The 109,560-nt window shown below is 43.8% G+C and overlaps 2 protein-coding genes across 6 annotated transcripts; both read left to right on the forward strand.

The window, feature by feature from the left end:
* Positions 1-22,940: 22,940 nt before the first annotated feature.
* On the forward strand, positions 22,941-50,828 carry LOC106584872 (EGF-containing fibulin-like extracellular matrix protein 1). Of its 3 annotated transcripts, none has more exons than XM_014170482.3 (9): positions 22,941-23,193; positions 25,226-25,316; positions 35,992-36,037; positions 36,453-36,728; positions 43,542-43,661; positions 43,852-43,971; positions 44,330-44,453; positions 47,436-47,628; positions 48,717-50,828. In XM_014170482.3, exons 2-9 carry the CDS (start codon positions 25,236-25,238, stop codon positions 48,876-48,878), a joined length of 1,122 nt encoding a protein of 373 aa, XP_014025957.1. In that variant the 5' UTR covers positions 22,941-23,193; positions 25,226-25,235; the 3' UTR covers positions 48,879-50,828. The 3 variants fall into 3 exon arrangements, with proteins under 3 accessions (XP_014025957.1, XP_014025961.1, XP_014025952.1); XM_014170486.3 differs by having other exon boundaries at positions 22,966-23,181; XM_014170477.3 differs by lacking the exons at positions 22,941-23,193; positions 25,226-25,316 and adding an exon at positions 33,831-34,150.
* A 21,444-nt stretch (positions 50,829-72,272) lies between these two features.
* LOC106584839 (serum response factor) lies at positions 72,273-105,664 on the forward strand. 3 transcript variants are annotated; one of them, XM_014170443.3, is made up of 8 exons: positions 72,274-73,158; positions 87,502-87,771; positions 94,254-94,512; positions 95,028-95,183; positions 100,493-100,597; positions 102,029-102,205; positions 103,348-103,424; positions 103,533-105,664. In XM_014170443.3, the coding sequence occupies exons 1-8, from the start codon at positions 72,703-72,705 to the stop codon at positions 103,620-103,622; spliced, it is 1,590 nt and encodes a 529-aa protein (XP_014025918.1). In that variant the 5' UTR covers positions 72,274-72,702; the 3' UTR covers positions 103,623-105,664. The 3 variants fall into 3 exon arrangements, with proteins under 3 accessions (XP_014025932.1, XP_014025918.1, XP_014025924.1); XM_014170457.3 differs by lacking the exon at positions 102,029-102,205 and having other exon boundaries at positions 72,273-73,158; XM_014170449.3 differs by lacking the exon at positions 95,028-95,183 and having other exon boundaries at positions 72,275-73,158.
* The last annotated feature ends 3,896 nt before the right edge of the window (positions 105,665-109,560 follow it).

The following is a 109,560-nucleotide window of genomic DNA, read 5'->3' on the forward strand; positions in this document are numbered from 1 at the left end:
AACGAGTTCTGGTGGATGAACCTTCTGGATGGATTGGGGTGAGGTCTGGGGTTGAGGGCAGCTTTTTTGGGGGGGGGGGTTAGTGGTCTCCTGGAGGGGTCTTTCTAAGGACAGGGGGCACGCGCCAGCTGCCACCGGCGGGGAGACGCCTTTTTGCACACCAGCTGGAAGCAGGATTTAACCCCCCCCCCCCCATCTGCCCATCTGACCCCTCCTTCATGGTTTGAGGGGTGAGTGGATTAGCTTCACTGCTGTTTGTTTACGGCACACTTCTATTGTTATGGCCGTTTACATATGTATATGTTTCAGGCCCGACCGAGGGACAGAGAACTGCCCATAGTAGTCCTCCTCCAACTCAGCTGCCAGCCCGTCATTGGCTTTTAAGTCATGCTTGGCTTCAAAAGAGAGAGAGTATCACCGCTGCCAATACAATCTCCATGCTCGGTGTTACTGTGGATTGTGGTTTGGGTAACCCTTTAATAAGATTCTGGGTTGTGTTCATTGGAGCACACTGTTTTAAAATGTTTCACGACGGAAAATGAAAATTACTGTTTCTTATTGAATTAGATAGATAATACCTTCATGTTTCACTCTGTTTTGGAGTGTGTTCCTACTGAACACGACCCAGGTATGAGTCATTTGACCCAGGTATGAGTCATTTCATCCGATCAGTGGCCACATCTGGTGAGATGAGGTCACAGTGGCCAGGTTCATGTTCATTAGGCACCAAGTGGAAATAACTAAAACAGAGAGGGACTACCTGGACTAAACACATTTTGTTTCAAAATGTTTAAAACGTTTTATATTGTGTGTTTTAATGAACATGACCCATGTGTGGGCGCTTTTGGGACAGATTGGGATTCATTGAATCGAAGGGAACGATCTCCTGAGAAAGACAAGGGCATTGTAAGTGTGTGTGTGTGTGTGTGTGTGTGTGTGTGTGTGTGTGTGTGTGTGTGTGTGTGTGTGTGTGTGTGTGTGTGTGTGTGTGTGTGTGTGTGTGTGTGTGTGTGTGTGTGTGTGTGTGTGTGTGTGTGTGTGTGTGTGTGTGTGTGTGACATGGGGCTCCATGGATAGACTGGGTAATCTCTGCAGGCAACTGTGATGTCTTATGGTTTCTCACATTAACCTGGAGAGGTTCTGCAGTCTGTCTGCTCATACGCCCTCTCGTTCGGCGTGAAAACACAAAAGAATGCAGATAATTCTATAACATGGATCTCAATGCAAGTTTACATACACCTTAGCCAAATACATTTAAACTCAGTTTTTCACAATTCCTGACATTTAATCCTAGTAAAAATTCCCAGTCTTAGGTGAGTTAGGATCAACACTTTATTTTAAGAATGTGAAATGTCAGAATAATAGCAGAGAGAAGGATTTATTTCAGCTTTTACTTCTTTCATCACATTCCCAGTGGGTCAGAAGTTTACATACACTCAATTAGTATTTGGTAGCGTTGCCTTTGTTTAACTTGGGTAAAACATTTCGGGTAGCCTTCCTCAAGCCTCCTACAATAAGTTGGGTGAATTTTGGCCCATTCCTCCTGACAGAGCTGGTGTAACTGAGTCAGGTTTGTAGGCCTCCTAGCTCGCACACGTTTTTTCAGTTCTGCCCACAAATTTTCTATGGGATTGAGGTCAGGGCTTTGTGATGGCCACTCCAATACCTTGACTTTGTTGTCCTTAAGCCATTTTGCCACAACTTTGTAAGTATGCTTGGGGTCATTGTCCATTTGGAAGACCCATTTGCGACCAAGCTTTAACTTCCTGGCTGATGTTGCTTCAATATATCCACATAATTTTCCTACCTCATGATGCCATCTTTTTTGTGAAGTGCACCAGTCCCTCCTGCAGCAAAGTACCCCACAACATGATGCTGCCACCCCCGTGCTTCACGGTTGGGATGGTGTTCTTCGGCTTGCAAGCGGCCCCCTTTTTCCCCCAAACATAAAGATGGTCATTATCTCCAAACAGTTCTATTTTTGTTTCATCAGACCAGAGGACATTTTTCCAAAAAGTACGATCTCTGTCCCCATGTGCTGTTGCAAACCGTAGTCTGGCTTTTTTATGACAGTTTTGGAGCAGTGGCTTCTTCCTTGCTGTGAGCGGCCTTTCAGGTTATGTTGATATAGGTCTCGTTTTACTGTGGATACAGATACTTTTGTACCTATTTCCTCCAGCATCTTCACAAGGTCCTTTGCTATTGTTCTGGGATTGATTTGCACTTTCGCACCAAAGTACGTTCATCTCTAGGAGACAGAATGTATCTTCTTCCTGAGCGCTATGATGGCTGCGTGGTCCCATGGTGTTCATATTTGCATACTATTGTTTGTACAGATGAACGTGGTACCTTCAGGCATTTGGAAATTGCTCCCAAGGATGAACCAGAATTGTGGAGGTCTACAATTTTTTTTCTGAGGTCTTGGCTTATTTCTTTTGGTTTTCCCATGATGTCAAGCAAAGAGGCGCTGAGTTTGAAGGTAGGCCTTGAAATACATCCACAGGTACACCTCCAATTTTCAGAAGCTTCTAAAGCCATGACATCATTTTCTGGAATTTTCCAAGCTGTTTAAATTCACAATCAACTTAGTGTATGTAAACTTCTGACCCACTGGAATTGTGATACAGTGAATTATAAGTGAAATAATCTGTCTGTAAACAATTGTTGGAAAAATTACTTGTGTCATGCACAAAGTAGATGTCCTAACCGACTTGCCAAAACAATAGTTTGTTAACAAGAAATTGGTGGAGTCGCTGAAAAACGAGTTTTAATGACTCCAACCTAAGTGTATGTAAACTTCCGACTTCAACTGTATCTGTCTTATCCTAACTAAGATTTATGTACACTATACCTCTGCAATAATTTTGCTGAAAAATAGACATTTCAATCATGGGGTGGATGAACACCACTTACACATCATGTGTACCTCACACAAATATTATTGTAACTCGAGCCAGGCAGAAATGGCTGGTATGTGCAACCGCTGTTTCTGTCTCAGGAGCCCATGTTGGAGCCTATGGGAGATTCTCTATTGGTTTTCTCAACTCCTCAGTCCTCTCCTCGCCTCCTTTTGAAAAAAGTTAAAGGTAACCCGAGGAGAGAAGGGGAGGAGAGGAAATGTCGAAACAAATGCACTTGTATGAAATGAGACCATCCTTCTTTACTTGCACGTCATCATGCAAATTATGTTTACAGGGGTGGAATCCCAAATTAAATGTGTAAAGTAGTAAAAAGACATTTAGCTAGTTGTCCAAGACATTTTATAGATAAAGGGATAAGTTGCATATCATTTTTAAATATGTGCATCCTTTTATCCTCCAAGTAAACAACAGCAGATTCAAAGGGGGTGTGGCAGATCCCATAACTCTTCCACGAAGGAATCAGGTAGGATACTCTTGTGCTTCTTCAGAGGGAGGAGGCTATCGAGGAGGCAAGGACACTCCTCCGTTTGCCTACTAACTAACTAACTGATACTCTCCTCGACCACTCAACCACTTATCGGTTTCCGGGTCACGGAGGAGAGAGGAGAGTCTTTTGCCCAAATGAGAATCTCCCTGTGAGTATAAACAGTCAACAAAGTCTCCTACACCTCCACGGAATGGATCAAAGTCCAACTTGATCAGCCGTCCGATGAGTTGCTGTGATTTGGCCTAATCTCAGCTGGCAACTGTGAGCAGTTCAGTGTTCCCTCTCACAGTGGCTACTGGGGTTCTGCTAAACGCAGCTGTTTGCCTCTCCTGCACCACAGTACAGTCCAGTACAGTAGGTCCCTGGCTGGAACAAGCTTTTGGAGAGGCGCCCAGTCTCCAAGGCGTCAAAAGAGATGACCTGCCGCCCCAGTGTCCTGCCTTCAAAATTGTCACTGGTGTTAGCACTTAACATGGGATAGTCCCCTACCAAACTATAAACAAATTGTTTAACTATCCACTAACCATATCCATAACTCTATTTTTTGGTTTATTTTTTATTACAGATTTCAAATTTGCAGTTGCAACATTGATACATATATATAGATATATTTATTTTTTTACAAAGAACAGCTCAGTCCCTCGCCTCCACCTACCCCAGTCCCAACCTCCCTTTCCATCCCAGGTAAATAAATATATATATATATGGCCTCATAACTCCAATTCTATACCTAGCCGTACTGCTAAGTCTAACCCTAACACTGGCAGGTCGTGGCATATCAACAAAGCTACAGTTGATAGTTTGAGCCACTATAGAGCAACTATGGGCACTATCCAATTAAGTGGGGTGTCTCTTTTTCTCTACAACTCATCCATTTCCTCTCCTAATCTTGTTTTAAACATGTACTACTCATTTGCTCACTTGCAGTTGGTTCTTTTTGAGCCCGAATGGAACCCCGGTTTCCATGACTGAATGCAGAGCTTTCTGATGTTGATGATACTGCATCAGGAACTGATTGGATGATGTCGATGGGCCATCAGTTCTTGATGCATTGCCTTCAGCATTGAAAGAAACACAACACAGTGTGTTGCTCTTTTAAACTACGATTTTCTAGTTATTTCCATGTATGTTGTACAGTAATACATTTTTTAAAATTCAATCATTTAAAATACTGTAATTGAGCATTATGAGCCTTTATAAAGGCTTATTCACGTTTATAAATGTTTACAAATAAATGTGTAATTGTTTATAAATAGTTTATTAATGCTTATTCATGATAATTATTATAAAGTGTTACCAATGTTTTGTTAAGGCAAAGATTAGGACAGCAGGTACTTTGAGATATTTAAGGAATAGAATAAAGCTGTGTCGTTGTATCTTTGGTTAGAATTTGTGTTAAAGAGAATGCTTGTTATGAATGGTTTGACATATATAAGTGATTGTATTTTTTTTACAAGTCCATAATTGATTTGGGGTAAATGTGTGGTGTGCAATGCAGAATGATGACGCTATTAAAGGATATTTTAGAAGTGTAGTATGCTGTACCTCAAGTAAATTTCCTCATGGCTATTCAGACCACAGGAGGTTGCTGAGGGGAGGATGGCTCATAATAATGGCCGGAACAGAGCAAATGGAATGGCATCAAACACATGGAAATCATGTGTGTGTGTGTGTAACCTTTATTTAACTAGGCAAGTCAGTTAAAAACATTTTTATTTACAATGGCGGCCTATACCAGCCAAACCCAGACGATGCTTGACCAATTGTGCGCCACCCTATGGGACTCCCAATCACTGCTGGTTGTGATACAGCTTGGATTCAAACCAGTGACGCCTCTAGCATTGAGATGCTGTGTCTTAGACCGCTGTGCCGCTCAGGAACCCAAGTTGTATTTCATACCATTCCACTAATTCTGCTCCAGGCATCACCACGAGCTGTCCTCCCCAATTAAGGTGCCACCAATCTCCTGTGATTCAGATGTGTTAGTTCTGATGAAAATTGCTGCAAACATGACAATCGACTTCAAGACAGAATTGAGAACTGTAATACCATAACCAATGGCGCCACCTGCCAGTCACATATGAAAGTATCTATATTTTCATAATATTAATTTTTTAAACAAAGACAGGTTTCGACACACTCAATCAATACCATCTATGGAGTAAGTGCATTACATTTTCACAGGCAAATACTGTCTGATTTTTGTATATTGAACATTCATTACATTACATTTAAGTCATTTAGCAGACGCTCTTATCCAGAGCCATGAGAGCAACTACTTTTTAAAACATGTGAAGCTATCCATAAATTCTTTACAATAATAGGACCTTCATTTTGAATTATGGTGTATGTGTGTGGCATGTGCAAACATGTAGCCTAACTAAGGTAAAACAGTTGATCTCTTATAGTCACAAGGCCTCCAAGTAAAGCTCACAATGCGTTGATACCAGATAGTAGGTTTATCACTGAATAGGTATTACTATCCTTACAAACGATGCTGAATCAAGCCATAACCCAGGATATAGGGGCTGAGTGAATGTGGTCTGGAATTTGTGGAGGAGGGTCATTGTGTCAGATGCTGTAGAAGGACAGAGTTCCTGCACTGTGGTTTCAGATACACTACTACTCCAGAAGAACGAGGAACACTGAAATGAGTGCATTCTCCATTATTGTGGAAGAAACATGTGCAGAGCGAAGGGGAGCAGTATATCATCCAGCACTGCTCATTCATCCCAAAACAATGCTGATCACCTACTTTCCTGATCTCTTCATTTGGCACTGCTATATTAGCGGATTGCCCACTCCACTCTACCTCCCAGTAGACGCAGGCACCAGACAGACGCTCTCTACACAGTACCTGAAAGTGGTTGATAAGTCTGACTGGATGGAATGAATAGGGAAATTCGCGGCACAGACACAAGTTAATTTACTGTATTGGGATACAATGTCAGCTGGCAAGAGTCTAAGAGGAGGAGAAATAAAGAGATTGAAAATGAATGTGTTTGGCGTTTCCATCTGAACTTCGGTCACTATGGTGACAGACCGACTCATCTTCTATTGCACATGGTTGAAGAATTGTCTCAAATTAAATAAAGCTGTCCAGAATATGATTGCGTGTATGGTCATTTTTGCACTTTGCACAATTATTTTGTCCTATGAAAATCCTCATCAATCTACACACAAAACCCCATGAATGACAAAGCGAAAACAGGTTTTTAGAAACTTTTGCAAATGTAGAAAATATTTAAAACAGAAATACATATTCACATCAGTATTCAGACCCTTTGCTATGAGACTCAAAATTGAGCTCAGGTGCATCCTGTTTCCATTGATCATTATTGAGATGTTTCTACAACTTGATTGGAGTCCACCTGTGGTACATTCAATTGATTGGACATGATTTGGAAAGGCACACCTGTTTATATACGGTACCACAGTTGATAGTGCATGTCAGAGCAAAAACCAAGCCATGAGGTCGAAGGAATTTGTCCGTAGAGCTCCGAGACAGGATTGTGTCGAGGCACAGATCTGGGGAAGGGCACCAAAAAATGTCAGCAGCATTGAAGGTCCCCAAGAACACAGTGGCCTCCATCAATCTTAAATGGAATAAGTTTGGAACCAACAAGACTTCCTAGAGCTGGCCGCCCGGCCAAACTGAGCAATCTGGGGAAAAGGGCCTTGGAAAAGGAGGGGACCAAGAACCCAATGGCTACTCTGACAGAGTTCCTCTGTGGAGATGGGAGAACCTTCCAGAAGGACAACCATCTCTGCAGCACTCCACCAATCAGGCCCAGACAGAAGCCACTCCTCGGTAAAAGGCACATGACAGCCCTCTTGGAGTTTGCCAAAAGGCACCTTAAGGACTCTCAGATTTACAGTGGGGCAAAAAAGTATTTAGTCAGCCACCAATTGTGCAAGTTCACCCACTTAAAAAGATGAGAGAGGCCTGTAATTTTCATCATAGGTACCCTTCAACTATGACAGACAAAATGAGAAAAAAAATCCAGAAAATCACATTGTAGGATTCTTTATGAATTTATTTGCAAATTATGGTGGAAAATAAGTATTTGGTCAATAACAAAAGTTTCTCAATACTTTGTTATATACCCTTTGTTGGCAATGACACAGGTCAAACGTTTTCTGTAAGTCTTCACAAGGTTTTCACACACTGTTGCTGGTATTTTGGCCCATTCCTCCATGCAGATCTCCTCTAGAGCAGTGACGTTTTGGGGCTGTCGCTGGGCAACACGGACTTTCAACTCCCTCCAAAGATTTTCTATGGGGTTGAGATCTGGAGACTGGCTAGGCCACTCCAGGACCTTGAAATGCTTCTTACGAAGCCACTCCTTCGTTGCCCGGGCGGTGTGTTTGGGATCATTGTCATGCTGAAAGACCCAGCCACGTTTCATCTTCAATGCCCTTGCTGATGGAAGGAGGTTTTCACTCAAAATCTCACGATACATGGCCCCATTCATTCTTTCCTTTACACGGATCAGTCATCCTGGTCCCTTTGCAGAAAAACAACCCCAAAGCATGATGTTTCCACCCCCATGCTTCACAGTAGGTATGGTGTTCTTCGGATGCAACTCAGCATTCTTTGTCCTCCAAACACGACGAGTTGAGTTTTTACCAAAAAGTTCTATTTTGGTTTCATCTGACCATATGACATTCTCCCAATCCTCTTCTGGATCATCCAAATGCTCTCTAGCAAACTTCAGACAGGCCTGGACATGTACTGGCTTAAGCAGGGGGACACGTCTGGCACTGCAGGATTTGAGTCCCTGGCGGCGTAGTGTGTTACTGATGGTAGGCTTTGTTACTTTGGTCCCAGCTCTCTGCAGGTCATTCACTAGGTCCCCCCGTGTGGTTCTGGGATTTTTGCTCACCGTTCTTGTGATCATTTTGACCCCACGGGGTGAGATCTTGCGTGGAGCCCCAGATCGAGGGAGATTATCAGTGGTGTTGTATGTCTTCCATCTCCTAATAATTGCTCCCACAGTTGATTTCTATCTCCTGATTCTGCCTCCTCAACCCTCCTCTCCTCCCTTTCTGCATCCTTTGATTTTCTCTGTCCCCTATCCTCCAGGCCGGCTCGGTCCTCCCCTCCTGCTCCGTGGCTCGACGACTCACTACGAGCTCACAGAACAAGGCTCCGGGCAGCCGAGCGGAAATGGAGGAAAACTCGCCTCCCTGCGGACCTGGCATCCTTTCACTCACTCCTCTCTACATTCTCCTCTTCTGTCTCTGCTGCTAAAGCCACTTTCTACCACTCTAAATTCCAAGCATCTGCCTCTAACCCTAGGAAGCTCTTTGCTACCTTCTCCTCCCTCCTGAATCCTCCTCCCCCCCCCCCCCCCCCCCCTCCTCCCTCTCTGCGGATGACTTCGTCAACCATTTTGAAAAGAAGGTTGACGATATCCGATCCTCGTTTGCTAAGTCAAACGACACCGCTGGTCCTGCTCACACTGCCCTACCCTGTGCTTTGACCTCTTTCTCCCCTCTCTCTCCAGATGAAATCTCGCGTCTTGTGACGGCCGGCCGCCCAACAACCTGCCCACTTGACCCTATCCCCTCCTCTCTTCTCCAGACCATTTCCGGAGACCTTCTCCCCTTCCTCACCTCGCTCATCAACTCATCCTTGACCGCTGGCTACGTCCCTTCCGTCTTCAAGAGAGCGAGAGTTGCACCCCTTCTGAAAAAACCTACACTCGATCCCTCCGATGTCAACAACTACAGACCAGTATCCCTTCTTTCTTTTCTCTCCAAAACTCTTGAACGTGCCGTCCTTGGCCAGCTCTCCTGCTATCTCTCTCAGAATGACCTTCTTGATCCTAATCAGTCAGGTTTCAAGACTGGGCATTCAACTGAGACTGCTCTTCTCTGTGTCACGGAGGCTCTCCGCACTGCTAAAGCTAACTCTCTCTCCTCTGCTCTCATCCTTCTAGACCTATCTGCTGCCTTTGATACTGTGAACCATCAGATCCTCCTCTCCACCCTCTCCGAGTTGGGCATCTCCGGCGCGGCCCACGCTTGGATTGCGTCCTACCTGACAGGTCGCTCCTACCAGGTGGCGTGGCGAGAATCTGTCTCCGCACCATGCGCTCTCACCACTGGTGTCCCCCAGGGCTCTGTTCTAGGCCCTCTCCTATTCTCGCTATACACCAAGTCACTTGGCTCTGTCATATCCTCACATGGTCTCTCCTATCATTGCTATGCAGACGACACACAATTAATCTTCTCCTTTCCCCCTTCTGATAACCAGGCGGCGAATCGCATCTCTGCATGTCTGTCAGACATATCAGTGTGGATGACGGATCACCACCTCAAGCTGAACCTCGGCAAGACGGAGCTGCTCTTCCTCCCGGGGAAGGACTGCCCGTTCCATGATCTCGCCATCACGGTTGACAACTCCCTTGTGTCCTCCTCCCAGAGTGCTAAGAACCTTGGCGTGATCCTGGACAACACCCTGTCGTTCTCCACTAACATCAAGGCGGTGACCCGATCCTGTAGGTTCATGCTCTACAACATTCGCAGAGTACGACCCTGCCTCACACAGGAAGCGGCGCAGGTCCTAATCCAGGCACTTGTCATCTCCCGTCTGGATTACTGCAACTCGCTGTTGGCTGGGCTCCCTGCCTGTGCCATTAAACCCCTACAACTCATCCAGAACGCCGCAGCCCGTCTGGTGTTCAACCTTCCCAAGTTCTCTCACGTCACCCCGCTCCTCCGCTCTCTCCACTGGCTTCCAGTTGAAGCTCGCATCCGCTACAAGACCATGGTGATTGCCTACGGAGCTGTGAAGGGAACGGCACCTCCATACCTTCAGGCTCTGATCAGGCCCTACACCCAAACAAGGGCACTGCGTTCATCCACCACTGGCCTGCTGGCCCCCCTACCTCTGAGGAAGCACAGTTCCCGCTCAGCCCAGTCAAAACTGTTCGCTGCTCTGGCACCCCAATGGTGGAACAAGCTCCCTCACGACGCCAGGACAGCGGAGTCAATCACCACCTTCCGGAGACACCTGAAACCCCACCTCTTTAAGGAATACCTAGGATAGGATAAAGTAATCCTTCTAACCCCCCCCCCCCCCTTAAAAGATTTAGATGCACTATTGTAAAGTGGTTGTTCCACTGGATATCATAAGGTGAATGCACCATTTTGTAAGTCGCTCTGGATAAGAGCGTCTGCTAAATGACTTAAATGTAATGTAAATGTGTCACCTCATTAGTCAGTATGTGTTACACCTTTGCTGGCTTGTCATCTCGTTAGTCAGAAGGTGTTTCACCTATGTTGGCACAGGTGATATTTAAGAGCGGCTGGCCCAGTGCTCCACTTGGCTTGAGAGATGTGGAGGGTTAACACCTTTAGTTGGCGGTCCCTATTTTGATTTCTAAAAACCAATCCTTTATCTGATCTTCCCTGTTTTCATTTTGCTCCACTTTTTGGTTTTCTTACTGTCTTTAAATTTGGTGTGGGTTTTTCTTTTGCTTTCCTCTTCTTAGGCTAATTTAGTGGGTGCTCATGGTGGCTGTTTTTTAGGTTCCAGTTGTTGTTCATTGCTAGTCAACTTTCAGTGGACACCCCCATGAGTGTCTTTCAGAACCCCTTCTAAAACTCCACCTTTTTCATTTTGGTCATTGTCAGTGACTGTAAAGATACTGTACCTTAATAGAAAATGACTCAAGTGAAAGTCACCCAGTAAAATACTACTTGAGTAATTTGGTTTTAAATATACTTAAGTATCAAAAGTAAATGTAATTTCTCAAATATACTTAAGTATAAAAAGTATAAACCATTTAAAATGTCTTATATTAAGCAAATCAGACTGTACCATTTTATTTTTTTATTTTTTTTACAGATAGCCAGGGCCACACTCCAACACTCAGAGATCATTTACAAATGAAGCATGTGTGTTTAGTGCATCTGCCAGATCAGAGTCAGTAAAGATGGCCAGGGATGTTGTCACGCCATGACCTTAGAGAGCCGTTTTATTTCTCTATTTTGGTTAGGTCAGGGTGTGATGTGGGGTGGGCATTCTATGTTGTCTATTTCTTTGTTTTTGGCCTAGTATGGTTCCTAATCAGAGGCAGCTGTCTATCGTTGTCTGTGATTGGGAATCATACTTAGGCAGCCTTTTCCCACCTGTGTTTTGTGGTTAGTTATTTTCTGTTTAGTATCTGTTACCTGACAGAACTGTTCGCTTTCGTTTTGTTACTTTGTTCGAGTGTTTCGTTGATCAATAAAAATCATGAACACTTTCCACGCTGCGCTTTGGTCCACTCATTCCGACGAGAGCCGTTACAGAACTAACCACCTCCAAAGGACCAAGCAGCGTGGTCAGGACGAATGGACCTGGGAGGAAATCCTAGACGGGAAAGGACCCTGGAGGCAGGCCGGGGAGTATCGCCGTCCGAAGGAGGAGATAGAAGCAGCGAGAGCAGAACGGCGACGTTACGAGGAATTAGCACGGCAACAACGGAAGCCCGAGAGGCAGCTCCCCCCCAAAAATGTTGGGAGGGGGGGCACACGGGGAGATTGGCGGAGTCAGGGTTAAGACCTGAGCCAACTCCCCGTGCTTACCGTGGGGAGCGTGTGACCAGTCAGGCACCGTGTTATGCGGTGATGCACGCCATATCTCCGGTGCGCATTCACAGCCCGGTGCGCTCGTTGCCTGCGCCCCGCATTTGCCGGGCTAAAGTGAGCATTCAGCCAGGACGGATTGTGCCGGCTCAGCGCTCCTGGTCTCCGGTGCGTCTCCTCGGTCCAGGATATCCTGCGCCAGCTCTACGCACTGTGTTGCCAGTGCGCCTTCACAGCCCACTTCGTCCGTGCCAGCGCCCCGCACTTGCCGGGCTAAAGTAAGCATCCAGTCAGGACAGGTTGTGCCAGCCCTACGCTCCAGACCTCCAGTGCGCCTCCACGGCCCAGTATATCCTGTGCTAGCTCCGCGCACCCGGTCTCCAGTGCCTCTCCCCAGTCCGGTGAGACCTGTTGCGGCTCCATGTACGAAGCCTCCAGTGACGATCCATGGTCCGAAGCCTCCAGTGATGATCCATGGCACGAAGCCTCCAGTGATGATCCATGGCATGAAGCCTCCAGTGATGATCCATGGCACGAAACCTCCAGTGATGATCCATGGCCCGGAGCCTGTCGTGATGATCCATGGCACGAAGCCTCCAGTGATTATCCATGGCCCGGAGCCTGTAGTGATGATCCATGGCACGAAGCCTCCAGTGATGATCCATGGCCCGGAGCCTGTAGTGATGATCCATGGCATGAAGCCTCCAGTAATAATCCATGGCCCAGAGCTTCCGTGATAATCCATGGCCCGGAGCCTGCAGTGATGATCCATGGCCCGGAGCCTCCAGTGATGATCCATGGCACGAAGCCTCCAGTGATGATCCATGGCGAGAAGCCTGTAGCAATGATCCATGGCACGGAGCCTCCAGCGACGGTCCGCAGTCCAGAGTCTCCAGCGACGGTCTGCAGTCCAGAGTCTCCAGCGACGGTCTGCAGTCCAGAGTCTCCAGCGACGGTCTGCAGTCCAGAGTCTCCAGCGACAGTCTGCAGTCCAGAGTCTCCAGCGACAGTCTGCAGTCCAGAGTCTCCAGCGACAGTCTGCAGTCCAGAGCCTCCAGCAACAGTCTGCAGTCCAGAGCCTCCAGCGTCGGTCGGCAGTTTATAGCCTCCAGTGGGGGTTCCCAGTTCGGAGCTTCCAGCAATGATCCACGGTCCGGTTCCTCCGGCAACGATCCACGGTCCGGTTACACAAAAGCGGAGGGCTCAGCGGGCGGAGCGGGGGCTACGCCCTGAACCGGAGCAGCCACCAAGGGTAGATGCCCACCCAGACCCTCCCCTATAGGTTCAGGTTTGCGGCCGGGGGTCCGCACCTTTGGGGGGAGGGTACTGTCACGCCCTGACCTTAGAGAGCCGTTTTATTTCTCTATTTTGGTTAGGTCAGGGTGTGATGTGGGGTGGGCATTCTATGTTGTCTATTTCTTTGTTTTTGGCCTAGTATGGTTCCTAATCAGAGGCAGCTGTCTATCGTTGTCTGTGATTGGGAATCATACTTAGGCAGCCTTTTCCCACCTGTGTTTTGTGGTTAGTTATTTTCTGTTTAGTATCTGTTACCTGACAGAACTGTTCGCTTTCATTTTGTTACTTTGTTCGAGTGTTTCGTTGATCAATAAAAATCATGAACACTTTCCACGCTGCGCTTTGGTCCACTCATTCCGACGAGAGCCGTTACAGATGTTGTCTTGATACGTGCGTGAATTGGACCATTTCCTTGTTCTGCTAACCATTCAAAATGTAACGGGTACTTTTTGATGTCAGGGAAAATGTACTGTGAGCGGACCAAGTCATCTGGTGTCACTCTAAAGCGGAAAGGTGGAATAAACGAGTCAAGTTTTTTTCGTACTGGTCCCCCATGGGAATCGAACCCACAACCCTGGCATTGCAAATGCCATGCTCTACCAACTGAGCCACACGGGACTCCTGTAACATGTTCTATTGTGGATCGAAAGGGTCATGGTTGGGTCTCCCAGGTCTCCTTGGCTAAGTCGAGGATCCCTCGACAGGGTCTGCCGTAGAGCAATTCAAACGGGGAGAATCCAGTGGACGCCTGGGGTACTTCTCGCAGGGCAAACATTAAGTGTGGGAGAAGCATGTCCCAGTTTTTCCCATCTCTGGACACCACTCTTCTCAACATGCTTTTAATCGTTTTGTTCAAGCGTTCGCACAACCCGTCTGTTTGATGGTGGAATATGCTTGTACATATCTGTTGAACCTGAAAGGGGGTCTCTATGATGGGGAGAGGAATCAAAGGGTTACGTAGGTGTGGACGTGGAGCTGTACGCTGACATTGATCACACGTCCTACAATTCCTGGCCACATCCCGGGTGACACGGGGCCAATAAAACTCTGCATGATTCTGTCGATAGTCTTGTCCCGTGCCAGGTGTCCTCCTAGGACGTGGGAATGGGCTAACTGTAGGACTGTATCCCTGTATGGTCTAGGCACCATTAGTAATTCCTGGATTTCCCCCCTTCGTTGCACGACCCAATATAAGAGACCCCGCTTGATTGCATAGTAAGGAAGAGGGGGCTCACCTGATCCGTCGACGTTCCTCCCGTCGATCACCTTCACCTTCCTCATGGCCTCCCTTAGGTCTGGGTCTCCATGCTGCGAGGTGCCAAACTGTCCCTTTAATTCCTGGGGCAGGTCGACCTCGGTAGATGGGTGGAGGTTGTTCTCCATCCCCTCCAGGGGTGACCAAGGAGAATCCCTTCCAGGTTCCCTCCTTGGATGGGGCTTCAAATATATCTCTTTGCGCCTGGTTGCTCCTTCCTTCCTGCGTCGTGTATAACCCTTCGCAGGTGTCTTCATCGGTGGTTTCCTGGAATATCTGTCGTAAACGTTGGGTCTCTATTTCTTCCTCTGCTCCAGAGGACAAGAACCAGGCTACGTCTCCTTGTAGGACTACTACCTCGGGCTTGGATTTGTTTTTTTTCTTCTTTCCTGTCCCCCTTCTTCCCATACATAACGTCATCTGCCGCAGCTCTTTATATAGAGGACAGTCTCTCCCGATCAATAATGGCACCTTCAGCTGGGGTACTTTCCCTGCCCTGACTGTACACCTTCCTTTTGGAGTAAGTATAGACAGATTCACGGTGGGGTAATAGTGGGTGTCTCCATGGATACAGGACACTGCTACTTTGTCTGGTAGCAGTGTTGCTGAGGTCACCATCCGCTCCTCTACTAACGTAACCATACTTCCCGAGTCGAGAATGGCTACCACATCTTGTCCTTCTACTCGAACCGGAATCTCTGGGGCTGGGGCTATTTCTGCTAACCAACAGTGTTGATCCTGCCCTCTCGAATCGGGATGCATGCGATGGGCAGCGATGACTCCGTGACCATGGACTCGTCCTTGCTAGGACATTGTGGGGCATAATGGTCTGGAGACTGACATTTATAACACCGACCCTGCTGTGTGGGGGATGACTTCTCCCACCTCCGGAGGGGGTTTGGAGGTTTCGGTGGCGGACGTGCCGGGGCGAGTCGTGGTACGGGATTTGCAGAATCCTTCCGTTCCTTCTTGTCCCCTTTTAACCTCTTACATCTAGACGTTCCGCTAGCGGAACACCACTTCAATATCCAATGATAGGGCGTGGCGCGAAATACGAATACCTAAAAAATGCTATAATTTCAATTTCTCAAACATATGACTATTTTACACCATTTTAAAGACAAGACTCTTGTTAATCTAACCACTGTCCGATTTCAAAAAGGCTTTACAACGAAAGCAAAACATTAGATTATGTCAGCAGAGTACCCAGCCAGAAATAATCAGACACCCATTTTTCAAGCTAGCATATAATGTCACAAAAACCAAAACCACAGCTAAAATGCAGCACTAACCTTTGATGATCTTCATCAGATGACACTCCTAGGACATTATGTTATACAATACATGCATGTTTTGTTCAATCAAGTTCATATTTATATCAAAAAACTGCTTTTTACATTAGCATGTGACGTTCAGAACTAGCATTCCCACCGAACACTTCCGGTGAATTTACTAAATTACTCACGAAAAACGTTCACAAAAAACATAACAATTATTTTAAGAATTATAGATATAGAACTCATTTATGCAATCGCGGTTTCCGATTTTAAAATAGCTTTTTGGTGAAAGCACATTTTGCAATATTCTGAGTAGATAGCCCAGCCATCACAGGCTAGCTATTTTGACACCCACCAAGTTTGGTACTCACCAAACTCAGATTTACTATAAGAAAAATTGGATTACCTTTGCTGTTCTTCGTCAGAATGCACTCCCAGGACTTCTACTTCAACAACAAATGTTGGTTTGGTTCCAAATAATTCATAGTTATATCCAAATAGCGGCGTTTTGTTCGTGCGTTCAAGACGCTATCCGAAGGGTAACCAAGGGTGACGCGCGGACGCGTATCGTGACAAAAAATGTCAAAATATTTCATTACCGTACTTCGAAGCATGTCAAACGCTGTTTAAAATCCATTTTTATGCAATTTTTCTCGTAAAATAGCGATAATATTCCGACCGGGAGTCGTTGTTTTCGTTCAAAGACTGAAAAAGTAAAATGGACTCTTCACGTGCACGCGCGCACTGGTCTCATTGTTCTCAGATCGACCACTTACCAAATGCGCTACTGTTTTTCAGCCAGAGACTGCAGAGTCATCATTCAACGTTCTGGCGCCTTCTGAGAGCCTATGGGAGCCTTAGAAAGTGTCACGTTACAGCAGAGATCCTCTGTTTTGGAAAGAGATGATAAAGAAGGCCAAGAAATGGTCAGACAGGGTACTTCCTGTACAGAATCTTCTCAGGTTTTGGCTTGCCATTTGAGTTCTGTTATACTCACAGACACCATTCAAACAGTTTTAGAAACTTTGGAATGTTTTCTATCCAAAGCTACTAATTATATGCATATTCTAGTTTCTGGGCAGGAGTAATAACCAGATTAAATCGGGTATGTTTTTTATCCGGCCGTGAAAATACTGCCCCCTATCCATAACAAGTTAACAACTCCCCTGTAAATCGGTATGTTTCCACCGCCTGGGCTATGTCGTTGGCTGACAACGGGTTGGTTTGACCCACAACCCTTTTTAACCTGTCTGGGAACGTGGGATGCTTGCGTCCCACCCTAGTCAACAGCCAGTGGAATCGCGTTGCGTGAAATACAAATATCTCATAAATGCTATAACTTCAATTTCTCAAACATATGACTATTTTACACCATTTTATAGATACACCTCTCCTGAATCGAACCACGTTGTCCGATTTCAAAAAGGCTTTACAGCAAAAGCAAAACATTAGATTATGCTAGGAGAGTACCCTGCCAAAAAATTGCCAGATTTAAAAATAACTTTACTGGGAAATCACACTTTGCAATAAACGACGTGGTATGCTCAGAAAAATAGGCTAGGCGATACATGTTAGCGCCATCTTGGAACCATCTAAAATCAAATATACTATTGTAAATATTCCCTTACCTTTGATTATCTTCATCAGAAGACACTTCCAGGAATCCCAGGTCCACAACAAATGTAGTTTTGTTCGAAAAAGTGAATAATTTATGTCCCAATAGTTCCTTCTTGTTAGCGCGTTCCGAAGGCTACTCATAATGTACGAGGCGCGCTGGACTTGTCGTCACGAATGTGCAAAAAAAATATATTTACGTTCGTTCAAACATGTCAAACGTTGTATAACATAAATCTTTAGGGCCTTTTTCAACCAGAGCTTCAATAATATTCAAGGCGGACGATTGCATTGTCTTACTAAACGTTTCAGAACAAAAGGGTTCCCATGGGCGCCCGCGTCATAGTAGTAATGGCCCTCCCCCTGTGACCAACTTCCCAAGCCTCTCTTTCGGTCAGTTGTTACCATAGAAGACTCCAACCACTTTGTAAAGACTGTTGACATCTAGTGGAAGCCTTAGGAAGTGCTAAATGATTAATAAGCCCCTGTGTGTTTCAATGGCAAAGGCTTGAAAGTGATTCCACACATCAGATTTCCACTTCCTGTTAGGATTTGTCTCAGGGTTTTGACTGCCATATGAGTTCTGTTATACTCACAGACACCATTCAAACAGTTTTAGAAACTTTAGGGTGTTTTCTATCCATATATAATAAGTATATGCATATTCTAGTTACTGGGCAGGAGTAGTAACCAGATTAAATCGGGTAAGTTTTTTATCCGGCCGTGCAAATACTGCCCCCTATCCCCAACAGGTTTTTTAAGTCACTGGGTAATTCCCTCAATATCTTGTCCACAATGAGGGTCTCTATTACATGTCCTACTCCCTTTCCGGGTTCCAGCCACTGTTTCATCAGTCATATTAGAGCGAAGATCTGGGCACGGACGGGTTGGTCAGCCATGTAGGTCCACTGATGGAACTTTACAGCTCTATCTCTGGCAGTCAGCTGGTACCGGGACAGGATCTCGGTTTTTAGTCACCCATAGTCCGTGGGAATCCAGGTCAAAATAGGCTTCCTGGGCCACCCCGGTCAAAAGAGGGGCTAATGCGCTCGCCCATTCGTTCCAGACACTATCCGAAATGGTAAATCAGGGTTACGAGCATGGCGCAATTCGTGACAAAAAAATTCTAAATATTCCATTACCGTACTTCGAAGCATGTCAACCGCTGTTTAAAATCCATTTCTATGCCATTTTTCTCGTAAAAAAAGCGATAATATTCCGACCGGGAATCTCCGTTTAGGTAAACAGAGGAAAGAAAACAAAGCTTTCGGTCGACGCGGGCACGAGCTTGAGTCTCACAGTACTGTAACCAGCCACTACCCAAACGCGCTACTTTTTTTCAGCCAGAGCCTGCAAAGCCACGATTCAGCTTTTTGCCGCCTTCTGAGAGCTTATGGCAGCCGTAGGAAGTGTCACGTAACAGCAGAGGTCCTTTGTAATGGATAGAGATGGCAAAGAAGGCCAAGAAATGGTCAGACAGGGTACTTCCTGTACAGAATCTTCTCAGGTTTTGACCTGCCATTTGAGTTCTGTTATACTCACAGACACCATTCAAACAGTTTTAGAAACTTTGGAGTGTTTTCTATCCAAAGCCAATAATTATATGCATATTCTAGTTACTGGGCAGGAGTAGTACCAGATTAACTCTTACATCTAGACGTTCCGCTAGCGGAACACCTGCTCCAATATCCAATGATAGGCGTGGCGCGAATTACAAATTCCTCAAAAATACAAAAACTTCTATTTTTCAAACATATGACTATTTCACAGCATTTTAAAGACAAGACTCTCCTTTATCTAACCACACTGTCCGATTTCAAAAAGGCTTTACAGCGAAAGCAAAACATTAGATTATGTCAGCAGAGTACCCAGCCAGAAATAATCAGACACCCATTTTTCAAGCTAGCATATAATGTCACAAAAACCCAGAAGACAGCTAAATGCAGCACTAACCTTTGATGGTCTTCATCAGATGACACACCTAGGACATTATGTTATACAATACATGCATGTTTTGTTCAATCAAGTTCATATTTATATCAAAAAACTGCTTTTTACATTAGCATGTGACGTTCAGAACTAGCATACCCCCCGCAAACTTCCGGTGAATTTACTAACAATTTACTAAATTACTCACGATAAACGTTCACAAAAAGCATAACAATTATTTTAAGAATTATAGATACAGAACTCCTCTATGCACTCGATATGTCCGATTTTAAAATAGCTTTTTGGTGAAAGCACATTTTGCAATATTCTCAGTAGATAGCCCAGCCATCACGGGCTAGCTATTTAGACACCCGGCAAGTTTAGCCTTCACCAAAATCAGATTTACTATTACAAAAGTTTGATTACCTTTTGTTGTCTTCGTCAGAATGCACTCCCAGGACTGCTACTTCAATAACAAATGTTGGTTTGGTCCAAAATAATCCATCGTTATATCCAAATAGTGGCGTTTTGTTCGTGCGTTCCAGAAACTATCCGAAATGGTAAATCAGGGTCGCGCGCATGGCGCAATTTGTGACAAAAAAATTCTAAATATTCCATTACCGTACTTCGAAGCATGTCAACCGCTGTTTAAAATCCATTTCTATGCAATTTATCTCGTAAAAAAGCGATAATATTCCGACCGGGAATCTCCTTTTCGGTAAACAGAGGAAAAATCACAAAGATGGGGGCGGCCAGTGCATGCGCCTAAGCCCACAGTCCCTTGATCGGCCACTTGAGAAAGGCGATAATGTGTTTCAGCCTGGGGCTGGAATGACGACATTCAGGTTTTTCCCGGGCACTGAGAGCCTATGGAAGACGTAGGAAGTGTCACGTTAGAGCAGAGATCCTTTGTAATGGATAGAGATGGCAAAGAAGTTCAAGAAATGGTCAGACAGGGTACTTCCTGTACAGAATCTTCTCACGTTTTGGCCTGCCAAATGAGTTCTGTTATACTCACAGACACCATTCAAACAGTTTTAGAAACTTTGGAGTGTTTTCTATCCAAAGCTAATAATTATATGCATATTCTAGTTTCTGGGCAGGACTAATAATCAGATTAAATCGGGTACGTTTTTTATCCAGCCGTGAAAATACTGCCCCCTAGCCATAACAGGTTAAATCGGGTATGTTTTTTATCCAGCCGTGTCAATACTGCCCCCTAGCCCTAACAGGTTAATTGCGTCTGGTTACCTTGTCTCACATGCCTTGTTGGGCTACTATCCGTGAGCCCAGCCTGCCCTCTGGTGGTCCTTCCACAGTACGCAGTATAAAGTATATTATTTTCTTTAGGAATGTAAAGTAAAAGTTGTCAAATCTAAGAAGTAAAGTACAGATACCACAAAAAACTACTTTAGTACTTTAAAGTATTTTTACTTAAGTACTTTACACTGGTTTTTGAGACGGGGAGTCACCAAAAGCTGTAATCATCAGGTATGATTTCAAGGTTTTACTGCTAACCTACAAAGCATTACATGGGCTTGCTCCTACCTATCTTTCCGATTTGGTCCTGCCGTACATACCTACACGTACGCTACGGTCACAAGACGCAGGCCTCCTAATTGTCCCTAGAATTTCTAAGCAAACGGCTGGAGGTAGGGCTTTCTCCTATAGAGCTCCATTTTTATGGAATGGTCTGCCTACCAATGTGAGAGACGCAGACTCAGTCTCAACCTTTAAGTCTTTACTGAAGACTTATCTCTTCAGTAGGTCCTATGATTAAGTATAGTCTGGCCCAGGAGTGTGAAGGTGAACGGAAAGGCTGGAGCAACGAACCGCCCTTGCTGTCTCTGCCTTGCCGGTTCCCCTCTTTCCACTGGGATTCTCTGCCTCTAACCCTTTTACAGAGGCTGAGTCACTGGCCTACTGGTGTTCTTCCATGCCGTCCATGGGAGGGGTGCGTCACTTGAGTGGGTTGAGTCACTGACGTGGTCTTCCTGTCTGGGTTGGCGCCCCCCCCCCCCCCCCTTGGGTTGTGCCATGGCGGAGATCGTTGTGGGCTATACTCGGCCTTGTCTTAGGACGGTAAGTTGGTGGTTGGAGACATCCCTCTAGTGGTGTGGGGGCTGTGCTTTGGCAAAGTGGGTGGGGTTATATCCTGCCTGTTTGGCCCTGTCCGGGGGTATCATCGGATGGGGCCACAGTGTCTTCTGATCCCTCCTGTCTCAGCCTCCAGTATTTATGCTGCAGTAGTTTATGTGTCGGGGGGCTAGGGTCAGTCTGTTACATCTGGAGTATTTCTCTTGTCTTATCCGGTGTCCTGTGTGTATTTAAATATGCTCTCTCTAATTCTCTCTTTCTCTCTTTCTGTCTTTCTCTCGGAGGACCTGAGCCCTAGGACCATGCCTCAGGACTACCTGGTATGATGACTCCTTGCTGTCCCCAGTCCACCTGGCCGTGCTGCTGCTCCAGTTTCAACTGTTCTGCCTGCGGCTATGGAACCCTGACCTGTTCACCGGACGTGCTTGTTGCACCCTCGACAACTACTATGATTATTATTATTTGACCATGCTGGTCATTTATGAACATTTTAACATTTTAACATTTTGACCATGTTCTGTTTTAATATCCACCCTGCACAGCCAGAAGAGGACTGGCCACCCCTCATAGCCTGGTTCCTCTCTAGGTTTCTTCCTAGGTTTTTGGCCTTTCAAGGGAGTTTTTCCTAGGGAGTTTTTCCTAGCCACCGTGCTTCTTTCACATGCTTTGCTTGCTGTTTGGGGTTTTAGGCTGGGTACAGCACTTTGAGAATATCAGCTGATGTACGAAGGGCTATATAAAAATAAATTTGATTTTGATTTGATATTTTGTAGCAAATAAAAAAAAAAAAACATTTTATAGATAAGCTCTCTTTTTTTTTTTTTTTTACCAAAACTGACAACTGTGTTCATTTGCATGACAATTAATTGTTACCCAAAATTCCATAATTGTCACATCTCTAGTTGGTGTCTCTGACCCTGGGGATACGTTAAGCCCCCCAACGTTCTGTATTGTTCAGTTGAAGTTATAATTAAAAGAGTACAGTTCGCTATGACATCTGTGGTCATGTCTCTCCTTCAAACCTAACACTAGTTTTAGGACTATCAATCAAGTGGTAGTTCATTCATTTAAATCACTGTAAATCTTATAGGCAGAGGCTGTCAGAGGAAGTGTGATCACGGAATTGTCCCCTCTGACCTTCTCCAATGGGGTTTGAGGAGGAAGGGAGGAGAGCGGACATCAGGAGTATCCAATTGAGATTTTCCGTGGGTTGTCAATGTTAGGATGAAAATTGGATGTTCATCATTGATTAGTAATGCCTGACCCGTGTCTATAAAATCCTGTCTGTCATCTGGACTAATTGAGATGTTAGTTGCCTGTCAACATTAAAGTTACGATTTATAGAGCTGCCTCTGTCTGGTCTTAGACTTCATATAGTTGACGCTACACTCTCTGAACCCTCCAAACTGGCAGTGCCAAGTTGTCCTATTACATTTACCTGCCTCAATATTTTCACATCTCCGGTAGAGGGGGCGCAATGCTTTTTATTAGATACAGTATAAATTACTTTCCAATGTTAAAGAGACAAAAAACCTTTGACGCGGATGTAACCTGTAAAGATAGCACCACCTCCCGATATTTTTGTTACCCTGTGATACCCTGGTAATTTGTACATAAGTTTACTGATTTCAGGGAGAAGTTGCTTCTTCAGATTCACCATCACTTCTGACGGGACCCTCCGGAGGAAAATAATCAATTGAATATTGATACACACCCAACTAAAAAGTAATTTTACAGGTAAATTGCAACCCTATCGAATGCAGATGAAACCGTACATTGCATAGCCTAACGTTACATTTTGCACTACTCCAAATTAGGTTGCATGCCATTATGATACTAATCTACATTTGATCTGTTGAATTGAATGCGCATTGTTCAAGAGACGTTAAATCATTTATTATAAATCCAATATATGATTTTTGTATATATTGCATCGTTGTTATAATCGGAAATTGGTTTTGTTTATAATCGCTGCATCAGACATTCGCACCATGTCGGAATTGACAGTTTCTATTCTAGGCCAATTTATTTATTTGACAGGGACAATGCACATTAATTAACATTTAATGTGCCAGATTTAGCCAGTTTGGTCGTTTTCATCTGTAGTCCTTGGGCAGATAGGCTAGATACTAGATAGCCAACTGTGGTTTATATTGTAACTCAAACGTTACTACGTGGGGCGATTAGTGTTAAAATATGTTATGTTGATAACGCTAAATACGACACCAATAGGATATAATGATTTATTAAACTTTAAAGTAATTACATTATTAACAAGAGCTAAACGCGGAATGGGGATGTACTTTCAGAGAAAACATGAAACTGATAGGGTGATTCAAAAGGTAGCTGGAGGGGTATTTGAACCTTTGCCAATAAAAAAGTGAATGCTGCAACCTGGTCTCAGAGCATTTCTTATCATTCTGTAAGTAAATTTGACCCACTCCATTTAGTTATCTTATGGTATGTATTAATTTGTGGATGTCCAGGGTTAGGGGAAGGATTAGCTAACATGCTAAGTTGTTGCCAATTAGCTAAAAAAGTATGTAATGTAAAAAGTAAGTAATTAGCAAAAATGCTAAAGTTGTCTTTGATGAGATTCAAACATGCAACCTTTTGGGTTGCTAGATGTTCACATTGTTATACACCAAACCAACCACCCTCCCTCCTTATGCTTTTCCCTTAAGTAACCTTCTGTCTTATGTAACCATACCAAACGGAACATATCATACTAAATTGGGTGTCCTGGATTTACTTTTACTATGTTACATCTAGTCTATGAGACCAGGCTGTGCTCCCACTGGAGATGTTTGTACTTGCCTAACAATTACTCTCCTGATGTAATTATTTTTCTTAACAACATACACCAACTGATGGTGCAATAAAGACGCTTTACAATTGGTTTTCACTCTGCACGCATGCAAGCACCACACACACACACACACACACACACACACACACACACACACTGGTAGCCAATTATTCTGTAGTCAAGTTCACTGTTGTAATTATGGAGGAGAATGGCAGAGTCGTAGTTGTATGATTTACTAGTGTCTGCATCCCAGCTGACCCACTATTTGGGACAACCTTAACAGATACAGTACCTACTTTTTCAGACACTGGATACGCAATATCAATATGCCAGCATCAGCTCCTTGAACGTTAGGCATTGTGGTATTACTGTAAGTTTGCCACAGGTCATGCCCTGGAATTTGAACATGATTTTCCAAGCATTTCCTGTTTTCAATGAAGGGACATCGTGCAAAGGGGATGTTGCTCTGTCCAGCTTAGGAAAATAGTTAAATAGTAATAGAATGTGCTGAATTCTTCATTAAGGAAGTTTTTTGCTATACAGGTCATAATGCCAATTTTCAAATATTAATGCCAATTATAATGTATGCACCATATATAGTTATAATCAGCATATAATCATATCTTATATAATTTCATGATAATATAACATAAAACGGACAGAGCTATGAATTTGGTTTGTGAGAATCATGTCCATGCTGACACAGATCTCAACTTAGTGCCTTCCTCAGCATGTGTTAGAAAACTGGAGGGAGTGAGTACTGGCCATGGGAATGTCACAGGGAGGTTGTGGACTACTATTTTGGAAACATAAAGAATACTAGACCAAATTAGATGTACTCTGCAACCATTTTGCCAATGTATACAGACATTTTTGGAACATTCTGAGACTCAACATGTTCACAAGGACACTTACTTGAAAAACACATTTTCTCACCTAATCTTTTTCTCAATGTCGCAGGGACGTCACAATGCTACGGATTTACTTGTGCTTGAGTGTTGTTGTCAACATGGCCGTCTCGCAGGAGGCTGAGGAACCCATCTCATACACGGCAAGTGCCACTCTCACAACCTCCACATGCATACACTGCAGTGCATGCTGCAAAAAAAAATGGCACTAAAAGACGCAGCTCCTTACCGAAAAAACAGGCTCTTTGGTAAATATTCCGCAAATTTGTGCCAAGCTCAAATTTTCAGTTTTGTGGCAAACTGGCGTCAAATTTTCTGTGACTTGTGAACTTCTGGAAAACAATTCTAGAAAGCTTGTAGCGAACATCTATTGTTTCCTGCAACATATGAATATACTAATTAGTTCAGATTTTTGGTTACTTTCTGTATTAACAACATTTAATGCCGTGTTGGGGAGTAGTGAACTACATGTACACTGAACAAAAATATAAACGCAACATTTTACTGAGTTACAGTTCATATAAGGAAATCAGTCAGTTGAAATAAATTCATTAGGCCCTAGTCTATGGATTTCACATGACTGGGACTACAGATAAGATTATGTTGGTCACAGACACCTTAAAAAAAGGTAGGGGCATGGATCAGAAAACCAGTCAGTATCTGGTGTGACCACCATTTGCCTCATGAGGTGCGACACGTCTCCTTAGCATAGAGTTGATCAGGATGTTGATTGTGGCCTGTTGAATGTTCTCCCACTCCACTTCAATGGCTGTACAAAGTTGCTGGATATTGGCGGGAACTGGAACACGCTGTCATACACACCGATCCAGAGCCACTCCGACATTATTCGTCCTAATATTAATGTATTTCTTCATTCCATTCTTTTACTTTTAGATTTGTGTATTGTTGTGAATTTATGATACTACTGCACTGTTGGAGCTAGGAACAGAAGCACAAACACCCTCAATAACATCTGCTAAATATGTGTATGTGACCAATAGATTTGATTTGATTTGAGAGCATCCCAAACATGCTCAATAGGTGGGTGACATGTCTGTTGAGTGTGCAGGCCATGGAAGACCTGGGACATTTTCAACTTTCAAGAATTGTGTACAGATCCTTGCGACATGGAGCCGTGCAATATCATTCTGAAACATGAGGTGATGGCAGCGTATGAATGGCACGACAATGGGCCTCAGGATCTCATCACAGTATCTCTGTGCATTCAAATTGCCATCGATAAAATGCAATTGTGTTTGTTGTCCGTAGCTTATTCCTGCCAATACCATAACCCTACTGCCACCGTGGGGCATTCTGTTCACAACGTTGACATCAGCAAACCGCTTGCCCATATGACGCCATACACGCTGTCTGCCATCTGCCTGGTACAGTTGATACCAGGATTCAGCCGTGAAGAGCACACTTCTCCAGCATGCCAGTGGCCATCGAAGGTGAGCATTTTCCCTCTGAAGTTGGTTATGACACCGAACTGCAGTCAGGTCACGACCCTGGTGAGGACGAGGAGCAGGAAGAGGAGCTTCCCTGTGACGGATTCTGACAGTTTGTGCAGAAATTCTTCTGTTGTGCAAACAGACGATCTCGCAGGTTAAGAAGTCGGATGTGGAGGTCCTGGGCTGGGGTGGTTACACGTGGTCTGCGATTGTGATGCCGATTGGATGAACTGCCAAATTCTCTAAAACGGCTTATGGTAGAGAAATTAACATTACATTTTCTGGCAATAGCTCTGGTGGACATTCCTGCAGTCAGCATGCCAATTGCATGCTCCCTCAAAACAAAATCTGTGGCATTGTGTTGTGTGGAAAAACTGCACATTTTAGTGGCCTTTTATTGTCCTTAGCACAAGGTGCACCTGTGTAATGATCATGCTTAATCAGCTTCTTGATATGCCACCCCTGCCAGGAGAATTAATTAGCTTGCAAAGGAAAAATGCTCACTAACAGGGATGTAAAGAAATTTGTGCACAATTTGAGAGAAATACGTTTTTGTGCACATGGAACATTTCTGGGATCTTTTATTTCAGCTCATTAAACATGGGACCAACACTTTACATGTTACATTTATATTTTTGTTCAGCATAGTTCAACTAGTAATTTAACTACATTTTCCAGTAGCTTGGTGGTAGTTGAGAAATTAAAATCTAGGTAGTTAATAACTTTTTTGGCAGGTAGTGGTGCAGCAATCTACTGGAACTACACAATACTTTGTTTGCAAAAATTTTATAAATTATGGGTGAAGTAGGCAATCATTTACTTTATTTTTTGGGCATCAGATCTGCCCAATTCTCACTTGAAACATAGTTTTTGTGTTTAATAGACTAAATTAAACATTCTGTTAAGATATGACCCCAATGTGATCTGTTCTTGCAATTTGTAGTCTATGAAATTTCAGATTCACATGATGATAATTTTTTCACAAGGTAGTTTAAATGTAGTGAACTAGTTTTTCAAAGTAACTTTAGGTAGCCCTTTACACTCGTACTTGGATACGTGTTGGAAATGGCAGATTTGAACACTGACAAGAGTGTAAATTTGAACACAGTGGCTGTACAGTAACTTTTTCAACGTTACTGTACAGCCACAGATGGCGCCGATAGAGATGGCAGCTTCGCTTCTAGTCCTTAGGAAACTGTGCAGTATTTTTTTTATTTATCTATTTCTTACATTGTTAGCCCAGAAAACCTTAAGTGTTATTACATACAACCGGGAAGAACTATTGAATATCAGAGAGACGTCAACTTACCAGCACAACCAGCACTACGACCAGGAATACAACTTTCCCAAAGCGGATCCTTTGTCTGCACCTCCCAGGACATTTGAACTGATTCCAGAGGCCGACCCAAAACAACGCTGCCGGAGGAGAGGGCGCCGGAGCGGTCTTCTTGTGAGGCTTCGGATGCGCGCACACCACCCACCGCTTCCGAGTATATTACTCGCTAATGTCCAGTCCCTAGTTAACAAAGTTGACGAAATCAGGGCAAGATTTGCTTTCCAAAGAGATATCCGGGATTGTAACATACTTTGTTTCACGGAAACATGACTAGCTGGGGACATGCCGTCGGAGTCCATACAGCCACAGGATTTTCAGTGCATCACGCTGACAGGAATAAACATCTCTCTGGTAAGAAGAAGGGTGGGGTGTATGTTTCATGATTAATAACTTATGGTATAATTGTAGCAACATACAGGAACTCAAGTCCTTTTATTCACCTGACCTAGAATTCCTCACAATCAAATGCCGACCGTATTATCTCCCAAGATAACTCTCCTCGGTTATCCGTCACAGCCATGTATATCCCCCCGCAAGCGGATACCAAGACGGCCATCAAGGAAGTTCACTGGACGTTTTGCAAACTGGAAACCATATATCCTGAGGCTGCATTTATTGTAGCTGTGGATTTTAAGAAAGATAATTTGAGAAAAAGGCTACCTAAATTCTATCAGCATATCGATTGCTGTACACTAGTGAGTAACAAGCTCGAAAATTGCTACTCTAACTTCTGCGATGCATACAAGGCCCTCCCCCGCCCTCTTTTTGGCAAATCTGACCATGACTCCATCTTGTTGCTCCCCTCCTATAGGCAGAAACTAAAACAGGAAGTGCCCGTACTTAGGTGTATCCAACCCTGATCTGACCAATTGGATTCCACGCTTCAAGATTGCTTTGATCACGTGGACTGGGATATGTTCCCGGGTAGCCTCAGATACTAACACTGACGTATATGCTGACTCGGTGAGCGAGTTTATAAGGAAGTGTATCGGAGATGTTGTACCCACTGTGACTATTAAAATCTTCCCTAACCAGAAACTGTGAATTGATGGCAGTTTCTGCTCAAAATTGAGAGCATGTACCACCGCATTTAATCATGGCAAGGCGACTGGAAATATGGCCGAATAGTTATTCCCTCCGTAAGGCAATCAAACAAGCAAACTGTCAATATAGAGACAAAGTGGAGTCGCAATTCTGGGACAGAGAGATAGAAGCTGTTTTTCAATTTCAAGGCCATCAGATTGTTAAACAGCCACCACTAGCACAGAGAGGCGGTTGCCTACTTACAGACTTGATATCATTGGCCACTTTAATAAATGGAACACTAGTCACTTTAAGAATGTTTACATATCTCGCATTGCTCATCTCATATGTATATAATGTATACTGTATTATTCACCATCTATTCTTTACTATCTATTGCATCTTCCCGCTCTGTCACTGCTCATCCATATATTTTATACTGATATATTCTTATTTACATTTACATTTAAGTCATTTAGCAGACGCTCTTATCCAGAGCGACTTACAAATTGGTGCATTCACCTTATGATATCCAGTGGAACAACCACTTTACAATAGTGCATCTAAATCTTTTAAGGGGGGGGGGGGGTTAGAAGGATTACTTTATCCTAACCTAGGTATTCCTTAAAGAGGTGGGGTTTCAGGTGTCTCCGGAAGGTGGTGATTGACTCCGCTGTCCTGGCGTCGTGAGGGAGCTTGTTCCACCATTGGGGTGCCAGAGCAGCGAACAGTTTTGACTGGGCTGAGCGGGAACTGTGCTTCCTCAGAGGTAGGGGGGCCAGCAGGCCAGAGGTGGATGAACGCAGTGCCCTTGTTTGTGTGTAGGGCCTGATCAGAGCCTGAAGGTATGGAGGTGCCGTTCCCTTCACAGCTCCGTAGGCAATCACCATGGTCTTGTAGCGGATGCGAGCTTCAACTGGAAGCCAGTGGAGAGAGCGGAGGAGCGGGGTGACGTGAGAGAACTTGGGAAGGTTGAACACCAGACGGCCTGCGGCGTTCTGGATGAGTTGTAGGGGTTTAATGGCACAGGCAGGGAGCCCAGCCAACAGCGAGTTGCAGTAATCCAGACGGGAGACAATAAGTGCCTGGATTAGGACCTGCGCCGCTTCCTGTGTGAGGCAGGGTCGTACTCTGCGAATGTTGTAGAGCATGAACCTACAGGATCGGGTCACCGCCTTGATGTTAGTGGAGAACGACAGGGTGTTGTCCAGGATCACGCCAAGGTTCTTAGCACTCTGGGAGGAGGACACAAGGGAGTTGTCAACCGTGATGGCGAGATCATGGAACGGGCAGTCCTTCCCCGGGAGGAAGAGCAGCTCCGTCTTGCCGAGGTTCAGCTTGAGGTGGTGATCCGTCATCCACACTGATATGTCTGACAGACATGCAGAGATGCGATTCGCCGCCTGGTTATCAGAAGGGGGAAAGGAGAAGATTAATTGTGTGTCGTCTGCATAGCAATGATAGGAGAGACCATGTGAGGATATGACAGAGCCAAGTGACTTTGTGTATAGCGAGAATAGGAGAGGGCCTAGAACAGAGCCCTGGGGGACACCAGTGGTGAGAGCGCATGGTGCGGAGACAGATTCTCGCCACGCCACCTGGTAGGAGCGACCTGTCAGGTAGGACGCAATCCAAGCGTGGGCCGCGCCGGAGATGCCCAATTCGGAGAGGGTGGAGAGGAGGATCTGATGGTTCACAGTATCAAAGGCAGCAGATAGGTCTAGAAGGATGAGAGCAGAGGAGAGAGAGTTAGCTTATCCCATTCCTTTACTAGATTGTGTTATTAGGTTTTGTTGTGGAATTTGTTAGAAATTAGGGTTGTTGTGGAATTACTAGATATTACATGTTAGATACTGCTGCACTGTCGAATCTAGAAGCATAAGCATTTCACTACACTCGCAATAACATCTGCTAACCATGTGTACGTGAACAATAAAATTTGATTTGATTTGAACATGCTCTACATGACGTCAGATCTCAGGGTCTCCACTTCACAGCTCTGTATGGGTTTTGACTGACAGCCGTTCTGAACTTGAGCACCACGCGCCAGTGATGCGTGGGCTGACTCATAACCCGCAGTCCCCACAGTTATATTGCGGGGAAGGCAGGTTTAGGGTCATGCAATATTGTATGGATGAAGGGCAGGTGGGGGGCAGGTTGAATAAAGAGAAAACAATAGCCTACTGTAGCCTACTGTTCAGATGGAATAAACGAAATCTGACTGTAGGTCTATAACCTTAATATTAATTCCTGCAGAATTAAGCATTTCTTCCAGTAAAATTATACACCAAATGTAGGCAAAATTTTGACTCAGGAACCGGAGTGGAGAATTATTATTTATTTATTTCAGCATCTTGAGAGAATGTGAATGCGCAGTTAGATTCAGGCTGTATCACAACCAGCCATGATTGGGAGTCCCATAGGGCGGCTCACAACTGGCCCAGTGTCATCCGAGTTTGGCCGGTGTAGGCCGCCATTGTAAATAAGAATTTGTTCTTAACTGACTTGCCTAGTTAAATAAAGGTAAGGGGCCTCCCGAGTGGCACAGTGGTCTAAGGCTGTGCCACTAGAGATTCTGGGTTTGAGTCCAAGCACTGTCGCAGCCGGCTGCGACTGGGAGGCCCATGAGGCGGCGCACAATTGGCCCAGTGTCGTCCAGGTTAGGGGAGGTTTTGGCCGGCAGGGATATCCTTGTCTCATCTCGCACTAGCGACTCCTGTGGCAGGCCGGGCGCAGTGCACGCTGACCAGGTCGCCAGGTGTACGGTGTTTCCGCCGACACATTGGTGCGGCTTGCTTCCGGGTTGGATGGACATTGTGTCAAGAAGCAGTGCAGCTTGGTTTGGTTGTGTTTTGGAGGACACATGGCTCTCGACCTTCGCCTCTCCTGAGTCCGTACGGGTGTTGCAGCGATGAGACAAGACTAACTACTACCAATTAGATACCACAAAATTTGGGACAAAAATGGGGTGTTAATTCAATTTTTTTTACAATTGTTAAAATAATGTGGGTGAACAAACAGCTGACCTGCTCACCCCCACCACGCGCGACAAGACGTTCCCAAACTTGGTCCTCAGGACTCCAAATGGTGCACGTTTTGTTTTTTGCCCTAGCACTACACAGCCGAGTCAAATAATGATTTAATGAACAAGCTATGATCATTTTAATCAGCTGTGTAGTGTTAGGGCAAAAGCCAAAACATGCACCCCGGACCGAGTTTGGGAAATGCTGTGCAAGGGCATTGTGAACAGGGATGGCAGATGTGGGTGTAAGCATCTGCCTCTGATACCCGAAGGTTGCAAGTTCAAATCCAATGATAGAAAGTTGTTTTTTAGATTTTCATTTTAAGCCTAACCCAAACTTTAACTTTTTCCTTAAACATTCAGAGTTAATGCCTAACCTTAAGATTTCGGAGTTAATGACTAAACTTAACCTTAAAAACATCACAATGTGACATTTGCAACAACCTTGAAATTTGAACAACATGGATGAACGTCTAATTCCCAGATATAGTTAAGTAAACTATTTTTATTAAAGGTAGTTTAATTAACTTCTTCCAGTGTGAAGTAATTGGTAGCTTGGAAAACTATATTTTCAGAGTAGCTTCCTCAACACTGATTAAATGTCTTATCTACATAAACCAAATTACACATACCTTTTAGTTTAGCTTATCTGTGAGAAGCAAGTTCATTTAAACATACTTAATGTACTAAATATACTAAACTACATATATTAAATGTATTAATAACAGATAAATAAATCCAATAGAATTTGGAATGATAATCAGCATGCTAAGGAAAAAATGAGCAAAGACTGAATATTTCCCAAATAAATGTTTTATTAAAAAAATGTTATGTAGCTACAATATTTACATGAGTGAAATGTGAACACTATGGGGATTTTAACCTTAGGATGTTTAACTACCAAATGTTCATGAGCTAAGTGATAACTGATTAGAAATTAGCTTTCAACCAATGGAAGTTAAAAGAAAATAAACAAAATTGAAATATATATATTTTTTCATAAATCAAACCCAATTCAGAACTATTGCCTTTGAGTGAACTTTGTTCTTTGTCCAAAGCCTAATGACTGCATGCACTGACACAATCAGGAAACACAAAACATTATTAAGATACTGAAAACAATTACTGGGGTCACCTGTTACAAAATTGCCTTGATGTTGCTATGCTTCTTACTGAAACTGGCATGCTATATATTTTCAACAAGAAAACAATGATTCTACCTTGTGTAAATGCTATACAAACCCCAAAAAAATTTGCTAGCATAAACTGGGACTCAGGACTATCAATTCTAAATGTGTGGCCAACTGTTCCTAGAGAGCCACAGTATATGAGATATTTCTCCAGCCAAGCGGCAACACAATTGATTCAAACTAATCAATCTGTGTTTCTGCTTGGTAACTGTTTGCTTCTAGAAAGAGAAGGAAAAACACATGATCAAGATGAGCTAGCAGTTTAAAGAGCACATTTTTGCAAAGATTAAATGTATAGCAGGCTACATTTATGAGAATACTACATGTAATGCATTTGCTTACCTTATCAAGCTTGAAGAAGATTACATTACACTAATTTATCACAAAAAGTGTTATGAGTGAATGCACCACATGTAATGATGTGCGATGAGTCGGGAAGCAAGTTCAGGGAGTGAGTAATTTAATCAATAAACAAAACATAATACAAAACAGGAAACATGAACAACGCACAGACATCATACTGAAACAGACACAATGACGCCTGGGGAAGGACCCAAAGGGTGTGACATATATAGAGCAGGTAATCAAGGAGGTGATGGAGTCCAGGTGAGTGTCATAATGAGCGTAACGATGGTGACAGGTGTGTGCCATAACGAGCAGCCTGGTAACCTAGAGGCCGGAGAGGGAGCACATGTGACAGTACTCCCCGACGCACGGCTCAAGCCGCAGGACGCCGACCAAGATGATGATCCCGGGGATCAGGAGCGAACCGGTCACCACTGCTAAGGCGCTGGAACCTGTCGATCCAGCTGAGGCGGGAGAGCCTGATGAGCCAGCTGAGTTCTCCCCGGTTGCCTCGGTCGAGGCACAGGAGCCCGTCGAGCCCGCTGAGGCAGGGGAACCCGTCGAACCCACGGAGGCATGGAAATCTGACAAACCGGCTGAGGCCTCCCAGGTAGCTCCGGTTCTGACACCCAGACCCGACATCACCTCCAATTTTTTTATCAATCCCTGATGCTTCCCTTTGGTGAGGCGTCATTCTTTAACGATGTGCACTGAGAGTCGGGAAGCAAGTTCAGGGAGTGAGTGACTTAATCAATAAACGAAACATAATACAAAACACGAACAACGCACAGTCATGAAACTGAAACAGAAACAATGACGCCTGGGGAAGGAATCAAAGGGAGTGGCATATATAGGGCAGGTAATCAAGGAGGTGATGGAGTCCAGGTGAGTGTCATAATCCACGTAACGATGGTGACAGGCGTGCGCCATAACAAGCAGCCTGGTGACCTAGAGGCCGGACAGGGAGCATGTGACACCATAAACATATTTCCAGGGTGTTGATGCATGGTCAAGTCAGCTCATATTGCTTGTTGCTACTTTAACTTAGCTGTTGTGCCAGCTAACACGGTACTGAACAGTGACGCTAGCTGGCTAGCATATTGACATTTGTTATTACAAGACAGCAAGTCTTTACCTAAAAATGTGTTTAGGCAAATCATTAGTTAGCTAGCTAACTACCACATTAATTGTGCACAAATGTGATAGCTATCTAGCTAAGCGCTAGCCACTAGCTGAGTCAGTGGCACTGACAGTTTGCAACAACATGTGTTTCACTCTATCCCATAAAACTGCTAAACAGGCTAGCTAACATGATTTTTAAGTTTATTAGGATGTTTAATTAATAAGTTAGACACTCACTGTACAACTTCGGTAGATAGATCACTTGGTTTGAATTTCCAATAGATTTAGCTTCTCCCACTGACTGGTCATCAATGCTTACTGGTCTTGAAACTACTTCTGGTTTGCCACTAATAAATATTGTTGCCACAGATTAAAATATAATCTTGAGAGAATTGTTTGTCAGAAAACAACTCTGGCGAACTGTTTGCCACTAGTGGCAATAAATATTATTGTTGCCTAAGGTTTGCTGCAGATTCACCACTAGTGGCCAACATTTGCTAAATTTTGTCGCACAATATTTAGTTTGCAGCAAATTAGCCACAAACTTATTTTTGTAAGGGGCAGCACAAGCAAGAGCCAATACTGAAGGACGATATACGCTTTTCAAAGTGGGATTTCATTCAAGTCAAGGATGGGGTCAATTACATTTTTTAATTCAGGGAATGAAAATCGTCTTTGTAAACAAATGGACAATTTGCATTTCATGAAGTAAAATGTTAAATCACTTCCTGGATTGAAATGTGAGTTGGCCCCAACCCTGATTCATGTACCAAGTGAACGTTAATGAAAATGAACAGAGGGCTTGGAATGGACATTGATGGGATGGGATAGCATTGGCATGTCTCCAGTGGAGGATGTCTCCTTCTCGACAAATGACTGTAGTTGAAGTTGTTGTTGTTGGAGCTGTTGAATTATGGAGGTAATAACATGAGTCTGGACTCATGTAGACTGGAGACAACACATGCCTGTGCACACACAGTGGCAGATCCTGTGACTCAGACGAGAGCAAGCGAGGAGAGCAGACATTCCTCCCTGGATGGCGACAGACTAAACACATTGTTTTTGGGTGAATTAGGCAGACACAGGTGTTCTTCAGGCTGACTCCTTAATTGCTGTCTGTCTGATTTCCTCATATATAGGCTCCAAGTGGCATAACAAAGGAGCATAAGACTACATCTTTAATGAGATATAGACTGTGAAGCTTCAGAGATATGTGATTCGTATTTTGTAGATCAATTAATCAATCGCTTAATCAATCAATCCCTCAATCAATCAACAAACCAATCAATTGAGTACCAGATACTTATCCTCTCTTATTTCTATTTACAGTGCACAGATGGCTATACATTTGACATGGAACGACAAGAATGCAAAGGTAAGAGGTGCTTATCAACACTTTGTCAAATGTCCTTGTATGTTTCTGACTTAATGAATAGATTGATTAGTAGATTAATTGAATACCACTATAGAAGAGATACGATCAGTTCTAGCAGACACCGATACAGTATGTGTATACCAAGCATTTTGATGGTGGAGGTGGGGTTTTTCCTGGTATACTCATGCTGACTTGGTGGTGTTACACTCCGACCAGACCTGTGTTCAAATACTATTTGTTTTTTTCCAACCTGGAGTGACAGGTGGGTGGGATTTGCACTTTTGGGGCTATTCCACTGGTTTCATTGCGCCAAGCAAGCTCAATCAAGCCGCAGCTTAAGTAGTTGAAAGAAAACAAACCGTGGCTTACTATATGAACCCAGGTCCGTCTCTGAATGCGGTCCTCCCTTTTTCAGACATCAACGAGTGTACCACGGTGCCCGACGCCTGCAAGGGCGGCATGAGGTGCATCAACCATTTCGGAGGCTACTTCTGCCTGCCCCAGAATGCCCAGATCATCGTCAGTAATGGTGCCGATGAGCCCACTGTGGCCCCTCTGGTGGAGGAACAGCGTCCTCTGGCACCCGCCCCTGCTCTGCCTGTCCGACGGGTCATCCAGAGCTCCTTCCAAAGCCAGGGCACCATGCAGTGTGCCGCGGGGTTCGTGGTGGACGAGCTCAACTACTGCCGTGGTAAGAGTAAGCCCACGCAACATAACTGGGGCGTGTTAGGATTAGGGCACGCTATAGTAAAATACAAATACCTTGATTTGTTATGGAAGTGTCCAGCATCATTTTAATCCTACATACAAAGATTCCATCACTCCCTGGCTAATGTAATTTGAAGTATATAGGAATGGATCTGCCAAACAGTTTTTGACCAGAGGTTGATTCTTATAAGCGGACTGTACAGTACTCAGCATTGCAGGGGCCCCAGTTTGAATGAGCAATCCCAGCAGGCAGATTTCCCTCTGGAGTACTACCGATGCTAGTTTATGAACAGATATTGAGGCAAAAGATAGCCATCACAGATTGTCATTCAGTCAATTCAGGATTCATTCCAATTGGAATTCATTCAAATTGATTGCAGTCCCTTTTCAAGTTTAGAGCACTTTGTATGGAAACAGTTCTAGTGAAATTCCTTACTGGCACCGAAGATCTTACACTACATGTAATCCTATTTTGTTAAGCCAATAACACAGTATATGAACAGTTTATGTGCTATCTGCAGGTTATGAAGATGCATTGTATTTGATCTGTAAACCACTTAACTTCCATTTACCCCTTTGCTCTCTTTCTTCGGATGATGGATTTGCAGCCGTCATTAAAGTATGCCCTCATTTGTCTCTGTGTGTGTGTGCATGTGTGTGCATGCATGTGTGTGTGTGTGTACATGCGTGTGGGTGCGTCCTCCAATCTCCTGTTGGCAAACGGTGCAAGATTTTAGTCAAGTTGCAACATGCCAAATCCTGGCAGTAGAGGGAAACAATTGCTGTTACATAAACCATTGAATCAACATGGGGCGACAGCCAAGCCGAGCTCAGGGAAGGAAGGAGATGGTCGCCAACAACACATTCCTGAAACATATTTTTTTCTCATTTAATCATATTGTTTCTTTCATCAGAGGGACTGTCCTTAAGTTGGAATGATTCACAAACTAAAGGCAGACAGATTAGTGGTATTATGATATGTACTGTACAGTATTATACAGTGTCAAATACAAAATCAAAATGATGCACCATCTCCAAAAAAAATGGCTTTAGTAATTTGCATTGATACTTTTCCAGTTCGTCATTACAGTCAAAACGTACACTGTTACCAAGGAAGGTTATTGCAGTGTCTTGTTCTTACAACTGGTAAACATTTGCCACATGCTGCCTGCGAGTCTGGTAACTAATGCTAATAAGACCGTGGCACTTGACCATTAATAAAAGTTCACAAGGCGGGATTTAACTCCAGCCTTAATTCTTCAATGTTTACATATCTGGAAAGGTTTGAGCAGTGTAGTGGAATAGCTTCATCAAAATGCTTCCACCTTCCAGATAGGCAAACATTGAAGGGTTAGGGCCAAGAGGAAGAGATAGGGAGGGAATAAGGACTAGAGGCCGTGCTATTATTATGTTGCACTGCTGAACAAAGTAGGGCTGTGTGCATTAGAACATACAGTAACAAAAACGTTTTGCAATAGAAAACGAAAACAAGTATTTCTTATTGGATAAGTTCAGATAGTTCCTCTCCATTTCACTCTGTTTCCGAAAGTTTTTTTTCCACTACGTGCCTACTGAACACAGCCTAGGGATTCCTTTTCCAGGAAATGTGGGCGTAAATAAACACTTTTGAATTGATCTCAGCATATGATCTGTGGAGACAAACTTAAAATGAGTCACCTAAAAATGAGTGGCTGCTTCCAGTAAGATTGCTTTAGGTAACAATATCCCTAACTCAATTGTGACAATGTTAGATGCAAGTTTATTTTTGTCAAGTTAGCTCGTCTTCGTCTTCATTTTCGTCCTGCACAGCTCAAAAGCCTGGAGAGGTTTGTGCCCCATTTGTGTTAGAAGTGGACTAGTTAAACCCTTAGGAACTGTAATCACTGATTTGTAACTGAAAATATCATGTGAATGCAAGGTTTCCACCCTATTGCTTTCACCAATCCAATCTGGTCAGATTAGTGATTTGTCATTTCTCCCCAAGGGAGGAAGAACATATTTCTAAAGTATTGGAACAGAGCCTGAGTATTCTACTGTTCAATACATTGACTGTAAGGTTCAATAGCAACTCGTTATTGAAGAACCACAAAGAGGAGACAACCAGCAGACACTTACTAGAGCCATCACACATCTCATCCACCTCAGACATGGACAGATAGGTCCACCAAAACAGTAGTCACAACATCACTGCATGTGCTTACTTATGGCCTTTAGTCTTTAGCATTTGATTTGGTCTGCGGCATATTCTTCCAGAAGCATAGGTCCCTTGTTTACTCTCTTTCGTAATTTCAAAGGAAGAGCTGTTGCCCTTCTCAAATCAGTAGTTTCTCATCCTGGATGTTTACATATTTGAAGTGGTGGTGGGGGGGGCTTCCCTCAGTAGTCACCTTGCGAGGAAACATCTTGAACCTGACACCTTGACGGAATGAGAATATATAGGGGTGCTTGGCACAGCATTCTTGCAACGGCACAGGGATCTATGTAAGCCAAGCTTTTTGTATGAAATGTTCTGGGGGCGGGTGGGGGAGAATATGTGCAAGCACTCTGTAGTGAGGTTGTATTTCAACGTTGTAGTTTTATCAAATTCTGGCAAGAAGTACTATATTTTAAGGTGTCGTGTTCTTTGCACTCGTATTTCTGGCACAGTGTGTTAATTACTCTATTATGCTACATAAAACTCAAGTTTGATTTCAGGATTGGTTCACCTCTGTCAGCATGTCAACTTGTCACCGGTCTTAATTTCTATGAAAAAAAGGTTGTTGGGTGACAGTATCATCACTTTTTCCCCTCATACATGCTGAGTGGCCAGCTTTGATCATTAGGGCTATTCACCTCCCAATCCCACCAGCCAAAAGCAGGGTCAGCCGGGCTTTGTTAACTGGAAGTGTGTGTGTGTGTGTGTGTGTGTGTGGTTGAAAGGGGAACTTGTTTCCACAGACTTCCAGCCTCCAGGATGACATAGTTCTCACATTGTGTCCATCACTGTCGTCACAAAATTAGTTACATCAGCAGGGTAAGAGTAGCCTGGTCTCAGATCTGTTTGTGCTGTCAATGACCATAGGATTTGGCAATAAATACAGGACAAACATATCTGGAAGCAGGCTAGGGTATGAGGGGATCGGTGCGTTGAGCTTTCTGAACAGACTTGGTGTTCTCTCCCACACATTTAACACCTCCAACTCCCTGTATATAAATCCCCTATTTTTAGTGCTTTGTATATAGAGACCACCCCAGAAAAATGCTTTTGTTGATCCAGGAAATGGAACATCAGAAAGTGTAGTCTGGACTGCAGAGTGTGTTTTGGATCAACTTGTCTCATGAAATTTGGCCCATGTTATTTTTTAGATAACAAAGATAAATGGTAAAACATGGAACTAGCATGTTTTACAATGCTGTGTATCACTGGGAAATAATTTTGACATGCAAACAGTGTGGATTTTACATTGAATTCAAGGAGTGAAATAGTTTTGTACAGGGCTGGCTGATATCACAGGACACACTGGAAGTGACTAAGGAGGAACCTCTCCAGCTCTTGGTTCATCCTCTCCACCTGCCCTTTGGACTGAGGCCAGTACACAGAAGTGAGGCTGACTGTGACCCCCAGCTTCTCCATGAAGGCTTTCCATACCCGTGACGTGAATTGTAAACCCCGGTTGGAGACGATGTTCTCCGGAAGGCCATACTGCCGGAAGACCTGCTGGAACAGTGCCTCAGCGACCTGGAGAGTGGTAGGGAGACCAGAGTGAGGGATAAAATGGCAGGATTTAGTGAATCTGTCCACAACAACCATAATAGTAGTGAAACCATCAGAATCAAATCAATCACATTTATTTATAAAGCCCTTTTTACATCAGCCGATGTCACAAAGTGCTGTACAGAAACCCAGCCTAAAACCCCAAACAGCAAGCAATGCAGATGTAGAAGCACGGTGGCTAGGAAAAACTCCCTAGAAAGGCCAGAACCTAGGAAGAAACCTAGAGAGGAACCAGGCTCTGAGGGTTGGCCAGTCCTCTTCTGGCTGTGCTGATCTCCCCAGAAGAGAGGAGATCAGTGATTAAATCAATGGACAGATGAGGCCAAGGCTGCTGAAGCACGGAAAGGGTTTCCCTGCTGGAGCGTGCCGGGGAGATTTGGTTTGGGCACATACGGAGCAGGTGTTGACGTAGCGGATGATGTCGTGCGCCAAGGTTGGCCACCAGTACTTAGCGGAGATGGATTGAATGGTGCGGGTGATACCTGGGTGTCCAGCGGCAAGGGATGTGTACGCCCAGGTCAACAGCCGATCCCTTACCTCCTTGGGAATGTAGCTGTGCTCCGGAGGGCAGGTAGCAGGTGCGGGTTCCCTCTCCAGAGCCTGGCGGATGTCCACGTCTACATCCCAAAGCATGGGGACAACGATTCGGAGGGCGGAATGATATGTGCACTCAGGACAGGAACCTCTCCCGAATCGTTGAGATGGGACAGGGCATCGGCTTTGATGTTTTTTGAACCTGGGCGGTATGACAGGGTGAAGTTGTCACAACGCCAAGGTAACCCAAAAATATTGTATACATGTGCATACTACTCTAAAAAACTGTCTCCTGCAGAGTGAAGTTGGCACTAGAGTGGAGACACTGGCTGGAGGGCGCCAAGGACACATTTCTCATCCTCACCGACCATCGGAACCTGGAGTACATATGGACAGCGAGGCGGCTGAACCCGCACCAAGTAAGGTGGACCCTTTTCTTCACTAGATTCACAGGACAGCTCCCACACCCACTTCTGAGACGTCCACCTCCACCACAAAGGGCAGCATAGGATCTCGGTGTTTCAGCAACGGGGCCGAGGTGAAACGACCCTTCGGTAGGTGGAAGGCCTCATCGGCTGCAGGACTCCACACCAACTTGCGGGGGTCACCCTTGAGGAGAGAGGTGAGAGGAGAGGCGATGGAGCTGAAATTCTTAATCCAGCGGCAGTAGAAGTTGGGAAACCTCAAAAAAACGTTTTCCCTTTACGGTGGTTGGGACTGGCCATGACCTTTCTGCCCCGACCTTCCTTTCATCCATAACCACTCCTTGCGGGCTGATCCGGTATCCAAAGGAGACAGTGGCTTGATGGAACTGGTACTTCTCTGCTTTGACGTACAGGTTGTTCTACAGGATGCGTCCCAGGACTACCCGGATGTGGGCGGTGTGATCTTCCAAGTTGGCCAAGTAGATCAGGATGTCGTCAATATACACGACCACCTGACGCCCAAGTATGTCCCAGAACACCTTGTTCACGAATGCCTGGAACACCGACAGAGCATTGGCTAATCCATAAAGCATCACCAAGTACTCATAGTGCCCAGACATTGTGCTGAAGACCATTTTCCATTCATCCCCCTCCCGGATGTGGATCAGATTGTAGGCATGCCGCAGGTCCAGATTAGTAAAAAACAGGACCCCATGGAAATGTTCGATGGCACCAACAGGAGAGGGTAGCGGTACTTGGTGGTGATGGAATTGAGACCTCTGTAGTCGATGCACGGACGTAGACCTCCCTCCTTTCTTGGCCATGAAGAAGAAGCCTGCCGACGCAGGGGAAGTGGATGGGTGGATGAAACCCTGCAGAGAGCCTCCTGGATGTACTCCTTCATAGCCTTGGTTTCAACCACTGACAGTGGGTAGACAGTGCGCAGAGTCTGCTAGCAGGCACAGTCCCAGGGGCTACGAATAGGGAGAGAGGTAGCACAGGTCTTGGAGAAAACCTCCTGGAGATCCTGGTTACCTCCGGGATGTTGGCCTGGAGGGCAACCACATGGTCCCGTGTGGCTCAGTTGGTAGAGCATGGTGTTTGCAATGCCAGGGTTGTGGGTTTGATTCCCACGGGGGACCAGCATGGGGGGAAAAAATGTATGAAATGTATGAACTGTATACATTCACTACTGTAAGTCGCTCTGGATAAGAGCGTCTGCTAAAATAACTAAAATGTAATTTTTTTTAAAACAAAGACAAAAACAATCAATGCAGCCACGGAGAACAGAGCTGGGGAACTGACAAATATAGGGGAGGAAATAAACAGGTGATAAGTGAGTCCAGGTGAGTCCAATAATGCTGATGCACGTGACGAGGGAAGGCAGGTGTGCGTGATGGATGGCAGGAGTGCGTGATGCAAGGCAATCTGGCGCCCTCAAGTGCCAGGGGGAGGGAAGAGCGGGAGCAGACGTGACAAAACCAATACAGCCTGAAGACTGAGGCTACTGAGGGCTAAATAAAGGGGAAGTAATCAAGGTACTGATGAAGTCCAGGTGTGCATAACGATCGGGAGCAGGTGTGCATAATGATGGTTGCCAGGTGTGCGTAATGTGGGTTGCCAGGACCAGTGGTTAGTAGACCGGTGACATCGAGCGCCGACGCGGGAGTAGGCGTGATAACTTTCCTGCGCATGTTGGTGTCAACCAAGGAAAATAAATCCATAGTGCCTTTGCATGGTAGGCACATATCATCAAACTTCTCATCAGGTCTTGCTTGACTGATACCAAGCCTAATGTGTTATATCTTATCTCTCATCACATTTAGATGTGCAGGAAGGTTCAAATAGGTTCGGATTTATCAGGCCATCAATGGTTGAGAAGAGCAATCTCAAATTATTCTGATTATTAGTGATCAAGTTCGAAAAATGAGCCCGTCTAGCATTTCTAATTGCCTTGTTATACAGTATGTGCCAAGTTGTTCTCTCAGAATATCATAATGGACCTGAAATTTGGACTTTTCCACATCCGCTCTGCCTTTCTGCAATTTGTCTTTTAATTTATTAGTCCCTCCTTGTCTTGCAGATGTGAACGAGTGTGAGGGGAGCAACCCCTGTCAGCACCAGTGCTACAACATCATGGGCTCCTTCATCTGCCAGTGTGAGCAGGGTTATGAGCTAGCCTCTAACCAAGCCTCCTGCCAAGGTACTGCAAGTCAATATTAGGAAGGTGTTCCTAATGTTTGGTATTCTCAGTGTATATTTATCAGTACCTTAATGTATACTGATACAATTTTACAATCCCCCCACTCACACCTAATATTTTCTTTCCTGAGAAGTTTCTGTCAGCCTCCTCCCCTTTAAGGGTTGACCTCGTAATATTTATCTATTCGTAGATATCGACGAATGCGCCTTCTCGAGTTACATGTGCCAGTGGCAGTGCGTGAATCAGCCCGGAGGATATGTCTGTGCCTGTCCCGAGGGATACCAGCTCCAAGGCAACCGAATGTGCCAAGGTAAATAGGCCTGTTTCAACTAGAATAATATCTAGCCCTCTCTTACACCAGCAGCAAGTCGTACGTCATAATAATGAATCTCAATACCTGTTTACCTGAATCCCCAATGATAAGTCATTGGCTTTAGGCCTAGAGTTTTACTTGTATCTTGGTATAAAGTCAGTATTGACACTTGATTAACAAACAGTACATGAGATAGACATGATAGTTTCACATTTACTTTTAAGCTTCGCATTGCTTGTTTACAAAGACTACAAGACAGTTGCACTAAACTCATAATCTATGTTAAGTTATTTTCTTATTGAAATTACCATTGACTACATTTTCTCTCAGTAGCTACATTTCTCTCCATTAACAGACATAGATGAGTGTGAAACAGGAAACAACTGCCGCGAGGACGAGATGTGTTGGAACTACTTTGGTGGTTTCCGCTGCTACCCCAGGAACCCTTGCCATGAGCCCTATGTGAAGACAGGAGAGGGGTGAGTATGGTCCGGTGAAATGCATGATGATAATCACATGATGAGTAACCTTGATTGGGACCTGAAGTCTTTGCGGGCTAACACAGTATTGTGGGATACAGGAGACCCAGGTTCAAATCCAGATGGTTACATAGTATACATAGTATGGACCCTTAAATGACCACATAGAGTGGCTGCATGACTTTTATTTGTTGACGGGATGATGTTTCGGGCTGTGGATGCTCTCAACAGAGGGGGGGTATTTTTCTCTGCTCTGCTGACAAGTATTTTTCTACGTTCATACAGGAGTAATTAAGGCCTAGTGCACTAATTTGGTTATTATTATTCATTTTTATTAGTATTTATTTTTTCAATTGTGATTAATCAGGGGGTGCTGCAGCACCCTCAGCACCCCTACTTCCCGCGGCTATGGGTAGGCCTGATCACCGTGTGGTGTCAGGACAACAACCTCTCCCTCAACGTCTGCAAGACAAAGGAACTGATCGTGGACTACAGCAAACGAAGGGCTGAGCATGCCTCCATTCACATCGACAGGGCTGTTGTGGAGCATGTCAAGAGCTTCAAGTTCCTCAGTGTCCCCATCACTAAGGATCCACACACACCAACACAGTCTTGAAGAGGGCACGTCAATGCCTCTTCTTCCTCAGGAGGCTGAAAAGATTTTGGCATAGGCCTTCAGATCCTTAAAATGTTCTACAGCTGCACCATTGAGAGCATCTTGACTGGCTGCATCACTGCTTGGTATAGCAACTTCTTGGCATCCGAACGCATGGCGCTACAGAGGGTAATGCGTACGGTTCAGTACATCACTGGGGCCAAGCTCCATGCTATCCAGGACCTCTATACCAGGCGGTGTCAGAGGAAGGCCCTAAAAATTGGACTATCTGCATTGACCCTTTTTGCACTAACTTTTTTGACTCATCACATACAGTGCCATCAGAAAGTATTCACACCCCTTGACGGTTTCCACATTTTGTTGTGTTATAACATGAATTTAAAATGTATTTAAATTGAGACTTTTGGATCAATGGCTTACACACAATACCCCATAATGTCAAAGTGGAATTATGTTTTTCCAGATTTTTGCAAATGAATTACAAATAAAACTATTCAATGCCTTTGTTATGGCAAGCTTAAATACTGTATGTTCAGGAGTAAAAATGTGCAAGTCACATAATAAGTTGCATGGACTCACTCTGTATGCAATAATAGTGTTCAACATGATTTTTGAATCACTACCTCATCTCTGTATCCCACACATACGATTATCTGTAAGGTCCCTGTCATATTCGTGTATGTAGGTGGCAGGGAAGTCAGGTGCAGGAGAAACCAAGTTGGTTAATAATGGAGTATTTAATTATTTTTTTTAACTCCAAAACCAAAGTACAAAATAAATGGGTAAAGTATACCCGTCGCACACCGATACAAAATCCCACGTAACATAACATCACAAACAATCACCGACAAAGGACATGAGGGGAAACAGAGGATTAAATACACAACATGATTCATTGGATTGGAAACAGGTGTGTAGGAAGACAAGACAAAACCAATGGAAAATGAAAAACTGATCAATGATGGCTAGAAGACCGGTGACGTCGACCGCTGAGCACCACCCGAGCAAGGAGGGGCATCGACTTTGGCAGAAGTCGTGACAGTCCCTCAGTCGAGCAGTGCATTTCAAACAGATTCAACCACAAAGACCAGGGAGGTTTTCCTATTGGTAGATGGATAAAATAAAAATGCAGACATTGAATATCCTTTTGTGCATGGTGAAGTTATTAATTACACTTTGGATGGTGTATCAGTACACCCAGTCACTACAAAGACACAGGCGTGCTTCCTAACTCAGTTACTGCCAAAGGTGCTTTTACAAAGTATTGACTCGGGGGTGTGAATACTTGTGTAAATGAGATATTTCTGTATTTCATTTTCAATACATTTGCAAACATTTCTTAAAACATGTTTTCACTTTGTCATTATGGGGTATTGGGTGTAGAGATTGGGTGAGAGAAAAAAAAGATGTAATCAATTTTGAATTCAGGCTGTAAAACAACAAACTGTGGAATAAGTCAATGGGTATGAATACTTTCTGAAGGCACTGTACAGTGCTGCTAATGTTGATTATTTATCCTGTTGCCTTGTCACATTATTCCTAGTTATAATGTACATATCTACCTCAGTTACCTCGTACCCCAGCACATTGACTCGCTGCTGGTACCTGTGTATATAGCCAAGTTATCCTTAGTCATTGTGTGTTTTATTATTACTTTTATTATTACGTGTTATTACTTTTCTATTATTTCTCTATTTCCTTTCTCTCTGCATTGTTGGGAAGTAATCATTTCACTGTTACTCTACACCTGTTGTTCATGAAGCATGTGACAAATAACATTTGATTTGATTTTGAGGATTCCTTTCCCTGTGCACTAAACAACCTTACGTGTTACTTTACGCAAAACAAAAAAAACTTTACGCAGTTGCAGCTCCTCCCCTGCTCCCTCACTCAGGATTTTATTCTCACTTGGCCTATACCTCCGAGGGATCAAACCATTCTCAAAAATTGGGAGGACATGATCGACATGAGGTATAAACTAATTTAGGTTGTTAAGATTACATCATTGCAAATATAAGCAGGAGGCAGCCAGGCAGTGTAAGTAGTGTTATTTTTCAGTATCTAGGCTACAACATAAGTTACACACATTGGTGGGGAGTTACAGATGGATAAAAGTGTCAGCTAAAATTACCTCATAGCTAAAACCGCATGTATTAAAATGCTAAAATGACCATTTACACAAAACCACATGAACCACATCAATAAAAGTGCTAGCTAAAAAAAACACATACTGTAGACAAAGCCACAAGGACCAGATTGATAAAGTTAAAATGACCACATAGCTAAAACCCCATAAGCCACATGTATAAAAGTATCTGCTAACATGACCACATCCAATGGTTCTCTCTGTCTCTGCATGTCTGTAGGCGTTGCAGCTGCCAGTCGCCCACAATGTGCAGAAGCCTGCCGCCATCCATCGTCTACAAGTACATGAGCATCTCGTCGGAGCGCTCCGTCCCAGCCGACATCTTCCAGATCCAGGCCACCAGCGTCTACCCTAACATGCACAACACCTTCAGGATCAAGTCTGGCAACGAGGGAGGGGAGTTCTTCCTCAGGGTGAGCCCAGAGATGTTTCAGTCACTCACCAGGCATTAACGTTACCATCATGTCAGATGGTGTCAGCATCTGAATGATCTCTCATCAACTGTGTTATTTAAACACTTATTTGAGGTAGGGTGTGGTTTCAGATGTTTTGGTTGCCCTTTGCTATTTAGGGAATATCGTGTGAGACAGTCCCTTTAATTAAATCATCTTTTGACTTCCCCTCATTGCGATCCCTTACCCTTAAATGGATAGCTCACACACATTTCCCACTTACATCATTTATTATATTGGATATCTATTTATTTTATTGGATATCTAAAAAGTAGTTTATAGGTAGGTTTGAAGCAGATATTCTAATATTCGCACCAAAAATTATACAAATTTTACCGGCAGTGGTGTGTTTCCATCAAACTGACTTCTTGCGACTAAAAGGCTGTGCGTAATGACGTAGTGCACATAAAAAGGTACTTAATTTACAGAATAAAAAACTGTGCAATATGTTTCCATCCCACTTTTAACTTTGTCGATAGTTTTGGCACAAAAAGTCTGCGATAAACAGCAAATGTGCTTTTCTTGTTCCAGCCAACAGCTCGTAGATACTGTACATAGTGCAGAGGATACATGATGAGATTATGGATAAGCACAAGATCATTTTTATTTGTCAACTGGCAGCCAAGCACCGATCATCTTGTCACCAGCATACAAATTAAGACCCTCAATATTTATTGGAAAGGAGCATCAAGCTCATCACTGTGAACTTTCACTACTCTGTAAAATGTATCACTACTTTAATCTGTAGCCTAATGAACAGATTTTTTTCCCAAGTTGTAGTAGGACCATACAACATAGCATCGTGTGACTGCAAGTTTACTGTGACAAATGTGCAAAAAAGTGTTTTCACTGCCATTTGTTGCATTATCTATTTCACAGCCCAAAAAAATATCCACCCCAGTCTAGCGTATTTTGTTCTATCAACATTTTAGGAATATTTATTGACAATTGCTTGTTTTTATCCAACAAGTGTAAAATAATGGTAGTGATAGGACCCTTGTTAGCATCCTCAGAACATGCTAACCTAAATAATCCCTTTAACCTACCAGCGCTCCAGTAACGTCAGCGCCATGCTGGTGATGACCAAGCCGCTGACCGGACCGCGGGAGCACGTGGTCGACCTGGAGATGGTCACCCACAACAATGCCCTCAACTACCGCTCCAGCTCTCTGCTCCGGCTCACCATCATCGTGGGACCCTATGCCTTCTAAGTTCCAGTTATAAATTGCTCTTAGGCACTGATCTTAGATCAGTTTACCTGTCCCCATATCTCATATTATCCATTAGTGGATAAAATGCAAAACTACTCAGCCCTCTTACTCCCTGCCAGACCCTCACAAGGCCTAACACTCTCTGTACTGCTTTGATCTAATAGAGATATCCACATACTCCCTGCAAGGGTTTCCCATTCCTGGTCCTTGTCCTGTGTTGGCTAGTTTTCATTCAAATTGATGGCTGTATAAATTGGGATTGAATGTATATTGTCTAATCTGCTGGTTGAGCACTGGACTGGGTGAAATTGTTTTGTTTTAGCTCAAAGTGTGTATTCCTTTCTTAGAGAAGGAACCATTTGATAATTGCAGTGTAAACCAACACATACATAGAACACATACTGTAGGAGCAGGAGGGTGAAATAGCCAGGCCACAAAATAGTAACTTTATGCATCACTGGCTAACGATAACATTGTAAGAGCATAACGTGACTTAAATTGAAAACAACTCCTTCTTATTCATCCCTTGCTAAATGTACGTATTGCGCTGTAGTAGGAGAATGAGTTCTCGTTACATTGAAATCTTTGTGAAATCTCAACCTTAGTCTAGTCAAGATGTGTTTTCCTGCAGAGAAATAACCAGTGTTTGAAATCACACTTGCCCTTTTTTATCTTTTACCATAGTTGCCAAGTGAGGTTCACAATCACATCATATCCCCTTTAAGATCACTGATTTTGTTTGTTTGGAGAGCTTTTCACTTATGTAGTTGAAAAGAAATGTACAGTAATGCAATGTGATGTCAATATAAATACCAATTGTCTTTGAAAAGAGACATATCTGTTTCAGTTTTCTTGAAGAGAGATAATCTCTTGGACGAACTTCCAGCTTCTGACCAAATTGCGTGAGATTTTAGTTCTGTGTTAACCGAGATTAGAAGAGAGACAAAGGTACCTAAAACAGTCAAGCTTATTGGTGAAGTGTGATTTATTGGGTTACAAGTGTAGTGCGAGGACAGTGATGGAACAGTTTGCAATGTGTTGTAATCTAATGGCATCCTTAACGAATGGAAATGTATGATCACATCAACCCCCATTGGAGAGTTGCTCGGCAACCTCTGTCCAATGGGAATAAAGCAATAACGCTTTTGGACGCAAAAATGATAGTTTCAGGAAATCATTGGCAGTGTTGTTTGGTCATATAGGCAGGGGAATTGTTGCTTAACATGTCTGTATGTGTGCCAGAGTACCTTTTGATTCTGCACAGCATTTCCAGTCAACGATCTGCAACAAACCGTTAGGTCATTTCGACAGTGCCTTTCATAAGGAGTCATGGTATCACAATTTGAGATATCTCGGGTTTTTAAGTAGAGGATATGACTCATGCTTGCCAATCAACAGGGAAGCTCAATTGAATCAAAAGTTTCCCACTTTCAATAACATGCCATTTCAACTGCGTATGTACTATATATAGGTAGGTACAGTGTGATTACAGTATTGCATATCTCTATGGTTTTAACAGTCAATTTGAGCAAATGTCTGTTTGTAAAAAGTGTTAAGGAGGTAACAGTTGTAGACCTATCATAAATAACAATGTGTACCTACACTGTGGTTGCAATGTACCTGCCTATATAATATACCTATATAACTACCATGTAGATACATAGTTCTGGCAACAATATTATGTGGAACCAAATGTGGCTACATTCCAATATGAAAATTATTTATTGGGGTGATAATAAAATGTAATTAAAGACTGAAAATTGCCAATATAAATGTCTTATTTTATAGGCAGGAAGTCCACTTGTAGCTCTAATACATAAAACATTCTTGAGACTTAACATTTTTAAATATACACTACCGTTCAAAAGTTTGGAGTCACTTAGAAATGTCCTTGTTTTTGACAGAAAAGCAAACATTTTTGTCCATTAAAATAAAATAAATTTGATCAGACATACAGTGTAGACATTGTTAATGATGTAAATGACTATTGGAGCTGGAAACGGCTGATATTTTATGGAATATCTACATAGGTGTACAGAGGCCCATTATCAGCAACCAACACTCCTGTGTTCCAATAGCACGTTTGTGTTAGCTAATCCTATCAGGTTTCAAGGTAAGATCCAGATGCAGACCGTGTCGAAGTAACAGTGTTTATTACAGCAACAGCGGCAAAGGTACAGGACGGCAGGCAGGCTCAGGGTCAGGTCTGGCAGAGGTCGGTAATCCAGAGGTGGGGCAAAGGTACAGGATGGCAGGCAGGCTCAGGATCAGGGGCAGGCAGAGTGGTCAGGCGGGTGGGTACAGGGTCAGGACAGGCAGAGGTCGGTAATCCAGAGGTGGGGAAAGGTATAGGACGGCAGGCAGGGTCAGGTCAGGCAGAGGTCGGTAATCCAGAGGTGGGGCAAAGGTACAGGATGGCAGGCAGGCCCAGGAGCAGGCAGAGTGGTCAGGTGGGTGGGTACAGGGTCAGGACAGGCAAGGGTCAAAAACCAGAAGGACGAGAAAAGAGAGACTGGGAAAAATCAGAAGCTGACACAAAAACGCTGATTGGCTTGACAAACGAGATGAGCTGGCAACAGACAGAACACAGGTATAAATACACAGGGGATAATGGGGAAGATGGGCGACACCTGGAGGGGGGTGGAGACAATCACAAAGACGGTGAAACAGATCAGGGTGTGACGTTATCTCCCCCCCCCCCCAGGGGCACCACCTGGCGTCCTACCTGGGCGCATACCTGGTTGACCGGGGTGCCGGCGGTGGAAGTTGGCGATGAGGGCTAGGTCCAGGATGTCTCTATGCCAACCTCTTCCTGCTCAGGGAAGAGCGGGGGCTGAAAGCCCAGGGAACACTCAAAAGGAGATAGAGCAGGGAAGGGTGTTGCGGGCATATTCGACCCACACAAGCTGCTGGCTCCAGGTGGTGGGGTTGGCGGAGACCAGGCAGTGCAGGGTAGTTTTGAGGTCCTGGTTGGCTCGCTCCGACTGGCCGTTGGACTGGGGGTGGAACCTGGAGGACAGGCTGGCCGACGACCCAATGAGGGTGCAGAATGCCTTCCAGAACTGGGACGAGAACTGAGGACCCTGGTTGGAGACCATGTCCACGGGCAGTCCATGGATCCGGAAGACGTGTTGCACCATGAGCTGGGCCGTCTCTTTGGCAGAGGGTAGTTTGGGGAGAGGACAATGGGAGAAGGCGGCGCAGGGATGTAGCTTGAGGTCAAGGGCAGAACGCTGGGATAGGACAGCCTCCACTCCGACATCTGAAGAATCAGCCTCCACCACGAACTGATGAGATGGGTCAGGATGAACCAGAATGGGAGCTGTGGTGAAGCGATGTTTGAGGTCCCGGAACGCCTGGTCAGCAGCTGGAGACCACGTGAACGGAACCTTGGGCGAGGTGAGTGCTGACAGGGGGGAAGCCAGGGTGCTGTAACCACGGATAAAGTGGCGATAGAAGTTGGCAAACCCCAGGTAACTTTGCAGCTGCACCCTGGATGTAGGCTGAGGCCAATCCATCACTGCTCTCACCTTCCCAGGATCCATCTGGATACTCCCAGCAGAGATGATGTAACCCAGAAAAGGGATGGTGGAGTGATGGAACTCGCACTTCTCCGCCTTCACAAACAGCTGATTCTCCAGAAGGCATTGAAGGACCTGCCGGACGTGGCGCATGTGTTCTTAAGGGGAGCGGGAGAAGACGAGGATGTCATCAATGTAGATGAAGATGAACCGGTTCAACATGTCGCGGATGACATTCACCAGAGCCTGAAACACAGCAGAGCGTTGGTGAGGCCAAAGGGCATGACCAGATAATCGTAGAGGCCACTGGCTGTGTTGAAGGCGGTCTTCCACTCGTCCCCCTCTCGTATCCGCACCATGTGGTAGGCATTCCGTAAATCCAGCATGGAAAACACAGTGGCCTCCTGGAGCGGCTCGAAGGCAGGGAAGATGAGTGGGACCTCGGTAGTCAATGCACGAGCACAGGGTCTTGTCCTTTTTCTCCACGAAGAACCCTGCGCCGGCGGGAGAGGAAGAGGGACGGATAAATCCAGCAACTAGGGCGTCCCCAATGCAGGTATCCATAGCCTTGATCTCTGGTCCCGACAGAGATTACAGACATCCCCTGGACGGCGTGGTGCTAGGGAGAAGGTCAATTCCGCAGTCGTAGGGTCGGCAGAAGCAACGTGGTCTGCGGCCCGGGCCACACAGCGTTGTACGAGATCTTCAGTTTCTTGCCAATTTCTCGCATGGAATAGCCTTCATTTATCAGAACAAGAATAGACTGACGAGTTTTAGAAGAAATGTCTTTGTTGATGGCCATTTTGAGCCTGTAATCGAACCCACAAATGCTGATGCTCCAGATACTCAACTAGTCTAAAGAAGGCCATTTTTATTGCTTCTTTAATCAGTACAACAGTTTTCAGCTGTGCTAACATAATTGCAAAAGGTTTTTTTAATGATCAATTAGCCTTTTAAAATTATAAACTTGGATTAGCTAACACAACGTGCCATTGGAACACAGGAGTGATGGTTGCTGATTATGGGCCTCTGTACGCCTACGTAGATATTCCATTAAAAATCATCAGTTTCCAGCTACAATAGTCATTTACAACTTTAACAATGTCTACACTGTATTTCTGATCAATTTGATGTTATTTTAATGGTGTAACGATGTGCGCTGAGAGTTGGGAAGCAAGGGAGTGAGTGTTTTAATAAATAAACGCAACATAAAACAAAATAATAAACACAAACAACGCACAGACTTAACACTGGAAAAGAAACAATAACGCCTGGGGAAGGAACCAAAGAGAGTGACATATATAGGGATGGTAATCAGAGAGGTGATGGAGTCCAGGTGAGTCTGATGACGCGCAGGTGCGCGTAACGATGGTGACAGGTGTGAGCCATAACGAGCAGCCTGGTGACCTAGAGGCCGGAGAGAGAGCACACAAAAATTTCCTTTTCTTTCAAAAACAAGGACATTTCTAAGTGACCCCAAACTTTTGAGCGGTAGTGTATTTCCACCAAGCACAAGTTTGTCACAGCTTTTGAGAATATTTACTTCTTAAAAAAAAAAAGATACATTTTACTTTGTCTTCGTCGTTCTGTTATTTTTTCGAAATAAAGATCTAGTAAGCATACTTGAAGGAAAAGAGAGTTTTATTATTGTTATATTACAAATGGACAACAACGATAGTCCATATCTGGGGCGGCAGGTAGCCTAGTGGTTAGAGCGTTGGACTAGTAACTGCAAGGTTGCATGATTGAATCCCTGAGCTGACAAAGTAAAAATCTGTTGTTCTGCCCCTGAACAAGGCAGTTAACCCACTGTTCCTAGTCCATCATTGAATATAAGAATTTGTTCTTAACTGACTTTCCTATTTAAATAAATATTTGTGCATCATACAGTAGCCTTAATTTACCATGACAGTTCTATCTGCATTGCCCACTGACCTGTTTTCTATCGGACTAGAGCAATGCTTGTCAATTATTTTCTGTTACGCCCCCCCCCCCCCCCCCAGGAAGAAGTAAACATTTCGCACCCCCAACTCTCCTCCGCGACTGTAAATAGTATCATTTGCCTATACAATTGTTATAAGTACACATTAGCATAACATTGTATCCTTATTAACATTAAAGAAAACAAAGAAAGAAATATAGATCAACTTACAACAAAGAATAACTTTATTAACATTGTTTTTTAGTCTGTAACAGAAAAGACTTAAAGTGCATCAATTTGCCTGAAATTAAAAAAATAATTCAACCCTTATTTAAACTGTAAACATTTCTTGACCATTTGATACTGAAAAATAAAAGAAAATATAATCAATAAATAATAATAAATTCAAATTGATCAGCAACATTAACTCAGGAGCACAATATATGAAACACTTTGACCTATAAAACAAAAATGAATAAAACAATTTGTGCAGATTTTTTTAAATCAAAATGAGAAGTCAGGATTAATGGATACAATGAGCACGTTTTGCAGAGCACAGCTTTTCGAAGCGGGGTTTGAAGCATGATACTGCAACTCTCAGCTCCTGCTCAATGTTTAGCTGGGACCTGTACTTGGTCTTCAGTGCAGCACAAAGATAAGATGTTGCAAAAGGAAGAAGAATGCCCATGGCCCTCTGCCCTAAGAGTGGATACTGCCTCTCTACACTCAGCCAGAATTCACTCAGTGTCTGTGATGTTAACCTCAGTCTCAATGTGGAGTCAGACGTCATATCAATGAACTGGTCCTCCTCTGCAGAGCTGAAACCAGTTGGAGCTGGTGCATTGAAAGGATCTCTCACCCAGTCATATTGGGAACTGTTTTCAGGGAAGTACTTTTTAAAGAATCCCATCAGTGATGAAATATGCTCCTTAATATATGGAATCACTGAGTTGGCATCATAGTCAGTAGTGTCAACAAATTTATGCAGGTTCTCGATATGAATCAGTATTTCCTTCATCAAGTCGCCTGCCCCACATTGCAAGCTTTCGAGTGAAAGAGCTGATCTTGTCTGTGACCTGAGGGAGGTGTTTATCTTTCCCTTGAAGCTGTAGATTTAGTTCATTTAGCTTTCCAAATATGTCACTCAGGTAGGCCAGTTTTGCCAGGAAGTTCTCATCACTAAATTTTTCTGCGAGGTCATACTTGTGCTCCTGCTCCGAAAACATTCTTATCTGCTCTCTGAGCTCAAAAACTCGGGACAAGACTTTTCCTCGTGACACAGTGTGTCCACTCAGCATTAGGTGAGGCCTTCTTGATGAGTGCCGAAGTCCTTTTCTCATCCCTGCCATGGTCTGTGCACCATCACTGCAAACACCAATGCAATTCTCCCACTTTAGCCCATTCTCAGTCAGGAAGCAGTCCAACATTTTGAATAGCTCTTCAGCTGTGGCTCTGTCTCTGACATATTTACAAAAAAGTAGATCCTCACACAGGGAGTTTGTCATGTCAAAACGTACATAAGCGATAAACAAACAGTCTTTGTTGCTGTCAGTTGCTTCATCAAACTGTAAGGCAAAACGTTTGTCTTTGAGTTTATCTACCAGCTGTTCTTTAAGATCGTTAGCAATGTCATTTATACATCTGGCGACAGTGTCATTGGACAGAGGGATAGTTTTTATTTTTCCAGCACTTGCGTCATCCAGCATGACAGAGACCATGTCTAATGCTGCAGGCAGTATCAGCTTCTCTGCTATGGAGTGGGGTTTTTTGCACTGAGCAATTTGGTCGTACGCCACCTTATATGATGCTAACAGTGCTCGCTGGTTTACTGAAGTAGCATTCACAAAGCGGGACGATTGTTGGCAATATTCGGCACGTTTTCGCTGAAAAAACTCAAGCGGCTTATCAGCGTGATTGGGGTGTAATGTCTTTAAGTGACGCCTTAATTTATTTGGCTTCATGCTGTCCGCTGCCAACATTTTTAGACACAGTAAACATACCGGTCTTTCCTCGTCTCCCACCGTAGTCACAGTGAAGCCAAGCGCTATATACGCTTCGTCATATTTCCTCGTCTTAGCTTTCGGGAGACTTACGTTTGTCTCATTATCTCCATCTTTCTCCGCCTTTCTTTTCATCCCTGTTAAATATTTTTCCATGGTGTCTCTTAAGGGTTTGTTTTCTGCACTTCATATCACCTGCTCTGTGCTGTGTGCTCTTGTTCGGTGCAAAAAAACCCTACTCCCTGCGGCAAAAAAAAGCATGTTCCCCGGGGTCACACGCATCGCTCGCCCCACTATTTGAGAAGGACTGGACTAGAGAAACACATACTTTTTGTCCCCATACCACATTATAGATATGACAAAGCTGTCATCAAGGCAAAGGGTGGCTACTTTGAAGAATCTCAATATAAATATATTTTGATTTGTTTAACACTTTTTTGGTTACTACATGATTCCATATGTGTTATTTCATAGTTTTGATGTCTTCATTATTATTCTACAATGTAGAAAATAGTACAAATAAAGAAAAACCCTTGAGTGAGTAGGTGTATCCAAACTTTTCAATGGTACCGTATATCTTTAAATCCCCAAAACATGTCACTACAACTATACACATCATTACTGGGACAGCCAATTTGTTTACCCCAAGTACTTTAAACAATGCATAAACAATACATTTTAGCATTGATAAACAGATACCTTAGAAAAAGTTAGGGGTGTTGATCAGAAAACCAGTTAGTATCTGGTGTGACCACCATTTGCCTCATGCAGCGCAACACATCTCATTCGCATAGAGTTGATCAGGCTGTTGATTGTGGCCTGTGGAATGTTGTCCCACTCCTCTTAAATGGCTGTGCAAAGTTGGTGGATATTGGTGGGAATTGCATCCCAAACATGCTCAATGGGTGACATCTGCTGAGTGTGCAGGCCATGGAAGAACTGGGACATTTTCAGATTACAGGAAATGTGTACAGATCCTTGCGACATGGGGCCGTGCATTATCATGATGAAACATGAGGTGATGTCGGCGGATGAATGGCAAGACGATGGTCCTCAGGATCTTGCCATTGATAAAATGCTAATGTGTTTGTTGTCCTTAGCTTATGCCTGACCATACCATAACCCTATTGCCACCATGGGGCACTCTGTTCACAACGTTTACATCAGCAAACTGCTCGCCAAACACAACGCCATACATGCTGCCTGCCATCTACCAGGTATAGTTGAAACCGTGATTCTTCCGTGAAGAGCACACTCCTCCAGCGTGCCAGTGGCCATCGAAGGTGAGCATTTGCCCACTGACGTCGGTTACGACGCCAAACTGCAGTCAGGTCAACACCCTGGTGAGGACGAGGAGCACACAGATGAGCTTCCCTGAGACGATTTCTGACAGTTTTTGTGCAAACCCACAGTTTCATCAGCTGCCCGGGTGGCTGGTCTCTGATGATCCCGCAGGTGAAGAACCCGGATGTGGAGGTCCTGGCCTGGCGTGGTTAAACATGATCTTCGGTTGTGAGTCCGGTTGGACGAACTGCCAAATTCTCTAAAATGACATTGGAGGCGGCTTATGGTAGAGACATTAACATTAAATTATCTGGCAACAGCTCTGGTGGACAGTCCTGCAGTCAGCATACCAATTGCACGCTCCTTCAAAACTTGTGACTTCTGTGGAATTGTGTTGTGTGATAAAACTACATCTGTAAGGTCCCTCAGTCAAGTATTGAATTTTAAGCAGAGATTCAACTACAAAGAATATGGAGCTTTTCGAAAGCCCCATAAAGAAGAGCAGTGATTGGTAGATGGGTAACAATAACAAATCAGATATTGAATATATACTGCTCAAAAAAGTAAAGGGAACACTTAAACAACACATCCTAGATCTGAATGAAAGAAATAATCTTATTAAATACTATTTTCTTTACATAGTTGAATGTGCTGACAACAAAATCACACAAAAATAATCAATGGAAATCCAATTTATCAACCCATGGAGGTCTGGATTTGGAGTCACACTCAAAATTAAAGTGGAAAACCACACTACAGGCTGATCCAACTTTGATGTAATGTCCTTAAAACAAGTCAAAATGAGGCTCAGTAGTGTGTGTGGCCTCCACGTGCCTGTATGACCTCCCTACAACGCCTGGGCATGCTCCTGATGAGGTGGCGGATGGTCTCCTGAGGGATCTCCTCCCAGACCTGGACTAAAGCATCCGCCAACTCCTGGACAGTCTGTGGTGCAACGTGACGTTGGTGGATGGAGCGAGACATGATGTCCCAGATGTGCTCAATTGGATTCAGGTCTGGGGAACGGGTGGGCCAGTCCATAGCATCAATGCCTTCCTCTTGCAGGAACTGCTGACACACTCCAGCCACATGAGGTCTAGCATTGTCTTGCATTACGAGGAACCCAGGGCCAACCACACCAGCATATGGTCTCACGAGGGGTCTAAGGATCTCATCTCGGTACCTAATGGCAGTCAGGCTACCTCTGGCGAGCACATGGAGGGCTGTGCGGCCCCCCAAAGAAATGCCACCCCACACCATGATTGACCCACCGCCAAACCGGTCATGCTGGAGGATATTGCAGGCAGCAGAACGTTCTCCACGGCGTCTCCAGACTCTGTCACGTCTGTCACGTGCTCAGTGTGAACCTGCTTTCATCTGTGAAGAGCACAGGGCGCCAGTGGCGAATTTGCCAATCTTGGTGTTCTCTGGCAAATGTCAAACGTCCTGCACGGTGTTGGGCTGTAAGCACAACCCCCACCTGTGCACGTCGGGCCCTCATACCACCCTCATGGAGTCTGTTTCTGACCGTTTGAGCAGACACATGCACATTTGTGGCCTGCTGGAGGTCATTTTGCAGGGCTTTGGCAGTGCTTCTCCTGCTCCTCCTTGCACAAAGGCGGAGGTAGCGGTCCTGCTGCTGGGTTGTTGCCCTCCTACGGCCTCCTCCACGTCTCCTGATGTACTGGCCTGTCTCCTGGTAGCGCCTCCATGCTCTGGACACTACGCTGACAGACACAGCAAACCTTCTTGCCACAGCTCGCATTGATGTGCCATCCTGGATGAGTTGCACTACCTGAGCCACTTGTGTGGGTTGTAGACTCCGTCTCATGCTACCACTAGAGTGAAAGCACCGCCAGCATTCAAAAGTGACCAAAACATCAGCCAGGAAGCATTGGAACTGAGAAGTGGTCTGTGGTCCCCAACTGCAGAACCACTCCTTTATTGGGGGTGTCTTGCTAATTGCCTATAATTTCCACCTGTTGTCTATTCCATTTGCACAACAGCATGTGAATGTATTGTCAATCAGTGTTGCTTCCTAAGTGGACAGTTTTATTTCACAGAAGTGTGATTGACTTGGAGTTACATTGTGTTGTTTAAGTGTTCCCTTTATTTTTTTGAGCAGTGTATATAAAAAGAAACGTCCCTTTTTCAGGATAATTCATACATTTTTTATTTAACCTTTATTTAACTAGGCAAGTCAGTTAAGAACACATTCTTATTTACAATGACGTTCCAGGAACAGTGGGTTAACTGCCTCGTTCAGGGGCAGAACGACATATTTTTACATTGTCAGCTCAGGAATTCGATCTAGCAACCTTTCGGTTACTGGTCCAATGCTCTAACCACTAGGCTACCTGCCGTAAAAATCCAAATAACTTCACAGATCTTCATTGTAAAGGGTTTAAAAAACACTGTTTCCCATGCTTGTTCAATGAACCATAAACAATTAATGAACATGCACCTGTGGAACAGTCGTTAAGACACTAACAGCTTACAGACGGTAGGCAATTAAGGTCACAATTATGAAAACTTAGGACACTAAAGAGGACTTTCTACTGACTCTGAAAAACACCAAAAGAAAGATGCCCAGGGTCCCTGCTCATCTCTGTGAACGTGCCTTAGGCATGCTGTAAGGAGGCATGAGGACTGCAGATGTGGCCAGGGCAATAAATTACAATGTCCGTACTGTGAGACGCATAAGACAGAGCTACAGGGGGACAGGACGGACAGCTGATCGTCCTCGCAGTGGCAGACCACGTGTAACAACACCTGCACAGGATCATTACATCCGAACATCGCACCTGCGGGACATGTACAGGATGGCAACAACAACTGCCAGAGTTACACCAGGAACGCACAATCCCTCCATCAGTGTTCAGACTGTCCGCAATAGGCTGAGAGCGGCTGGACTGAGGGCTTGTAGGCCTGTTGTAAGGCAGGTCCTCACCAGACATCACTGGCAACAATGTCGCCTATGGGCACAAACCCACCGTCGCTGGACCAGACAGGACTGGCAAAAAGTGCTCTTCACTGACGAGTCGCGATTTTGTCTCACCAGGTGTGATGGTCAGATTCACATTTATCATCGAAGGAATGAGCGTTACAATGAGGCCTGTACTCTGGAGCGGGATCGATTTGGAGGTGGAGGGTCCGTCATGGTCTGGGGCGGTGTGTCACAGCATCATCGGACTGAGCTTGTTGTCATTGCAGGCAATCTCAACGCTGTGCGTTACAGCTAAAACATCCTCCTCCCTCATAGAGTACCCTTCCTGCAGGCTCATCCTGACAAGACCCTTCAGCATGACAATGCCACCAGCCATACTACTTGTTCTGTGTGTGATTTCCTGCAAGACAGGAATGTCAGTGTTCTGCCATGGCCAGCGAAAAGCCCGGATCTCAATCCCATTGAGCACGTCTTGGGACCTGTTGGATCGGAGGGTGAGGGCTAGGGCCATTCGCCCCAGAAATGTCCAGGAACTTGCAGGTGCCTTGGTGGAAGAGTGGGGTAACATCTCACAGCAAGAACTAGCAAATCTTGTGCAGTCCATGAGGAGGAGATGCACTGCAGTACTTAATGCAGCTGGTGGCCACACCAGATACTGACTGCTACTTTTGATTTTGACCCCCCCTTTGTTCAGGGACACATTATTCAATTTCTGTTTGTCACATGTCTGTGGAACTTGTCTCAGTTGTTGAATCTTGTTATGTTCATACAAATATTCACACATGTTAAGTTTGCTGAAAATAAACGCAGTTGACAGTGAGAGGACGTTTCTTTTTTTAGCTGAATTTATATATACTTTTTTAAATAATGTTTAGTTCAATTAATATAATTTAAAATTATGCATGAAGGATTCTGTAATCAAATATACTTGTCAAAAACAAATGTAGACATGTCACGTGTGCTCCCTCTCCTCCTCGCCTCTAGGTCTCCAGACTGCTCGTTATGGCGCACACCTGTCACCATCGTTACGCGCACCTGCGCATCATCAGACTCACCTGGACTCCATCACCTCCCTGATTACCTTCCCTATACATGTCACTCCCTTTGATTCCTTCCCCAGGCGTTATTGTTTCTGTTCCTGTGTTATATCTGTGCGTTGTTCGTGTTTCTTATTTTGTATTATGTTGTGTTTATTTATTAAAACACTCACTCCCTTAACTTGCTTCCCGACTCTCAGCGCCCTCGTTACAAGACAATTAATGTATGTCTCATCAGTGTGAGTAGTTTGTTCACTTGAAAGGAGGCCTAAACTTCCCTATGCACATTGCAATAACACAAATCCAGTTGCTATGACAACTAACAAGTTTTCTATTTGACCAAATCATAATTTAGGCATTGCTAGCAACCTGTGAGAGGCAGCTATAACAGCTATAACCCCTGGCGAGGCAATCCAGTCCATCTTGGAGTCCTGGGACGTAACTTTCTCATTCAACTTCCGCATCCAGTTCAACATGCACTCAAGGGCTCCACCTGGCGAGGCTGTCCAGGTGCGCTATATGGTCCATCTTGCAGGGTCATGGCTAGAAGGGATGTAACCAGATTGGCACAGATTCCGTAGTGATTTGCATTGCCAAAATCCTGAAGTATCCCTTTAAATCGAACAAGCTGCAGTATGGCTGTGATGGTGACCCCTGTCGTGCATGTTCATCTGCCCCTTTTCAGGACTGCATGTGAAGGTTGCGCAGTTGCTATTGGACCTTAGTGGAGGACACTTAGAGCTGGCTGCCCTGCTGATCAAGAGGGGCGCCAAACTGGAGGAGGTCAACGATGAGGGATACATTCCACTCATAGAGGCTGCACGAGAGGGCCACGAGGAGATGGAGGCGCTGCTTTTGGCACAAGGTATGGGCTTCTCTCTCCCTCTCTTTCTATCTGGGAATTAAGCCAGTGCTTCTGTTTAGAGATTTTACCTACTGTACCATGTCCAAGCTCAGTGTTGAGGCAAAATACAAAACCCCTCATTCGGAAACAAAATTCTCCAGTGATATGGTTATAGTCAGATACAGTTTTAAGCTCATGATCTTATTGAGTTGATGCAAAAGAGACAAGCTGGCTTTTCCAAAACAAATTGAAATCATTTTTCTGGAGACAACAGTGGGAATAGATTAGTACTCCTTAAAAGTGTGTTCCCAGCAAAACAATCTTGAATCCTCCCTCTGTTGTCTCTGTTTTCTGCAGCTGCCAACATCAACTGCAGGGGCCGACTTCGAACTGGGCTGCTCAACGCCTTGAGCTGAATACCTGCTGGCTGGAGGTAAGCAGAACCTCTCCTAACTGGACTGCTTCTCTGTTCGGCTCTCTCAAACCAAACTACCAATCTCTATTTGAGATTCTCTCGTCACTAACTTTAAGCGTCAGCTGTCAGAGCAGCTTACAGATCACTGCAGCTGTACACAACCCATCTGTAAATAGCCCATCCAACCACCTACCTACCGCATCCATATATTTGTTTTTCTGCTCTTTTGCACACCAGTATTTCTACTTGCACATCCTCATCTGCACACATCACTCCAGTGTAAACTGCTAAATTGTAATTACTTCGCCACTATTGGCCTATTTATTGCCTTACCTCCTTACTTCATTTGCACACACTGTATACATATTTTCTATTGTGTTATTGACTGTATGTTTGTTTATTCCATGTTTTTGTCACACTGCTTTGCTTTATCTTGGCCAGGTCGCAGTTGTAAATGAGAACTTGTTCTCAACTGGCCTACCTGGTTAAATAAAGGTGATATATATATTTTAATCCTCAATTCAGCCATTATCGAAATTCACTTGGCTATCACCAAAACCAACATTTCCTCCAAAGTTTTGATTTGTTATCCTGATCACACACACAACCTTCTATGTGTAATTATAAACCTGTGCTCTTGTCCTCAAGAGCCAATGTCCATGCCACAACGGCGACAGGATATACGTCTCTGACATACGCCTGTGATAACAGATGTGACTGAGTTGCTGCTGCAGATGGGGGCTGACCTGGTGAGGCCTAGGAAACACAGTTCATGTCAATACAGTGTTCTTGCATGAGCTGTTCACACGTTTGCATAAGTGTGGGTGTGCTTCCCAAATGGCACCATATTCCCTTCATAGTGCACAAATTTTTACCAGGGCACTCAGGGCTCTGGTCAAAAGTAATGCACTTTATAGGGCACGTGTCAAACACAAGGCCTGCGGGCCAAATCCGCCTGTGACACATTTCTATCCGGCCCTTGCAATTATTTGGCTTGTCAATCCATTTTGGCCCTGTTCCATACCGCCCCGCGTTGCGCTGCACTACAAGTCTAAGCAAGCACTGCCAACGTGATGCACGCCAACAGCAGTGCATTGCCACACACCCCTCTTCCCAGACCCACACACACTAGAGCCAGCCAGTGCAGTGTATCACATAATCACTAATGGCACTGACCAAATCTTCTACCGGATCGAAAGTTTAAAGTGTTGAAGGCTTAATGTCCATGCCAGGTTTCGCTCTTAAAGGGTGATAAGAGAATTATCTAATAAAGGTAAATGAATCAATAAACCATGATGAATTATTAGTCATACAGCATGGTTAATGAATAATCAATGTAATGATCAATGTAGTGATCGATTGGTCTGATTAGTCCCAGAAAGTCCAGGAACCACTGGAGAGGGAAAGAAATATGTGAATGTAATTAGTGTAGAGAGCAGGGGACAGATGGTAAAGGGAGTAAAACTTCAAGGGGTTCCTAACCTTGAGGGAAAGGAACAGGCTGAGCTGGATAGTGATAAACAGTGTGGGAAGTCAAAGGGGAATGCAGATCACCAACAGTTTGTGTGTAAATGCATGTGCGTAAGTAAGCAAGAACTATATAATGACTGTTTTGTTATCCTGACCTCAGAACGTTCTCTGAATAAAGCTACAGAAACCTTTTGCAGAAAGCTGAGTCCTTGCCTAATTATTTAACCCATTGTCTTACAAACCTTGGGCATTAGTCAAGGCGTATTGAGTATTGATTATTGATTATTATCATCAAGATAAAAGATTCCTTTATCAAAGGGTCATTGCTGTAGCCTACAGAAAATGTAATCTTGCTCGTCAACAAATTATAAGATAAAGGATTCACACGGGTATAAATTACTACTAAAGGACAATAGGACACATAAGCGAGTATAAATGAGTCTACAGTTGAGTCATCTACTTTATTAAATTACAGCCTGATGCGCTTGCATCTGTGAATAAGTATTCCAGATTTCCATACAGAATAATATGAAATGCTCTGAGACCAGGTTGGTGATCCATCCATGCAATGCAAAAAAATAATAAACATGTTTAAATGTTTCAACAACCTAGCTACATTTTTGTTATTTGGAGTTTTGATTAGGGTCGGAGCATATTATGCACATCTAGCAGCAAAGGCTGGACACATTATTTATCTATTTTGTTTTAATATGTTAAATTACTATATTCAGCATCCTATGTACATAAGTAGACATTACAAAGGGCTAATGGCCAGTTTGGGTCGCATTTGTATGCATGTTGTTTTGTAAAAACAAACATAATAGGCTATGTCTAGCCCGCAAATTTGTTGTGCTTTTTCAATATGGCCCATGCGCTGATTGAGTTTGACACCCCTGTAATAGGGAATAGGGTGCCATTTAGGACGCAGGCTGGGTGTTGTTTAGATGCATGACTGCTTGAATACGCTCATGTGTTTCGATGTGTCCGTTTTTCTTTGTCTTGTCAGAAACATGAATCGGAGGACGACAGAACCCCTCGAATGAAAGTCGAGAAGGACCAAAGTTTAGTGAGGTCATTTGCAGAGTCCAAATTGTAAGCATTGTGCATCCTACTTTTGTGTCAAATAGTTATAAGGAAATTGTGGTCAGTTAACAAATATTATGTCTTGTTTGATTTTTGCCCTGTTCTAGCCAAGGCCAATGTAAATATGCATCTATTTTTGCTAATACAGTCTTGGTAACTGTTTTAGCTGAATGCACATGGATTTAGATGTTTATGTGTGTTGTTTTTTTCAGTCATACTAATGAAAGAAGGTCCATGAAGTTAACATGGACAGCATCGCTAAGCCTGAGTTCCTGTCGAGTAAAGCTAAGGAGGGCTCACCTATGGAGCTCTATACTCACAATTCCATTTAGTTCAGGGACTGAATGGCCATTCTTACGGAGAAATCAAATGTCTTATTCAACTGAATTGAGATTAAATTGATCTGTAACTCTTGACTTGCTCTGGCTACTCCCAGTGTTGAATGGGGAAGTGCCTTTCCTCAAAATCAAGGTGGTCCCTGACAGTTGGAAGACGGACATGAACGAGATCTTAGAATCGTCCAGCAGCGACAAGGAGGACACGGAAGGAGAGGAGGAGGTGGTAAAGGTGGTCACACCATTGTGGTGTCCTACCTCCTCAACTACCTCAACAACATCCTGTCGGTCCCTGCACAAGACCTATCTCAGCTCACACCCCTCTCCTATGACACCTCTCAAATAAAACTGTGAAGGACCTCGGTGTTACCCTGGACCCTGATCTCTCTTTTGACGAACATAAATGATGCAGAAAAATGTATCCATGCTTTTCGTGGGCTATACTCGGCCTTGTCTCAGGATAGTAAGTTGGTGGTTGACGATATCCCTGTAGTGGTGTGGGGGCTGTGCTTTGGCAAAGTGGGTGTGGTTATATCCTGCCTGTTTGGCCCTGTCCGGGGGTATCATCGGACGGGGCCACAGTGTCTCCCGACCCCTCCTGTCTCAGCCTGCAGTATTTATGCTGCAATAGTTTGTGTTGGGGGGCTAGGGTCAGTCTGTTATATCTGGAGTATTTCTCCTGTCTTATCTGGTGTCCTGTGTGAATTTAAGTATGCTCTCTCTAATTCTCTCTCTCTCGGAGGACCTGAGCCCCAGGACCATGCCTCAGGACTACCTGGCCTGATGACTCCTTGCTGTCCCCAGTCCACCTGGTCGTGCTGCTACTCCAGTTTCAACTGTTCTGCCTGCAGCTATGGAACCCTGGCCTGTTCACCAAAAGTGCTACCTTGTCCCAGAACTGCTGTTTTCAACTCTCTAAAGACAGCAGGAGCAGTAGAGATACTCTCAATGATCGGCTATGAAAAGCCAGCTGACATTTACTCCTGAGGTGCTGACCTGTTGCACCCTCTACAATCACTGTGATTATTATTATTTGACCCTGCTGGTCATCTATGAATGTTTGAACATCTTGGCCATGTTCTGTTATAGTCTCCAACCCGGCTCGGCCAGAAGAGGACTGGCCACCCCTCATAGCCTGGTTCCTCTCTAGGTTTCGTCCTAGGTTCCGGCCTTTCTAGGGAGTTTTTCCTAGCCACCGTGCTTCTACACCTGCATTGCTTGCTGTTTGGGGTTTTAGGCTGGGTTTCTGTACAGCACTTTGTGACATCATCTGATGTAAGAAGGGCTTTATAAATACATTTGCTTGATTGACCGCTTGTTTACTAACAGACAAACAACTACTGTACCTCTACAAACATGTCTGGATGGAGTTGTATTGACACCAAGTTGTTACCAAATATTGATACCAAATATACTTTTGTTATATCTCCTTACATCTTATGAGTTCCAAGCTCTGGCCATGGTGGAGCCAGACAGAGGTCCCTCCAACATTACAACACCTCCACCCGTCATCACAAAAGGTCAGTCCAACAGTAAATATAGGTCTAACATTAGTGGACCAAGAAGACAACTAGACACCAGTTGACGACACAAGGCATCAAAGCGTTATAATGATTACTGTAATATTGGTTGGTACAACCTTGTAACTAACTGGTTGTGTTGTCCTGTGTGGGTGTCTCAGGTGGCTCCAAGCAGAGGCTGTGCTCCCTACAGGATAACCCTGTCGTTGCAGACGGTTCAGACAGACATGCTGCCCCCCCTTCCACCCGTACAAGCCCTTGGAGTGCATTGTGAAAGAGACAGAGCTGATCTCAGCCATAGAGAAGACCCAGCTGCAGAATAAGAAGATGATCCTCAAGGAGCAGTAAACTAAAGAGTACATGAATGCCGAAGGCCTGAAGGATGACCCGGGGCAGCCCCTACCCTGCAGACTATCTTCGCACCTTGGCCACCCAGCAGTTCAGACTTGAGCACGGCAGACTACCCCGACAGCTCCAGCCCTGACCTGCTGATGGTGAGCAAGCAGCAGATGTTGGGGCAGCAGTTGACAGGCCTGGGACTGGACCTTCTCACCCAGGCCCCCGACAGACTCATAGTGGTCTTCCCTGTACAGATCGTCACAGATATGCTGGTTGACATCATGGCAGGTACAGTGCCTTCCGAAAGTATTCATACCCTTTGACTTTTTCCACATTTTGTTGTGTTACAAAGTAGGATTCAAATTAATTTAATTGTCATTTTTTTGTCAACGATCTACACAAAATACTGTAATGTCAAAGTGGATGAAAAATTCTAACATGAATAAAAAATGTAAAACTAAATAATACACTTGACTAGATAAGTATTCAACCCCCTGAGTTAATACATGTTAAAATCACCTTTGGCAGCATTTACAGCTGTGAGTCTTTCTGGGTAAGTCTCTAAGAGCTTTGGATTGTACAATATTTGCCCATTATTATTTTTTCAATTCTTGTTGGTTGTTGATAATTGCTAGATAGTCATTTTCAAGCCGATTTAAGTCAAAACTGTAGCTAGGCCACTCGGGAACATGCAATATCGTCTTGGTAAGTAACTCCAGTGTATATTTGGCCTTGTGTTTTAGGCAATTGTCCTGCTGAAAGCAACCTGAACCAAATTTTCCTCTAAGATTTTGCCTATGTTAAGCACTATTCTGTTTACTTTTATCTGATGACAAGCAAACCCATAACATGATGCAGCCACCACCATGCTTGAAAATATGAAGAGTGGTACTTAGTTATGTGTTGGATTTGCCCCAATCATTTTACCTTTATTTAACTAGGCAGGTCAGTTAAGAACAAATTCTTATTTTCAATGATGGCCTAGGAACAGTGGGTTAACTGCCTTGTTCAGGGGCAGAACATCATCCAAAGTGTAATTAATAACTGCACTATGCTCAAAGGGATATTCAATGTCTGCTTCTTTTTTTTACCCATCTACCAATAGGTGCCCTTCTTTGCGAACCTTTGGAAAACTTCCATGGTCTTTCTGGTTGAATCTGTGCTCAAAATTCCTTGCTCAACTGAGGGACTTTACAGATACAGTGGATTCCAAAGGTATTCAGACCCCTTGACTTTTTCCACATTTTGTTACTTTACAGCCTTATTCTAAAAATGATTAAATCATTGTTGTTCCCTTTATCAATCTACACACAATACCACATAATGACAAAGCAAAAACAGGTTTTTAGAAATTTTGCAAATGTATTGAAAGTAGAACAACTGAAATATCACATTTACATAAGTATTCAGACCCTTTACTCAGTACTTTGTTGAAGCACCTTTGGGTATGATGCTACAAGCTTGGCACACCTGTATTTGGGGAGTTTCTCCCATTCTTCTCTGCAGATCCTCTCAAACTCTGTCAGATTGGATGAGGAGTGTTTCTGCTCAGCTATTTTCAGGTCTCTCCAGAGTTGTTTGATCAGGTTCAAGTCCGAGCTCTGGCTGGGCTACTCAAGGGCATTCCGAGACTTGTCCCGAAGCCACTCCTACGTTGTCTTGGCTGTGTGCTTAGGGTCGTTGTCCTGTTTGAAGGTGAACCTTCGCTCCAGTCTGAGGTCCTGAGGGCTCTGCAGCAGGTTTTTGTCAAGAGTGTGCAAAGCTGTCAAAGGTAAAGGGTGGCTACAACATTTGACTGATACTGTATGTTTGTACAATTTCATGCTGGATGTAACTCTTAGCCGGATGCTGGATGTAACTCTCAGCTGGATGTAACTCGCATGCTGGATGTAACTCGATGCTGGATGTAACTCGATGCTGGATGTAACTCTGAGCCTGATGCTGGACGTAACTCCGAGCCGAATGCTGGATGTAACTCTGAGCCGAATGCTGGATGTAACTCGAAGCCGGGATGCTGGACGTAACTCTGAGCCAAATGCTGGATGTCACTCTCAGCCAGATGTTGGATGTAACTCTGAGATGGATGTAACTCTGAGCTGGGATGCTGGATGTAACTCTGAGCCAGATGCTGGACGTAACTCTGAGCTGGATGCTGGATGCTGGATGTAACTTAGCCAGATGCTGGATGCTATACTGGATGCAAAATCCAGTATCCAGCTCAGTGTTACAGACCCTACTGCAACCTGTCTGACCTTGGGTCTGTTCAGTAGGGTGCATTGTTTCAGAACGTCAGCAGTTTAGATAGAAACGTATTGCGTGAACAGGTACACTATATATACAAAAGTATGTGGACACCCCTTCAAGTTAGTGGATTTGGCTATTTCAGCCACACCCGTTGCTGACAGGTGTAAAAAAGAAATGCACACAGCCACGCAATCTCCATAGACAAACACTGGCATTAGAATGGCCCGTACTGAAGAGCTCAGTGACTTTCAACGTGGCTCCATCATAGGATGCCACCTTTCCAACAAGTAAGTTCATAAAACGTTTGCCCTGCTAGAGCTGACCCGGTCAACTGTAAGTGCTGTTATTGTGAAGTGGAAACGTCTAGGAGCAACAACGGCTCAGCCGCGAAGTGGTTCCAAACTGCCTATGGAAGCAACGTCAGCACAAGAAGTTCATCGGGAGCTTCATGAAATGGGTTTTCATGGCCAAGCAATCGCACACAGCATACAATGACATTCTAGATGATTCTGTGCGTCCAACTTTGTGGCAACAGTTTGGGGAAGGCCCTTTCCTGTTTCAGCATGACTTGACTGGCCTGCACAGAGCCCTGACCTCAACCCCATCAAACACCTTTGGGATGAATTGAAACGCCAACTGCGAGCCAGGCCTAATCGCCCAACATCAGTTCCCGACCTCACTAATGCTCTTGTGGCTGAATGGAAGCAAGTCCCCGCAGCAATGTTCCAACATCTGGTGGAAAGCCTTCCCAGAAGAGTACAGGCTATTATATCAGCAAAGGGGGGACCAACTCCATATTAATGGCCATGATTTTGGAATGAGATATTCGACGAGCAGGTGTCCACATACTTTGGTCATGTAGTGTATGATTGTCTGTCAGGTAGAATAGGGTCGACAAAGTGTTTTTCTAAACTTGGTGCATGAGGTTGTAGATCGCACCACGTTCTTTAGGCAGCAAGTCTTATGGCAGAATGACAATGCACAAGTGGAGGCTGCTGAGGGGAGGGCAGCTCATAATGTCTGGAACCAAGCAAATGGAATGTCATTAAACACCTGGAAACCATGTGTTTGATCCCATTCCACTCCAGCCACTACCATGTCCTCCCCAATTAAGGTGCCACCAACCTCCTGGAATGCACATCTAGTTTGGAAGCAGTGCTGGAGAAAGTGTTTGCAAGTTGCTTCAAAATGCAGCATGTTGTATGTTTGTTACATGCAACGTTTTCATTGCATAAACCTGAACAAAAAGGAAACGTGGCTTGCCTTACAACTTCCCTGACTGTGGAAATCAGACTTATACCGCCACCTTGTGGCTACAGCAAAGCCTACAGTCTTTAACGAACATGTATTTGTTTGGTGAATCTCCAAGACAACTCGTATAAAGATATTTAAATGCATGTATTCCAAATGTATCTTATTCCCCATAATTGTCTACTTCATGTTGCATGGTTGTTTTCCTTTTAATTCACAGGGTGGGTCTTCAGGGTTAATTCGCTAGAGTCACAAATATGGAAGTAGAATCGAAATGCTGTATGTATTTTTATATTCAGTTCCAATATGAGTAAATAAAGTACTGCTGTGATTAAAAATGTCAGAGAATTTATCATCACATTTACAATGGGTGGTATTTGACTTCACATCCTACTTTCAGAACACAGGTAAAGTTGGTAGTTTATGGGCAAAAACTATTCAAACATCACGGGGAAAAAAATACGTTACGTGGTTTGCAATTTTAAAATCACTTTTATCCAAGACACATTTGGCTCCTTTCAATTACGAAACTATGTGGGTGCCTTTTCGTCCAATCACAACCAAGTTAAGGGCAAAGGTGATCTCTTATAGTTACAAGATAACCGAGTGGCTGCTCTAACAATGGAAATGCATGTCCTTAATGATTGAAGGCAGGCGAGATCCGGTGGGAGCATTCTAGCCAATGAGGGGGCAGATACGCGTGATAACAACATGCACAACTAGGTAGTTTTATATCAGTACATTTGTAACAGCCTAAACATGACGAAACTTCTATTTGATCAAATAACCCGCACGAAATTCGACACTCTGTCATAGACCTTTATACAAAAAAGGGCTGATCTCACACAAACATTGTTTGGGCGGAGTAAATGCTCTCGCTTCGCCCTCTTCCTCTCTGCCTAGGGTTCGGAGCTATGACTCACCAAATAAGGAGCGACAACACCATAAAAGGAAATGTATCTCTGTATATGGCGGAAAGTAGATCTCGAAAGAACGTTTCCCCGGATAGAATTCATGCGCGCTAAATTGGTTACTCTTGTACATCTAAAATGTATTTTCAAATGAATACATTTTCCAGATGTTAATAACATAAATTATCTATATTGGAAGAGAGACTGGGAATGGTCAAAGCGTTTTCGTGGTGAACTATATGGGATCGCGGAGTAATACCAATGGGTGTAAATCGAAATGTCCTTAAGTGGAGAAGAGTAGGGGGTTGGGCTTGATTGATTAGTTGTAGGAGGAAACATAACTTCTAACTACAACTTTACAGTTATCGTAAATTATATACCATGGACAATTTATTTCGTTTACACTAGTCTGTGGTTATTAATTTGATCGTGTTTTGCTAAAGCTCACAGATAACACGCAGCAGCACTATATATCTAGCTAGCTAGGCTTTACTTGTTGATAAAGTCGTTAGCTAAATGCCATTTAACTAGTTATCTCTCGATTAGCTGGATTCCAAGGCAATTTGCACCAACAAGCTGAGGAATAGACCGTTTTTTTATAATTTCGGTTCGATCACAACATCGCTCATTTACGCATAGACCCAGTGGGTCCATCGACCGCAACGGCGCGAGAGGTTTGAAGGCCTGGGGGACAGGTTCGGAATGTTGGGGGGAAACGGGGCAGGAATAGGTACAAGACCAGGGGGCGCACGACCTGGAAATGGGACTGGGTTGACCGCTCTGCAAGTCAATAACCCGGGAACGAACATGAGTGGTGCCGAAGGTGGAAGGTTTGACGACCGAATCAGACAATACTCAGCCGAGGTGGTGTACAGCGGCTCTGAACCAGAGTCCGACTCCGGGGATGATGATGAGACCATGGGCTCAGCCGGGGACAAAAGAGGGGTGAAACGGGAGAGAGCTGAGATGGAAGTCGCTGCATCGGCGACGTCTGTGGGGCTACCCCCGGGAGGTTATGGCGGTGTCACGGGAGGTACAACCGGGGCAAAGCCAGGCAAGAAAACCCGCGGACGAGTCAAGATCAAAATGGAATTTATAGACAACAAACTTCGGCGGTACACAACCTTTAGCAAGAGGAAGACTGGCATTATGAAGAAGGTTAGTTGTCAGTAGTCGGTCTCTTTGTTTTCATTTCAGACATGCTGCCAACCTGTGATCGTGCTCCCACACCTGCGCAGACGTTCCATTTCACAGGCACACGTGTTGGCGCTATGGTAAAAATGTGCTTTTTTTTGGTCTTAATTTAAGGTTAGGTATATGGTTAGCAGTGTGCTTAGGTTTACAATCAATTTTAAAATAGGCGGGGACTGTGGTAACTAGTGATGACCTGTTTCATGTGATGTAACTTATAGCTTAACTATTTGATTTAACCTTTACTTTATCAGAGAGTCATACTGAGACCAAGGTCTCATTACATAAATCACAGTAAAATACACATCAAAATATAAATGCAAACAGAAAGAAGGAAAAACACGGTCATTAAAAAAAACACATTCATCAGTAATAAGGTCCTTAATCAGCTTTCTGAATTGCCCTAGAAGCACCAAAACATCAAATTTAAGGACATTTCGAAGATTGTTAAATAAGGTACACGAAAGGTAAAATCAGCATTTAGTTAACTCGGAGACCAACGGAATTTCCAGAGTTAGCCATCCCTGAGACCAGTGTGGAAACTTGTATGTCTCAAGTTTAGTAATGATGTTAGGTATAGTGGGACTTTATGTGAAAGTCTTTTATAAATGAAAACATAGCAATGTGTCAACTTACATGACATCAGAGGGCCAACCAACTTTCTGGTAGAGAATGCAGTGATGAGTATTTAAATTGTCGCCCATAATAAAGTGTTGTGATAAACTGCATCTAACACGCTCTAGAAAACCACATACTTAGTTTTAGCTGCATTCGGTACTAATTTGAGGTCAAAGTCTTTCTGTAATACAATGAAGGCAGACTGTAGTTCAGATAGGGCCTGGTCAACCGTGGGGGCAATAGCATACATAACAGTGTCATTGGCATACAAGTGCAGGTTACAATGTTTTGCAGACAAGTCTATTGTTAATGTAAACATTAAAAAGTACAGGACCCAGAATCGACCCCTGCGGGACACCTTTCGTAATGTCCAGGAAACTTGATTTAACACGGCATTGAGACATTGAGTTCTATCTGTCAAGTATTTTTTTATGTGATAACTTACAGCTAACTAATTTGAGTTAAATGGTCAGAGGCCCTATTATAGATTTTATTCATAACACAATGTTTTCATGAATGCTTCTTGATTAGGCTGTCCAGGGTAGCTACTTTTCATGAGCTGCTATATAGTTGCAGGACTGATTTTTAGATTTGTATAGCAATTCAGCTTCTACAGAGGATCAAGAGACTGGTGTGAAGAACATTTTAATGCATTCCTGCAATCACCTCCCCAAGTTATAGCCCAGTAAAAACCTGAGCATGCAAATACTTGCTGCCAAAGCCACTTTCTTTTCAAGGCAGCTCAATATTGTTTGATCTGGCCTGTTTGGTTAGGTATGACACTATTTGCATTTAGGTTGGGTCATGTGTAGGTTGATAACCTCATCCTAGATAAGTCTGTCAAATGGGACGACAGCAGCAGCATGCATGTGTTCCACGGGCCTGTGGTCACGTGTCAAGTTTTAATGTCACATGCACAAGTACCCTGAAATGCTTTTCTTGCAAGCTCCACAAAATAACAAGGTAGAACAAAAACATGTGAAAGTAAGAAGCTATATACAGGGTTAGTTCCAATACCATATTTACAATGTGCAGGAATACTGGAGTGATAGAGGTAGGTATGTATAGGGGTAAGGTGACTAGGCATCAGGATATGATAAACAGAGTAGCAGCAGCGTAAGTTATGATTGTGTGTGTTTTTTCATTTTTTTTAATGTATTTTATTTCACCTTTATTTAACGAAGTAGGCCAGTTGAGAACAAGTTCTCATTTACAACTGCGACCTGGCCAAGATGAAGCAAAGTGCTACAGAGTTACACATGGAATAAACAAACACAGTCAATAACACAATAGACAAGTCTATATACAGTGTGTGCAAATGAAGTAAGATTAGGAACAATAAATAGCCCATAGTGGCAAAATAATTGCAATTAAACACTGGAGTGATAGATGTGCAGAAGATGAATGTGCAAGTAGAGATACTGGGGTGCAAAGGAGCAAAATAAATGCATACAGTATGGGGATGAGGTATTTGGATGGGCTATTTACAGATGGGCTATGTACAGGTGCAATGATCTGTAAGCTGCTCTGACAGTTGATGCTTAAAGTTAGTGAGGGAGATATGAGTCTCCAGCTTCAGTGATTTTTGCAATTCGTTCCAGTCATTGGCAGCAGAGAACTGGAAGGAAAGGCGGCCAAAGGAGGAGTTGGCTTTGAGGGTGACCAGTGAAATATACCTGCTGGAGCGCGTGCTACGGGTGGGTGCTGCTATGGTGACCAGTGAGCTGAGATAAGGCGGGGCTTTACCTAGCAAAGACTTATAGATAACCTGGAGCCAGTGGGTTTAACATGGTTGTGTTGGCATGTTAGTGTGCGTGAGTGTAGAGTCAGTGCAAAAATAAAATACAAGGGTCAACTCAGTCTGTGTAGCCATTCTGTCAGCTATTTAGCAGTCTTATGGTATGGGGATAAAAGCTGTTCAGGAGCCTGTTGGTGTCAGACTTGATGCAGAGACAAGTCTATGGCTTGGGTGGCTGGAGTCTTTGACGATTTTCCGGGCCTTCCTTTCACACCACCTGATATTATTGTGAATAGTCGGATTTAATATAATAGTTTGATTTAAACTTTTAGCCTACATGCTGTGCACAAATAATGATTTCCCTAATCTTGTTTACATGACACATCTGCATGAAATCAGGCCACCTGATGGTATTTTGATAAATGCACAACGGTCTAACACAGCGACCATGTTATTTTGATTGAGTTTGGACATATAAAGTTTGTATGTGAACTCTTTGTAAGATGCATACTTTCAGTTTTTTTTTCCTGAACTCACTTCACTTGTGCATAAGCATAGAGTGAGGCTTGTGCTGCTGCCACACGTGCAGATTTTAATTTGGTAACATCATACAGTGTAACATGATAATCTTAAAACTGATTCCGACGTACAGTCTGCAAAGGCCTTTGGGAGTTAAATAACCCTGCTCAGGGCAGGGTACTTTACAGATTTTTGTACCCAGGTGTGCTGTATGCAGCAGGGAGGGGGGGAAGAAAAAAAATATTTGGCAACCTCTGTTTATAAAATACAGGCAAGAAAAGGGGCTACATAGTCAGTTGCACAACTGAATGCATTCATCTGAAATGTGTCTTCCACGTTTAACCCAACCCCTCTGATTCAGAGAGGTGCGGGGAGCTGCCTTAATCAACATCCACAGTGCCCGGGGAGCAGGTGTTTTTGGGGGTTAACTGCCTTCCGGATTTTTCCCCCCATGCCGGGTCGGGGATTCAAACCAGCAACCTTTCGTTAACTGGCCCAATTCTCTTAACCACTAGACTACCTGCAGCCCCAGGAGGCTCTGGTTCGCTTGAAAAATCAGACTGCAATGTGGAAGGTAGAATAAAGAACTGCTTTGATGTTCCACAAAATCTGAGCTTTGAGCTATCACTGCTCCTCCATGGTGCACTGCCAACGCACACCCCCTCTTAGAGCGATACTGTGTGGGTGCCTAGGCAACCACAGGGTTCCTTCCACTCTGCAATGAGGCAATGCCACTTGTGCATATACAGTGTGGGAAATGGGATACTGAGTCAGTTGCGCAACTGAATGCATTCAACCAAAATGTGTCTTCCACATTTAACCCAACCCCTCTGAATCAGATCGGTGCAGGGAGCCACCTTAATCGACGTCATCGGCACCCAGGGAGTAGTTGTTGGGGTGTTGCTCAAGGGTCGAACGGCAGATCTTTCCACCAAGCTGGTTCGGGGATTCGAACCAGCGACCTTTCCGTTATTGGCCCAACGCTCTTAAAACCACTAGGTTACTTACCAGCCCAGGTTTGGTGTGTGGGTGGGTCCGCACAAATGACAACCTACAGAAAGTGTTGCTGCAAAGTGGAGGACACAGGATAGCTAGGCCTAACTCGCTCAATCTCTTCAACTCTATATTCTCCTTCCTATCGTTTGCCCCTTCCTGACTTTATAGCCTTGCTTTCTAATTAACACTGGTTGCTTTCTGATGTTGTCCCAGTTTATGAGCACCATAAAGTGCATCAATACATTGAATAGCATACGCAGCCAATGGCTGCTGAGAAAAAGATCCCATTTCCCTCCTACTACTACTATCCCATAGTGCCTGAGAGCCCTGGGCTTGTTAGAGCCACGCTCTCTGCTGCCTACACAGGCACAATGTTATGCTTGGCTGTGGGGATCCCCTTGGAAACAACAGCTTGTGCTCACCGAGATGCTGTTTAAAAGCTTTTAAGAAATGGCTATGCATGGTGGAAGGAAGCTTGGTCTAGGCTGCATTAAGTAGGGCACTGGGTTGAGGTACTATGAGCCTGTGTAGAACAAACATGACCTTCTGACATGCTGAGTAAGGAATCACGTTAGTTATATTCATGACATTTCTATTTGCAATGTTCCACAACGTTTGCCTTCTGAACGTAGCCTTGCACTGCTCTAAGCAACTAATGCGCTTGTTCAGAAATATTTACCTCTTACTCTCCCAATAACCTTTAGCCTAACCACTCTTGGCCTTTAGCCTGACCACTCCTCTCCACTCTTGGCCTTTGTAGGACTACAGCCCAGAGACCACATTGATTGTTCTCTCCAATATCTATAAATAAATAGTTGGAAGATGTGCTTGCTGCCTCACCACTGCATCAGTGCTAAGGACTTGTGTGTGTTTGCACGAAAACAGTGTTTGCAGAGCACATTTGTAGAAAGTTTTCATTGAATATCCATGTACTGTGTTAGGCAGTACATGGATTGTGTTATTGACTGTACGCTTGTTTGTGTAACTGTTTGTTTTGTCGCACTGCTTTGCTTTATCTTTGCTCATGAGTTTGTATGAATGGTTTTGCATTTAGATACAGTTGCAGTGAATGTTGTTGTATGACAAAATGGATGAATGACTACATTAATTTGCATTTAGGATATAGGCCTAGTGTAAAACTAACCTGTCTCACGACGGTCTAAACCCAGATCACGTTCCCTATTAGTGGGTGAACAATCCAACGCTTGGTGAATTCTGCTTCACAATGATAGGAAGAGTCGACATCGAAGGATCAAATGACTTGTGAAAAAAACACTAGGCCTATATCCTAAATCCAAATAAATGTAGTCATTCATCCATTTTGTCATACAACAATATTCACTGCAACTGTAGGCTATACTGAACCTATTACTGTATCACAAATGTAACAATGTATTTACATTTACATTACATTTAAGTCATTTAGCAGACGCTCTTATCCAGAGCGACTTACAAAATGGTGCATTCACCTTATGATATCCAGTGGAACAACCACTTTACAATAGTGCATCTAAATCTTTTAAGGGGGGGGGGGGGGTTAGAAGGATTACTTTATCCTATCCTAGGTATTCCTTAAAGAGGTGGGGTTTCAGGTGTCTCCGGAAGGTGGTGATTGACTCCGCTGTCCTGGCGTCGTGAGGGAATTTGTTCCACCATTGGGGTGCCAGAGCAGCGAACAGTTTTGACTGGGCTGAGCGGGAACTGTGCTTCCTCAGAGGTAGGGGGGCCAGCAGGCCAGTGGTGGATGAACGCAGTGCCCTTGTTTGGGTGTAGGGCCTGATCAGAGCCTGAAGGTATGGAGGTGCCGTTCCCTTCACAGCTCCGTAGGCAATCACCATGGTCTTGTAGCGGATGCGAGCTTCAACTGGAAGCCAGTGGAGAGAGCGGAGGAGCGGGGTGACGTGAGAGAACTTGGGAAGGTTGAACACCAGACGGGCTGCGGCGTTCTGGATGAGTTGTAGGGGTTTAATGGCACAGGCAGGGAGCCCAGCCAACAGCGAGTTGCAGTAATCCAGACGGGAGATGACAAGTGCCTGGATTAGGACTTGCGCCGCTTCCTGTGTGAGGCAGGGTCGTACTCTGCGAATGTTGTAGAGCATGAACCTACAGGATCGGGTCACCGCCTTGATGTTAGTGGAGAACGACAGGGTGTTGTCCAGGATCACGCCAAGGTTCTTAGCACTCTGGGAGGAGGACACAAGGGAGTTGTCAACCGTGATGGCGAGATCATGGAACGGGCAGTCCTTCCCCGGGAGGAAGAGCAGCTCCGTCTTGCCGAGGTTCAGCTTGAGCTGGTGATCCGTCATCCACACTGATATGTCTGACAGACATGCAGAGATGCGATTCGCCGCCTGGTTATCAGAAGGGGGAAAGGAGAAGATTAATTGTGTGTCGTCTGCATAGCAATGATAGGAGAGACCATGTGAGGATATGACAGAGCCAAGTGACTTGGTGTATAGCGAGAATAGGAGAGGGCCTAGAACAGAGCCCTGGGGGACACCAGTGGTGAGAGCGCATGGTGCGGAGACAGATTCTCGCCACGCCACCTGGTAGGAGCGACCTGTCAGGTAGGACGCAATCCAAGCGTGGGCCGCGCCGGAGATGCCCAACTCGGAGAGGGTGGAGAGGAGGATTTGATGGTTCACAGTATCAAAGGCAGCAGATAGGTCTAGAAGGATGAGAGCAGAGGAGAGAGAGTTAGCTTTAGCAGTGCGGAGAGCCTCCGTGACACAGAGAAGAGCAGTCTCAGTTGAATGCCCAGTCTTGAAACCTGACTGATTAAGATCAAGAAGGTCATTCTGAGAGAGATAGCAGGAGAGCTGGCCAAGGACGGCACGTTCAAGAGTTTTGGAGAGAAAAGAAAGAAGGGATACTGGTCTGTAGTTGTTGACATCGGAAGGATCAAGTGTAGGTTTTTTCAGAAGGGGTGCAACTCTCGCTCTCTTGAAGACGGAAGGGACGTAGCCAGCGGTCAAGGATGAGTTGATGAGCGAGGTGAGGAAGGGGAGAAGGTCTCCGGAAATGGTCTGGAGAAGAGAGGAGGGGATAGGGTCAAGTGGGCAGGTTGTTGGGCGGCCGGCCGTCACAAGACGCGAGATTTCATCTGGAGAGAGAGAGAGGAGAAAGAGGTCAAAGCACAGGGTAGGGCAGTGTGAGCAGGACCAGCGGTGTCGTTTGACTTAGCAAACGAGGATCGGATATCGTCAACCTTCTTTTCAAAATGGTTGACGAAGTCATCCGCAGAGAGGGAGGAGGAGGGGGGGGGGGGGGGGAGGAGGATTCAGGAGGGAGGAGAAGGTAGCAAAGAGCTTCCTAGGGTTAGAGGCAGATGCTTGGAATTTAGAGTGGTAGAAAGTGGCTTTAGCAGCAGAGACAGAAGAGGAGAATGTAGAGAGGAGTGAGTGAAAGGATGCCAGGTCCGCAGGGAGGCGTGTTTTCCTCCATTTCCGCTCGGCTGCCCGGAGCCTTGTTCTGTGAGCTCGTAGTGAGTCGTCGAGCCACGGAGCAGGAGGGGAGGACCGAGCCGGCCTGGAGGATAGGGGACAGAGAAAATCAAAGGATGCAGAAAGGGAGGAGATGAGGGTTGAGGAGGCAGAATCAGGAGATAGGTTGGAGAAGGTTTGAGCAGAGGGAAGAGATGATAGGATGGAAGAGGAGAGAGAGCGAAGGTTGGGACGGCGCAATACCATCCGAGTAGGGGCAGAGTGAGAAGTGTTGGATGAGAGCAAGAGGGAAAAGGATACAAGGTAGTGGTCGGAGATTTGGAGGGGAGTTGCAATGAGATTAGTGGAAGAACAGCATCTAGTAAAGATGAGGTCAAGCGTATTGCCTGCCTTGTGAGTAGGGGGGGAAGGTGAGAGGGTGAGGTCAAAAGAGGAGAGGAGTGGAAAGAAGGAGGCAGAGAGGAATGAGTCAAAGGTAGACGTGGGGAGGTTAAAGTCACCCAGAACTGAGAGGTGAGCCATCCTCAGGAAAGGAACTTATCAAGGCGTCAAGCTCATTGATGAACTCTCCAAGGGAACCTGGAGGGCGATAAATGATAAGGATGTTAAGCTTGAAAGGGCTGGTAACTGTGACAGCATGGAATTCAAATGAGGAGATAGACAGATGGGTCAGGGGAGAAAGAGAGAATGTCCACTTGGGAGAGATGAGGATTCCAGTGCCACCACCCCGCTGGCTCGATGCTCTAGGGGTATGCGAGAACACATGGGCAGACGAAGAGAGAGCAGTAGGAGTAGCAGTGTTATCTGTGGTAATCCATGTTTCCGTCAGCGCCAGGAAGTCTAGGGACTGGAGGGTAGCATAGGCTGAGATGAACTCAGCCTTGTTGGCTGCAGACCGGCAGTTCCAGAGGCTGCCGGAGACCTGGAACTCCACGTGGGTCGCGCGCGCTGGGACCACCAGGTTAGAGTGGCAGCGGCCACGCGGTGTGAAGCGTTTGTATGGCCTGTGCAGAGAGGAGAGAACAGGGATAGACAGACACATAGTTGACAAGCTACAGAAGTGTTGTTTCTTGTATTATTGTCTCCTGTGTCTTTAGAGAACTGTTTCACTTTGATATCCTTTTTCTTCTGTCCTGATTTTCTTTCTTTTCTTCTGTTAACTAGATATTCTTTGTTGTTCTTCGTTAGCTAGCTAGCTTCTTCCAAAAGAGTCCCTAGCAACTGCTTAGCAACTGGTAAACAATTCAGCTTGCTAAGATAACTACAATTTTATGAAAAATAGTTATTTTTCAAAAGCCTAGTTTCTTTGTTTGTTGCTTGTTTTTTCTCCTATTCAGTCTTGCAGTTTTCTTTTGCTTTTTTCCGATGTACTTCACTCTAAAAACCATGTAAATTTCAATATTTGTAGGAGCTCATTTTTCAGCTGCTGCTGCTCAAATTGGAGTTCCGGAACATTATTATAACAGTATTGATAAAGATGCATGCAAGGGCCTATTTATCTATTGATGCTAGGGCTGGGCGATATGGCTAATAAATTATCACAAGATAATGAATGCCTGAACAAACCAAAGGCTTTAATGTTTCTTATTTGTCAGAAGTAGAACTCACAAATAACATTAACTCCACTTTTTTAAAAAGCTGTAAACCCTTAACCTGTTGGGTCTAGGGGGCAGCATTTGCACGTCTGGATAAAAAAAATTTACCCGATTTAATCTGGTTACTAATCCTACCCAGTAACTAGAATATGCATATACTTATTATATATGGATAGAAAACACTCTAAAGTTTCCAAAACTGTTTGAATGGTGTCTGTGAGTATAACAGAACTCATTTGGCAGGCAAAACCCTGAGACATTTTCTGACAGGAAGTGGATACCTGATGTGTTGTATTGACTTTAAACCTATCCCATTGAAAAACACAGGGGCTTAGGAATATTTTGGCAATTCCTATTGCTTCCACTAGATGTCACCAGCCTTTACAAAGTGTTTTGAGTCTTCTGGAGGGAGATCTGACCGAACAAGAGCCATGGAACGATGATGTCCCATTAGACACCTGGCGCGCGAGTTCATGTTGGGTACCCTCGTTCCAATACGTTATAAAAGAGTATGCATTCGTCCACCTTGAATATTATTGATGTTCTGGTTAAAAAAGGCCCTAATGATTTATGCTATACAACGTTTGACATGTTTGAACGAACGGAAATATATTTTTTCCCCTCGTTCATGACGAGAAGTCCGGCTGGCTTACATCATGTGCTAACGAGACGGAGATTTTTGGACATAAATGATGAGCTTTTTTGAACAAAACTACATTCGTTATGGACCTGTGATACCTGGAAGTGACATCTGATGAAGAGAATCAAAGGTAATGGATTATTTACATAGTATTTTCGATTTTAGATCTCCCCAACATGACGTCTAGTCTGTATCGCAACGCGTATTTTTCTGGGCGCAGTGCTCAGATTATTGCAAAGTGTGATTTCCCAGTAAGGTTATTTTTAAATCTGGCAAGTTGATTGCGTTCAAGAGATGTAAATCTATAATTCTTTAAATGACAATATAATATTTTACCAATGTTTTCTAATTTTAATTATTTAATTTGTTACGCTGACTTGACTGCCGGTTATTGGAGGGAAACGATTTCCTCAACATCAATGCCATAGTAAAACGCTGTTTTTGGATATAAATATGAACTTGATAGAACTAAAAATGCATGCATTGTCTAACATAATGTCCTAGGAGTGTCATCTGATGGAGATTGTAAAAGGTTAGTGCATCATTTTAGCTGGTTTTATGGTTTTGGTGACCCTGTCTTTGACTTGACAAAACATTACACACAACTCTTGTAAATGTACTGTCCTAACATACTCTAAATTTATGCTTTCGCCGTAAAACCTTTTTGAAATCGTAAAACGTGGTTAGATTAAGGAGATGTTTATCTTTCAAATGGTGTAAAATAGTTGTATTTTTGAAAAATTTGAATTTTGACATTTATTTGGATTCAAATTTGCCGCTCTTGAAATGCACCTGCTGTTGATGGAGTGCACCACGGGTGGCACGCTAGCGTCCCACCTAGCCCCAAGAGGTTAAGTCATGAGCAAGAAATACAATTTTTAAATAGTGCAAGTCAATATGCATTATAACTGTTAGGCTAAAAGCACATCACAGTTTATGTTGGGGTAGTTGTCTTAGAAGTTACAAGCAAGAAAGACAAGTCTGTCTACAGTTTCTGGCTTTAAAGCTGCCCTATGGAAGGTCACTATGTTGCCACCTGTGCTAAAAACACGCTCTGAGGGGGAGCTGGTCGCAGGAATGCACAGGTAGCGCTTTGCCAGGTGGCTGACTTTGGGGAAGTTTTTTTTGGGGGGGGGGGGGGGGGTGGATCTTCCACCAGTCCAGTGGATTGGTCTCACTGTCAGAATCAGGAGACTGAAGGTAGCAGCTGAGTTCCTTTTGTACCAGCTGGATTTCAATAAAATCTGGTGGTGGAGAATGGCTTTTTGGAAAAACTGCCCAGTGACTTTCTCTTTTTAGCTGTCAGTTGTGGTGAAGCAGAAGCAGCAGCAACTTCTCCATGTGCTGGGCTTTTCATGTCCCTTATTTACCATCTCTGAGACAGCTCTTGCTTTTATGTGGCCCAACTTCTCCACTTTGATGTAATGTGTTTTAAACTGACGAGGCTATGCCCAGGAGGTCATCTGTGGCTAGGTCATCATATTTCTCATTCAGCTCGTCCATGACTATCGTTTTGATGGTTTGGGTGAGCACTGTTTCACCATCATCAGGTTTCATGACTTCTGTATTGAACAGGTGTAGTACTGGCTTCAGGTAAGACACACTGACATAAGACTCGCCAGACAGAGCATCGGTGAATTCTAGGAGTGGGGTCAATGCCTGGTTGATGGACTCAAGAACATCTATATCAGTACAGGTGGGAGCTAAGTCCTGGGTCTTGTCACTGGACAAGACCTGTGAAATGGCTTTCTCCTGCTCCAGTACTCTTTGCATCATCTTTTGACGTGATCACCACCTGGTCGGCGACTCGGTCACCAACTTGTGCTGGGGTAGGTTGTTCTTTTTGAACTGCCAGGTCTCTTCTTTTTCCACCAATAGGAAATGGCACCTACCACTTTCTTACACACTCCAATTGCTCGATCCACCCATTTTGTCTCTACCCACTCTCTCTAATAGAAATCAAGAGATTTTAATAAAATGTTAATCGCAATAATCCCTTTAGTTATGTACAAATGTAATATTTTTTCATCAATTGATGGAAGAAAAAAAAAGGACATTTTAGTTTCATCTAACCAATTACTTCAATATACACAATTGACATGGTTACTTACCAATGGTCAAGTGCAGACAATGTCCAAAACATTGCAGTCGGTTCCATTTGTTGATTTGAGCAGCCTTCTCCACGGTCGCACCACTATCCATTGTAATGCAGACCTGTCTGTCTTGACTGAGTCCCCAGGAGGTGAGAGCATCAATGAGCCCCTCTGCTATAGCTTGAACTGTGTGGTCGTCGGGAAAGTATGATGTTTGAAGGCATTTATTTAGAAGATTCCACTCTGAGGCTAATATAAGGCTCTGACGTGTGACTAGACCACCAATCAGTGGTAGTAGTAGCAAAATATGTAAAATCTGTCTTGAGCTGTTCCTCAACTTTTTCCCTACACTCGGCGTAGAGAGAAATGTTTGCGGCCAGGGAGCACGTACCTGGGGTCAATTAAATTGATAAGCCTCTTGAAACCTTCCTTTTCGACTGTGCTAACTGGTAGCATGTCCTTAGCAATGCATAAAAGCATTTGTGATGTCTTTGTCTTTTCGATGTTTAATCGTAGGGCATAAACGCTGTCAGTGTTGACTGCTTCGGGCGAACATCCCTAGATTGGCTGGTGCTTGAGGGGCGTTTATCAATACCGTGGCGCAAACTCAAACTTCCTGCATATACCAAAGAGTGATTTTGCTTCAAAAGGTGAAAAGGGTTTGTCGAATTACCAGACTTGGTAGCCACCTGTCTACGGCACAATTTTCACCGAACGTTGCTCTGCTCTTTGTCGAACTTCAAAAAGCCAAACCACTTCCAAATAACTGAAACAGTTGGACCCTTTTTATCAATAATTTCTTCGTTGGAAGCTGCTCCTTCTCCATGGCTATCACTGCAACTGTTTTCGTGGTTAATAGTGGCTACTCAAGGTGCTAAGTGGCTTTTAGTGGGCGTATACCTCTCCACCCTTATATTGTCACTTCTCTATATGTTCCTGCTGTGTCAGAGATGAAATGGACTGCTGTACCTAATGATTCTATCGACATTATCGAAAATGTACCTAAATGTTTTTAGAACGTTATTGAGGGAAGTAATTACCTCCTAATTATTGACTTATCGCCCAGCCCTAATTGACGCCCAACTGATGACATCCCTATATCCATAGAAACATCAGTGTGCAAGCACTGTTCGCCATTAATGAATTCTACTCAGACAAGCGTCTCTCCGATGGGATTTTTCTTGATTAAGCAGTTAAAATAAATATATATATATATATATATATATATATATATATATATATATATATATATATATATATATATATATATATATATATTAGAATTTGCCTACTATTTCTAACATGTGTCTTAGCATTAAAATGGATGATTCATTTGTGCACTGACAATCACATTCTCTTTTTATTGCATTACTGTAAATGCACTTTAGCCCCTTACACTCCTGGAAATTGGCCTATATGGATAGGGCCACATTTTTAAATGTTTCTAACAGAAGAACTATAAAAAGCATATGCATGATGATGGTAGAAACAAAGAGAACACTGGAGATTATGGGGAAATAATCAGACCAAAGATGAGGACACAAGACTGAATCCAAACATTACACTGTTGGTTTTTTTGCATTTTACATTTACTGAACTTTTCACAGAATTTGTCAACAACAAAATCTAAAAATACTCTGGAACATTCAGTAACATAAGAATATTCACTGAAATGTTGGATTGGTGCAAGATAAGAAAAAATGATTACAAGGGTTTGAGTGAGAGGTCTAACTGTTGTCTAAGTGTCCACACCTCTCCAAACTGCACATTTCCTAAGTAATTTCAATGCACTTTTATGACTCAAGGAAAGAGCCTTGAACTATAAGGAGCTCTCCTAGCTTTGCCATTGAGGAACTGAGGCAAGCACACTTGTAGTTTTTTTGTTTTGAACAAAGCTCTGTCTCCCCACCATCATACAATTGCTGCTGTTCACATTTATATATCGCAATCTGGGTCAGGTGGGCGTAATCTGAAAGCTGATTCTATTGCCAACATGGCTAGCTACGTTATAAAATATGATCTTACAGTGTTAGGCTTTCAAAAGGCACTTCAGGGAAACCGATTTTGTAATTTTGGTGCGCATAGAATGGAGTCATGAGTGCGTTCAAGTGTGTGTTCCGTGTCTAATTTTCTTCACAATACAACAAACTCATTCTCTTCAGGGCGTAACGCATATCATCCTTGCAACTGTGAATCAAACATAGCAATCATAAACCTTGATAGTGTAAATTACATGTCTTCAAATATGGAAATGTGAAGTACATTTGGACTCACGGGTGTGTAGTTTGCTTGTATGATGAAGCGGTATTTATTATAACCCTCAACGTCTCATCTTTCAGAACACCGACTTGTCTCTATTTACAGCATTTCCTTCACTCAAACGACAAATGTGCAAAAGTAGCTCAATTAGCAGGAGGGTTGGGGGCATCTTGTTGTCGCGCACATGCTCAAGTTTATAACAGCTGTCAGTTAAAACCCATACAGAGCTGTGAAGCGGCGAACCTGAGCTCTGACGTCATGTATAGCATGTCACTCTACAGCCACTGCGTTCCAATTTAGGCACTTATCAATGACCCGTATACGGGATGACATGACTGAGGGTGGAAAGGGCTACATTAAGTTTGATTTGATGCCTGACGCTCTCTCATCCCTCTTCCCACTCCCCCAGGCCTACGAGCTCTCCACTCTAACGGGCACCCAGGTCCTCCTCCTGGTGGCCAGCGAGACAGGCCACGTCTACACGTTTGCCACACGCAAGCTCCAGCCCATGATTACCAGCGAGACGGGCAAGGCGCTCATCCAGACGTGCCTCAACTCGCCCGACTCGCCGCCCCGCAATGACCCGTCCACCGACCAGCGCATGAGCGCCACAGGCTTCGAGGAGACGGACCTCACCTACCAGGTGTCGGAGGGTGACGGCTGCACAGAGCACACCAAGGTGAGGTGGTTACAGTCTCCTGGGGTTAACGCAACCGATGGCTGCTTCAGAGCACCTGGGTTACCATGCATCGAGTTACCTAATGCTGTCTTATATGGTGATTTTAGCCTAGCAGTTGCATGGAGGTGTTTTTTCGAACGCATAGATCAACAAACATGTTGTCACACTTTTTTTGCATACTGTGCGTAATAATAATAATACTACTACTACTACTACTACTACTACTACTACTACTACTACTACTACTACTACTACTACAGTATGTGGAAGAAGTATTGTTGCTCTGTTCATTCTTTATCCTGTTGGGAAATTGGCACAGGCTTCAGAACCAAAGAGGGTGGCTAGGTTACTATGCAGTGCCGGAAAGAGAACCAGTGTAGAATGTCTTAACTTGTAGTAGCATTCGGCATCCCTTGAAAAGCAAAGGTGTTAGCGGTCTTAGACTTAAAGGCACTAGCCAGTGGTAGTTTCACCTCCTTATTCTGGTAAAAAAGTGTGTGTGGGAGAACAAACTTTCCAGCCAGAGAAACCTTTTGTAGCCACCATAAAAATGTATTCACACAACAACAACAAAAAACTGGATCAAAGTCATAGTACAACATCACAGGACATCATTTTGCTTAAACGGTTGACATCACTACATGGGTCCTTTAACCAAAGCTGACCGATGGGTTAGCTGGTACGTCTCCTTAGACTTCACTGTTATTCATGAGCAAATGAAAAACAAATAAATGCTTCGCAGTAGATTGAGAAAAATAATATTTGGCCTCTTTGTCCATATATGGGATGGTTTCCTCTAGTTTCTCTCTTGGCAGAGGGCTGATTGCATTCCATATAAGCTGCAGCTGTTTTCAGCGTTGGTTGGAGACCGTGATTTTCAAGGAAACGTGGTGAGCTCTATGTTAGGAGGTTCAGCGATGTACGCCAACCTGAGGCTAAATCTTTTGCTTGAGTAAATAAAAAGGGCCTTTGTTGGGCTAGTCTTGCACTTTATTGTCAACCACTTGTTGTCAGTTTCATCTCTCACCTGGCTTAATACAGAGGGGAATAAATGGTAGCTTCCTCAAATGGTCATGTTGCTGGCTAATTCACCAGGCACAGGCCTACACTTTCGCTTTGGAAATACAGCGTGAGCTACAAAAGTTCACATCAATATTTTTATTAATGGATGGCCCATTGACCCCCTTTTTAAAGCAGAGAAGCTTATGATAAGTGACAACAAATCATGTCATGATGCGCAGTTAGTTTAATGAAATGGAAACAAATTCTGTAGTGTTAATTATGAGTGGTGATGGCAAAGATTCTGGATTTTTCAGCTCATTAAGCTTCTTTACTCAACCAAAAGCCAGACTTGCTTTTGTTGGTGATGAACCACGGTACTACTTTGGCTCACAGGTGACGTGGTGGGAGGAATCCTCACTGCTCACCCTGTGGAGAGGAAGTTTCTATTTAAAAGGGTGTCTGTCTGACAAGTCACCTCGGTTGTGGTGGTGTGCAAAGCACTGATAGAAAGACGGAGTGCAGATGAGGAGGTAGAGCCGCATGCTGGTGCTAGTAAGTTATCAGGAACGCTGAAATACAGATGGACGGGGATGCTGTTCGGGAGCAGAAGTGGGCTGGGCTGGGGTTCTGGACTCAATCAAATCAGACCACAGCCAGACAGACACCCACAGTCAGTGTCATAACAAGAAACAGGCCATCCACCGCAAACTTAGTAGGGCATTAAACTCATAATCTAGTTTTTCATTGTTTGCTTACTAGTTTTGTCCCCTCTCTTTTGGAAGAGAGTCGTTCAGCAAATGTTTATGGAGGAGGAAATGGACTTATGCTCAGAGGGATAACTTGTTCAAATTGGCTAATGTAGATGTCCTCTAGAAAGGAAACCAAGTGCCCTAGACTAGAATGCACGATAATGAATGCAAGACACTGAATGCGGTTGGTTTATTTTCGCTTTATTGGCCGAGTGTCTGAGAGTTTTCGCTCCACCTTGTACTTGATTGATGTATTAAGGTCACTAATTAGTAAAGAACTCCCCTCACCTGGTTGTCTAGGTCTTTATTGAAAGGAAAAAACAAAAACCTACAGACACTCTGGCCTCCGTGGAATTAGTTTGATACCCCTGAGGTAGTTCCTCCCTGTGGGCCCACAAAAAGGCTAGGGTTAAAATGTCCCATTGTTGACAGTTTGATACTGGTTCATTTTACATGCTGTACCTTCAATTCGATACCGGTTCCAAATATGTGCGTGTGTGTGTGTGTGAGAGAATCATTGATAATTTAATTACGTTTCTGACTATATTCAATGGAAATAACTATCACCACTAACAAATGTGTTTTACATTTTATTTACATTTTTATAAGCGCTTCAAAGGTGCATTTTTAGCGCTGCTGGAACAAAGGTGCGGCTGAATGCAGCATTGCTGTCCTGCAGTTGAGTAGTAGCCAGCCAGCCTACTACCCAAATGTTTCTGTTCAAGTTTTCCCTTTGCAGTTTGTTTATTGACAAGCTTTAAACTAAGCCAAACTGTTACATCTTAGTAGAACTGCGGCACACATCTGTGCATTTTCTCTCCGCTGCGCTATAAACAGGACACACGTAAACAATGCAGGTGACGGTGAATACACCCAATGCAAGCTCAGAAAGTACATGACAACTATTAAAGTGGCACTCCAGTCTCCTTTTCATCTCATTTAACCTGTTGGGGATAGGGGGCAGTATTTGCACGGCCGGATAAAAAACGTACCCGATTTAATCTGGTTACTACTCCTGCCCAGTAACTAGAATATGCATATAATTGTTTGATTTGGATAGAAAACACCCTAAAGTTTCTAAAACTGTTTGAATGGTGTCTGTGAGTATAACAGAACTCATATGGCAGGCCAAAATCTGAGAAGATTCCAAACAGGAAGTGCCCTCTCTGACCATTTCTTGGCCTTCTTTGTCATCTCTATCCAAAACAAAGGATCTCTGCTGTAACGTGACATTTTCTAAGGCTCCCATAGGCTCTCAGAAGGCGCCAGAACGTTGAATCATGACTCTGCAGTTACTGGCTGAAAAACAGTAGCGCATTTGGTAAGTGGTCGATCTGAGAACAATGAGACGGGTGCGCGCGTGCACGTGAAGAGTCCATTTTCTTCTTTGAGTCTTTGAACGAGAACAACTTCTCCCGGTCGGAATATTATCGCTATTTTACGAGAAAAATCGCATTAAAAATGGATTTTAAACAGCGTTTGACATGCTTCGAAGTACGGTAATGGAATATTTTGAATTTTTTTGTCACGATACGCGCCGGGCGCGTCACCCTTCGTTACCCTTCGGATAGTGTCTTGAACGCACGAACAAAACGCCGCTATTTGGATTATTTGGAACCAAACCAATATTTGTTATTGAAGTAGAAGTCCTGGGAGTGCATTCTGACGAAGAACAGCAAAGGTAATCCAATTTTTCTTATAGTAAATCTGAGTTTGGTGAGTACCAAACTTGGTGGGTGTCAAAATAGCTAGCCTGTGATAGCTCGCCATCTACTCAGAATATTGCAAGATGTGCTTTCACCGAAAAGCTATTTTAAAATCGGACACCGCGATTGCATAAAGGAGTTCTGTATCTATAATTCTTAAAATAATTTGTTTTTTGTGAATGTTTTTTGTGAATGTTTATCGTGAGTAATTTAGTAAATTCACCGGAAGTGTTTGGTGGGAATGCTAGTCACATGCTAATGTAAAAAGCTGTTTTTTGATATAAATATGAACTTGATTGAACAAAACATGCATGTATTGTATAACATAATGTCCTAGGAGTGTCATCTGATGAAGATCATCAAAGGTTAGTGCTGCATTTAGCTGTGGTTTTGGTTTTTGTGACATTATATGCTAGCTTGAAAAATGGGTGTCTGATTATTTCTGGCTGGGTACTCTGCTGACATAATCTAATGTTTTGCTTTCGTTGTAAAGCCTTTTTGAAATCGGACAGTGTGGTTAGATTAACGAGAGTCTTGTCTTTAAAATGGTGTAAAATAGTCATATGTTTGAGAAATTGAAGTAATAGCATTTCTAAGGTATTTGAAAATCGCGCCACGGGATTACACTGGCTGTTGCGTAGGTGGGACGATTTCGTCCCACCTAGCCCAGAGAGGCTAGTGAGGCTTGACCGGACCGGGATATGTGTTGTGAAGCTAGCCACAATAAGGATTAGCCACAATAGTGGAATTTGCGATTTGCCTTCAATATAAAGGTATGTAATTGACAGTGATGCAAATGTATACAAATAGAATGCCATACTTTTATTTTGAAGGCTAACCACAAAGTCCAATATGTGGCTAATCCTTATTAGCTTAGCTTCACATAGATGGGTTCGACTGTCCTATAAATTAGGGTTATTTTAGATGACACCTAGCTATATAGTTAGCTAGCTAACAGATTGTTGTTTTATGTTTTTGGGGAAGAACATGGGGACATATGTAAATGCAAACAAAATAACTTTTTGGTGTGTGTGTGTAACCTTTTATTTAACTAGGCAAGTCAGTTAAGAACAAATTCTTATTTACAATGACGGCCTACCCCGGCCAAACCTGGACGACGCTGGGCCAATTGTGCATCGCCCTATTGGACTCCCAATCGCGGCCTGATGTGATACAGCCTGGATTCGAACCAGTGACTGTAGTGATGCCTCTTGCACTGAGATGCAGTGCCTTAGACCGTTGCGTGTGTGTGTGTGTGTGTGTGTGTGTTTAACTATTTAACTGTACTAGAATGTTTTTTGGGGGGTGGGGGGCAAGGAAAATATTGGGTATTGGCCAAAAATGTAATATCGGTGCATCACTACTAATTAGTAAGGAACTCCCCACCTGGTGGTCTAGGGCTTAATTGAAAGGAAAAAAACAAAAACCTGCAGACACTAGGGCCTCCATGGAATGAGTTTGATGCCCCTGATCTACACTACTGAACAAAAATATAAACGCAACATGCAACAATTTCAAAGATTTTACTGAGTTAGTTTATAGAAGGAAGTCGGTCAATTTAAATAAATTCATTAAGCCCTAATCTATAGATTTTACATGACTGCGCATAGTCCCCCCATAAAATAGCTTTATTACACAGAAATACTTTGAGAAATGCTCACCAACAGGTATGTAAACAAACTTGTGCCCAACATTTGACATAGACACTTTTTGTGCGTATGGAACATTTCTGGGCTCTTGTATTTCAGCCTCAGAAATTGCAGCCCAAAAAAATGCTTCAGAGTTCAAGTAACAGACACATTTCAATATCAACTGTTCAGAGGAGACTGCGTGAATCAGGCCTTCATGGTCAACTTTCTTGGGCCAAAAAACATGAGCAATGGATATTAGACCAGTGGAAATCTGTTCTTTTTGGTCTGAGTCCAAATTAGCGATTTTTGGTTCTAACCGCTGTCTTTGTTAGACGCAGAGTAGGTGAACGGATGATCTCTGCATGTGTGGTTCCCACCGTGACGCATGGAGGACAGGTGTGTGTGCCTTTCCAAATCATGTCCAATCAGTTGAATTTACTACAGGTGGACTCCAATCAAGTTGTAGAAACCTCTCAAGGATGATCAATGGAAACAGGATGCACCTGAGCTCAATTTTGAGTCTCATAGCAAAGGGTCTGAATACTTATGTAAATAAGGTATTTCTGTTTAAAAATAAATTAACATTTCTAAACCTGTTTTTGCTTTGTCGTTATGGGGCATTGTGTGTAGATTGAGGAAAAAGTTGAATTTAATCCATTAGAATAAGGCTGTAACGGAATAAAATTGGAAAAAGGGAAGGGGTCTGAATACTTTTTGAATGCAAGGTATATTTAATATATTTTCCTTTTATTATTTACTAACCCTACCACCCCTCCCCTAATTGGAGTAAACTAATGGACAACAATACTTAGGCTTCTACGTTCAGTTTATACATGCTATATCAATTTTACGGACAGTATATATATTTTTTACTTGACAATTGCTACCAAAGCAAGCGGATTTGATCTTGGCGAGCTACATGAGCATATTTAACTATTTTCTTTGGTAGTTTGCCAATTGAAGCGATTTCCCAGCATTGTTTGTTTAAAATGGAAAATTGTCTCATCTCGTCATCGCTGTCTCTCCCCTCCCATCCCCAGACTCAAATCTGCTTTGCTTGATTTTCATAAAGCTAGTTAGCACACCAGCTTGCTCACAAACTACTCCAGGAGTTGAAGCTTAGCCCTTTGATGGAATCCTTGACATGTATCAGCAACTTGTCAAATCTAAAAACACTCAGTGTGCTGACTGATGGACAGAGTGCATTATTTACCTGCAATGTTTCTCGGCATGAGAGAACGCAAATACATTTGGTTGGTACATCCCCTTATCTGTACATATTTGGCTATCAAATTATCTACATACCATAAGCTACATAAAGTAAAGAGTCTCTCCAAATGCACTGATAACATATCATTATCGTAAATATCTCTCCTGCTTTCTCCATTTCTCAGGACATGATGAAGCCGACGTTCACCATGGCCAATCTGCCTGCCAGTGTCAACACCCAACCCACGTCGTCGTCGTCGTCCTCTTCCTCCACCACCTCCTCCGTGGCCATGCACTTGCAGAACAGCATCCCTGCCACCTGCTGGCAGGTCTCGGCGGGCATCAATACTCACAGTGCCACCAGCAGTGCCAACGGCACGGTGCTGAAGACCTCGGCCACGTCAACGAGCGTCATGCTACCTGGAGGGTTCACCCTCATGTCCGGTGAGTGGGGGGGGGGGGTCCTGTTTTTTTAATTTCTCACTTTCTTTGCCTCATTTACCCCCTTTACCCACCTTATTGGCTTGATTTTCATCTGTGTTGCACCCAACTTCATTTACATCTATTCACCCCGCTGAATTGTTCCCTTGTTTCAGAATTGCCCTTTTTTTTTTTTTAAGAATATTGCACCCCAATAAAAAACAATCCTCTGGGGCTTTTTGGCTGTGTGTTTGCATGTGGTTTGTCTGTGTGAGTGTGTTTTGTTTGAGTCTGTGTTGTCTGTGGCTGTACATTTTTCTGTGTAACTGTCTGTATTTTGTCTGAGGCTTTGTTCTGTCTGTGTTTGAGTATTTTTTGTCAGTGATGCTGTGTTTTTTGTGGCTGTTTGTGTGGCTATGTCCGTTTACCCTCCATCTTTTCTTTTGTCTTTCTCGCTGTGTTGTGTGTTTTCTTGGTCTATTCACCGGTACCACTGCGTGAGACCTGTGCACTGCTAATCTTCTCTGCGCGTCCTCTAGGCGCAACGCTTCCCCCTGGCACACACACCATTCCACTCAGTCAGCTGCAGGCCTTCCAGGGCCCCTTGGCCCAGACCAGCATCACCACCGCAGGGCACACCCAGCAGGGCCAGCACACCACCCTGCTCCGCCTACCTGCAACTGTCTCGCTCACAGGTCAGGGGCTTCTTCACCCCGCCACGTCATGTTTTGGTTCCTTGCCCAGATACTTCCTGAGCATCAACTCTCCCTGAATTGCAAATCAACCCCTAGCTCCTACACTTTTCGCAAGCAATATGGCAACAATTCTGACTTAATGAAAAACATTTTTTTATCTGCACAACAAATAATCTTCAATTTTATTTTTTTTAGACGATTCTGCCTTACCTATCAGAGGGCATGATGGAGCTACCACTATTTTGTTACATGCATCCCATCTTCTCCGATCAACCAAGGGGTTGATTTGGGATATAGGGTCTGTCTCCTTCTGTCTGCATGCATTTCTCACTCTGTTGAAGTTTGTGTCGAGTGTCTCCAAATTGAGCCCAGTTTGTTTGCATCTAGGATCCCAGTCATTTCTCTGTAGCTATCTCCCAATATCTCTATGCCTGTCTGTTAGTGTCCTTTTCGAGGTTTGTCTTTACCTCACTGTCTCTCTATTAGAGGTCGACCGATTAATCGGAATGGCCGATTACTTAGGGCCAATTTCACGTTTTCATAACAATCGGCATTTTTGGACACCGACAATGGCCAATTACATTGCACTCCACGAGGAGACTGCGTTGCAGGTTGACTACCTGTTACGTGAGTGCAGCAAGGAGCCAAGGTAAGTTGCTAGCTAGCATTAAACGTATCTTATAAAAAAACAATCACTTCACATAATCACTAGTTAACTACACATGGTTGATGATATTACTAGTTTATCTAGCTTGTCCTGCGTTGCATATAATCGATTCGGTGCCTGTTAATTTATCATCGAATCACATCCTACTTTGCCAAACGGGTGATGATTAACAAGCGCATTCGTGAAAAAAGCACTGTCGTTGCACCAATGTGTACCTAACCTTAAACAGCAATGCCTTTCTTAAAATCAATACACAAGTACATATTTTTAAACCTGCATATTTAGTTAATATCGCTTGCTAACATGACTTTCTTTTAATTACGGAAATTGTGTCACTTCTCTTGCGTTCTGTGCAAGCAGAGTCAGGGTATATGCAGCCGTTTGGGCCGCCTGGCTCGTTGCAAACTGTGAAGACTATTTCTTCCTAACAAAGACCGTAATTAATTTGCCAGAATTGTACATAATTATGACATAACATTGAAGGTTGTGCAATGTAACAGCAATATTTAGACTTAGGGATGCCACCCATTAGATAAAATACGGAACGGTTCCGTATTTCACTGAAAGAAAAAACGTTTTGTTTTCGAAATGATAGTTTCCGGATTTGACCGTATTAATGACCTAAGTATTTCTGTGTTTTATTATATTATAATTAAGTCTATGATTTGATAGAGCAGTCTGACTGGGCGGTGGTAGGCAGCAGCAGGCTCGTAAGCATTCATTCAAACAGCACTTTCCTGCATTTGCCAGCAGCTCTTCGCTGTGCTTCAAGCATTGAGCTGTTTATGACGTCAAGCCTATCAACTCCCGAGATTAGGCTGGCAATACTATAATGCCTATAAGAACATCCAATAGTCAAAGGTATATGAAATACAAATGGTACACTGCTCAAAAAAATAAAGGGAACACTTAAACAACACAATGTAACTCCAAGTCAATCACACTTCTGTGAAATCAAACTGTCCACTTAGGAAGCAACACTGATCGACAATACATTTCACATGCTGTTGTGCAAATGGAATAGACAACAGGTGGAAATTATAGGCAATTAGCAAGACACCCCCAATAAAGGAGTGATTCTGCAGGTGGTAACCACAGACCACTTCTCAGTTCCTATGCTTCCTGGCTGATGTTTTGGTCACTTTTGAATGCTGGCGGTGCTTTCACTCTAGTGGTAGCATGAGACGGAGTCCACAACCCACACAAGTGGCTCAGATAGTGCAGCTCATCCAGGATGGCACATCAATGCGAGCTGTGGCAAGAAGGTTTGCTGTGTCTGTCAGCGTAGTGTCCAGAGCATGGAGGCGCTACCAGGAGACAGGCCAGTACATCAGGAGACTTGGAGGAGGCCGTAGGAGGGCAACAACCCAGCAGCAGGACCGCTACCTCCGCCTTTGTGCAAGGAGGAGCAGGAGAAGCACTGCCAGAGCCCTGCAAAATGACCACCAGCAGGCCACAAATGTGCATGTGTCTGCTCAAACGGTCAGAAACAGACTCCATGAGGGTGGTATGAGGGCCCGACGTCCACAGGTGGGGGTTGTGCTTACAGCCCAACACCGTGCAGGACATTTGGCATTTGCCAGAGAACACCAAGATTGGCAAATTCACCACTGGCGCCCTGTGCTCTTCACAGATGAAAGCAGGTTCACACTGAGCGCGTGACAGACGTGACAGAGTCTGGAGACGCCGTGGAGAATGTTCTGCTGCCTGCAACATCCTCCAGCATGACCGGTTTGGCGGTGGGTCAGTCATGGTGTAGGGTGGCATTTCTTTGGGGGGCCGCACAGCCCTCCATGTACTCGCCAGAGGTAGCCTGACTGCCATTAGGTACCGAGATGAGATCCTCAGACCCCTTGTGAGACCATATGCTGGTGCGGTTGGCCCTGGGTTCCTCGTAATGCAAGACAATGCTAGACCTCATGTGGCTGGAGTGTGTCAGCAGTTCCTGCAAGAGGAAGGCATTGATGCTATGGACTGGCCCGCCCGTTCCCCAGACCTGAATCCAATTGAGCACATCTGGGACATCATGTCTCGCTCCATCCACCAACGCCACATTGCACCACAGACTGTCCAGGAGTTGGCGGATGCTTTAGTCCAGGTCTGGGAGGAGATCCCTCAGGAGACCATTCGCCACCTCATCAGGAGCATGCCCAGGCATTGTAGGGAGGTCATACAGGCACGTGGAGGCCACACACAGTACTGAGCCTCATTTTGACTTGTTTTAAGGACATTACATCAAAGTTGGATCAGCCTGTAGTGTGGTTTTCCACTTTAATTTTGAGTGTGACTCCAAATCCAGACCTCAATGGGTTGATAAATTGGATTTCCATAGATTATTTTTGTGTGATTTTGTTGTCAGCACATTCAACTATGTAAAGAAAAAAGTATTTAATAAGATTATTTCTTTCATTTAGATCTAGGATGTGTTGTTTAAGTGTTCCCTTTATTTTTTTGAGCAGTATATTAAGAGAGAAATAGTCCTATAATTCCTATAATAACTACAACCTAAAACTTCTTACCTGGGAATATTGAAGACTCATGTTAAAAGGAACCACCAGCTTTCTCATGTTCTGAGCAAGGAACGTAAACGTTAGCTTTTTTACATGGCAAATATTGCACTTTTACTTTCTTCTCCAACACTTTGTTTTTACATTATTTAAACCAAATTGAACGTGTTTCATTATTTATTTGAGAGTAAATTGATTTTATTCATGTATTATATTAAGTTAAAATAAGTGTTCGTTCAGTATTGTTGTAATTGTCATTATTACAAATGTGTATATATAAAAATCGGCCGACTACTCGGTATCGGCTTTTTTTGGTCCTCCAATAAATCGCTGTTGAAAAATCATAATCGGTCGACCTCTACTCTCTATGCATCTCAGTCTCTCTCTTAATGTTTGTTTGAGCCTGGGCTTTAGTCTCTCTTTACATTGTGATAAAGGCAAAAATACTAACATTTACAATGCAGTGAGAAAGCATGTTTGAATTAACTCCTTATGAGGTTTAAATATGGTGCTCTGCTTGCAAGCAGTCACAGGAGAGGGCTCATTTGTTGACGGGACAAAGGGAGGCAATGAGGATTGATAATAAGGACTCATGGAAGGGTAAACAGGAGCTATATTTTAGGGACAAGGAGCGGGAGGAGTAGCTAAGTCAGTGTGTAGATAGGGACAGGAATATAGGAAAGAGGATATTTTAGTCTGTTCAAGTTATTTTGGAGCAGGGCTAGAAGTAAGCCCCAGAGTTTTATCAGTTGTCTTAGCGGACAGAAAAAAGCGTGAGTTGAAAGAAAGTTCCACACTTCTGTCCAATGTACCCTCATTTATTTTTTTCTGCACTTGAATGTAATGTTGTGAAAATTCTGTGCAACTTCCAGCACGTGTTTACTGTGAACACTGAGGCTGTAGTCACTTTAAGTTAGTTTTAACAGGGGCCAAGTAGGAGACTGGCTATTTGATCATAATGTAGGCCTACAAGTGTGGCCTACCATCAAAAACAATGGAGAAAATGCATCCATAAGAATAAACACAGAAATAGCTGTTCTATCATTCAGCCTACAGTAGCTGCCAATGTGTAATGTACAATGTAATTCTACATTCCTTGAGATTTTGGGAGGGAAAAACATGCAGTTTGACATTTAACCTGCTTATCCACTTGTCCTTCAGATAAGGTGACTGAAAATGTTGTGGTGTTTGATCCAATAAACCACTTTACAAAATAAAATGCATTATCAATCCCATACCATTTATTACAGAGAATCAGACAAATTACACACATGGCTACATGCAGCTCTCGCTTTGATCTCAAAACAAGCACATCTACTCACGCTGTAAACACAGTCCAATTCAAAGTAAACTGCACAGATCCATATACTGTAAGGCAATGGTCTATTTGCATCTAGGCCTACTGCAGCTCAGATTGGTTATGCCGCACCGGTCTGTGTGGAGTATGGGCTGAGTCATGTGTCAATAGAATAGAATCCTATGACGATGCGTTCTGCCTACAACAAAATCTCTTGCATAGTTTGTTTTGTTTCTGTATATTGCATGAAAAGCGGCTAATATTGCTTTGACTCAATCACAATCGCCACAGTAAAAGGAAACCATTGATAGTGTTAACTAACAGGGAAAACTCTAGAAAGTTGAGTGACGTTTAATCTGGTGCTTCTCTCAGTGGGCTGATATTTCTTCTGCGCGGCAGTCCCGGGGCTACTGCGCAGACACGCGCAGCTTAGAGGGAACATTGCTTGTGTCCGTTTTCTCACTTGGTCTTCATCTTCATGAACTGTCGTGAAAGTAGGCTAACAATGGGGAAATTCTTTAAAATTGTCAGTAGTAATAGCCCAAGTACTTAATTTGTAAAATCACAACTGCTGAAAAAGGAACACCTTTTGTGTTAAAATAGCATATCTGACAGCTGTATAGATGGGGATTCTGTGTTACTTTTCTGTAGGTCAGTTAACCCTTGCTCAGCCACTTAACTGGTACACACCACTTCACTAACCCATTCATATTTACCACCCAACTCTAGTTATGTACCTATCAGAGGTAACATGCAAACTTGGCCTCCAATGAGTGTGCAAAAATAGTTGAATGGAAAATTAATATTCTCACTCTAGGTGTGTGTGCGTCTTTCTTAGGTGGAGGGATGGGCCAGCAGCTGCAGGCCATTCAAGTTCACCCCAGCAGCCAGCAGAGCTCTGTGAGCCACAGTGACCTCTCCCACATCACAAGCAACTCCACAGGTAAACAACAACAACCATACACTCTCACAGCAGCCTGTCTGCTTATGAGCCCATTTGACTATAATGCCAATGTGATTTGAGGGTGGTAAACAGCAATGCGATAATATTATTAGTGTTATGAGGGGGGGGGGGGGGGGGGGTTAATGTTAAGTGTTAAATTGCTATATGATGACTAGTAGGCTTTTTACCCCACTCTCAAACGCGACAAGCAGCAGTCTGTTTACAAGTTGATCTAATAATGAAATGGGCTTCTTGATGGACCCAATCCCAAGGAGGAGGGTCTGGAATGACTGGTGTAGCAGAGCAGTAGCCCCATCTAGAGGGCAAATGGAGAGACTGACATGAGTGCTACTCCTCAGTGGCAAGTGACATGGACCTCTAGGCTCTAGCTCTTCCTCACTAGGCATTCCTATAGATCTGAAAGGACTGGACAGGTATTAACAATATGGCAATTGCTGCTCCTTGCCTTCTCATAGGCAGAGACACTGTATACACTCGCATTATCTGCTGACCAATAAAATTTGATTTGATTTGAGATGGTCTTGTCTCCGCCCTAACAATGGGAGTCGTCCCAATGGCGGGAAGGCAGGCGGTCTGCTTACAGTTTGATGGGAGTAAACCCTCTCGCTATTGGGCCCAGTTTTTCAAAACTTTTCTGATTTCGGCAATGGGATTGGATTAAATGTTCGATTTTGGTATTTCAAACCAGAAAAAGCCACAGGTGCCTACCGGTACATTGAAACAAATGAACTTTACACAGGCTTTAACGAAACACGGCTTGTAACAAAAAATAACTAAAGCTTCCTGCTAATTTTGTCTTTTTGCACTGAGTCAATTTCTCACGCTGCTGTTTCCAACGTCTTATCATCGACTCATTAAGACCAAGCTCCCGTGCAGCAGCTCTATTTCCTTTTCCAACAGCCAGATCAATCGCCTTCAACTTGAAAGCTGCATCGTATGCATTTCTCCGTGTCTTTGCCATGATGAGGGTGACAAAATGACTACTGTAATCAGAATGATGAAGTTTGAGAGCGCTCGATTTAATCTAAACAGTAAACAAAAGTTGTTTGACCTTAAACCGTTCGGCAATTTTATTGGTCTAATGAAAGCTTCATGCCGCCAAAAAACTGAGCACGTCACAGAATGTTTTTTTTTTTTAGAAAAAAACACATTTTAAGCGGGAAAAATCCATATATTAGCCGCGTCATTGTTTAAGCCGCGAGGTTCAAAGCGTGGGAAAAAAGTTGCGGCTTATAGTCCGGAATTTACGGTAGTTGCCTTTATTAACATCGGTTTCTGTTTCACTATGACTGTGTAGAAGTAGTAACATTTAATGTTGAAGTCACGATTCATATTCATAATATGAATGAACCATGCAGAATATTGATATGCATCCCTCATTGCCCTTGTTGTCCTGTCTCCCTAATTCAGTGAGCCTCCCCACCACCATTGTCACGTCCTCAGTGCCCTCATCAATGGGTGGTCACATGATGTACCCCGGCGCCCACACTGTCATGTACGCCACACCTACGACCTCGTTGGGTGACGGCAGTCTGACCGTGCTCAACACCTTCCCACAGACAGCCCATACACAGTCCCATGACCCCGGTGAGCCAATCAGAGTCCAGACACCACAACTGACCTAACAGGGTGCTGATATACAGTGAGCTCCAAAAGCATTGGTACAGTGACAACTTTTTGTTGTTGTTTTGGCTATGTACTCCAGCATTTTGGATTTGAAATGATACAATGACTGAGGTTAAAATGCAGACTGTCAATAATTTGAGAGTATTTTCATCCATATCGGTTAAACCGTTTAGAAATTACATCACAAAATGGGGACCAAAAGTATTTGGACAAATTCACTTATGTGTATTAAAGTAGTAGAAATGTAAGCATTTAGTCCCATATTCATAGCATGTAATTGTGGAGTCCACCTTGTAGAGTCCATGCCCCACGAATTGAGACTGTTCTGAGGGCAAACGGGGGGGCTGAAACTCGATATTAGGAAGGTGTTTCTAATGTTTTGTATACTGTCTGTCAGCTATAGAGGGACGAGAGGGCTGAGAAGTTTTGATCAGTCAGCTATTGGATAACAAATACCGGAGTTTAGGTGCAGGTAGAGTCAAATCTATACTGTTATCCCAAAAATATTGCAATTTTTTTTTCTCCCCATTTTAGTTTTTAGATTACTCAAAAACAACTAGCATGGCAGGAGAAATCAGCATGCATTAAACTGAAAGAGGTGTTAATAGGCCAAGTCCTATTCCTATCAAATGGAAAGAAAATATACAATTGGGCCATTAAAACAATAAGACACCAGAGTGTCCGATCCTATAGAAATAGACTTGGGATTTTGGTCCAGATCATCTGACATTAGAGAGAAAAAATACAAATAATTCTGACCGGACATTTTGTGCTGCTTCGGTGAAACTCTTAGCTGTGTCTACATTGTTCTCTTGCATTCTATAAATATAACATTTATTGAAATGGGCTATAACAAATAGGAATATAGGCAATTTTCTCAGAATGTCATCCCATGCACTACCCTGCCTGACTCCACTCTTTACTGCATGGCGGCATGCAGTGAAGTTGAAATAGCTTAGTCTGTCATATCATGATGTTGTCACTATTGACGATGGCTGTCAATCATCCTCAAAAGACGATACTATCGTAATATCGGCCAACCCTACTGGCTCGTTTATGTGTGCGACTAATTTATTGAATTTGTTTTTTCCCATCCCAACTAGGCGCTGTATCGCAGGTGTTCCTCACAGGACATCCTGGGACAGTTCAGATCCCTGTGTCAGCAGTACAGCTCCACCCGGTAATGACACCCATGTCCCTCTGTCACCACAACTCTTACTGTTACCTCAACACTACCCTCACTGCTCAACAATACTGTCACCTAATCCCCTTTCCTTTTGACCTGTAGATGGTGATTGGTCAGCAGTCAAGCAGCAGCAACCTCACAGAGCTTCAAGTGGTCAACCTGGACGCCCATCATCACTCAAAGGATGATTGACCCGCCTACATATCAATAGACTGCTCTACCCAGACACACATTTAAATGCACAAACACCAGGGGATCACTGACGCCTTGCCAACAGACTGCCACCCCCTATTTATTACTGCCTTTTCACAGCAATGATTTTATTTTCTTTTTAATTTTAATAAACCTTGTAAGAATATGCACACACACTTACAAAGGGTTGAGGTGTGGTACTGCCATTTTAGTTGGTTTACATTTTTGTATATTTGTCTTATTTTCTTTCTCTGCAAGAGTTGCTTGGCTTGACATATCCACATGTTGCTGGGGCTACAGCTTCACATTTCAATCAGACACGTGTAGTGTGTGCACATACCAGTTATACGTATGTGAACTGAAGAGGTTTTGGTATTTTGTTTTTCTTACGAATGTATTCTCTTTTAAGCCCCCTGGGCATCCAAATGTTGATTACTTATATTTTTCTCATGTTGGCATATGAATGATAGCTCTACAATACCAGTTGCTGTCATTAGGGTAATCATGTTTTTATTTCATTTCTGGGGGGAAATGTGCCATTGATGCCAGTATCTATTTTCTGATAATGCTACAGTTAAATATATATGCATAGAAACAAAGCATTACCCTCAAAATCAAGTATATGTCAGATTCACATATTTCTACCTTATGACTCTGCCATGTAGCTTGACTGTGCTATGCTTCTATGCTGTGCTAGAGTGGGCTGATACACTGACTTGCCCTTGTACTCGGGCAGGGTACCACCACTGGTTTAGATAGTGCCCTATCATTCTGTAGGTTAAGGAATTACTTTAGAACATCACAAGGTTAATCTGGAAGACTGGCGCAGGCACTTTTTATCTTCTCTGTGTGAATCTACAGCACTTACTGTGTTGCTGCATAGATAGTACTGTATTTCCCATCAACTACTGAACTATTACCCCAATTGTAAAGGGGTGTTTTCAGGATGCTGGTTATGATTTCAATATTGAAGGACATTGTCTTAGTACATAATACCCAAGTTTTTATATTTTTTTACACATGCAAGTATGCCGGTCTAGTTTGTCATAGACCTATTACAGCATTTTGAAGATTTAACTATCTGGGTTGTGTTTATCTGGGCTCCCAAGTGGCGCAGCGGTCTAAGACACTGCATCTCAGTGGAAGAGGTGTCACTACAGTCCCTGGTTCGAATCCAGGCTGTATCACAACTGGCCGTGATGGGGAGTCCCATAGGGCGGTGCACAATTGGCGTCGTCGGGGTTTGGCCGGAGTAGGCCGCCATTGTAAATAACAATTTGTTCTTAACTGACTTGCCTAGTTAAATAAAGGTTAAATATAAAAAATTAATTGGGCACCAAACGGAAGAAAACTACCATATCAAAGCCTGTTTAGCCCATATTTTAGAAATCTGCTCTGCAATGTTGGGTGTTAGTATAACTGCACAAGTGTGGTTTTTAAAGAGGAAATCATTAAGCCAGTATTTATCGGTGTGGTTCTCTTGGGCTCAACCATTGCCATCATGATGGAAAAGCAACATCAAAATGTTTAATGAGTAGTAATGTTAATTTACTTTTGTGGGAATCCTTGAAGGGCAAGCACCACTTTCTATCACTTAACTTGCCTGAAAAAAGACACACAAACACACACACAGCTTCATGCACACATTCTCTACCACGTGAACATCTTCTGAGATGGTTTTTGACTGTTAACCATTGTCACCTATGTAAAATATATATTCTTCAATTTAAATGTATAAATAAAAATGTTTGTCGTTGGTCACCAATATTTCCCCACTTCCTGTATGAAACAAACTGAAAAAGAATGGCAGTAATATGGGCTCCCGAGTGGCACAGCGGTCTAAGGAACTGCATCTCAGTGCTAGAGTTGTGGAATCAAACCAGACCCTGGTTTGATTCCAGGCTGTATCACAACCGGCTGTGATTGGGAGTCCCATAGGGCAGTGCACAATTGGACTAGAGTCGTTAGGGTAGGCCGTCATTGTAAATAAGAATTTGTTCTTAACTGACTTGCCGAGTTAAATAAATAATGTTTGCCTTGCCGAGGTAGTTTCAGTGCTTTCTGTGTGGTGCATAGGGTTGAATTTATTAATCCAATGTATGCATCAAATTGTATGAGTAATGGTCGCAGAAGGTGAATGTTGAACTTTTGTTGCACACATATGCAGATGATGCTGCGTTCCATTTTGCTCAATAATACTGTTGGTGTGATTGTACTTCTGGCATACCAAAACGAAAAAACACTAGGTGTGATCGAGGCATAAAGCAGAAATGTGAAATCCTACAGCCTGTCTCCAAGCCACTAGACATGTTCCGGATCTGGTATAGGGTCAGAAGGTACAAAGTACGACTGAGTAAAATCCACGGACCTCCAGTACAAATCCAAAAGAAATGTCCTTTTGCAGGACCCTGTCGTTCAAAGATAATTTGTAAAAATCCAAATAACTTCACAGATCTTCATTGTAAAGGGTTTAAACACGGTTTCCCATGCTTGTTCAATGAACCATAAACAATTAATGAACATGCACCTGTGGAACGGTCGTTAAGACACTAACAGCTTACAGACAGTAGGCAATTAAGGTCACAGTAATGAAAACTTAGGACACTAAAGAGGCCTGACTCTGAAAAACACCAAAGGAAAGATGCCTAGGGTCCCTGCTCATCTGCGTGAACGTGCCTTAGGCATGCTGCAAGGAGGCATGAGGACTGCAGATGTGTCCAAGGCAATAAATTGCAATGTCTGTACTGTGAGACGCCTAAGACAGCGCTACAGGGAGACAGGACGGACAACTGATCGTCCTCGCAGTGGCAGACCACATGTAACAACACCTGCACAGGATTGGTACATCCGAACATCACACTTGCGGGACAGGTACAGGATGGCAACAACAACTGCCCGAGTTACACCAGGAACGCACAATTCCTCCATCAGTGCTCAGACTGTCCACAATAGGCTGAGAGCGGCTGGAATGAGGGCTTGTAGGCCTGTTGTAAGGAAGGTCCTCACCAGACATCACCGGCAACGACGTCGCCTATGGGCACAAACCCACCGTCGCTGGACCAGACAGGACTGGCAAAAAGTGCTCTTCACTGATGAGTTGCGGTTTTGTCTCGCCAGGGGTGATGGTCAGATTCGCGTTTATCGTCGAAGGAATGAGCGTTACAATGAGGCCTGTACTCTGGATCGATTTGGAGGTGGAGGGTCCGTCATGGTCTGGGGCGGTGTGTCACAGGATCATCGGACTAAGCTTGTTGTCATTGCAGGCAATCTCAACGCTGTGCGTTACAGGGAAGACATCCTCCTCCCTCATGTGGTACCCTTCCTGCAGGCTCATCCTGACATGACCCTCCTGCATGACAATGCCACCAGCCATACTGCTCATTCTGTGCTTGATTTCCTGCAAGACAGGAATGTCAGTGTTCTGCCATGGCCAGCGAAGTGCCCGGATCTCAATTCCATTGAGCACGTCTGGGACCTGTTGGATCGGAGGGTGAGGGCTAGGGCCATTCCCCCCAGAAATGTCCGGGAACTTGCAGGTGCCTTGGTGGAAGAGTGGGGTAACATCTCACAGCAAGAACTGGCAAATCTGGTGCAGTCCATGCTGAGAAGATGCACTGCAGTACTTAATGCAGCTGGTGGCCACACCAGATACTGACTGTTACTTTTTTTTTTTAATTGTTGCGCTACTGGTGATGCCTGTTGATGTTAACATCATTCAGCTACTGTAGCTGCCCACCTAGCATCACCAGTAGCGCAACAATTAAAATTAGAAACCAAAAGCAAAGTTCCTGGCGATCATAGCGATCTGACTCCCCCCTTCTGTCTGAACTTGGAACATTCCTGTTCGCGGGCTTTGGCCACTGACCCTCAACCTGATTGTTCTGCTCTGCGTTGTGTACCATTCCAATAATCTGAAGTTTGCTGGAATAACCATTTTAACTCTACTACACTCACCCCTTCTTAATTTCAGCAAACTTTAAGACATAAGGTAAGAGTTCTTCCTCCACAGGGGTAACCTTGACCAAGAGTCGTTCCTGTCCTGTCTTTTCACAATACTATTGCAGATCAACATAAAAGCCTAAAAGACAGCCGTGGTGTCGCTCTTCATTTCTTGGTTCTCCTGTGGTGCATAGTAGACCCACTACACCAGGACCATTCACAGTTGAGCTCACTGTTTCGCTCAATGATGCTCGCTGGCTTCACTTGCATTCAATGCTATGGGCGGCAACAATGTCGTCCTCTTTTTGACCAGACAACATCAGATAGATGGGCTACACATACAGAAACAGAAGGGCACTGTTTTGCATGCTCTGATCCTTTCCCTGGTGAGATACATTCAGCCTCTTGCAAACTGAAGGAAAATTATGAAACACAGAGAGACAAAGGATACATTGATGTATTTTTTTTGGCACATTTTTTTGGTGGAAGCCTGGATTCCCTTGGCATCCATGAATACACGTCATTGACTGTCATTAATAAAGTTAGACTATAAGATCTTAGCAGAAATAATCATGAACAGACTAAAGGGGGTTCTTGATACCATAAAAGAAAAAAAGAAAACATTTGCCATCAAAGGGCGTTTCATGTGGGACAACATCTGTATGCTGAAAGATATTACTACATCCACATCTGAAATTGATTTCTACATTTTGTGTTTTGTTTAGAAAAAGCTTTTAATTATGTTTTACGTGAATATTGATGGTGTGTAATGAATGTTATGGGTTCCCAAGTCCATTAATTGATATGATTAAGTTACTGTATGCCGATCTACTGTCCAAGTTAATGTAAATGGTTTCCTGACCGAAACCTTTTGAAATTGAAAGGGGGGTGAAGCAGGGTTACCCACTTAGCACAGCCTTGTATGTAATAGCTATTAGCCCTCTCCTAAAGCAAATGAAAGAAGATCCAAATATTCAAGGTACTATCACCAGCTCTAGACAGCCTGTTGTCGCACTTGCTTATGCCGATGATGTCATAATCAGAAATCAAGATGAGTTGAATAGATTAAACAATAATTTGTATTTATACAAAGAAGTCGCTCGAGCTAAATTGAGCCAAGATAAAATGGAGGGTGTTTGGATTGGAACTCCAATACGCATACAAGGGATGAAATTAGAATTTGGGGTGTATAAATATGTAACTACAGCGCATATCGGATGGTCTGCTCTGCCCATAAGTCATTCCAAGCATAGGGTTGCTATAAGATTGAAATTGGAAATATAACCGTGAAAAAACTATGAAATAGCTCCCCAGTACCATCTGATGTTTAATGTATTACATGCATGGTGATGACAGACCTTCCGAAAATTTTAACCATGTTTAATGCGATTTTTTCGAACCTGGTCCATGTATTCAATCTATTCCATTTCAAATGTGGCTCCCAGTGTGGCTTTACTTCCGGGCTATTATGATACATCTGACAGTTCCTTCTCTGTATTGCTACGTTCCTGTGCTTGTCAGAACTAGGAAACTCTGAATTTTCCGTTTTGCTAACTGGTAGTAGTTGTGCAGTGCTGTGTTGTGTGCTGTGTTCAACCAGTAAGCAAGTCAGAAATGTTCTGAGTTTTCTATTCCCTACTAGTACGTGAACGCGGCATATATTCCTATTTTTTTATATATATATATTTTTATATATATTCCTAGTTAGCAACCAGGAAATGGCGGAACGATTTCTGCATAGTGCACCCACAGATAGAACAATGAGACATATATTTCAATGAGACAGATATTTAATGGGCGTTTAAATGTGAAGCATCCGGTTGACGTTTCCACTTACTACCAAATATGGTAGTGAGAGAACGCCCACTGGCGGGAAGTGGGAGATGTATTTTGGCCGACATTCTGCAAATTTTCTCATCGATGAAACATTTGATCTTAATACAGTTTTATGTTCGCAAAACTATAATATGTTATGAACAGAATGGACTAAGTAGACTTT

This window comes from Salmo salar, chromosome 02 (assembly GCF_965601325.2).
Source record: "Salmo salar chromosome 02, fSalSal1, whole genome shotgun sequence".
Taxonomy (NCBI): domain Eukaryota; kingdom Metazoa; phylum Chordata; class Actinopteri; order Salmoniformes; family Salmonidae; genus Salmo; species Salmo salar.

Coding starts and splice junctions, on each gene's coding strand:
- LOC106584872 (XM_014170477.3), top strand. CDS start 33,938: ATGATGATCCCGGGGATCAGGAGCGAACCGGTCACCACTGCTAAGGCG. Junction 34,151..35,991: donor AACCGGCTGAGGCCTCCCAG/GTAGCTCCGGTT, acceptor TTCTATTTACAG/TGCACAGATGGCTATACATT. Junction 47,629..48,716: donor GAGGGGAGTTCTTCCTCAGG/GTGAGCCCAGAG, acceptor TTAACCTACCAG/CGCTCCAGTAACGTCAGCGC.
- LOC106584839 (XM_014170443.3), top strand. CDS start 72,703: ATGTTGGGGGGAAACGGGGCAGGAATAGGTACAAGACCAGGGGGCGCA. Junction 102,206..103,347: donor TACACAGTCCCATGACCCCG/GTGAGCCAATCA, acceptor CATCCCAACTAG/GCGCTGTATCGCAGGTGTTC. Junction 103,425..103,532: donor CAGCAGTACAGCTCCACCCG/GTAATGACACCC, acceptor TTTGACCTGTAG/ATGGTGATTGGTCAGCAGTC.